The following is a 144,179-nucleotide window of genomic DNA, read 5'->3' on the forward strand; positions in this document are numbered from 1 at the left end:
CACTAAGATATGATCTAAGCTAACTTCAAAGTATTCTACATTTAAAAGTGAACATTTGCCAAAATGATCCCAAAGTTGTCTGCTAGAGGAAAAATGAATTTAGCACATGCTGATTTCTGAATGGCAACTAGGGTATTTGTGTTCAATTTTATAACAGGTAGAAGGATTCACTCATTGCACTGGTGAATTAATGTAAATTAGTAAATGGTAGTTTGTAAACCTTTGTTACTTCCACTGTGTCTTCAGGCACTTGCACTTGAGTTATATTACACAAACCAATTCTAACACACAATGCTCCTATTTCAAAAAAACAGTGTAAACTTAATTTGTGTAGTGTTTTTCCAAGTTTGTACCCACCACATTTGTTGGTTATCTGAGGACAGGATCCTCCTCATTAGTCAATGCTTATGCAATAGTGTTAATAATCCACAAATGTTTTAATAAAAGCAGGAGGGCTTTTTTTTGTTCTGTACTTGCTAGCAAGATAAGGTAAATTTAATTCAAACATGAAGGAAATGTAACTTAATTAGAAGATGCAATATGCATGTCTTTTTTTCTTGATTAATGGGGATTATCAGCTTGTTTCACTCAACTAAAAACAGAAGGCTAGGAGAACTCTTTGTATTGACATATACCTCTCTGTAGTGACAAAATACTCAGTTTTTTAAAAGTTACATTTCTACAAATTCTAAAAATGACACCGCATGTCTAAATGGCAAGTTTCATTTTAAAATGTCTGTGGAAAAGTGAATTTTAAAAACCAGACTCAAAAATTGCAAGCACTTGTGCTAATTTTAGTTTGATTCCAATACCTACTCATTTAAACCAGTGAATTGTTCTGTCATTTCAGGACCTTCTTTTATAGGTTAGCTTTTAGAGATGTATAGCTGATGCACACCCTTGCATTTCATTATCCTGTTCCTGCTAATCTTCCATCACCATTCTAGAGAAGATAAAAGGTGCAAGTGTTTACATTTCAATGAAAATACATACTTAACAATGAGAAAAATATATCTGAAAAGTACTTAACACTTTAAGTTCATTCAGGTCTATTACTTTTTATCCCCAGCTAAGGTAAAATACATACTATACTGAGGGGGAAAAGGCTTAACTCAGAGCTGAAAGACAGACTGGCTTAACAGTTTTCTTCACTACATTTACTAGTAAAAGAAATGGAATTAAACTGTGATACTGTTAAAGGAGGTGGTGAGGGGGGGAAAAGTCAACTCTAAATGAATGAGGTAATTTCATACATTCAATAGTGTAAATAAATACAAGTACAGTTTTACAGAAACATGAGCATAAATTTAAGGGTTTTATTATCAAAGTCTTGTAAAACAATTTCAGAAACTGTACATCAACATGGCACAGACTGTAGCCCACTTTTGTTTTTACCTGCACAAAAGTAAAAGCTCTGAAACGTCTTTAACTAAGAAAACAGCTCATCTAACTACTTTGCATAACATGGAATCACTGTGTGCATAAGATTACTATTGCAGTGACAGTAAACACAAATTTATTAGTTTATACAACTTGAGATCAAGTAAAAAGTACATTATCAAGTAGACTTGCTTTTAAAAGCATACAAAGGTCAATTTTAAAATGCACTACCTCTTTTTGCAACATATTTAGCTCATGAACAAATACAATAAAAATAAAAAACTGGGTGATGAAAACTGCACAAAGCAACCTCTAATCATTGGACACTGGGCAAGTCAGGAGATTTTGCATTACTACATCAGAAAATTTGACCTCCCCAGACCCAAGAGAAGTAGTTAAGAATTAAACTATACCTCTCTCCACTGCCTGACATGGATTTTAAATTGACTGAGTAAAAGACCATCAACATTAGCCATCCGAAAAGGTTAGTGCATTTTAACCTTGTCAAAATGAAACAAAACCCATCCACCCACCCCCCGAAAAATAGCCACATGGCTAAAAAGATTATCTATTTATATCAGAATGCTTATTTCCAGATGTAACTATGAATATTAATTTTGTGTAGCCACACTTAAGACCCTTAAAAAGATCCATCATATGTTGTAGAATTTTCTTAGAACATTTAGGATGTTTCTGCCACAATTAACATGCAATCAGTGCATTCCCTATACTGCTCTATTACTGCAATGAATCAAACTCTAGAAACACTATCATAAGTGAGCCAATTTACTAAAGGAGATCATACAACATAAACAATCCATGCCTGCTGTAGATGCATGCAGCTTTTCACTTTTGCTTGAAGCAGCACCAAGTTAATAAGACCTACTTGGCTACTCAAACCAAATTTGGCCATAGCAAGAACGGCAACCAAAGTACCTCTCACTATAAAGCTTTTGATGTAAATTAATATCAGGAGCTTTACAACCATTTATAGATTAGAGCTGTATACATCTAGATTTAGGATTAACAAGTACAGCATAAAAGAATCACACAGGAATGACACTGATGCATGTCTGCAGCTGCATTCACTGCAAAGGCAATATTCAGTCACTCATATCCATGTCTTCTTCATGATGATCATCCCCATTTACTTTGGATTCTCTTGCTGAATCTCCACTTCCCTTATCCACTGGTGATTCCTTTATTTTGGGAGAAGCAGAATCTGCTACTTTCTTTTCTTCCTTTTTCTCTTTCTCGCTGTCATATCCTTGTTCTTCTTCATCATAATCCCTTGTGACCTGCTTTGCCGAGATGAAAAAGTAAAAGTAAAACTTGCCTCAAGGTTCTTATGGGTTTAAGGTTAATACTACACCAAAGGCAGTGAAACTAAACAAGTTTTTAAACATACTTTTACGTCTTTGTCACTCTCGGATTTTCTTTCCCGATCCTTCTCTTTGTCTTTGCTTTTTTTCTTCTTGCTCGTTGACCGCTCTCTCTCATCTCTGCTTCTCTCTTTGTCTTTATCCTTCTTCTTTTCCTTTTTATGTCTAAGATGACAGTAGAGTACCTTGCTCAATCTTTGCACATTGCAAAAACTAAGGTTAACACTTTACTGTAATTCCTTCACACAGAACCAGCCCTTCATGCCAAAAACCTAGCTTAAGCCACCACCACAATCACAAAACATCAGTTCAGCCAAGGTTAAGTATTCCTTTAGAATACAATCACGACCAGCCAACTCCCTATCGCAGCTCAAAGCAAGAGAGGGAGGTGAAAAGACAGAGTGGGGAATTTTCTAAACAGTGCAAGGCAGGACATGAAGTTTATTTCCAGAATGCAACACACCCTCCCACACACATTTATTAGTGCCAGAACAACAATCATGACTTCCCTTTCATGGAGAATTTACAGCAGAGTTCAAGAAATTCCTTGGTTGAAAAGGATAAAACTATACCCCTCCACTATAGCTCAAACATTTCAGGCACCAGGACTGTTTCCTCCCCAGACACCCCTTTGAAAATTAGAGATACAGAGCAACTGAATTCAGAGGCCTGCTAGCACACTGACCTTCTTGGAGATGGGGACCGAGACAGTTTTCTTTTAGGGGACCTGGGCTTTTTAGGTGACCTTGTTCCACTCCTGCTTCTTCTGCGCCGTCGATCTCTGTAGGCATTAAAGGGTAGAACAGTCCAAAAACATCTCAAAGTCAGAAGTGTTAAAATTATACAGTTTATATTAACTTAAATATATTTCTACTGGCTCATATCTACACTCTAAAGGAGTATTGCTCTACAGAGACACTCCTGCTTGTTTTACCAAAGACATATTTACTATTATCAGCACTGCAAAGCCAATGCAGCTGTTGATAAGCAGCACAAGCTGCCCTCTATTCTACCTCCACTATCATGAAATAAATTGCCATCTAAGTTCTTATTACAGATATTAATGGTGTAGCAGTCAGATGAAACAGCTTGATTTTCAGCTATCATGTAGAGTTTTCAATAGGAAAATGGTTGTTTCAAACAACATCCATTTTTCACAAGGAAGGAGCAGATATCTATTTTCAGAGACCAAAAGATACCTTCTTAGCACTTAAACTTATTTGAGGCACTTCATAAGTCCAGGTACATCCATCTCTCTCACACGCTCATTTAAGAGATGCTTTATTTGAAAGTACATTTTCTCCTATTATTCTTTTATAGGTGGACAAAATAAATGCAGGTATGTTCCTGTAGTTTTCAAGCTGTCACAGTAAACAGTCTCTGAGTTGTGACCTTTTCAGGAGTCCAGAAGCACTCTGAGTATGTTAATTTAAGACTGGTATTTTTTTTTTTTGTGTATGAGATTTACAGTAAAAAACCCCAAACAAACAAAAAGAGAGAGATGTGCCTAGATCAATAAGGCTTTGCACAGATTTCTTTAAAAGCTCCAGGTAAGACTGAGTCTCTGTTTCACTTTCCTTGAAGTGGGAGCTGCAGGTACTTTGATAAATGGGCTGTGGTGGTTTTGTTGGAACAGCTCCTGTAAGTCTCTGTAACCCTAGTTGAAGTGCTAATTCATAATCTATAGCAATACTCCACAGCAAATTAGAACTGATTTCTTCAGAGGTGAAAGAGGATAATTGTCACAATGATGTGACAAACCAGTTTAGAAACTTTTACACCAATACCACTATATACTATTCTTGAAACACAGACTAAGAAATTGACCCAAGTTCTGGTACCTGCTTGTGCTTCTCGATCGTCTGGTTGTGCTGTAGCTTTTTGGTGGAGTTTTAGAACGTTTCTTTTCCTTCTCTTCCTTCTTTTTATCCCTTGAAAGGCAATGAAATGTTATATATTCAAAACCAGTCAGTTATAGAGACAAATATTTGCATGTCACAAGAATAGGAAATAATACCAGATAACCACAACTCTGACATTTTACAGCACAAATTGTCTCTCCACTGTGAAACTCATTAGTGAGAGAGTGAAAGCAGAGTGGGACAATTACTGAAATAGCAGAACAGCAATTTTAATTCTTTGAGACAGCCAAGGAGTTACCAAGCTTAGATGCTAAAAGTTACAACTGATTTTTAAATGTAATAAGCATCCGCAGCTCCCATTGAAACTAACAGAAGCTGCATGTTTTCAGCATCTATGAAAATGAGGCCACATTTAAGTTCTTAAATACATACTCAGATATCTTAACTTTGGGCATCACAGCAGAACACAAACCTACTCTTACGAAGATACTTCCTCAAAGACATGAAAAGTTAGATTATACAAAAATGTTATTTGTTTAAACCTTGTCAGTGCTATACTTCAGTACCTATCACTGTTAAGATCTCCAATTTGTGGCACAGTAATAAAAACTACTTGGCAGTAGTTGATGACCTGGCTATTTTCTTTAATAGAAGTTAAATTACATATATTTCAGAATTAACAACTGGATTTCTAGAAAATTTCTGAAGTCGCAAGAGGGAATTACTTGGTTTTGGATGCGCTCCTAGACCTTCTGCCTCTCTCTCTGGAATGAGATCTCCTCCTTCTTGGACTTTTAGATCGCCGCCTACTTCTTGACTTTGAATGTGACCGCCTCCTTGATCTGCTTCTTGATCGTCTATCGAACAACGCATTAAACACAGGATTACAAAAATATATTTGACCTAGGCATACCAGACTATTAGTTAAAAGCGGTCAGCGCATACAGAAAAAATAAAGATGGAACCCATAAAGTCATGCCCAGAAAGGCCACAACAGAAAAGCAAGCGCCACAAAGTACAGGTAATGAACGAGTGATGGAAACCTCTATCAGCTATGCAACATTATCTACTTCGATGTGTGAGTAAACACGTATGGTGGCAGAAGAAAACAGATAGGGTGGCAAGGAAGTTTTGGAGGAATTATTTGAAATGGAGAAAGTGAATCATACTGATCAGTAGTAGGAGCAGCACAGAAGGCATGGAGATGAGAGCCAGAGGAAAAAGTATTTGATAAAGCATGTTGGCAGGCAGATCAGAGATGCAAGCACCAGTGGAACACTGCAGATCTGAATGTCGGAACAAGCTGAAACTTGATGCAGAAGATTTAGAGGACCCAGTAGAGCAGTATGAAGACAGGAGGGACATAATTAGCATGACTTAACTGTGCACAGACTATTGAGGTGCAAGATAAGAACTGAGAGGCCAGAGACAAAGTGCCAAGATATTGCATTGGAACACCTAAAATAATCTTGGTTTTACATTTAATCAGTCAGGACATTCTTAAAAAAACCCCCAAAGTGTTTAAGCCACTAGTATATAGAGTAAAATTTGCTGTGTTTACCAGGAGCAAACAGCCCAGTGGAATATGCATTCAGTATAAGAAACAGTGTTTTTGGAGTGAAGACCAAGTCAAATGAGTGTGGATATATATATTTTTTTAAACTAGAAGTGAATGTTTCTGAAAATATCATCCACTTTGAAATCATTGAATCTAGTCCAGTCCCCTGCTCTCATGACAGGACTAAGTATTATCTAAACCATTCCTGACAGGTGTTTGTCTAACCTGCTCTTAAAAATCTCCATGGAGATTCCACAACCTCCCTAGGCAATTTATTCCAGTGATTAACCACCCTGACTATTAGGAAGTTTTTCCTAATGTCCAACCTAAACCTCCCTTACTGCAATTTAATCCTATTGCTTCTTGTCCTATCCTCAGAGGTTAAGAACAATTTATTTCACTCCTCCTTGTAACAACCTTTTATGTACTTGAAAACTGTTATGTCCCCTTCTCAGTCAACTTTTTTCCAGACTTAAACCCAGTTTCTTCAATCTTCCCTCATAGGTTATGTCTTCTAGAGCTTAAATCATTTTTGTTGCTCTTCTCTGGACTTTCTGCAATTTGTTCACATCTTCCCTGAAATGTGGTGCCCAGGACTGGACACAATATTCCAGTTGAGGCCTAACCAGCGCGGAGTAGAGCAGAAGAATTACTTCTCGTATCTTGCTTACGAAACTCCTGCTAATATATTACAGAATGATGTTTGCTTTTTTTGCCACAGTGTTACACTGTTCACTCATATTTAACTACGACTCCCAGATCCCTTTCCACAGTACTCCTTTCTAGGCAGTCATTTCCTATTTTGTATGTGTGCAACTGATTGCTCCTTCCTAAATGCAGTACTTTGCATTTGTCCTCATTGAATTTCATCCTATTTACTTCAGACCATTTCTCCAGTTTGTCCAGATCATTTGGAATTTTAATCCTAGCCTCCAAAGCACTTGCAACCCCTCCCAGCTTAGTATCGTCCACAAACTTTATAACGTACTCTCTATGCCATCATCTAAATCACTGATGAAGATATTGAACAGAACCAGACCCAGAACTGATCCCTGCAGGACCCCACTTTTTATGCCCTTCCAGCAATGTGAACCACTGTTAACTACTCTCTGGGAACGGTTTTCCAACCAGTTTTGCACCCACCTTATTAGTAGCTTCATCTAGGTTGCATTTTCTTAGTTTGTTTATGAGAAGGTCATGTGAGACCATATCAAATACATATGTGTCATTGTTGAATCGGAAGCCGGCAGTAGTGGCATCAGCACATATAATTTGTGGGTGTCTGAATATTGCATAACCCAAATTTATGTTGCAAACAAATTTCCTGGTGTTTGATTTTGCAAACAGTCAACCTTAAAGAGAACCCTGCAGAAATCTAGACATGTGATTACCCGAGCATGGATTATACAACTAAGGATGAAAAATGAAAGGGCAGATTTATAGTAGTATAAATAGACATTACTTTGCAGCATAGAGGACGCAGTGGTAGGAGGAGTAAAAGATGAAGATTGGCCAAACGATAGAATAGGTTAGTTGTTGATAGCAATGAAGAGGGAAGGGTTTGGGATTGGGGAAGATTAATGCATTCAGTTTTTAAAATTGCATTGATAAGAGGTAAAATACTTAGAATTAGATTATAAACACAGTGTAATAGTGTGGCAAAAGCAACACCCTCATGGGGACCTTTGAAGTGCCCTAACTTGGGTCTTCCAAGGAGAGAAATGAGTGCCCCCTTCTGGTGACACTGTAGTAGGCCTCTGGCCCACAAATTAGTTGTCCCTTCAGTCTTATCCCACTGTGAGGGAGGAGGGGGAAAGAGGCCTAAAACAGTTCCAAATCAAAAAGCACACCCAAGTCAATTCTGGGCCATCCCCCAGTCTTCCAGTGGGGCACCCCACCCTTCCCTTCAGGCCTGTCTCCCATTCTCTTACTCATGCATTGCCTGTTTATGGGGTTAAATGTTCCTCCAGCTAGCAGACCTGTTCTTCCACAGCTCTGCAAGCAGAGAGGCAGAACTCCATCCTTTGTGCTGACAAGCCAGGTCCCGTCCTTTTATTCCTCCTCCAGGCTTGGCACTGGGTGCAGAGATAGCTCACGGGGGAGCTAGCCTTACCCATAGGCTCTCCTTAACTCTTTCTCTGCTGGTGTGGGGCCTTTCTATCCCATCACATCTCCCACCCCCAAATACCATTTTGGGTACCTCCCTCCCCCACCAGCTCTCCCAAGAAAAACAATCAATCACAATTTGTGTGATGTACTGGATGTGGAAGGAGAAGGGCTTGAGAGATAGATACCATCCTCTTAATTTGGGGTTGGGTGTCTTTCATGGCGTGGAGCCAATGTAGCACGGCATGGTTGCTAACTAAAGTGAAATTATTGCTAAGAAGGTAGTATAACAGCAAGTCCATGGTCCACTTCACTGACTACGCCTCTTTCATGATTATGGAATATGCCTTCTCCATTGGGAATAATTTCCAACCAAGGTAGAGGATGAGGTGTTTTTTTCACATTCCACCAACTGGGATAAGACCGCCTCTAGTCCCACATCAGAGGTGTTACTCTGTAGTGGGAATTTCCTAGTGAAGCTGCAGCTATACGAGACAGGTTCTCAGAAGAGGTGAGCCCTATGGGTCTGAAAGGCCTTTTCACAAATGTTGGCCCACTGGAATTTCTTTGGGCTATTGGTTTAATGAGATCCATAAGGGAGGCTGCATGGCCAAGAAGCCAGTAATAAATTGTTGGTAGCATTATTTCAGTCTTAGGAAACAGTGTACCTGTTTCTTTGGGGCTGGTGAAGGGCGTGTCTGTAGGCCTGGACCTTATCCACAAGGGTTGCACCTTGCCCTTCTCCAGGACATACTCTATGTACGTCATCTCATTTTTGCCAGATGGCATTTAGTAGGGTTTGCAGTGAGGCCAGCCACCCTAAGGAACAGGAGCACGGCAGTTACATGTTTCAGATGATCTTCACACAAGTCTGACTACAGATTACGATGTCATCCAGGTATGCAGCAGCATGTTATGGGGCTGGAAGACCTGGTCCATTAACCTTCTGAACGTGGCTGGGGGGGGTCATGGAATCCAAACAGCAAATCAAGAATTGAAAAGAAGCCAAAAGGGGAAGCAAGGCTGTTTTTCCCCCAGGTCTCAGGCATGAGGGTAATGTACTCCACCTCATCCAGCCAGTCAAGAATTAGTCAACACATGGCAGAGGGTAGGCATCAACTTTCAATATGTTGACTTTCCTGAAATCTACGCAAAAGCAAGTGGTCCTAACTGGCTTAGGGACCAGCGTTATTGGGCTCTCCAGTCAGTAAACAGCTCAATTATTCTCAGCACTAGCACTGTGAAGCAGGAGCGTCAGTTAGTTTCTCTCATCCTCTCGGGATGATGGGGTTGTAGATTTTCTTGGACAAGTGTTCTGGTTCAGTCTGGACGTGATGAGTGATCAGATGAGTTCATCTGGGCTGCACAGAAAACACAGTGGAGAAGGCAGCAGTGATCAACTGGTGGGGCTGGACCCTCTGTTCTGGAGTGACATTGCTCCTGATTTTGATCATCCCAACCCTCAAGACTGCAGTGGCCTGTGGGACTAATTTGGTCTCCAGTGGGTAAGGGCTATGAACAAGGCTTTCCATAGCATTAAAAGATTCATGGGGTAAACTTTGAATTTCTGTCTGTTGCTGGATCTCATAATTCACAGGCTCCACTTGTTGTATCACCTCATAAGGCCCCTGGCAGCAGCTTTGATTCCACACGAATTTGGAAATAACAAGAGAACTTGATCCTCAGGGTGAAACACCTGGGAGGTGGATCCCTTTATGACAGGATGCTTCCTGTGTGATCTGGGCACCTAGGAGGTTCTTGCTGGCAAATGAGCCTAGAACTTCAGGCTTCTCCTGAAGGCTAAGAACACACTGTACCACAATGTCAAACTGAGGTGACCGTTTTTCCCACATTTGCTGAATGAGATCCAAAACCCCTCATGCTTGTCTCCCACATAATAGCTCAAATGTTAGGAAGCCGGTGGAGGATTGTGGCACTTCACTTGGTCCCAGTGGCAGATATCCATAGCTATGAACCTTCTCAGCATATTCTTTAGCAACCTGTTAAAGTGTTCCATTAGCCCATCTCTGTGGGAACAGTGGACAGACATTCAGAGAGTCTTCATTTTCACAACTGACATTCTTGCTTCATCGTCTGGGAAATGAGGTTTGTACACAAGTCCATTATAATTTCCCATGGAACCCAAACCCAGGCAAAGATCTTCAAAAGTTCAGAAGCAGCTACTCTGGTATTTATGGAGCACACAAGTATGAGCTTCAGGATACCAGGTGGCATAGTCTACAAGCACCAGAATGTACTGGTAGCTTGCAGCATAGTTACGGGGCCAACTATGTCCATTCCAATACATTCAAAGGGTATGTTCATGGGTGGGAGGGAAACCACTGTCCAGAGTGTTGTGAGCTGGCACACAAAGCACAAAAGCTGGGGAAGTCCATATACACTAAAGGCCAAAAAGCCCAGGCTAGAATTCGAGACAGTGTTTTCTCCATCCCAAGGTGCCCATGAAGGATCTGGTGTGGACCAGCCATATAACCTCCCTCTGGTAGGATCTGGGCACCAGAAGCTGGTTTTCTCATTTCCTTGGTCTGGTAGTCTCTCTCAAGGTGAAGTAGGCGGTTGGCCTTCTCTCAAAATGAGGGAAGCTTCATCTTGTCAAGGTTCCACCAATTCCTCACCGACAACCACCACTTGGGTATAGGGTCAGCTCAGGATGTCATCAGCTTTCCATTCTTCAAGGAGTTTGAAAATTTTGTTATGATCTCATACTCGAGGGAAGAAAGGGTCTCCAAGTTGGGATAATACTGGGCCTCACTCTGTTTGGCTGTTGCCAATTTGCATGAAAGTTCCTGCTGCTAGAGAAGAGACATCTCCCACACCAGGTTCACTAGGGTATGTGGAATTGGGGAGACTTGTTGCTCAGAAAAAGGTCCCAACGATTCCTTCATCAGATCCCTGCAATATTCCCAATCTCAGCCATTAACTGAATAGGCAAGGGATGGGGCCAGGCCAACCATTATGCTTCCCCACAATTAGGTTACCTTGGACGCAAGGGTAGGGTTTCATGTCCCTGTGTACATATTGTAGAAGGATAGTTCCCCAGGGTGATCCAGGATTTGGGACCACCAAGATCAACATCAGGATTGAGAATATGCTGAGTCCAAAAGATCACCCTTATGGGGGTGATCAACTTCATAAGACTTTGATCTTCAAGCATGGGCTCCTGCTATCCATATATGCAGAAAGCTGCGATCTTGGGAACACTGCCCACGACAGCCACGTTTTGGGCTTTGATGCTGTGATCAGCACCCCCTGGGGTCCCTCAAAAGTCTCCTCTGAGTAGGGTCCCCCTACTTCAGTTTCCATGGTTGTTCCCTTCTTAAGGCCAGGCAGGTTGGTGGTTTCTTGAACTGGGACCCAGGTCAACAGCCCCAGACCTTTGGTCCAGGCTATCCAACGTCCCTGCAACACACAGGACCCTACCTCATGTGTCCTGGTGAGGGGTCAGCAGGGTGGAACCCCTGCCAAGATGTCAGCCTCTGTAGCCAGCTCTCTCATTCGCCTGTGCTCATCCCTTGGCTCCAGCAGGCCTGTAGCAGATCATCATCATGGGGATCTTGGTTGTCAGATAGTACTCCATGAGGCAAAGGGTGTCAGTCATTGCCTCAGGTTGAAGCTGTAGGATCCAGTCCTTTCCCTCGGGGAAGGGAGTGGAGAAGGGGAGTATCTGGGTGAACTGTTTGAATAAAATTCTTTCTACCACCAAGGTTCATGTCTTCATCTGAGGTCTGAGCCATCTCCAACACAAATCTCATAGCTTTTGGGCAACTGGGGGGGGGGGGGGAAGCCATGCTCTCAGAGGATACTACTCCTCCAGGAAGCGTCAGAACATCTCTTCTGAGACATCCAGAGCATTGTGGATGGCCACTTTGACCTGTCCATAATCTCAGGCAGTAAAAAGTCTAAAGTACATAAACCATTTGCACTCTCCCAGTTAAGTATAGGGCAAGCAAATCTGCCTGCTGTTCAAGGGGCCAACGAGCTGCTGTGACTACCTGTTCAAAGATTTTGAGGAACGCCTTGGTGTCACTATTAGGCCCTATCTTTGTTCCTGACAGGAACAGGATCTGCCATTAGGTCTAGGCCTGCTGGTACCACTGTAGTGGCTGGCTGTATTAGGGTGACCAATTGTTGTACCAGCTGCTGCTGTTGGGCTGCTAGATCATGGATTAACTGCTCCCGCTGGTTGGCCATTTGCTGGAAAAGTTGCTGTTGAGCATTCTGCTCAGCCATTCACTTCAGCAGCTAATCCATATGCATCCAGCTACAGGGGCTGGTGGCATTTGTTTAGGGTCCCTCCTTTTTTAAGGTTTGACCAGCTCCCTTCCACAGGAAGAAGGTCATTGCCTGCATTCTCCATCAAATCCATACAGCATGGAAGGAGCAGCACCCTCCTGGAGACCTTCTAGACACCATAACACAGCCACCGGGGGGGGAGGAGGGAGGGGGGAAGAGGAGCTGCTCACTCCTGGGGTCTAACTGCTCCTCTCCAGTGTCTGTCCTACTACAGCTCTGTAGGCAAAGCTCCCTTCAGGTGGAGCTCTGTCCCTCCTTCCTGACCAACTAGCCCCCAACTGAGCCAGGCTCTCTCCTTTTATTCCCCCTGCAGGTTTAGCATTGGCTAAAGGTATAGCAGGGCGAGGCTAGATGAGACCATAGGCTCTCCTTAACCCTTTTTCTGCTTGTGTGGGACATCTGCTCCACCACACAGGGTGCGAAATAAAAATGTTTCAGTGGACACTCTTAAGGCTCCGAGCAAGTTGTCAGTGCAACTCTTGGTGCTGTAAAGTACAGGACTGTCTGTGCTACAATGTCACTTTCCAATCCACGTTCCCAAGCTCTCTACATGGCTTTACTCACTGTCATACTCTGCACTGGTCCTGGTAGTCAACTTAACACCACTAAACAGATTTGCTTTTTTCTCTATTTGTACCTAACAGCCGGTATTGCCAAGCTTAACGTTTTAAACGGAATTTTGAAGGAACTGTGTAAGGCACTTATTTCTGTTAATATTTATGGAGTGAGAAATCTAACCTGTGCCTAGAAGTAGAAGGAGTTCTCCTCCTTCTTGATCGTGATCTTGATCTTGAATGCCTTCGTTTTTCATCTTTTTTATCTGAAATTACGAAGGGGAAACATTAGTACAAAGGTAAAAGTGGTATCTATCTTTAAGACCACCCATAAAAGGAAGTAAGCGTGTTTGCACCCTCTTCAGACATCATAAAGAAGCAAAAGAAAGCTTGAAAAGTTGTTTTTTGGTGGTGGTGTTGTTTTTGTTTTAAGTATCAGAAATTCAGGTCTGGTCTAGCCTGTTCTTGGAAGATGCTTTGGAGAACTAGTAGACTATGATATAACATGAAACTTGATTTAGAGGGGAAGTAATTTTTATTCATACTAGTGAAAAAAAATTCACACCTGCTCAACTCAAGCATTTAGCTGTGGGAAGAAAAACGTAAGTTTCAGCATTCCCACCCCAATTAATTAATTAATTAATCAATCCCCAATTAAATCATCCGAGCCAGGGCTTTGTCAAGCCTGACCTTAAAAACTTCCAAGGAAGGAGATTCTACCACCTCCCTAGGTAACTCATTCCAGTGTTTCACCACCCTCCTAGTGAAAAAGGAAAGTATGAAAACTATGTTTTACAGTGTATAAGCCCTTTTTAGCGGCTATACCGCCAAAAATGGTGTTTAACCAAATATTTAAAAGTAGTTCAATTACCTGGCTCTATGGCTGCAGAAATCAGTGATTGTGCTTCTCTTACTCTTTTCATAGCTTCCTCTATTTCTTTACTGGAGGTATCAGATTTCAGACTTGGTGAGACAAGACCTGCAGCTACATGGTTCAACCTGGAACAAGCCATTAAGTGAAGTGAAAATGAAATTTCAGATTGAAAAAAACTGACTTTTTAAACGAATACTGACCTAGACTGGGCAGACTGCAACTTGCTTGGAAGTAAGGGGTACTGCTCTTTGATTAGCCCAAGAAGGAGATTGCAGCTCTGAGTCAAACTCCCTCCTGGTCTTGCCACTGCTTGGGGGAAAGAGTGTCATGTGCACCCTCCAGCCTATCTGACTGAACCCACCACAACCACACCATCACACACAGGGCAGCCGGAGCCATGCTCGGTGGCCACACCTCTGCGCATAGGACAACATGAGCCAGGCACCATGACCACACCACTGCACACAGGGCAATGTGAGCCATGCACCATGACCACACCATCACACACTGGGCAGCATGAGCATGCCCAGCGATCACCATGAGATGGTCAAGTTCAGGATCCTGACAAAAGGAAGAAAGGAGAGCAGCAGAATATGGACCCTGGACTTCAGAAAAGCAGACTTTGACTCCCTCAGGGAACTGATGGACAGGACCCCTGGGAGGCTAAGATGAGGGGGTAAGGAGGCCAGAAGACTGGCTGTATTTTAAAGAAGCCTTATTGAGGGCACAGGAACAAATCATCCCGATGCGCAGAAAGAACAGTAAATATGGCAGGCGACCAGCTTGGCTTAACAGAGAAATCTACGGTGGGCTTAAACACAAAAAGGATGCTTACAAGTAGTGAAAACTTGGACAGATGACTAGGGAGGAGTATAAAAATATTGCTTGACATGCAGGGGTGTAATCAAGAAGACCAAAGCACAACTGGAGATGAAGTGTATTCAGATGTAACTACATTGCTCCTTCCCCTACTCACAGGGGTGGGCAGGGAAGAAATGGAAAGAGGTTGGATAGACATCTTATGTAGCAAGCTCCACAAATCTGCTCTGTGCTGGAAGCAGTGATACAGGGTACGAGGACATGGGACAGCTTACATCCTCTTATTGCTTTGGCCCAGGGTATCACTATTGAGCCCACAAGTAGTAAGGGGTCCATTTATTGTCTTGTATAGATACCAGTTACCAATGTTACCCCTCAAATATTTTTGAAAAGGCAGAAATTTTTATTCTGATCGTCTTAAAGGGTAAATCCTTAGAGGAGAAAGTAAACTAATTCAGATTGATGCGACCTGCAGAACACAAGATTCCGTTTTAACTTTGTTTTCAGAAGTCAACTTGTTTCTGTGCAAGGTGTACTTGCTTGTACCTAATGGTTTAAAAAGGATTAAAGTGACTGCACCACAAGTTTCTTTACATAAAGGGCATGGAGTAATGAAAAAACTGAATTCCTCTCGCCACCAAACTAGGAGAAACACAGTCTTTGATGCCTAGTGCTACGGTGAACCAACTCCCCACCCCCAGCCCAGGTGGCTTCCACAGGAAGCTAGTTTCTTCCAGTCTTTATCTGGCCAGGTGTGGGAAATGGGTCAGTATTGAGTGACATGAAACATTACCCTCAAGATTAAGTGCACGCCAATATAAACCTAAATACTGAAAGCTATCACTTGCACTTACTTTGGATCCACTGTGCTCATAAGCTTTAATAGCTGATCTGCTGCAAGAGACTGTGAAGAGACATTTTAAAACATGTTGAAAAGCATGAAATTTGCTTTAACACATTGACAGGTTAACCAAGCCTGAATACACATGGAATATAGCTAAAAACAAGAGCACAAAGTGCTTACAGTTGAGAAATGCAGAGACAACACAAAGAAACAGGGACTAGGGTTCAGTGGTTTCTTTAACCTTCTACTTCTGGGGGGTGGGTGGGTGTGTGTGTTGTTACAGACATACTTGCAGACAGATATTTTGAAATAAATTACCAAAATAATTGAAAATGGCATGATTATACAGTGTTATTTTGACAAATAAAATTTGCAGAACTTTAAAATATTCTGTGCAGAATTTTTAGGCACAGAATTCCCCCAGGAGCCTGACCTACACCATTTGAATGCTGGTGTTCCAAGTCTTCAGTTGGAATCAACCACAGGGTTTTAGAGACAGTAATTCTTTAGTATATATTATCTCAAGTGTCAGGATTAAATTAGAAAAGAAGCAAGACTGCAAAAGGATTTTTAAGTTGTACTATGAAACTGCTAGGCCCATAAACAAATGTACTGTATCATATGAAAAATAGGATTAATTTCTAAAAATTATTGGAACTTAAAACTATGCCCAATTTGGTCCCTTGCTATAACAGTATTTTTTTAGCACTGGTTCAGGAATAAATATAGCAAGTCCTGGACCTTCAGTCGGTCAATTAATATACTGGTGGATCACAATCTACTGACCACAGTCTAAAAGTCTGCCAAAGCTGGGAAAAAAATAAAAAGTCACTTACATACCTGAGAGTTTAAGTTTGCTCCAGGAAGCCCAAGAGCAGCTAGGGCAGGATCAAGAGCAGGAGCTCCCAAAGCAGCTAAAGGAACAGCACCAATCTATAACACACAGATGATAAATTAAAAAACAGGCATTGACACAGTACAGTCCCTTTAACACTACCACATCACCTCCTAATTTAAACCCAATCTAGCAATCATGTACATTAATATACCCTTTAGCAAAAGTGCCAGTAAGACCACTTCGCCTCTCCTACTTATGTATTTGCAAACTGAAACATATAGAAGTAATACTATTGGAATTTTAGGGGGAAAAAAAGATTGCCTCCCACTCCCTTGGGCTGGGTGGGTGGGAGGGAAACAACCACCAACCAAAAAGACTTTGCCATTATATTCCACACAAACAACTTAAAATGACTTTTTTTTTTTTTTAAAAAGTGACTAAAAATATCACTATGTTTATTGCTTCACTTTCTATAGCAAGTATGCTTAGATTACAATTAAAAAGGCAATTTTAACAGCCAGACTACAAACTCTACCAGGATTCTTTCCGTAGCATTCATCATGCCTAATAAAAGGCTCTGAAGGTAATATTATACCTTCAGAAATACCTGTGCAAACTGACTGACCAGATGTAAGCCATTAGAATTTAGTAAACAACTGCAGATGCTAAAAAGGAACAGAATCCATCTCACTATTTTAGTTGCAGTGGGTCTGCAATGCTAGCCAAAGTAAAAGGCAGTTTTAAAAATACACAACCCCTCCCCCCCCCCATTTTTCTCACTGAAGTGAGCAATTATGACTGAATACACACAGAAAACAGATCTGCATAGTAAGTATGTACCTTCCCTCCCCCTTTAAAGGCATACAAGGATACTCAAACAGATTCTATGAAAACAATAATGGAATTCTGAAACATGCCTACTGAATATATATACACCCAACTCCCACTGAAAGTCAATGGAAGCTGGGCACCTAACTCCTTTAGATGCTTTTAAAAATCCATACCAGCCATTATAGTTTCTGAGACAGCCTAAATAATCATATAAGAAAATCTATTAAATAAATTCCAAAGTAAAGCGCATTTCAGATTGGCACAATTGAAGTTAAGGATCTGTGTACAATATACACATTTTCAAGAATGTATACAGTCCATCTTAAGACAAACTAACCCTTCAAACAATAACTGTATTTAAAGCCAGTTCTGGACCAAGTTATTTAATGGTTTTAATATAAAGAGATAGAACTGAGAACTTGCCCCAACGGAAGTCTGATAAAATCTTCTGAATAATTTAATCCCAAACTCTTCTTCCCCATGGTTAGGAGTCACCAAAGAACTTATACAGGCTACTAGAAGCACTAATTAAATTTCTGAGCATGCTTGTAAAAACCCAGTCTCCACACTAACGACCTACCATTGTTATACCATACAGTTCATCATGGTACAACTGATTTGCAGTGTGGTTACAGTGTTTAACTAAACCACTACAATGATCAATACAAAGTCAAATCTCTTCTTGCCATCCAAGCCTATTTGCCCAAGTGCATTAATATAGTAGATTAAGATCTAGCAAAATATGTACAGTATTCCTTTCACTCCAAGCAAATGAAAACCTACCTGAGAAAGTGGGTTGGGAGTAGGCAGGAGACCACCTCCAGGCAGCAGACCTGCCACAGCATTAGCTGGTGCCAAAAGAGATAAAGCCTTAGTCTCATCAGGAATAATTCCTGCAGAGAAACAGCCTTGCATTAGAATATATTCTCTCTCAAGGTCAGAAAACACACAAATACACCCAGAAAATGTCTCCCTGATACACCACCTGAGTTTGTTGAAAGTACTTATGTTGGCTAAAATATAAAGCTTGATTTCTATTAATATTTATCATTAAATTTTATGTCAGAATGAAACTTCAATGTGTGAAATTTGACTGTTCCTTTTTCTCTACAAATGGTTAAGTTTCTAGCGTAAAAAATAGCACAATACACACTACTTTTTTGTTAACACTGCCAAGATTTCATCACCTGTACTCGATTTTTAAGTCATGAACCAAACGTAAGCAAGCACAGTCGGTTCTCCAGGGGTGTGCTCTCAACTTTCAAAAGCTGTTTTATGAACAACGACTCGTGTCGGCTGCTTCACTATAAAGCACACAGAAAAATCAAGATACACAAGACAAAAAAAGTTTGATTTAGGGGTTAATAATATGGTACAGTTCACTATGATTTTTTACACCTACCATACAAATTTTGTAAAAATTAAGAGACGGTAAGGAAATATTTTGTTGAATAAAGCGTAGGGCTTTTGCTGACTCGTCAAATGAATATGAAAGTGTCTGCAGATCTCCAAATACACGCTCTGTGTGTATATACAATATATTGTGGCACATTCCTTACCTGTCCAGTAAAATGCATATGTTCCATTATGTGCCACACTTACTGTACCAAGAATGCTGCTACATATTGCCATTTCAGAAAAAACTTCTGGCCCAAACTCTTGTAGCCAACTAAGACAAGTGTGGCTGATTTTACTGCCTATTCTGCACACAGAACAATCTTATTAAGGGTCCTACTACGAAACAAATATATATGTAGGTAATTTTTATTCTATCCAACAGCAAAAGCCCTATACAGATGGATTAATCTGTTAATGTGCCCAAGCCCCCAAAATGAGAGTTCAATAAGACAATTTTACTATATATTTGCAAATACCAGTAGTGTTTCTGTAATACATATTGAGAAACTGCATCTCATCATAAAACATACAATATGTACAGGGCACTTAAGAGAAACTGGATAAGCTGCAGAAGAAAACTGTTGGGTGGTATTTTCAGCAGGGCCTGGTATATAGTTCAGGCTGAACCAGGGAAAAGAACTGTAAAACACAACAACAAAAAAGAAAAACCACTGTTAAATAAAGGTAATGGTTCCTTCCACCTATACTGAGAAGTGCCGATAATATAAACAAATGTATAATACACAGCAGTGTTATCTTGCTTGTGTCATTGAGCGGTCATCAATTTAGATACCAAAAGTTATGGGGGGGGGGGGGGAGAAAGGTCATTTAGATATAGGGCATTAATGCATCAATATATTAACATACCTATAGAGATTAGGGGTAATTTTGCATGCAAAATTATGTCTCAGAGGATATTATAAATTATATCTACACATATTTCAAATTAGTGCAAATACATTTCTGGCATCTAAATACAACTCCTCTGACTTATCTTGAGACACCTCAGAAGATCTGCATCCATTAAAAAAAGAGTCATGCATTTGATCCTCTTTTTTTTTTTTTTAAAGTATTTAGAAATAAATAAAACTACAATTTAAAAAAAAGCAATGAGGCCCCTCACCAGTTAATTTTCATGCGGCAAAGTTTTTTTTTACTGCTGCTTTGTTAGAACCAAGAAATACTGCTTGAATGTGTAGAAATGAAAGAAAAAGAAACAGACAAAAGAAACAAATATTAACCAAAGAACCTAAATAACCCCCCAACCATCTTTAATATTAAAATTCCTTCCAAATCTAGGAATATCACAGTGAAAATTAAAATTAATACTATGCCTTACCGTAGACTTTGTGTATAGGTCTAAAACACAAAGCAACAGCCAACACCAAAAATATCAGTAAAAGCTAAAACTGGACTGTGATTGTGATATAGGGGACTATTATCTGTGCAGTGTAATAATTAACATTTACTTTAGTGATGGACAACATTAATACAGAATATCACAATAGAAATTATAGAGTATTGGGCTCCAGTTCAGCAGACTACTTAAGCATGTGCCTAGCTATAAGCACGTAAATAGTCTTGCTGACTTCAAATACCTTCCTATACTGTGCTTAAGTACCTTGTTGAATTGGGGCCCTACTGATAAATATAAAGAGAAAACTCTGTATTCCAAGTATAAAAGCAAACATTTTATTACAAAAATAAGGGACTTAAATTTAACTTGAAAACAGCAGACTCTGTACTGTGATATGCCATATCATGTCCAAAATTCTGAATCTCCAGAACCACACACAAGATGCCGCTCATCCCACAAGAAACTCCTTGTTCAAAATAGGCCCAATAAAATGCTAGTATTGGTTTAACTTGTAACATATCATCTTTAGCACATTCAGAACTGAAACTATTGGGCAGATTTCTCTAAATGCCAAGTTTATCCACCATCAAGCAAATCCGTCAGTCATACTGACAGAGAACCACATTACCCATCAGTAATTCAAATGTTGAGTTTAAAGTTCTTAAACAAGGGCCTCTGAAATATTTAAATGCTATTGACAGAGATACTGTTATTATAGCATGACTTAATAATGTATAAATAAGAATAAGGAAGAAATTCCTTAAGATTCACTTTTTGCCCAGATTAATGTAAACCAAAGCAACTACTTAGAAAGTGTTCTGTATTTTGAAAAATGACTCAATTACAGATCATGCTACAAATTTTAAAGTAATTAAGTCTTAAATGTTTAATTTCTTTTAAAATTTTTCTTTTAACAAGAACCTATGACTGCTCACCAGCCATGGAAGACAGCTGATAGAATTAAATTGCCTTGTCAAAAGTCTGAACAACACAGGCCTTATCTTAAATTTGTTACTGTAATACGACTTAATCCGCAGAGATTTTACTCTATTTCAAAAGGATTTTAAGTAAAAAAATTTAAGAATAAACCAATAATCAATATATTTGAAATAAATTACTTCTAAAGCCTAGTAAAGTTTAATGAGACTTCTGTAAGAAGTGTTGTCTTCTCAACACATTGTTTTAAAACAAGTTCCAAAAAACCTGCTCACGGTCTTTTAAATTACTGTAACACCCTATAATGTTAAAAAAAAAAAAGAAGAAGAAGAAGAAGAAGAGATAATGTAGTTAACAAGTGGTTACACCAGGAAAACACTTGGGGACTTGAGTGCTTGCTGGCCTTTAGTTAATGTCTAGAATCCCCTGTAGCTGCAGAGGACCCACTGTGTTTCAGTCATCTGGAAGGGCTTTGCATTTGCCTTCTCCACTACAAAAATCACACACACAAATAACAGAGAGAAGAGTTTATTATTCAGTGAAATTCTATAAAATATAGCAAGCCTGAACAAGAAAATTTGGAATAAAATCTAATACCCAGTGCCCATTTGGCACCTCTTGGAAGATCTCACTTTCATCTTAAAGCATAATCATTCAAACCCTTGGTATACTGGAATTTACAGGGAGGGTGAATGTTTTTTCAGAGAAGTTGTCAACTAAACGAAGTAGCAAAGACACTGCAAAATAACTGCTAATCCACTCCCCCATTCACTCTCAAAGAGGGAGAAAAAACTTGCATGAGGAAATTATATAAAAATACATATCCTGAATAATTCATCTTTAAGGCAATGTTTCTTATGCATACAAGTCAGCATTTTTAAGTCTGGTTAGAAACATGTCTTAGGGACTTTGATGCATTAAGAGCATAATTTTCATATAATTCTGCTTAAAAACATTCGCACCTTAAATGTAAGATTTTCTTATATAAAAGATTAACAGGAAAACTTCCAGCTTTCATCGGGTGTCAACAGAAAAACAAAAATTTGCTTTAATGAAAGACCTAATGACAGCGTACCAAGGGTTTCAAAACGTTAATATCTTAGATATTTTACAGGTTACTAAACCTCACTCTACTGAACTATACTGGGGTAGACTGCCATCTTATGACGACTTCATAGGTCATTAAACAATTCACAAACCTTCTGCATATGGTACGACTATCAACGCTCTGTCAACGAACACAGTGTTTGTCAGATGCTGGGCCACAACTGCCGAGTCAGGATCATGGAACTTTACAAAACAGACCCGTGATGAAACAGGCAAAGGAGAATCACTAAAGGAAAAAAAAAAATAGTAGTATTAGATACAAACTTAACAAAAAAAATCAGACAAATTCATTAAAAACACTTAAACATTTGCAATCTGTTCACTGTATTAAGTCTAATGACTATGTATCTGAATATAGAGCACAAGTGTTGCAGTGTGGTTTGAATTTTGTATCAGTTCTTACCATTAAGCTTTCATTAACAAGGATGATTGATAAGAATGTGTACATAAGAATGAAATGATACTGAATGAAGTTGCTTTGCCGTGATCACCAGAGATCTAACTACAGGATAGGAAATTAATTTTATTCCCCATTTACAAGAGATAAATAAATGCTAATTCTACCACACACACAATCTTCTCTAAATTAGCCAGTTATCTGAATACAAACTGGTAACTATGATTCAGGAGAGTGATCCAGTGGGTAAGATGTGAAAGGGCAGTGGTGGCAGCGGCAAGAGAAAAAAAGGTATATGCCCCCACAGAAACTCCAAACATAGCAATTTCTACACCCCTCTGCTTTTGGTCCAAAATAATTTTTGAAGTTATATTAAGCACAGAGTAATGATTAAAATAGCACTTTCATTTAGCTATTCACACATTTTCAATAGGTTTATCTTTTAGGCTAAAGTTTATCATGCGTTTCCTTATGACTAACTTCCAAAATGCACAAAAAGCATGAAGTTCAAATTTGAAGCTGGGCACATTATACGCAGATAACTAGGATTTGCAACAACATAGGACCAGAAATAGATCAAACAGAAAGTCAAGAAATTAAGGTGACAGGCAATGGATTTTAAATCTCACCAATTGCATCAAGAGTTTTTGAACTCTTATGTAGTGAACTTGAAGGAGACTAGAATGTCCCTTATAGGGCAGATCCAGGTCCATGTCTATGCCACAGTTCACCTGCAGCAACTGTTGGTGGAGCTGCAATTAAAGCTGAATGACTACCCAAGGGAAATACACATTGGGACCATGTAAAACTGTTTGTTGCAGGATCCTAGGGAGGGTGAAGAACCCTGGAATTTCTGGTAGAGAGTGAGAAGATCTTTTCCATTCCTCCGTGACAAAAGGCGAAGAGTTGAAGGTTGTAAGGGACATCAACTTCAAGGTGTCCAAAGAGCATGTGTAAAGGTTTGGAATTTGTTTTTTCATTTACCCTGGTAGGAGTGGAGTTTTCATTTACGCAGAGGAATAAACTATCCAGCCAGTGAGGGAGTCTGAGGCAGCAGCCACACTTGCATGGTAGATGAGGCAAGACCCCTATCGATGTTGGGGACAACTCCCCACAAATTAAAAATATCTTGCAGTTCTGAGCAGTAGAAACACTGTGGCTGAAAAATAATCTATCAAATGAAGATTGTCTTCATTCAGATACCTACAAACATGGAGCATATTTTACCTGTTCACAATAGATTACTGGCTTCTAATTAGTATCCTGGTGCAATTCAAAGTGTTTGAATTAATCTATAAAGGGTTCATAATTTGGATTTTATGTTTTCAAAACAGGGTGGCTAAAAATAAATGTTAATTTTCTTTAAAACTTCCGATTCCTTTATTTAAAAAAATAAATACAATAAACCTATTTAAAAGTACGATAACTTATGTCAAAGCCTTCATTTACTATAATCTAAAAATCATTTAAATTAAATTAAAAAAAAAGCAGCATCTTTGAAAGTCAAATCACTACACTGGTAGAAGTCACTGGCTAAGCACTAGAAACCAGAATTTGTTGAAGTGTTAAATCCAGCTTCTAACAGCAGTAACCTCTTCTGCAGGTGCAAAGAGACTATTTTCTCATTTTAGTTCATTCAACTAGTTCAGTTCAATAACTAGTTCATTTAAAGCTAAGAAACTGATTGTGAGTTGAAAAAGCAGGACAGCTTGTTTCCCCCTTCCATCTATGAATAAAAACTAAGTAAGAGAGAATGACACTTCTTAGTTCTACAATCTTGAAGGCCATGGTGACCAGAAAGAAATCAATAACTAGAGACAACAACACTTCCTTTGTTTAATAAATCAGTTTGTTTTAAATGCAAAACATGTTGCGATAAACTTTTGTTATATATCCAGCACACTTAAGCTAGTTTTATTTAACTAATAAAAAAAATTTAGAATGCGTTTTTTGTGCATTTTTCCAAATAGAACTCGACAAATCAAAGGTAAAATGTCAATCTAGTAAATAAGTAATGCATCATTCACCATTTTCGACATATGTTAAGGTATACAACTACTTAAATGAATGTGTATACAGTTATGCTCCTGGTTAGCAAAGAGAAGCACCAAATTTAGTATAAAGGCTAAATTTAGTTGCAAGTCAACATGTAATGGTTACTAGCCAGTGAGAATCAACTTCTCTTTTGGAAAATAAGTGCAAATACAAAACAAGATTAAAATAGATTTAAATAAAGGTTTCCTGCTTCATGATGCAAACAGATTAAAATCAGTGATTTAAAGCAATCTACACTGATCAGAAAGTACTACTTCTTATCTTACTTCATATTTGTCTGACCAACTGAAATCTTGAATGCAAGATCCCAATCTAACAAAGCAAAGTCTAACCTTCAAGACCTGAGACTCTGCTACATCAGGCTTCATATCCTTATGTACATGAAAGGACCAGAACAGCAACCAAAAAGACTGAACAGTACTTAGACTTTCATATTTTAACAGTATTAACATCTTAGCTTAATATTTCTCTTAGATCTTGGTTTGCCTATGTAGCTTGGCCTTAAGTACCTGAGCCTTGACAGAATCTAACAAGCAATAATATCATCACAATTAAGTAGGTTTTAAGACAAAGCCATTCCAGGGTTGCTTTTGACCGCATTCCTCTTTTGAGCAGGTCATCTTAGCGGTTCTGCAATGTCATTTCTTCAGTAGTGTCTGCTATTCTCACTCTAATTTTGCCAAGAAGTGGTTCTGGCACTTTCTTCAGCAGCATTTACCTTTCCGGTGCACTGACTTTTGATCAGGAACTTACTAAGCTGAAAAATCATAAGAACTGTACATACTACTATTCCAAATGTAAATTCTGTAATTCTCAATACCACTGAATCCTTAGTCAAACCCAAAGACTTAGATAAGTTACAAAACTGATGCTGCTTAGTTTAAACAGAATTGGTAGAACTGTATAAAGAAAGCAAATAATTCCTGCTGCAAGAAAATGCAGAACGCCATGTCATAAAGACTTAAACATGTTACATTTTAAACAAATCTCCATCATTTTTTTAACCCGTTTCCGAAAAAGATTCTTCGATGGAGACAGAATCTGTTTACACAAATATATGTCCTCATCAACCTACCCATTTTACCTGATTCATGTCAATAGTTTGATTCCATATATGACATCACACAGGCAATACAAACACTAAAGCTTTGATACCCCTCAATGACTGGCTAGCACATGGTAATTTAATGAAATTTTAGTAAATTATTAGATTGGTAGCAGCCAATGGTTAATTTCAAATCCATGTTCAATCACACCGATTTCTGCAACTCATCTAATGAAGCTAAAATTTTCTCAACTTGGTCACTGCCTCAAGGCACCTTTTTTTTTTTAAAAAAAAAAAATTTGGGTAAACAGTAATGCCTAAAATTAGAGTGAAAAGTACATATTTTTCCTCTAAAACTTTAAAATGGATCTACACTCAACAGTGCAGAAAACTGAAGTTTGCTACAGAAGATCATCCTCAATAAGTGCTTTTTATTGGTCAAGTGAATATAGATTTATTTCAATGTGATATGAGCCTTTTGACACTGAATGGTGTTTTTCACTAAAGTTATAATTGTTCCACTAGGAAAATATGTTGCATATGCCATGTAGCTATTCTAACTGCAAACTCAATTTTAGTTCCCCATCCCTCTTGCCCATCACTATAGTATCTAAATACACTTAACTGCTGAAAGAGAAAAACCAGCAGCACACAATTCAGAAGCAGGACCCTTTGCGGCAAATTGCCTCAAAAAGATTAAACAGTGTGGCTATTCAGCATATTCCATTAAGGACTGATTGGATAAAAATGGCTTATTGCACCCTTAAGGTAGTAAGTGTAGTTCTGACAGGATCAGATTTCAGAGGTGAGCACCTGACACACAATGCTTTGTCCCCAATTCTTTCCACCCTTCATCATGAGGTATCTAGCCTAAGTATTCCCCTCCAAGTAGTTTGTCTAAGATGCCGAGAACATAGGCCATTTATGGCTTTGTAGGTCATTTATTTTGCCCAAAAGTGAATTAGCAGATTGTGAAGAGTATGAAACACTAAGCCCTGGTCTACACTAGGACTTTAGGTCAAATTTAGCAGCATTAAATTGATGTAAACCTGCACCCGTCCACACGATGAAGCCCTTTATTTCGACTTAAAGGGCTCTTAAAATTGATTTCCTTATTCCACCCCAAGTGGATTAGCGCTTAAATCGGCCTTGCCGGCTCGAATTTGGGGTACTGTGGACACAATTTGATGGTATTGGCCTCCGGGAGCTATCCCAGAGCGCTCCATTGTGACCGCTCTGGACAGTACTCTCAACTCAGATGCACTGGCAGGTAGACAGGAAAAGAACCGTGAACTTTTGAATCTCATTTCCTGTTTGGCCAGCGTGGCAAGCTGCAGGTGACCATGCAGAGCTCATCAGCAGAGATGACCATGATGGAGTCCCAGAATCGCAAAAGAGCTCCAGCATGGACCGAACGGGAGGTATGGGATCTGATCGCTGTTCGGGGAGAGGAATCCATGCTATCAGAACTCCATTCGTTTTCGAAATGCCAAAACCTTTGTGAAAATCTCCCAGGGCATGAAGGACAGAGGCCATAACAGGGACCCGAAGCAGTGCCGCGTGAAACTGAAGGAGCCGAGGCAAGCCTACCAGAAAACCAGAGAGGCCAACGGCCGCTCCGGGTCAGAGCCCCAAACATGCCGCTTCTATGATGAGCTGTATGCCATTTTAGGGGGTTCAGTCACCACTACCCCAGCCGTGTTGTTTGACTCCTTCAATGGAGATGGAGGCAATACGGAAGCAGGTTTTGGGGACGAAGAAGAACATGATGATGATGATGAGGTTGTAGATAGCTCACAGCAAGCAAGAGGAGAAACCGGTTTTCCCGACAGCCAGGAACTGTTTCTCACCCTGGACCTGGAGCCAGTACCCCCCGAACCCACCCAAGGCTGCCTCCTGGACCCAGCAGGCGGAGAAGGGACCTCTGGTGAGCGTACCTTTTAAAATACTATACATGGTTTAAAAGCAAGCATGTGAAAGGATTACTTTGCCCTGGCATTCGCGGTTCTCCTAGATGTAGTCCTAAAGCCTTTGCAAAAGGTTTCTGGGGAGGGCAGCCTTATTGCGTCCTTCATGGTAGGACACTATACCACTCCAGGCCAGTAACACGTACTTGGGAACCATTGTAGAACAAAGCATTGCAGTGTATGTTTGCTGGCATTCAAACAACATCCATTCTTTATCTCTCTGCGTTATCCTCAGGAAAGTGAGATATAATTCATGGTCACCTGGTTGAAATAGAGTGCTTTTCTTCAGGGGACACTCAGAGAAGCCCATTCCTGCTGGGCTGTTTGCCTGTGGCTAAACAGAAATGTTCCCCGCTGTTAGCCACAGGGAGGGGGGAAGGTTGAGGGGGTAGCCACGTGGTGGGAGGAGGCAAAATGCGACCTTGTAACGAAAGCACATGTGCTATGTATGTAATGTTAACAGCAAGGTTTACCATGAAAGAGTGTAGCCACTGTTTTATAAAATGTGTCTTTTTAAATACTGCTGTCCCTTTTTTTTCTCCACTAGCTGCACGTGTTTCAATGATCACAGGATCTTCTCCTTCCCCGAGGCTAGTGAAGCTTAGAAAGAAAAAAAAGAAAAAAAACAAAAATGCACTCGAGATGAAATGTTCTCCGAGCTCATGCTGTCCTCCCACACTGACAGAGCACAGACGAATGCGTGGAGGCAAATAATGTCAGAGTGCAGAAAAGCACAAAATGACCGGGACGAGAGGTGGCGGGCTAAAGAGAGGGCTGAAGCTCAAATGTGGCGGCAGCGTGATGAGAGGAGGCAGGATTCAATGCTGAGGCTGCTGGAGGACCAAACCAGTATGCTCCAGTGCATGGTTGAGCTGCAGCAAAGGCAGCTGGAGCACAGACTGCCACTGCAGCCCCTGTGTAACCAACCGCCCTCCTCCCCAAGTTCCATAGCCTCCACACCCAGACGCCCAAGAACGTGGTGGGGGGGCCTCCGGCCAACCAGCCACTCCACCACAGAGGATTGCCCCCCAAAAAAGAAGGCTGTCATTCAATAAATTTTAAAGTTGTAAACTTTTAAAGTGCTGTGTGGCATTTTCCTTCCCTCCTCCACCACCCCTCCTGGGCTACCTTGGTAGTCATCCCCCTATTTGTGTGATGAATGAATAAAGAATGCATGAATGTGAAGCAACAATGACTTTACTTCCCTGAAAGCTAACCACCCGCCCCTCCTCCCTTCAATCACGGCTTGCAGAGGCAATAGAGTGAACCAAGGGGCAGGGGGTTTCATCAAGGAGAAACAAACAGAACTGTCACACCGTAGCCTGGCCAGTCATGAAACTGGTTTTCAAAGCTTCTCTGATGCGTACCGCGCCCTCCTGTGCTCTTCTAACCGCCCTGGTATCTGGCTGCGCGTAACCAGCAGCCAGGCGATTTGCCTCAACCTCCCACCACGCCATAAACGTCTCCCCCTTACTCTCACAGATATTGTGGAGCACAAAGCAAGCAGTAATAACAGTGGGAATATTGGTTTCGCTGAGGTCTAAGCGAGTCAGTAAACTGCACCAGTGCGCCTTTAAATGTCCAAATGCACATTCTACCACCATTCTGCACTTGCTCAGCCTGTAGTTGAACAGCTCCTGACTACTGTCCAGGCTCCCTGTGTACGGCTTCATGAGCCATGGCATTAAGGGGTAGGCTGGGTCCCCAAGGATACATATAGGCATTTCAACATCCCCAACAGTTATTTTCTAGTCTGGGAATAAAGTCCCTTCCTGCAGGTTTTGAAACAGACCAGAGTTCCTGAAGATGCGAGCATCATGTACCTTTCCCGGCCATCCCACGTTGGTGAAACGTCCTTTGTGATCCACCAGAGCTTGCAGCACTATCAAAAAGTACCCTTTGCGGTTTATGTACTCGGCGGCTTGGTGCTCCGGTGCCAAGATAGGGATATGGGTTTCGTCTATGGCCCCACCACAGTTAGGGAATCCCATTGCAGCAAAGCCATCCACTATGACCTGCACATTTCCCAGGGTCACTACCCTTGATAGCAGCAGATCTTTGATTGCGTGGGCTACTTGCATCACAGCAGCCCCAACAGTAGATTTGCCCACTCCAAATTGATTCCCAACTGACCGGTAGCTGTCTAGTGTTGCAAGCTTCCACAGGGCTATCGCCACTCGCTTGTCAACTGTGAGGGCTGCTCTCATCTTGGTATTCATGCGCCTCAGGGCAGGGGAAAGCAAGTCACAAAGTTCCATGAAAGTGTCCCTACGCATGCGAAAGTTTCGCAGCCACTGGGAATCGTCCCAGACCTGCAACACTATGCGGTCCCACCAGTCTGTGCTTGTTTCCCGAGCCCAGAATCGGCGTTCCACAGCATGAACCTGCCCCATTAGCACCATGATGCATGCATTGGCAGGGCCCATGCTTTCAGAGAAATCTGTGTCCATGTCCTGATCACTCACGCGACCGCGCTGACGTCGCCTCCTCGCTTGGTATCGCTTTGCCAGGTTCTGGTGCTGCATATACCGCCAGATAATGCGTGTGGTGTTTAATGTGCTCCTAATTGCCAAAGTGAGCTGAGCGGCCTCCATGCTTGCCTTGGTATGGCGTCCGCACAGAAAAAAGGCACGGAACGATTGTCTGACGTTGCTCTGACGGAGAGAGGGGCAACTGACGACACGGCTTACAGGGTTGGCTTCAGGGAGCTAAAATCAACCAAGGGAGTGGCTTTACATCAAGGAGTATTTCAGGCAGGACTTCACGGAGGGTTCCAATAAGAAATGGTGCACCTAAGTTATTGTTCTTATTGGAACAAGGAGTTTAGTCTGGCCTCTGATTGATACATGGCTAGATTTACCTCGCTGCACCTTCTCTGTGAGTGACTGCAGTGTGACCTAGAGGAATGAGTCCCTTAGACGGGGGAGGCGGCAAATGAGTACAAAACAAATCTGGTCTATTTCTTGTTTTGATCCACTCCATCTATCTTTTACATATTTGGCTGGCAGCAGACTGTGCAGAAGGACTGCATGCCATCCACATCTCATGGCTGCTCGGCAGAAAATGGTACAGTACGACTGCTAGCCATCCTCATCTCTTGCCTGCCTGGCAGAAGATGATACAGTACGACTGCTAGCAGTCCGTATCGCCTGCCTGCTCACCATAAGACGGTTCAATAGGACTGACTGCAGGACTAAAGAGAATGACCTGGTCAAGTCACTCCAAATTTAGTCCCTGCGCCCATGTCTGTTCAGGCGCTCCCAGCCGACGTGGCCAGGAGCACCTCGGACATGACGATGACGGCTACCAGTCGTACTGTACCGTCTGCTGCCACAAGGCAAGGGGGTTGCTGCTACTGTGTAGCAATGCCGTACCGCGTCTGCCAGCACCCAGGAGACATAGGGTGACGGTTACCTGAGCGGGCTCCATGCTTGCTGTGGTATGGCGTCTGCACATGTAACTCAGGAAAAAAGGCGCGAAACGATTGTCTGCCCTTGCTTTCACGGAGGGAGGGAGGGAACGGGGGCCCGACGATATGTACCCAGAACCACCCACGACAATGTTTTAGCCCCATCAGGCATTGGGATCAACCCAGAATTCCAATGGGCAGCGGAGACTGCGGGAACTGTGGGATAGCTACCCACAGTGCAACGCTCCGGAAGTCAACTCTAGCCTCGGTACTGTGGAAGCGCTCCGCCGAGTTAATGCACTTAATGCACTTAGAGCATTTTCTGTGGGGACACACACATTCGAATATATAAAACCGATTTCTAAAAAACCGACTTCTATAAATTCGACCTTATTCCGTAGTGTAGACATACCCTAAGATTCTTGCTAGTTTACCCCACCTGAAAGGGGTGGTATGTTTTGGCCCTCAAGTGACTGAGATATGACAAGATCTGCATCTGAGCCCTGGTTTACACGATGAGTTTAGGTCAAATTTAGCAGCGTTAGGTTGATTTAACCCTTCACCCGCCCACATGACCAAGCCTGTTTTGTCGACTTAAAGGGCTCCTAAAATCGATTTCTGTACTCCTCCCCGGCAAGGGGAGTAGTGCTAAAATCGACCTCCCTGGGTCGAATACGGGGTAGCATGGACGCAATTCGACAGTATTGGCCTCCGGGAGCTATCCCAGAGTGCTCCATTGTGACTGCTCTGGACAGCACTCTCAAGTCAGTTGCCCTGGCCAGGTAGACAGGAAAAGCCCCGGGGAACTTTTGAATTTCATTTCCTGTTTGGCCAGTATGGCGAGCTGATCAGCACAGGTGACCATGGAGTCCCAGAATCGCAAAAGAGCTCCAGCATGGACCGAACAGGAGGTACTGGATCTGATCGCTGTATGGGGAGAAGAATCCGTGCAGGCAGAACTTCGTTCCAAAAGACAAAACGCCAATATATTTGCCAAAATCTCCAAGGGCATGATGGATAGAAGCTACAACAGGGACACACAGCAATGCTGCATGAAAGTTAAGGAGCTGAGGCAAGCCTACCAAAAAACAAAGGATGCGAACGGTTGCTGCAGGTCAGAACCCCTTACATGCCGCTTCTATGATGAGCTGCATACAATTCTAGGGGGGAACCCCTACCACTTCCCCACCACTGTCCGTGGACACCTGCAAGGGGGAGTCTCATGCAACAGGGATGAGGATTTTGTGGATGAGGAAGATGAGGAGGAAAAGGTTGAGGATAGCGCACAGCAGGCAAGCGGAGAATCCCTTGTCTCCGGCAGCCAGGAACTGTTCATCACCCTGGAGCCAATACCCTCCCAAGGTGGGCTCCCGGACCATGAAGCCAGAGAAGGCACCTCAGGTGAGTGTACCTTTGTAAACATAATACAGGGTTTAAAAGCAAGTGATGTTTAAAGATTAATTTGCCCTGAAGACTTGGGATGCATTCACAGCCAGTATAGCTACTGGAAAAGTCTGTTAAGTCTGGGGATGGAGCAGAAATCATCCAGGGATATCTCTATGAAGCTCTCCTGGAGGTACTGTCTGTGTTAGTGTCAGGAGAGTGATATCATTCATGGTCACCTGATTGAAATATGGGAAATTTGTTTAAGGGGACATTCAGAGGTGCCCGTTCCTGCTGGACTGTTTGCCTTTGGCTGAAATCATCTCCGTTGTTAGCCACGCGGTGGGGGGAGGCCAGTTCATGCTGAGCTGTTCATGTTTGGCTGACAGTGATCTTCCCTGATACTAGCCGCGCAGTGTGTGAGTGGGGGGCGGGGGAGGTGAAGCGATCATCCCAGAGAATTGGGGTGGGGGTTGGGTTGTGCTCCACATTCACCCTAAAACCACAGCCCCTCCTTATAAATGGCCAACCCAACAGGCTTTGCTTGGTATGGGAAAGGAGGACGCTGCTGTTTGAAACCATTCCCACATGTTATGAAGGTTGAAGAAGCCGAAACCCTTTGCCTTACCATGGCTGCCTGCAAGCCGAAAGTGTGTGATGTCTCACACCAAACCGGCAGGCACTCAATATAAGAGGCAAAATGCAACCTTGTACCAAAAGCATGTGCTATGTAATGTGAATCACTTGATTCAGTGTGAAATAGTCTTTCCTTTGTTCTCTAAAATGTATCTTTTTCAATACTACTCTCCCTTTTTATCTTCCGCAGCTGAAAATGTTTATACGCTCCCCCTATCATCTCTGTCCCAGAGGCTAGCGCAGATTAGAAGGCGAAAAAAAACACTCACGATGACATGTTCTCAGAGCTCATGCAGTCCTCCCGCATTGAAAGAGCTCAGCAGAATGCGTGGAGGCAAACAACGGCAGAGTCCAGGAAAGCGTTAAATGAACGCGTTGAGAGGAGGGAGGAGCGCGATGAAAGGAGGCAGGATGTAATGCTTAGTCTAATAGGGGAGCAAACTGACATGCTCAGGCATCTGGTGGAGCCGCAGGAAAAGCTGCAGCCCCTGTATAACCACCTGACCTCCTCCCCAAGTTCCATATCATCCTCACCAAAGATGCCCAAGAATGCAAGCTGGTGCGGGGGGAGGGGAAGGCTACGGGCACCCAGCCACTCCACCCTAGAGGATTGCCCAAGCAACAGAAGGCTGGCATCCAATAAGTTTTGAACTGTAGTGTGGCCTTGTCCTTCCCACCTCCCCTCAGCCACCACCCCACCTAGTGCTTCCCTCCTCACCTACCCCTCCCAGGCTACCTTGCGAGTTTTTCCCCTATTTGTGTGATGAATTAATAAAGAATGCATGATTTTGAAACAATAATGACATTGAAAGTGGTGAAAGTGAAGTGAACAATGACGACTCTGAAAGTGGTGATTGAAGGGGGGAGATCAGTTGGCTTACAGTGAAGGAGAGTCAACCACGGGGGCGGGCTTTCATCAAGGAGAAACAAACAGAACTGTCACACCGTAGCCTGGCCAGTCATGAAACTGGTTTTCAAAGCTTCTCTGATGTGCAGGGTGTCCAGCTGTGCTCTTCTAATCGCCCCGATGTCTGAATGTGTGTAAACGGCCGCCAGCAGATTTGCCCCAATCTCCCACCCAGCCGTAAACTTCTCCCCCTTACTCTCAGATATTTTGGAGCACACAGCAAGCAGCAATAACAATGGGAATATTGGTTTTGCTGAGGTCTACTCTAGTCAGTAAACTGCGCCAGCGAGCTTTTAAATGTCCAAAGCACATTTTACCGTCATTCTGCACTTGCTCAGCCTATAGTTGAACAGCTCCTGACTACTGTCCAGGCTCCCTGTGTACGGCTTCATGAGCCATGACATTAAGGGGTAGGCTGGGTCCCCAAGGATAACTATAGGCATTTCAGTATCCCCAACAATTATTTTCTGGTCTGGGAAGTAAGTTCCTTCCTGCAGCTGTTCAAACAGACCAGAGTTCCTGAAGATGCGAGTGTCATGCTATGTTTCCTGGCCATCCCACGTTGACGTCCCTTGTGATGCACCAGTGCTTGTAGCACAATTGAAAAGTACCCCTTGCGGTTTACGTACTGGCTGCCAAGGTGGGCTGGTCCCAAGACAGGGATATGCATTCTTTCTATCGCCCCACCACAGTTAGTGGATGGCTTTGCTGCCATGGAGTTCCCTATGACCTGCACATTTCCCAGAGTCACTAACCTTGATAGCAGCAGCTCAGTGATTGCTTTGGCTACTTGGATCACAGCAGCCCCCACAGTAGATTTACCCACTCCAAATTGATTCCCGACTGACCGGTAGCTGTCTGGCATTGCAAGCTTCCAGAGGGCTATCGCCACTCACTTGTGAACTGTGAGGGCTACTCTCATCTTGGTATTCTTGTGCTTCACGGCAGGGGAAAGCAAGTCACAAAGTTCCATGAAAGTGCCCTTACGCATGCGAAAGTTTTGCAGCCACTGGGAATCATCCCAGACCTGCAACACTATGTGGTCCCACCAGTCTGTGCTTGTTTCCCGAGCCCAGAATCAGTGTTCCACGGCATGAACCTGCCCCATTACCACCAGGATGTCCAAATTGCCAGGGCCCGTGCTTTGAGAGAAGTCTGTGTCCATGTCCTCATCACTATCGTGATCGCGCTGTCGTCGCCTTCTTGCCTGCTTTTGCAGGTTCTGCACATGCTGCAGGATAATGCGTGAGGTGTTTGCAATGCTCACAACAGCAGCAGTGAGCTGAGCGGGCTCCATGCTTGCTGTGGTATGGCGTCTGCAGAAGAGCACAGTTGCAGCGGAAGCGGTGGATGACGACAGATGTCACGAGAATAGATATTTATACAGAATGATGAGAGGACCTGTGAGGTAGAATTATGGCACCAGGAGAGCAGAGTTGCAGCGGAAGCAGTGGATGACGACGACGGTTAGCAGTCCTAGTGCACTGTCTGCTGACGGCAGTATGGCAATTGCATGGAAAAAAGGAGTGAAACAATTGTCTGCTGTTGCTTTCACAGAGGGAGGGGCGACTGACGACATGTACGCAAAACCACTCACGACAATGTTTTTGCCCCATCAGGCATTGGGAGCTCAACCCAGAATTCCAGTTGGCAGTGGAGACTGTGGGAATGGTGCGATAGCTACCCAGAGTGCAACACTCCAAAAACTGACGCTAGCCACGGTAGTGAGGATTGCAGGCCGCCAACTTAATGCGCTTAGTGTGGACATACGCAATCGACTGTATAAAATCGATTTCTAAAAATTGACTTCTATAATATTGACCTAATTTCGTAGTGTAGACATACCCTGAGAGGAGTATTCACTAGGCTAGAGATGACAGGTGTTATGCCTGGCAACTGACACCATAAGAGTGTTTAGGAAAACCAGTTTTTTAAAGTACTTCTCTTTGCCAACCAATGCCATTTTTCTTATTAAGGCTGAATATAAGCCAGCTACGTTTTCAACCAGGTCCCTGTTCTTCCAAGTACCAGGAGAGTAGGGTAATAGCTCTATTAGGTTCCAGGGAAAAGGAGACAGTTCAACATCAGCATATTCACAATTCTGTAATGCTTTTTACCACTGTATGATTCCTTTAATAGTTTACAGTAAATACAAATGCCAAAAAGTCTATCATGCTCAAGAATATCCTACCACAACCATCAAAGGCAGAGGATTCAGGATCAGCCCAAGCTTTTCATTCCAAAATGATGTACAGTCAGAAATACTCTCTACAATACATTGCTTTAGTATTCCCTATACAGTATATTAAATCTGAGAGGGGGTAGGTAGAGTGGGAATATTTTCTCCCAATAGAATCCTGGTTTTTCAACTATTTCTGCAGCTATAACATTGCTATGCGCAATGGGTCCTTGACTATAAGTCTAGTTTTAAAATCCCTGAATTGAAAACCAAAAAGCGTACTTTCACAGATACTTACTAACTGCAGGCAATCTCACTAGGTCATAAATTGAATTGCTGTTGCAGTTTGATCTTCTTACTACTGTATTTGACTAGTTTTCTCAAAGTTTTGTATTGGTGTTATGACTTTTATTTGACTTCTAAATACAAATATAAATAAGATTACTAGAAAACTTCATAGTCAAATTTTATTAACCAAAGATATGTATTTGGTATAATTTAATACGGTTTATACTGACTAGGAGAGACCCACTCTGAATTACTAATACCACAAAATGTACTTTGTCTATTTGACAAGCATAATATAGAATGAAACTGACAATTCATAGCACATGTTACAAAAATAACTGAATCGGTAATTTCGGTTTTAGCCCACGAAAGCTTGTGCCCAAATAAATGTGTTAGTCTCTAAGGTGCCACAAGGACTCCTTGTCATTTTTGCTGATACAGACTAACACGGCTACCACTCTGAAACCTGAATCAGTAATGAAACCTTACTACAGAACTCTTAAGTTTTGGGTGAGAAATAAGGAGAAACCACCATTTGTATCTGTGAATTAAATTCTGAATTATACTAGTGTCAAGGTTCCTTCCCCACTCTGAACTCTACGGTACAGATGTGGGGACCTGCATGAAAACCCCTCAAGCTTACTTTACCAGCTTAGGTTAAAACTTCCCCAAGGTACAAACTATTTTACCCTTTGCCCTTGGACTTCCACTGCCACCACCAAACGTTTATCTGGGTTTATTGGGAAAACATTGTTTGGAAACGTCTTTCCCCCCAAAATCCTCCCAACCCTTGCACCCCACTTCCTGGGGAAGGTTTGATAAAAATCCTCACCAATTTGCATAGGTGACCACAGACCCAAATCCTTGGATCTTAGAACAATGAAAAAAGCATTCAGTTCTTGAAAAGAAAAGAAACAGTAAAAAGAATCACCTCTGTAAAATAAGGATGGTAAATACCTTACAGGGTAATTAGATTCAAAACATAGAGAATCCCTCTAGGCAAAACCTTAAGTTACAAAAAGACACACAGACAGGAATATTCATTCTATTCAGCACAACTTAATTTCTCAGCCATTTAAAGAAATCATAATCTAACGTATATCTAGTTAGATTACTTACTAAATTCTAAGACTCCATTCCTGTTCTGTCCCCGGCAAAAGTATCACCCAGACAGACCCTTTGTTTTTTCCTCCCCCCAGCTTTTGAAAGTATCTTGTCTCCTCACTGGTCATTTTGGTCAGGTGCAGCGAGGTTATCCTAGCTTCTTAACCCTTTACAGGTGAGAGGATTTTTCCTCTGGCCAGGAGGGATTTTAAAGGGGTTTACCGTTCCCTTTATATTTATGACAACTACTGAACATTTTTGAAACAGCAATCAATTGGGTAAACAAAATACCAATCCTTTTACCCTTAAGCATAAATTACTGTGTTTGCTCATACCATTTATAAGCACATTTGGCACAAAGCTGGAAGTGAACCTATTATAGACACAGATCCTGATTAGTGTGACAAGAAGAAATTAACAGAAATACATTATGAGAGTACTCCTCATGAGGGTGCAGTTTTAAGAAGTTAGACATCAAATGCATCAACTCACATTAAACACTATTATCTTCTAACCCAATGTTTCTCAACGACTGGTCCATGGACCGGTGCCAGTCCCTGAGATTTCCTTTACACAGTTTAGGAAGGCAGCAAGCTGGTGCCTGATATCAAAGATTAAGAAACACTGTTCTAACTGATCTACACAAAATAAATCTGGGTTCGGAACCCAATTTCTGAAGAATAGGAAGGTCACAAAAGCCACCAGCACAACAAACCTGCATTCTTGATGACATCTCAGAAGAAGCTATACTGCATAAAGATCACTCTAGAATAAAGCTGAGGCACAGTGATAACAGGGTACATAAGTCAGTAATGAGCCCGTGACATACAAGGTTCTGTGAGAAAGGTACATATTGTAACCACTAAATACACTCAATCGCTAAAATAGCCCAGTAGCTCCTTTGCCCTGCCTTCTACTTCTTGAAGATAAAATCTTTAATGGACAGATTACCTCCCTGTATAAAAATAGTTAATGAATCAAAACTGGGATAGATTCAATATACATTGTTATAGTTCCACGCAACAGGAGCTTTAAAAAAACAAAATTTTTTTTAAACCAGTTTGTCCATTTTTGAGGGCAGGGAAGGAGACGGAATAGAAAGAATGGTAAAAAACCTGAGATCCAGATTTGCCACCCAGGAATTAACTTTCTGCGCACTCTACAACAATGAAAGTAAGAAAAATGTAAACTTTCCTCAATAGAAATGGTGGACTAAGCCTTAAACTCTAGAGGAAACTCTGTATTCTGTTGTGCCCTCAAAATAATCTTCACTGCAGTCTTCCTAGGCAAGGCTATTAGCACCACCTATTATTAAGATTACCCCAAACTTTCCATTAAAAAGCCTGTTTTCAGATGCTTATAGCTTTGCCAAACTTTAATTAGGATGACATTTTTTAATGCCAGGTGTCTTCCTGTGGCTGAACTATTGTTGGAAAACTTCTGTCAAAATGGTTCAGACATTTCTGAGAATTGGGTTAGGGAAGAATACCTAGGAAACTACACACAAAGTTAAAAGAATGCCAAGGTGACAACCTTAATTCATGGACTAAGAAGTCGGGAAACGTTAGTATTAAGGTTACTTGTGCAATCTTAATTTAGTTTTCTTGTGCATTATGATACAATTTTAATTACATGATCACATAGTATTTTTTCCACAGAAGCCCTGCCTCATTCAGTGCATAGTGTGGATCTGCTCTGGGGATTAATCAGGGTTGGAGAGAGAATGAGAGGGTTACCAGTAGGACCACTTAACCATGAGATCATAGTTTCTATTTCTGCAACCCCATGCCTCAATCACTACACACCTTCCAACTTCTGCAACAATTAAAGATGGAGTCCTACAGACAAGAGTCTCCTTTCATTACAGAATTATGATTCACTCCCAGAGCATATCTTAACTTGAGTGCTTACTTTGCAGTCGTAATAAATATTCTTTCAAAGTCTATTTGTGTGTAATGTGTAACTTAAACAGTACATGCCAGAAATGGATTTTAACTATGAAATCAATCTTAAAATGGACAAAATACTGTTGAAATAGACTGTTAAGATAAACACATTACACAGTTCTCCTAATGTAGTAAAGTACAAATATTTGCTTTGGCAATCTTTCATTTCTTCAATAAGAATGTAATGTGTCCCCTAGCGATAGTGCTCTGTCCAGGGCAGATTTTTATCTACCTCTGACAAAGACATGAACATTCTGTCTCTTACACTTTGCCAAAACTTGTAGTTTGTGGTGACAATAATGTACTCTTGAACTGAATGCGGCTGTCTGCGTGAATGAGTGGGGACCAATTAAGAACACGTAGGGCCATATACAAAAACAAGGGAGCAGATGAGCTCACCAGCAGGAAAAGATGGAGCTTCAGAAGTTATTTCTAGAAGAAACTACTGTCAGGAGCCCTCTGCACAGAAGTAGTAGAAGCACTAGACTAGTATTTGGGAGACCTAAGTTCAATATTCAATACCCAGTTCAACCAGACTCCCTTGAGAAAGTCATTCAAGAACCTATGCCTTAGGTTCTCATCTTTAGAGTGATGGTAACATCCACCTCATACAAGTCCTGAAAATATAAAATGAATTAATGATTGTGACAGGTAGCCATATTAGTCTGTATCAGCAAAAACAACGAGGAGTCCTTGTGGCACTTTAGAGACTAGTGTTTATTTGGGCATAAGCTTTTGTGGGCCAAAACCCAGAAAAAAAAACCCCCAGAAGTGGGTTTTAGAGACTAACAAATTTATTTGGGCATAAGCTTTTGTGGGCTAAGGTGCCACAAAGACTCCTCCTTGTTCTTTTTAATGATTGTGAGATGTTCAAATACAGTGAACAGGACCATATAACAACCTAAACAGATTTCTCTTGCTAAAGACTGCTAACTCCTTGTTACTTTTCTGGCACTTAAATATGATTTTCCCACATGTACAAATTTAAACATTCATATTTGACATTATTCAAATAATAAAAACCTGTCACCAACTTTAATGCAATTGTATTAATTCAATTAGTTTTCCTCTACACTACAAATTCCAACAGAAAATTGCATTAACATGGGGTTCAGATTGCAAAATGTCCATTTGAAAATAACACAAACACCAAGACCACAGAAAATCCTGTGCTGGAATATATGTACATATCCATCTAGGAGCACTGGAGGATTTTCTTTTTCTTTTCTTTTTTTTGTGCGGGGGGGGGGGGGGGAACCGGTGACAGGATGAAAGAAGCTTTGAGGTGATTTCCCCCCCACCTCCAATAGCAACTATTTGAAACTAGGTGAAAAAATTGATATGTTAGAAACCACCTGAGCGGAGACTAAAACAGGCAGTCAAAATAAAGGCAGTTTGTCACGATTGAAAAAAAAACATATCATATGGACATTACATATTATAATTACACACCCAAAATTCCACGTGGTGGTGACATCCATGATCTATGTGACAAAATGCATTTATTTTGACCTCATTTATTATATTAACCTATTTTTTTGAGTAACAAAGGCAACCATGTTTCACAAACAAAACTAGTACAAACAGAAGCTTGCAGTTTTCAGTCCTTTAAAAATAGCTGTTCATCCAATGTATCACAATAAGCGCACACACACACACAATCACCTGTAATAGTTTAAAGATTTTCCTCGCATGGATTTGGGATTCCCATTTGTGAGTTGGGCGGATTGTGTGTGTTAACGAGAACATGCATGTATTTCAAGAATTGTTTTAAATTTTTTTCTAAAAAAAAATAAAAGTTGTCATGAGTTATATTTTCATATAGCTGAGACCCTTTTACAAGTAATTGCAATCCACTAGAAGTAGACTGGAGGAATGGGGAAGTTACTCCCAGCAACACAAAGCACTATTTACTGAAGTTCTTAATTTTTTTTTTGATGTATGACCATCACTCAATCACTGGTTCAAAATTTACTACCCACCTTGCACCTTCTGTGTATTAAGGAGAGAAAATCCCAAATTTGTAAAGAAAAAAGCATTTTTTTTTAATGGCAGCTAACAGGTGTGCGGTGGTTCCCTATGTGAGGGACAATCCCACCACAGACGAGTTATCAGTTGGAGGCCCCTGGAACAGCCAGCATGCAAGGTGACGTGCATTTAGCAGGGATAACTGCACACAGGCTCAGGCCCTTCTCTCACGCGTTCATACCACTCATGCTATTACTGGAACATAAACCCAGCCGTGAACTATTCTGGCGCGTTCCTAGGCGAGGAGAAGCCGCCTGTAGGAGCTGACACACGCAGCTCTCAAGCGGCCCCGGTACCTCGCTGCTAGCTATCCTTTACGGTGGCTCGTCTACACAAGCGACAGGCTGCGGCGGATGTTAAAGCTTCGGCGGGAAGCCAAATCCCGCCGCCCCACGGCCTAAAACTTCACGGCCCAGCGGGTCTCTCAGCAGTAGGCGGCGAGGCGCGGGGTGGGATGGGAAAGAGGCGGGACGTTGCCCCGGAATGGAGGAGGGGAAGCCTGAATGGCGCAGGGGAGGAAGAGGACTTGGGGGTAGGGGGGCGCTGGCGGACTCACTCGGGAGGGAAGAGGCGCAGCTCCTCGATCTTGCCCAGGAAACCGAAGAGTGTCCGCATCTGCTCGGAGCTGGCGCTAGGAGAGACATTGGTGACCTGAATCACGTCGGTGCCGCTGCTTGAAGCCATCGCGCTGCCACCCACTCCAGTGCTACAAACACATCAGGGAGAGGGAAGAGCGCGTTAGGAACCGGGTAGCTTTCCGCTGTGTCCCCTGCCGCTTCCCGTCCGGGCACAAGCACGGGCCCCGCGCACAAAACAACCGTTGTCGGGCAATAACTGCCACCAGCTGCCCGTTCCACCAGCCTGCCCGGGCCGCAGACTAGTATCCCACAATCCTTTACTGCTCTTCTCTACGCAGGCGCGAGCTGCGTACTTCAGTGGTCCTGCGCAGACGCACAAGTCGCTTCTCCTACAGAACCCCGATGTGCGCATGTGTATTACCTGCACCTCTCCCAAGAACTTGCGGTTACTGCGCATGCGTACTAGTCAACCACGTCTTGCCGCGCTTGGTGCTTCTGCGCCCGCGTCACCCTGGTGCCTTGACTGTCCCGCGCGTGTGCAGTACAGGGAGCTACTCTGGAGGCTGGGCAGGCGAGACGGTGTCTGGGCGCGAGGGGGATTATCTCCGTTTCCCACTCCGGAATCGCTTCAACTGAATCCCCAGGGGGCGGAGAAAGTTCAGGCAGAGCAGAAGGCGTAGGGCCTAGTCTGAGGCCTGCCCGGGGCTATCGGCACAGAGCGCTCTTAGCTGAGGAGGCTGTAGCCTGGGTGGGCGCCCCCTCCCTATCCTTGAGGGTCCACGAGCCCTACAGCCGCAGGGCGCCTCCTCTGATCCTCCAGGACCAGCAGACCCTGCATTAGCAGGACAGTGCTGAGCGACCCCTTTCTCCAAATGACTCCAATGGGAGTTGAGTGTGGTCAGCAGCTGGCAAAGTCTGCTCCTAATTATTTTACTGTTGTCAATTTAAAGTAGACCTCCTAGGGTAGATATTGAACTGCAAGCAAGATGTGCACCGACACGAGAAGTAGACTACAGTATTTCATCTCAAATTTAAAATACCTGAATAATATTAATGTCCTAGTCATTTTTCAGTTCTAGAGTAATTCTTTTCTAACTCTTATGCTGAAAATGAAACCAGTCTTCAGCCTGAGCTTGTTGTAACTGAAGTAAACTTGCTGTAACTGAAGTAAATTTAATGGCCAACCCCTCCACTCTGAGTCTTCTCTTTTCCAGACTAAACAAACCCAGTTTTTTCAATCTTCCCTCATAGGTCAAGTTTTCTGGACCTATAATCATTTTTGTTGCCCTTCTCTGGACTTTCTCCAATTTGTTCACATTTTTCCTGAAATCTGGTGCCCAGAACTGGACACACATTCTTCAGTTGAGGCCTAATCAGCACAGAGTGGAAGAATTACTTCTCATTTCTTGATTACAACACTCCTGCTAATACATCCCAGAATGATGTTTGCTTTTTTTGCAAGTGTTACATTGCTTACTCATATTTAGCTTGTGATCTACTATGACCCTCAGATCCCTTTCTGCAGTACTCCTTCCTAGGTAGTCATTTCCCATTTTGTATGTGTGCAACTGATTATTCCTTCCAAGTGGAGTACTTTGCATTTGTCCTCATTGAAGTTCATCCTATTTACTTCAGACCATTTCTCCAGTTTGTCCAGATCATTTAAACTTCTGAAATAAAACACTGTCTCCAATATATTCAAATAATTTGTTGGATAATCTGTGCCCTGCTGTATTATTTTTCAAACAGATGTCTGGGTAGTTGAATAATATGTATAATCATAATTAATACCTTCTTAGGTCAGGTTTCAGAGTAACAGCCGTGTTAGTCTGTATTCGCAAAAAGAAAAGGAGTACTTGTGGCACCTTAGAGACTAACCAATTTATTTGAGCATAAGCTTTCGTGAGCTACAGCTCACTTCATCGGATGAAGTGAGCTGTAGCTCACGAAAGCTCATGCTCAAATAAATTGGTTAGTCTCTAAGGTGCCACAAGTACTCCTTTTCTTCTTAGGTCAGTTAGAATCTTAGAATATCAGGGTTGGAAGGGACCTCAGGAGGTCATCTAGTCCAACCCCCTATTCAAAGCAGGACCAATCTCCAACTAAATCATCCCAGCCAGGGCTTTGTCAAGCCTGATCTTAAAAACTTCAAAGGAAGGCGATTCCACCACCAGTACAGTAGAATCAGTTATGGAATTCCAATTTGTGGTGGGAGAAAAGGATGTGGGGAGCCTATCTCTTTCCATTTTTTTCAGGGGACCTAGAATGAGAGAAAGACCGTGCTATAAGAAACATCCATCTTTCCTCTTTGAGGAAATGGGACTGGAAACCAGGCATGAGACATTTCTTTGCTTCATCAGGGAGGAGAAGGGGAGGAAGAAGAAGTATGTGTGTGTGTGGGGGGGGAATTATGTGAAAGAGACCATTGTCTCTCAGGGAGGAGAGTGTGCGTGAAGCGGGCAGGAGGAAGTCCCTCACAGCAAGGATTGGGGTTTGAGAAATGGGAAATACAGCATGCATGCTCAGGACAGATGTCTTCAGGAAGCAGGTGAGGGAAGAGGTGAAAATGAATAGAGGATGAATGTCTGTTATAGAGAAACATCAAGGGTTAGGAGGGATGTGGCTGGGGGAAGAACAGCCTTCCTACCACAATTGTATTGTCTTGGTGGGGGAGAGTTGTCCACCATTAATCTCCCCCAAATATGTTTGATAGCAAAAGCATCAGTGTATATTATTTTAAAACAAGACAATTCCACATACTGACCACATTAAATGTGACCTGTAAAAGAAAACAAATCTTGTTTAGTGCCCTTTGTGTTTGTTTATTGTATATAAAGAAGTTTTGAAATGGGTTTTTTTTCTGCTTGCTTTTTCTTAGAAATGACAGGAATGGCAAATCTCCCCTGTTTTCATTTGAGGACTCCTGGATAACTGAGGGGATTGGGGTCTTTCTCCATCTTTAGCTGAAGATGCAGACATGCTGAATGTTCAACAAAGAGTTTTTCTCCAAAGTATTTGTTAAATAGTTTACAAAATAACTTATGAGCAAAGTTTTAAATGGTCTGATTACATATCATGTCCTTCACTTGCCTGGCCTTTCTAGCATAATATAAATATATTAGCTCTCCTATTATCCATGGGGTCTTCTGGGAAAAAAAGGGCTTCTCTGGAGGGAGCAGGAGCATGCTCAGCTCTCCATTTGAAATGAGGTGAATCTTTTGCAAAGCTTTTCTCCCAGGTGTTTGTCAGAAGTTTGAGTGAACTAGGTTTTAACAAAACAATCACAAGGTTTTAAAGTAAAGGAGTACTTGTGGCACCTTAGAGACTAACCAATTTATTTGAGCATGAGCTTTAAGGTTTTAAAGTGTGAGTCTACTCTGAAAAGTTACTTTGTGGGAGGACGTTGTGGGGGTTCTGGGTTTATTTTCTCAGGGTGACTCCAGTCCAATCCGTTCAGTTTACAAGATGGTTTTTCTAACTACCAACCCTGCAAATTTACTCAGCCTGGGGTCTAAAAGTTAACCTGGAGCCTCTCTGGCTTACATATCAGTAAGGAAGGGCTCGAGCAAGATTCAAGAAGGGACTGAGATATTTCGATAAATGGAACAATACTCCGCGGGGTTAATGCTAACAAACACCGGATGGCTGTGGTCACTGACCCATACGTCGTGCTTGGCACTGCTAGGTCCCCCTTTAACACAGGATGACAAACTACACCACCACAGACACAAGGAGACGTATGGGAGGCGAGTGTATGGGAGCCAGCAAGGGAGGATGGGGACCGATTTCCCAGTCTCACTTACTGAGGTGGCGGACAGGGCCTGAAGGGGTCATTGGGTAAGAGGGGCCCACGTTGGGGGTGGGGCGCCAGAGGCATCCCAGGGCAGGCGGTGACTTCCCCTACCGTACCGCACCCGGCAGCGCTGAACGCGGAGGCCGTGGCTGGCTCCGCCTGCTTCCCTGGCTAGTGGGGCGGGCTGACGGGGTCGGGGGGAGGCGGGGCGGGCTGACGGGGTCGGGGGGAGGCGGGGCGGGCCGCGCCGCACCGCGCCTTGGCGCTTTCTGGGGACATGGCGGCGGCACGCCGAGGGGGAGCGGGAGATTCTCGCGTCGGCTTCAGGCGGGATGCGGGGGAGCCGGGGCCCGCGGTGCCGCAGGGGCTGGTCAGAGCGGCCAGGAAGAGCGGCCAGTTAAACCTGGCAGGCCGCGGCCTGAGTGAGGGTGAGAGCGACAGCCTGGGGCTCCGCGGCAGGTGGGGGGGGCCTGGTCTCTCCCGAAGGCGTGAAGGAGACCGGTGCATCCCTCCCCCTTTGTGCGCCGGGGCCGGGGCCTGCCTTTCCCCCAGGGGCAGACATGCTGACTGGGGCACCCACCTCTCCGGGCTGGGTAGGTGGGTGCCCCAGGGCTGGACCGGCTGCTCCAGTGTGGAGGCCCCGCCACGGGACTCAGGGCGAGTGCTTCACACTAGGGCCAGGCTGTCCCCCTTGCGGGCTCTGAATAACTCAGGGAGGACACTGTGCTTTGAAGATGTGATGCTACATGTTTCTTTTATCTGTTCATGTGGGGGCCTGGGCTTGTATGTTAAAAAGGGCTCCCCTTTTTGCTAAGGCTGGTAGATCCCAGCTGGTAGGCAGCTTTTGCAGAAAGGCTTCTGAAAGCTAGGATCCCAGTCACATAGGGCTTGGGAATGCATTGGAAGCCATTGTGGTCTGTAGGTCATAGGTGTGATGGGCTCTCTTTGTATAAGGCTAACCTTAGCAATAAGCGAGCTGATGGATTCTGCTCTAGCTGAAGCTTCTGAACAGTCCTGAGGGATAGCGCATTATAATACTCAAATCCGGATGTTACAAAGGCATAAATGCCACTGGCAAGGTCCAAAGCCAAAAGAAAAGGATGTGGCTGTTGCAACCAAGCACAGGTTATTAAAAAAAGTCCTTTAGACAAGCAGTGGCAGCTGACTATTAAGGAGCAGCTGGGGATCCTCTAGATTCCCAGAATTGTAAATGCCTTTTTCAAGCCCTTTCAGTTATGAGGATCTGATGCCATCCTCCTCACACTCTCCATGATGCTTAGCCAATTTAGCTGGTTAGCTACAATTTATGATTACATAAGTACTTTGGTGAAGAATGAGTGCTGATCAGAAAATAGTGGGGAAATACTAGTGAAAGTAGTCAATTTTTTGTCCATTTCATTTGGACAAATGTTCTAACCAGCTCTATGAAGAATAAAGTTATTAAACATTTTTGGATAATCACAGTGACAGTAAAAGCCTAATGTTAAATATTGGAGACATTTATTGTACAAATATGCCACTTTTTTATGTGTGTAGTACCTGCGAATGTGTGGCGAATAAATTTGGATATTCCGGAGGAAGCCCATCAAAATCTGTCTTTTGGTGCTGCTGATCGCTGGTGGGAGCAAACAGATCTGACCAAACTCATCTTAGCCTCAAACAAACTGCAGTGTCTTTCTGAGGATGTCAGACTTTTGCCTGCTCTCACTGTACTGGATGTAAGTAAAGAGCACCTGTTATCAGATTGTGCTTGCATTCTGGAAGGGCGGGGGAAGGGTAACATATCCGATTAATGGTGCATCTAATCTAGTATCCTGTTTTTGACAGTGGCCAGAACCAAATTTTTCACAGGAAGGTCCCAGATACTCCATAATGGACAATTATTAAATATCTTGCCTGTGAGGACAAAAGTCCAGTCTCCTCCTTGATGAAGATTTGCCTAGATAGTGTCTTTGAGGAGAAAAGGCACCTGGGGGATCTTCAGGACCCAAAATAGAATTTTGAGTCCCTTGTCTACACCCCTTCCCCACAAACTCTCTAGGTATTTATTTAGCCACCATAGAATCATAGAATATCAGGGTTGGAAGGGACCTCAGGAGGTCATCTAGGCCAACCCCCTGTTCAAAGCAGGACCAATCCCCAATTAAATCATCCCAGCCAGGGCTTTGTCAAGCCTGACCTTAAAAACTTCTGAGGAAGAAGATTCCACCACCTCCCTAGGTAACGCATTCCAGTGTTTCACCACCCTCCTAGAGAAAAAGTTTTTCCTAATATCCAACCTAAACCTCCCCCACTGCAACTTGAGACCATTACTCCTTGTTCTGTCATCAGCTACCACTGAGAACAGTCTAGAGCCATCCTCTTTGGAACCCCCTTTCAGGTAGTTGAAAGCAGCTATCAAATCCCCCCTCATTCTTCTCTTCCGCAGACTAAACAATCCCAGTTCCCTCAGCCTCTCCTCATAAGTCATGTGTTGCAGTCCCCTAATCATTTTTGTTGCCCTCCGCTGAACTCTTTCCAATTTTTCCACATCCTTCTTGTAGTGTGGGGCCCAAAACTGGACACACTACTCCAGATGAGGCCTCACCAGTGTCGAATAGAGGGGAACGATCATGTCCCTCGATCTGCTGGCCATGCCCCTACTTATACATCCCCAAATGCCATTGGCCTTCTTGGCAACAAGGGCACATTGTTGACTCATATCCAGCTTCTCGTCCACTGTAACCCTAGGTCCTTTTCTGCAGAACTGCTGCCGCGCCATTCGGTCCCTAGTCTGTAGCGGTGCATGGGATTCTTCCGTCCTAAGTGCAGGACTCTGCACTTGTCCTTGTTGAACCTCGTCAGATTTCTTTTGGCCCAATCCTCTAATTTGTCTAGGGCCCTCTGTATCCTATCCCTACCCTCCAGTGTATCTACCTCTCCTCCCAGTTTAGTGTCATCTGCAAACTTGCTGAGGGTGCAATCCACACCATCCTCCAGATCATTTATAAAGATATTGAACAAAACTGGCCGAAGCACTGACCCTTGGGGCACTCCACTTGATACCGGCTGCCAACTAGACATGGAGCCATTGATCACTACCCGTTGAGCCCGACAATCTAGCCAACTTTCTATCCACCTTATAGTCCGTTCATCCAGCCATACTTCTTTAACTTGCTGACAAGAATACTGTGGGAGACAGTGTCAAAAGCTTTGCTAAAGTCAAGGAACAACACGTCCACTGCTTTCCTCTCATCCACAGAACCAGTTATCTTGTCATAGAAGGCAATTAGATTAGTCAGGCATGACTTGCCCTTGGTGAATCTATGCTGACTGTTCCTGATCACTTTCCTCTCCTCTAAGTGCTTCAGAATTGATTCCTTGAGGACCTGCTCCATGATTTTTCCAGGGACTGAGGTGAGGCTGACTGGCCTGTAGTTCCCAGGATCCTCCTTCTTCCCTTTTTTAAAGATGGGCACTATATTAGCCTTTTTCCAGTCGTCTGGGACTTCCCCCGATCTCCATGAGTTTTCAAAGATAATGGCCAATGGCTCTACAATCACATCCGCCAACTCCTTTAGCACTCTCAGATGCAGCGCGATTGTATCTCAGTACCTCAGGTTTCTAGTATATCACAAGAGCACTGCAATAACACTGTAATATCTTGTGGGTTTGGCACCTGGAGTGCTGCAGAGGCAATGTGCTCAGATCCTGTCGGCATGGAAGCATACTCTGATGCCCTTAACGAGCTAAACAGTGGTACTGGTTGGTTTGGGAGAGAGTTGTTTCTTCTTTCTTGGAGGGAAGGTTGCCCAGGCACTCCCCTTTTGTGGATGGTAGCTGGCGAATAAGGGCATTTGAATGGGGTTCTTGGAGGATTCCTGAAGGAGTGAAAAATTAAGGAATAGATGTACTTAGAACTTGGAAAAACTTAGATACAGCCAGAGGTAGATACAGAAGATCAGAAGTGTGTGTCTGTGTGAAGTTGGAGAAATCTCAAATCAAAGGATTCAGCTATAGCACTTTGGGTGAGAATTGCCCCCATCAAGCAGCTGGGAAGAAGAGAACTGGACTTCCCAGTAGAGAAATGTCTTTCATCTTGATTTCAAAGTGTCCGGTAAATTCTCCTCTGCCTTTTCCTCCTGTCTGCTGGGGAAAAAAAGCAGAGCTTTACTCGCTGTCCTGCGGTGGGCGGGCGGGCCTCCCCTGTACCCCACTGGAGGGAGGCTGATTTTTTTCACTCTCCCCCATCCTTTTTAGTTCATCTCTCACCTATGCTGCTCACAGCTTTTCCTGTCAACGGAGTGAAGCTTTTATGAGACTGGTAACTCTGTAGTGTTCTATTAGTAATGAAAATATCCTGACAATTGGCACTTGTCAAGGCTCTTGTACAAAATTTTCTTTTGTATACACATAGAATAGTTTGTTTCTTGGCTATATATTAAAAAAAGGGTATTGACAAGCAGTTACACTTCTAAAAACCTTTTTGTTTCTAGGTACATGATAATCAGCTGACATCTATTCCTTCTGCTATAGGATTTTTGGAAAATCTTCAGAAGCTTAATATCAGGTAAATATGTTTTACAACTCTGAATACAGTAAATATGTGTCGAGTGTTTGAGAACCTTAAAATCTTCTAAAATTGTCTGACTGTAATTTAAGAAAAGCTCTCTAAACCAGCACTATGTTCAATGTTGTTAAATGTGGTTGTAGCAGTGAGGGGAGAACTTTGTGAGTGTAGTCAGGCTTTCAGTTTGGTATTTTAGTGTAAAATTCATAAAATGACAGAGTCCCATTTTGGTTCTTGATTGTGCAAAGAGAATCATGCAGACAAACTGCTGTGTCTAGGTAGACACATTGCACAGGCATTGGGATCTGCCTTCATGGTTCTACTTGCATGATTGAGGCCTTGATTTGTCACTTTTTTAACTGTTATTGGTCAATGATTGTGTTCATTGTTTTTTCTATACACTGTTCTTCCAGCTAATTTTCAGAGCTTTTAGCCCAGTGACGTTAATCCTTACTTGTGTAAGTGTACATCTCAGACCCAAGACCCTGGATCTCTCAGGTTTCAGTTCTTAGAAGTGTTGTGACTAAGTCATATTTTTATCTGAAATGTGATCCCACCGCTGACACTTGACACATGTAAGGATGCTTGGAGAAAACAGTGATCTGAACATGCTCACATGAGTCATGTAAAATTGTTGTGAAAATTTACCAGCTCAGATACAGAATCTACTCATTTAATTGCCTGATAAATGAAAAATGTAATGACATCCCATTTGCCTGTTGAGGTCTGTGGGCTGGCATTCTCCCCCCCCCCCAATATCTTCTGGGACTAGTGAGTGAATAGAATTCTAGCAAGGCAGCCCTAAAGACAGACGGAAAGCACTCCTTTCATGAAGAAGGCCAACATTATTTGTAGTTAAACACACTCAGTGAAAAAGTGGGAGCCTGAGTCTTAGAGATGTCACTGCTCACAGAAAACATATGTTGTCTGTACATTTAAATATTTTTCATGTCATAAAACTTCAGTTTGATTTCCTGATAAATGTACACTATATGTTGTTACTCCTCCTATCACGTGACAAATAAGGATGTTAAAGATTCCGGGCACTAAGGATGGAATTTTTCAAAAGTGCAAAGGGAGCTACTCACCCAACTCTCTTAACTCATTAAAAGTCAATGAGAGTTGGGGATTCAATTCCTTCACTACATCTAAAAGTCTTGGCCTAAGTTACTATATATAGCAAGGTGCATTGCTTTCTGGTGATTAGGCACTTGATCTGAAGCACACTGAAGTGAACTGAAGTCTGTCCATTGACTTCAATGAGCTTTGAGTCAGATCCGAGACTTGCAAGGCAGCTCCACAAGCCTTTATGCTCTTTTTTGGCTCTGTATTGACAGAATTTGTCTTTGTACTTCATGAACAAATTTAAAACACTGAAAACCTCAATATTTGAGTTTTGATGTGATCAGGAAAGGCCTTTCCTCAGTCTTGTGGTAGTTTTTAGGTTTTCATCTATGAATTCTTCAAAGGAAGATGTGCGCTCAGTCTAACAGCTTCAGTTTAAAGGATAAATACTCTTCATATGGAATGTGTTTGACAATGAAATTTTAAAAGCATATTCATGCTGAAAAGTGGTTCTTACCATATGAACCTTCAGATTTGTGGACTGAAAAATATAAGTACAATTTTCTTTGTTTAAGATGCTGTCTGATAGAATAGCAACTAGGCAAGATTCAGCTGAAGCGTAACTTCAGATGGAGGTTTAAAGTCTTCTTGGGCAAATAAATAGAGGACAACCTAGAAAACTAACCAGTAAAAAGCTGCTTAATATTTATATCCATTTACATTTGCACTACTACCTTAACCCTGTCTTGCACAATGCTGTGTGAAACAGAAATATTTCACGAACAGTTGAGTTTAGAACAGGTTCATACTGATGTATCCCTTTACATTTATCATTTTATTACTAGTCACAACAAGCTGAAAAATCTTCCAGAAGAGCTGACACAGCTGAGTCAGTTGAAGAGCCTGCTTCTCCAACACAATGAGTTGAGTCATTTACCAGATGGGTTTGGACAGCTTATCAATTTAGAAGAGTTAGTAAGTTGCATGTTTTTCTAATGGATTTTTTTTCTTGGTTAGCTGGTTTATCTGCACTTTGCTAGTGACAGTTCAAAAAGCCTATCTTTGGCAGGGCTACCACCTACACCCACTTCATAAGTATTTTAAAATATTCTAATGATTTCTGTGTACTATTGGATGTTACACTGTCTGATTGAAACCGTGTTCTTTAGTTTGCCAAATATTTGAGCTTTTTGCAGCATCACACTTAGCTTAAGACAATAGAAGGAAAGTTTATTATCTTGAAGTTACTATTAAACCCTTTCCAAAGTCTTTCAAATGTGTGGCAAAAAGTCAAAGGGAGCTGGGCTCCTAAGTCACTTATGTACTTTTGAATATCCCATCCCTGTTGTCGTCATGGACAGCTCAATAAAATAATCTATCAATACATGGCAGCAGTTAAAGAAAAGCCAACAAAATGTAAGGATGTTTGAAGCATGGGATAGAAAAACTACTGTCGTTAACGCTACTCTCACCACTGCTGGAGAACCATGTCGTCTGCTCTTGTCCCTAAACGAGGAAACTCCCAAACATGCTACCCAACTACATTTGATGATCTCTCTCAGTGATTAACTTTGCACATGGGCTGTTTCTAAACACTCTTCAAAGCCATTTTGTCTACCATTTCTCAGTTCTTTTTTTTTTCCCCCGCCCAGGATCTTTCCAACAACCAACTTGCAACCGTTCCATCCAGTTTTGCTTTCCTAACCAGGTTGGTGCGACTCAATTTGGCCCATAACCAACTGAGGAGCCTGCCAGCAGAAATCAGCGCAATGAAAAGTAAACTAGTTTCCCACAGCATTTTAAATGTCTTACAATGAATCTATAGTCTCTTATCTCGAAAGATGTTGCTTGCATTTTTATTGCTGCTGAATAAATAGGTATAATGAGAGGTATTGGCTGAAATAAGTCCTAGCTCGCTGGTTTTCCTGGATATCAAACTTCAGGTTTCCGATAGCTGGCATTTCTTGATAGAATGTGAGGAGTATTCAAAGAAGAGCAAGGATAAACCTTGTTCTGCTTAGAGGCTAGTGTTCTTGTTAAGATTATATAACAGATGAGCCTTTTCCTTATGGCATATGCTGTATGGAGAACCAAGCGCATAAAGGAGGTGGTGAAATTAGAGCTGGAGAAAGTATAAATGGATTACTTGTAAGGATGCTTGGAGAAAACAGTGATCTGAACATGCTCACATGAGTCATGTAAAATTGTTGTGAAAATTTACCAGCTCAGATACAGAATCTACTAATTTAATTGCCTGATAAATGAAAAATGTAATGACATCCCATTTGCCTGTTGAGGTCTGTGGGCTGGCATTCTCCCCCCCGCAATATCTTCTGGGACTAGTGAGTGAATAGAATGCTAGCAAGGCAGCCCTAAAGACAGACCGAAAGCACTCCTTTCATGAAGAAGGCCAACATTATTTGTAGTTAAACACACTCAGCTTTAATCTTTGAATCATCTTCAATCATCAGCCTTAATAGCCATTTAAGCTAAACATGGACCGTAATTGCTGTAGCAGATAAAGAGGACCAGATTGTGTACTGATGGTAGACTGTTAGTTTCTAAACTGATATAGTTAAAGTGTGTGTAGACCGATTTGTGCTCCCGCCATACCACTTCCAATCTGAGCCCCCAAACAAGGCCTACCATGTGGCCAACTCTCTGCATTGTCATTGAATACTTAATATTTAATGTGGATAGAGTACTCTGAAAATCTTTGAAGTCCGTTTATAATTAGACAAACAGAAAGCTTTTGCAAACACTGAAGGTGTAGGTATTTCTGAAATTGGCAGCTGCCACACAAAGCTTATTTTAGAAAAGCATATTTCTGTGTGCCATCTGTCTCTCTAGTAAAAGTAAGTTTTAGAATTTTTTGATATTTCAGTTTTTCACCACTGAAATTATTTCTCTAGGGTTAAAACAACTGGATTGTACTAAAAACCAGTTGGAAACCATACCTTCTGAATTGGCCAGCATGGCATCTTTAGAACAGCTTTATCTAAGAAAAAATAAATTACAGTACTTACCAGAATTTCCATCATTCAAGTTACTGAAGGTAAGTTTTGTTACAGCTTTTGTAATCTAAATGTGTTGGAGTAAATTTTTTTTCTTAACCTTGCTTTGCTGTTGTGAACATGTAAATTTTCACAAATTACTTTAAACATTAGCTTAACCTATAATGCTAGGCACAGAATTGTTACCAGTGTGTACAGTAGTAACAGTTGCATAGTTAAACTTAAACTGGAAGACAAATTTATAACTATCTTTAAATTTGGGAAAATACAAATTTGGATTAAGGGGAATGACTGAAAAAACTGAATGTAATAATATACAGTAGATATGATTTATACTAGTCTCTACAAATGCTTTGTTATTCCAAGCATCTTGTAAAATGATGGGCTGTCCGTCTGAACTGTACCTAACACAAAGATGGACCTGTCTTGAGTAAAGGTATTCTGAAAGCTGATATCAGAAGCACATCTCTCCATGTATAGACTGTAAATTCTATTCACATTTGTTTTGTGATTTGAGAACTGCAGAAGACAAAACCTAAAATGAATCCCATTACATCGCAAGGCCTACTTTTGTTGCATTCTGTGAGTCTCATAGACATACACAGAGTCATATAGTGTGAACCTATAACAAAATCTACCTAGATCAACGTGCTGTGATGTCCAAAGATCCAGCTTTACGGGAAAGGAAGTTATTGCTATTCCTAGCTTTTTGTTGCAAGGAAGATATATAGTCTTTCAAAACATACAAACCCTATACCCAAATGTTAGTTTGTGACCAGAATTCTTAATACTTGATGATGCAGGATTTTGCATATTAGCTGTGTGACAGACTATAGAATACTTATTGTGATGTTGTTTCTAAGTCTATATTGAAGTTTCTTAAATATTTTGATGATGAAAGATGTCTTCTGTATGTAAGTGGGCAGCCTACAAGGGAGCCTACCCCCTTTCTTTTCTACATACTTCTCTTCCTTCCATGCTTTGAGACATGTATGCTTTGAGAGCATATCTGCTTTATTTACAATTAGTCCCATAACTTTTTAATATTGATAATCAGTTTAGTGTAAGTGTCTTTGGTAGGGAAAGGGCTGTGAAGGAAATGAAAAAAAAATTCTCCTCTTTAGTAATTAGGCCATGTTCTATTTTTATTTTAAATGAATTATCTGTGGTATCTATAACAATGATAGTGTTGTTACTTTTCAATAACAAACCCTTCAGAAATGGGATAAGCAACAGAGCTTTAAGGACAAAAAGGATTTAAGGCTAACATTTTCAAATGTGAGTTCCTGCAGTTAGGTTCTTAAGGCCAAGATTTTCAGAAGTGACTTGTAATTATGAACATTATCCCCTTCACTTTGTCAAGTTGGACAACCAAAAATGGGGGTGCAGTGTCAGAATTGAGATGAGTAAATTACATTTTGCCACAGAAATATAATTTTGCTGATCTCTGCTTCAACAGGAGTTACATGTTGGTGAAAATCAGATTGAAGTGTTAAGTGCAGAGCATCTTAAGCATCTGAATTCTCTCTGTGTGTTAGAGCTTAGAGATAACAAGCTAAAATCACTGCCTGATGAAATTACTCTGCTTCAGAAGTTGGAGCGACTTGACTTAACCAACAATGATATCAGTAGGTAAGATTAAAAACCACATGAAATCTGTGGTGAGGCATAACTAATTAAATCAGTCTTCATTGTTTGAAGCAGTGAATTATTTTTCTAATAATTTTGTAGTTATAAACTTATATTGTGCTTCAGTATTTTTGTAAAACAACTAAATGATTCAGTTATAAAATAAAATTGAACCGTGAGCGGGTTCTTCTAATTCACTTTACCTTCTGTGGTTTTCATTCCACTACATCTTCTTTCTTACATGTGATATCCTTGTGTATCTAAGATTCAGAATAGTGGGTGATCTGACTGACTGGTGCAAATCATATTCTAGTTTTGTTGAAGTCACTCTCTGAAATGAGCTACTTCTATTTGCAGCTTGCCTTGTGCTCTGGGGAATCTTCCTCAGTTGAAACTCCTGGCACTAGAGGGAAATCCTTTGAGAACTATTCGAAGAGACATGTTACAGGTAAGTATACTTAGGAATCAGATACAGCTTGATATATCAAATTGTGTTACAGGACTTTATTAAAATTACAAAGGCAAGCTCTCAAAAGTTTGGGAATGGCACAATTACGGTTGCTTGTGTAAAAAACAGTTACTCACTTTCTCGTAACTGTTGTTCTTCGAGATGTGTAGTGTATGTCCATTCCAAGCGGGTGTGTGCGCGCTGCGTGCACGCCAGCCGGAAGATTTTTCCCCTAGCAGTGTCCGTAGGGTCAGCCTGGGCGCCCCCTGGAGTGGCGCCTTCACGGCACCCAATTTCAGGCCCCACCGACCCCCACATCCCTTCAGTTTCTTCTTGCCGACTATTCCGACAGAGAGGTAGGAGGGTGGGTATTGGAATGAACATGAACAACACATCTCGAAGAACAACAGTTACGAGAAAGTGAGTAACCGTTTTTTCTTTGAGTGATTTTCCATTCCAAGCAGGTGATTCACAAGCTAGAGCTCAGGAGGTGGGGTCAGAGTTATCCACAGAAAAGAGCACGGCTTGTCCAAAAACCACATCATCCCTGGACTGTTGTGCATAGTGCGATGTAAATGTATGTATTGAGGACCACATGGCTGCCCTGCAAATTTCCTGAATAGGGACTTGTGCCAGGAACGCCGCAGAGGAGGCCTGGGCCCTGGTAGAGTGAGCGGTTATTTGTGGAGTGGGCTCCTTTCCCAGGGTATAGCACTCCCTAATGCAGGACGTTATCCATGACGATGTACGTTGAGAGGATACTGCGAGGCCCTTCATTCTGTCCGCCATGGCTACAAAGAGTTGGTCGGACTTCCGGAACAACTTAGTTCTCTCTATGTAGAAGGCTAAGGCCCTACGCATGTCCAGTGAGTACAGCATACGCTCCCTATCGGAGGAGCGTGGCTTGGGATAAAACACTGGGAGGAAGATGTCCTGGGTCATGTGAAAATGGGAGACGACCTTCGGGAGAAAAACCGGATGAGGCCTGAGCTGGAGCTTATCCTTATGAAAAACTGTGTAAGGGGGCTCAGATGTGAGGGCCCTGAGCTCAGAAACCCGTTGAGTCGAGGTAAATTGCCATGAGGAACGCGACCTTGAATGAAAGATATAACAGAGAGCAGGTGGCCAGAGGTTCAAATGGCGGGCCTGTAAGCCTGGAGAGGACTAAATTCAGGTCCAAGGCAGGGACAGGCTGACGCGTGTGTGGGAAGAGCCTGTCCAAACCCTTGAGAAAACGACTGACCATAGGGTTTGCAAAGACTGAGAGACCATCTGAGCCCAGATGGAAGGTGGAGATATCGGCCAAAAAGTGGACCCTTATTGATGACCAGGACAAGTCTTGATGCTTTAGGTGAAGGAGGTAGTCCAGTATAAACGGTATGGAGGTGAGGAGCGGCGACTGACTATGTTGCTCCACCCAGATGGAAAACCTTTTCCACTTGGCCAGGTAAGTAGCCCTGGTGGAGGGCTTTCTACTACCCAGGAGGACTTGTCTGACCTGATCCGAACAAGACAGCTCTGTGGCACTTAGCCATGGAGCATCCAGGCCATAAGGTTGAGCGACTCCAGATTAGGGTGCCGGGGTCGGCCCTGGTCCTGCGTGATCAGGTCAGGGACCAGTGGTAAGGTGAGTGGGGCCACTGTGGACATTTCCAGAAGCGAGGTGAACCACTGCTGACACGGCCACGCCGACGCTATTAGTATGACTCGGACCAGCTCCCTGCAGATCTTGAGGAGCACCCTGTGGGCTAGGGGAATGGGTGGGAAAGCATATAGCAGGCAGCCCTCCCATGAGAGAAGGAAGGCGTCCCCGATGGACCCCGAGCTGTGGCTCCCAAGAGAACAGAATGTCTGACATTTCCTGTTGCCCGGAGTGGCGAACAGGTCTATCTGGGGAGAGCCCCAGAACCGGAAGATTGAGCTCACCACGTCTGGCCGAAGGGACCACTCGTGGCCACTGAAGGTCCGGCTGAGATTGTCCGCCAGTGTGTTTTGCACCCCTGGGAGGTATGAAGCCTGCAGGTGGATCGAGTGCTCTATGCAGAAGTCCCACAGTGCAAGGGCTTCTCGGCACAGGGGAGAGGAGCAAGCACCCTCCTGTTTGTTGATCTGAAACATTGCTGAGGTGTTGTCCGTGAGGATTGAAACACATCTGCCCATTATGTGTGTTTTGAAAGCATGCCAGACGCACTGCCCTCAGACCAAAGCCCTGAGGTAAGTGGGGAAGTGGGATGCCGGGAGGAAGCACAAGCAGGAGCGCGTGAGAGGGGAGGGCTCCTGCCTCATACTAAGAAAGAGGGGCGATCAGCGGGTTATCTCAAGAGCCTATACACAAATGCAAGAAGCCTGGGAAACAAGCGGGGAGAACTGGAAGTCCTGGCACAGTCAAGGAATTTTGATGTGATTGGAATAACAGAGACTTGGTGGGATAACTCACATGACTGGACTACTGTCATGGATGGATATAAGCTGTTCAAGAAGGACAGGCAGGGCAGAAAAGGTGGGGGAGTTGCAATGTATGTAAGAGATCCGTATGACTGCTCAGAGCTCAAGTATGAAACTGCAGAAAAACCTGAGAGTCTCTGGATTAAGTTTCTTCCAGCAACTCGTAGAAGTTACTAAATCGCATACCCTGGTTCTCATGGGAGACTTCAATCACCCTGATATCTGCCGGGAGAGCAATACAGCAGTGCACAGACAATCCAGGAAGTTTTTGGAAAATGTAGGGGACAATTTCCTGGTGCAAGTGCTGGAGGAACCAACTAGGGGCAGAGCTCTTCTTGACCTGCTGCTCACAGACTGGGAAGAATTAGTAGGGGAAGCTAAAGTGGATGGGAACCTGAGAGGCAGTAACCATAAGATGGTCGAGTTCAGGATCCTGACACAAGGAAGAAAGGAAAGCAGCAGAATACGGACCCTGGACTTCAGAAAAGCAGACTTTGACTCCCTCAGGGAACTGATGGGCAAGATCCCCTGGGAGAATAACATGAGGGGGAAAGAAGTCCAGGAGAGCTGGCTGTATTTTAAAGAATCCTTATTGAGGTTACAGGGACAAACCATCCTGATGTGTAGAAAGAATAGTAAATATGGCAGGCGACCAGCTTGGCTTAACAGTGACATCCTTGCTGCTCCTAAATACAAAAAAGAAGCTTACAAGAAGTGGAAGATTGGACAAATGACCAGGGATGAGTATAAAAATATTGCTCAGGCATGCAGGAGTGATATCAGGAAGGTCAAATCATACCTGGAGTTGCAGCTAGCAAGAGATGTTAAGAGTGACAAGAAGGGTTTCTTCAGGTATGTTAGCAACAAGAAGAAAGTCAAGGAAAGTGTGGGCCCCTTACTGAATGCGGGAAGCAACCTAGTGACAGAGAATGTGGAAAAAGCTAATGTACTCAATGCTTTTTTTGCCTCTGTCTTCACGAACAAGGTCAGCTCCCAGACTACTGCTTTGGGCAGCACAGCATGGGGAGGAGGTGACCAGCCCTCTGTGGAGAAAGAAGTGGTTCGGGACTATTTAGAAAAGCTGGACATGCACAAGTCCATGGGGCCGGATGCGTTGCATCTGAGAGTGCTAAAGGAGTTGGCGGATGTGATTGTAGAGCCATTGGCCATTATCTTTGAAAACTCCTGGCAATCGGGGGAAGTCCTGGACAACTGGAAAAAGGCTAATATAGTGCCCATCTTTAAAAAAGGGAAGAAGGAGGATCCTGGGAACTACAGGCCAGTCAGCCTCACCTCAGTCCCTGGAAAAATCATGGAGCAGGTCCTCAAGGAATCAATTCTGAAGCACTTAGAGGAGAGGAAAGTGATCAGGAACAGTCAGCATAGATTCACCAAGGGCAAGTCATGCCTGACTAATCTAATTGCCTTCTATGACAAGATAACTGGTTCTGTGGATGAGAGGAAAGCAGTGGACGTGTTGTTCCTTGACTTTAGCAAAGCTTTTGACACTGTCTCCCACAGTATTCTTGCCAGCAAGTTAAAGAAGTATGGGCTGGATGAATGGACTATAAGGTGGATAGAAAACTGGCTAGATTGTCGGGCTCAACGGGTAGTGATCAATGGCTCCATGTCTAGTTGGCAGCTGGTGTCAAGTGGAGTGTCCCAAGGGTCGGTTCTGGGGCCGGTTATGTTCAATATCTTCATAAATGATCTGGAGGATGGTGTGGATTGCACCCTCAGCAAGTTTGCAGATGACACTAAACTGGGAGGAGAGGTAGATACACTGGAGGGTAGGGATAGGATACAGAAGGACCTAGAGAAATTGGAGGATTGGGCCAAAAGAAATCTGATGAGGTTCAAAAAGGTCAAGTGCAGAGTCCTGCACTTAGGACGGAAGAATCCCATGCACCGCTACAGACTAGGGACCGAATGGCTCGGCAGCAGTTCTGCAGAAAAGGACCTAGGGGTTACAGTGGACGAGAAGCTGGATATGAGTCAACAGTGTGCCCTTGTTGCCAAGAAGGCCAATGGCATTTGGGGATGTATAAGTAGGGGCATTGCCAGCAGATTGAGGGACATGATCGTTCCCCTCTATTCGACACTGGTGAGGCCTCATCTGGAGTAGTGTGTCCAGTTTTGAGCCCCACATTACAAGAAGGATGTGGAAAAATTGGAAAGAGTTCAGTGGAGGGCAACAAAAATGATTAGGGGACTGCAACACATGACTTATGAGGAGAGGCTGAGGGAACTGGGGATGTTTAGTCTACGGAAGAGAAGAATGAGGGGGGATTTGATAGCTGCTTTCAACTACCTGAAAGGGGGTTCCAAAGAGGATGGCTCTAGACTGTTCTCAGTGGTAGCAGATGACAGAACAAGGAGTAATGGTCTCAAGTTGCAGTGGGGGAGATTTAGGTTGGATATTAGGAAAAACTTTTTCACTAGGAGGGTGGTGAAACACTGGAATGCGTTACCTAGGGAGGTGGTGGAATCTCCTTCCTTAGAAGTTTTTAAGGTCAGGCTTGACAAAGCCCTGGCTGGAATGATTTAATTGGGGATTGGTCCTGCTTTGAACAGGGGGTTGGACTAGATGACCTCCTGAGGTCCCTTCCAACCCTGATAGTCTATGATTCTATGTGAAGAGCGAGGTCCACCAGAGGCCTTGGGGTCCCCTAGGTGAGACCCCCAACCAGGATCTAAGGCATCTGACACCAAGGTGAGCGAGGGCTGAGGGCTGGCAAAAGGCACCCGGCGCAAACCATTCAAGGGTCTAGCCACCATAGGAGAGAGTCCAGTACCTGCCCCGCCTGGGTTACGAGCCTGTCCAACACATCTCTGGCTGGTCGGTACACCGACGCCAGCCAAGACTGGAGTGGCCACAGCCTGAACCTGTAATGGTGCACCACGTATGTGCAGGAGGCCATGTGTCCCAGCAGCTTTAGACAGTTTCTTGCTGATGTTGTGGGGAACCGTCTGAGGCTCTGTGTGATGTCCTGAAGTGAGTGAAACCTGGCCTCCGGGAGGTACGCCCTGGCTTGGGTAGAGTCCAGGACTGCGCCTATGAACTCTAATCTCTGCACCAGGGACAGAGTAGATTTCTACTCGTTCAGGAGGAGACCTAAGTCGAGGAAGGTCCTCCTTATAAACTCGACCTGAGCCTCCACCTGGGCTCTTGAGCGACCTTTGATCAGCCAGTCGTCGAGGTATGGAAAGACCTGTATCTGGCGCTTGCACAGGAACGCTGCACGACTGCCATGCATTTTGTGAATACTTGGGGGGCAGTCAACAGTCTGAACGGGAGGACGGCAAACTGGTAGTGGTCTCTGTTCACCACGAACCTGAGGTAGCGTCTGAGGTGTGGGACTATTGCGATATGAAAATATGCGTCCTTCAAGTCGAGGGTGGTGTACCAGTCTCCTGGATCCAGTGAGGGGATAATGGAGGTTAGTGAGACCATGCAAAACTTGAGTTTCTTTACATATTTGTTGAGCTGTCGCAGGTCCTGTATGGGTCTGAGGCCCCCCCCTTGGCCTTCGGTATGAGGAAATACCAGGAGTAGAAACCCTTGCCCCTTAGCTCCTGAGGAACCTCCTCCACTGCCCCTTCTGAGAGGAGGGACTGAACCTCTTGAATTAGAAGTTGCTCGTGAGAGGGGTCCCTGAAGAGGGACAGGGAAAGGGGTTGGGGCGAGGGGGAAGAAGGGTACAGAATTGGATGGAATATCCCCTCTCTACTGTGCGGAGCACCCATTGGTCTGAAGTAATTCGAGACCAGGGACTGTAGAAGGGGGATAGACGGGATGAGAAAGTAAGATGGGAAGGATCCAAAGGTCGTACTGGCAAGCCATCCTCGACCATACCCTCAAAAGGGTGGTCTAGAGCTCGGTGGGGACCTGGGCTGGCCCAAGCTTTGTCCAGAGGGAGGGCGTTGCCTCCTCCGAGTGCTCCTGTTCCGCCTATGTGGAGCGTCCTGGTGGTTTTGGGGTTGGTAAGGATGAGGGACAGGTTGAGGCCTAAAATGTCTGCGCTGGGTAGCAGACGTGTGAAGCCCCAGCAAACAAAGGGTAGCCCTCGAGTCCTTCAAGCTGTGAAGTCTCTTATCCATCTTCTCTGAGAAGAGAGCTACACCCTCTAAGGGAAGGTCTTGAATGGTCTGCTGGACCTTGTGGGGAAGACCAGAGACCTGTAGCCAGGAGCCTCTCCTCATAACTACCCCTGTGGCCAAAGTGTGGGAGGCCGCGTCCAAGGCTGCTTGCAAAGACGCTCGGGAGACCAGTTTCCCCTCCACGAGCGCAGAGAACGCCCCTCGAGCTTCCTGGGACAGAAGTTCTGTAAACTTAGCCATAGACGAGCAAGTGCTATGCCCATAGTGGCTTATTATGGCCTGCTGGTTGTCTATACGAAGTTGCAGGCCTCCTGTCGAGTAGACCTTCCAACCAAACAGGTCCAGTTTTTTGGCATCCCTGTTTTTAGGGGTGGATCCTTGAAACCCTTGACATTCTCTCTGATTGGCCACGTAGACCACCAAAGAGTCCAGAGGAGGGTGGGTGTAAAGATGTTCATACCCTCTAGAGGGAACAAAGTAGCGGCGCTCGGATTTCTTGGCTGTAGGTGCCAGAGAAGCAGGAGTTTGCCACAAGTTCTTAGATGTTTCGGTTATCGACTAGATAAATGGCAGTGCAACCCTGGATGGGCTGGAGGGAGCCAGGATGTCTACGACAGGGTCTAAATCCGCTTCCACGTCCTCTGCCTGAATCCTCAGGCTTTGGGCGGCCCGCCTCAAAAGCTGTTGAAGAACCCGGTTGTCCTCCAAAGCTGGGGCCGTCGAAGTCCCCGCAACCGCTTCATCGGGTGAGGACGAGGAAGAGAGAACAGGGGGTGGGCCCAGTTCACTGCCTTCGGCCCCCCTGGGGTCCCTCAGCATGCGGTACTTGGGCTGTGGAGCCAGTACCGATGAAGAACTCTGCGCTGCAGCCAGTGCCGGGGCAGATAATCCTGTGGGACTGAGACCGTTTGGGTTGGTAGGAATGGAGCTGAGGCTTCCACAGGTGCCCTCACCTGGAGAGCCAGTGCCGGAGCTGGCTGAGGTATCGGTGCCGAAACCATGTGAGTCGGTGGGGCCACTCTGCCTGAGGGCACCGTCGTCACAGGCGGTGCCGGCGCTGACTGTGGCAGGAACGACACCGAGGACACCAACACCGTTCTGGAGCGCGGACCATGGACTTGACCCTGGCTCTGATGGTACATCCAGGGTGTCCAGAAGGGCCATTGAGTTGCCACTGTTGCTGCCACGGCGCTAGGTATGGTTGGTGACTGCACCGGGACCTGGACCTTCTGCTCTGCGATCTGCTAGATTGAGCTGAGTCCACCTCCGACTCCGAGGTCTCCGAATAAGAAGACCACAGAGGAGAACAACGAACAATGACTCGCTTCCAGGGAGCAGTGCGCTTCCTGTGTCTGTGTAGGCGGTGCCGGGGATGGAGACCGACAGGCCATCATGGTTGGCTTTCCCCTGGAGTGGAACAGTGGATGTGCGGTCGCCGGAGATTTGTCCCTCCTTTGTGGGGAGGACGGCACTGGGAGGCGCATCAGGTCCGTTGCCGCCTTGAACACCTCCGGCGTCGATGGTGGTTGTATGTCCATCAGATGGTCCGGGGACCGAGGAGGGTTCGGACTCAACTGGACCCTGGCCGGCGCAGGAGTCGACGAAACCCTGGGCGGAAGTGAGGCGGAGGCAGTCTGTCCCGAGCCACTCGTGGACAGCGACGGCCCCTTAGGTTTCAAGGGGGGGTGATCAGTCCCTCACCAGCCTCTTCTTCTTTACCGGCACCGGAGATGGAGAACAGTGCCTAACTGAGGCCGACGCCCTATGGCCCGAATAGTGGGGGTGCCAGTGGGCTTTAGAGTCCTTAGTCGGGCCTGTTTTGCGCGCCGTTGGCGCTGGAGCGCTGTACACCAAAGAGGACGTGCTCGGTGCTGGTCGTTGGGTCCCGGGTTGGATTGCGGTCTCAGAGCTGCCTCCATGAGCGGGAGTTTTAGTCTCTGCTCTCTGTCCTTAAGGGTTCTTGGGTGGAAATCCTTGCAAATGCAGCACTTGTCCTTTTGGTGAGTCTCACCAAGGCACCGCAGGCAAGACGAGTGAGGATCACTCTTGGGCATAAACTTTCCATAGGAATCATAGAATATCAGGGTTGGAAGGGACCCCAGAAGGTCATCTAGTCCAACCCCCTGCTCAAAGCAGGACCAATTCCCAGTTAAATCATCCCAGCCAGGGCTTTGTCAAGCCTGACCTTAAAAACCTCTAAGGAAGGAGATTCTACCACCTTCCTAGGTAACGCATTCCAGTGTTTCACCACCCTCTTAGTGAAAAAGTTTTTTCCTAATATCCAATCTAAACCTCCCCCACTGCAACTTGAGAGCATTACTCCTCGTTCTGTCATCTGCTACCATTGAGAACAGTCTAGAGCCATCCTCTTTGGAACCCCCTTTCAGGTAGTTGAAAGCAGCTATCAAATCCCCCCTCATTCTTCTCTTCTGCAGGCTAAACAATCCCAGCACCCTCAGCCTCTCCTCATAAGTCATGTGTTCCAGACCCCTAATAATTTTTGTTGCCCTTCGCTGGACTCTCTCCAATTTATCCACATCCTTCTTGTAGTGCGGGGCCCAAAACTGGACACAGTACTCCAGATGAGGCCTCACCAATGTCGAATAGAGGGGAACGATCACGTCCCTCGATCTGCTCGCTATGCCCCTACTTATACATCCCAAAATGCCATTGGCCTTCTTGGCAACAAGGGCACACTGCTGACTCATATCCAGCTTCTCGTCCACTGTCACCCCTAGGTCCTTTGCCGCAGAACTGCTGCCTAGCCATTCGGTCCCTAGTCTGTAGCTGTGCATTGGGTTCTTCCGTCCTAAGTGCAGGACCCCTACATGATTCCAATTTCCCCACTCCCATTCCCTGTTCCCATTTCCCCCTTTAGCAAAACATGATTCCAATTTCCTTACTCCCATTCCCTCTTCCCATCTCCCCCACCCACACACCCATCCACTCACTCACTTCCTGATTGACTGCAGACTATATAGTAAAACTTGAGTTCTGCTTTGCTATACCTTAACCAATCATTTTCCTGAAATTTAACTAACCAATCCTAACCTATTGTAACATGATTATGTAACCAATTATATCCCACCACCTTAATTAGTTTACACCCAGCAAAATTAATTATACAGCAGACGGGAACACTCACAGAATCAGACAGAGATTACGCAGACAAACAATAGCAAAGTGGGAACTATAATGACAAAACAATACAGAAGTGAGGATTTCACATCCCAGCTATTGATAAGTGAGTTCTTGCCAGACAGATGCTATCTTGCCAGACAGATGCTATCAAACTAAGTTTCCTTTTACATTTTCTAGGCACTTCCCTTTCTCTGGAGGTGATAGGCACTATCAGGACAGGATTGTATTCCTAACAGCCCAATAGCACCTTATTTCAATGTGACTAGTTTGGAATGTGGGGATGTGACCATTCACTTCCCAGTTTATGGCTGCGTCTGTTGCTTAGCCAAAGGCCTTAATCTAAGAACAGGGCCTCAGACTGTCATAGTAAGAGAAGGACCATTCACTGGCAGACAGTGATTTTGATTCTTTCTTTTATACCTCTAACTAGCCAAGTGATAAGAATACACCTAAATTCTTCGAGTACAGGCCTTTACAGACAGGCCTGAATATCTATATCCTAACAACTGACATTCCCCCCCCCCCAAATTAGCCTGAGGCAGATACCAGACATGGAAATCTTCAGCCCAAATGGTTAAAGTTTTTGTCAAAGTTGATAATCAACTGAAAACATGATCTTATAGTGGGAAGTGTCAGGCAACCTTAATAACATGCAGTGCTATGAGCTTTCCCTACAATACTGACTCTTTACATTCATTGTTTCTAATAAAACTACAGAAATACTGATTCACAGGTGCTTTTATCTTCATGTTTTTTCTCTGCATTTTTAGAAAGGCACCCAAGAACTCCTGAAGTATCTGAGAAGCAAAATCCAAGGTACAGGATTACTTTGCAATATATGTTGAAAGAAGAGACTTTTTTTTTTTTTTTTTAAACTGTTGTGGCTTCAAATGCATTAGAACTTAGAACAGTTGCCCTGGTTATCTTGTCCAATTCTCCTAATATGATTAGCAGTGCTCTTTTTCCACAACAATTTGCTGTTATAATTTAACACTGATGTTCCTTTTCTCATTTTCACAGAGGATGACACAAATTTGACTATATCCAAATAATAAGAATTTGTTCTGGGGTATTTAGAATAATGATAATTTAAATTGCTTTCCTCTTGTGGCCGTATGAGTTTATGACCTCTAAACTCTGCATAAGGAATTCAGATTCTTCTGAACCTCCTAGTTACCTACATCCTGCAGTTCACCATTTTTAAGATCCTTCATCTGCCCAGTGGTTTGATCGTACAGTGTGAAATGCTGATCCTCTATTTGAGTGTTAATTGTACTTGCAAAATGACATTACCCGGGGATTACAAATTTAAACTGCCCAAGGTAGGTGTCTGTGTAGGTGAGTCTGCCTTAAATAATCTTTTATGACATGAGGACTTATTTTAGCTAATTAAGAACATAAACGGTATTTTTGGATTGCCTGAAACGAGAAGGGAAAAAATAGATTATGATAAATGTTGTTCAAATCCATCTGAACTGGCTTCTCCCCATTTAGTAGTTTATTTCCATTAACAATGTTGTGGCTAACATAAAAATCTTAAACTAGTGAATTAGATTGAATGTTTCAGGAGAGTTATTTCTCTGGAAGCCAGTTTGATATTTTAGTGGGGTACTTTTCCCTTATCTTGAATAGAGAAAACTGATTTGATCTTGGAAGATATAGATGCTACATTTGAATATAGCCTCTACTACTCTGGATAGGAGAGTCAAAAAGCTATGTAATAGTATGAAAGAACCTGGATAAAATTTTCAAAAGCACCTAAGTGAAAAATAAGAAAATAGATTGGGGGGATGGGAACCAAGCCCGCCCTAGCCCTAGCCCACCCCACTGCCTATGCTTGTTTCTGCTCTTTTCAAGAGAGAAAAACAATGAACCTTTCCACCCTATCCAGAATTTCTCAGGATCTTTCATTTAAATATCTCTGTTATAAAGCTAATGGAAAAAATATGGTGGTATGCCTGAAAACAAATTAAATTTTCTAGTTATTTGGTTTATATGGTAAATAGATATATAGAAATAAATTACTTCATACACTTAAGAATTTAGAGAAACTTTCTCTATTTAATGTAGAAGGGGCCTTGGTAGCATATAGCCTGAGCATAGCTGTTTGAATACACATACTCAGGACCATTTTTCCTTCTAGTATAATACCTTTCACTGACTATGTATGGCTGATTTATTCCTTTTTATAATGTGTTTATCTCTTTGCACCAGAAGATGGCGGTATTAAACAATCAGTTCAGTGCCTTGTACAGGGTTGCACATGGCTTTTGAAATGTCAGGTTCTTCAATATTGTCCTGAAAAATTAAATCCTAGTACTAACTGCGTAAAGTGAGTATGGATATAAGTAGTTTATCAGACTCACTTAGTTTATATAGAGACACTAGGGTGTAGATGATAAAGTTATACTTACACTTATTGCAATATCTAAGTATGAGATCTGAGAGCTAGATAAACTGATGACTGCAGCAGTCCTGTTCCATAGAAATTTGGCTTGAAAAATAATGCATTTTGTTGTTTTTGACCCCTTTGAAGTAAAAGCATGACTGGATGTGTTAATCTATATCTGCTCCCATACATTTTTTCATAAGTGGTGCTTAAAATCTGTATAGTTTCCTTTTTTAGTGGAAATTAGGTTTAGAATATAGTTGTATTTTCTGACAGATTCTAACACTAACCCACGGGTACATTGAGTCTTAAAGCCTGTTGCTGCAGCTCCATACGTGCACAGTTACAGATCTGGATTCTTTAATCCTCTGGATTTACTAGAGAGATACATTCCAGACTGTTCTCTAACCACTGACACCATTTTCCTCAAGATGACAGATAACAAACAGTAGGAACTCTAGAGAGAGGGGTACTACATGTGTGCTTATACGAGTGTTAACATTTATTAAACGCTGGTTTTTTTTGGGGTTGTTTTGGTTTTTTTTACATGTATGGTTATGTTTTCTCTAGATGATACAACTAGCCTGAATGAGGGGTCTCCTGTGACAGCCATGACTCTTCCAAGTGAGTCAAGGATTAACATTCATGCCATAACTGCATTAAAAGTATTAGAATATAGGTATGTGTTTCACAAGGCTATCTATTTCTAGAACTGTAAGAATACTTTCTTGTTTTACATTTCCTTTGTTTTCAGACTCTCAGTGCTTGAGCTGGTCAAAATATTTTTGACGAAACTTTTTTCTGTCAAAAAACATTGTTTTGTCAAAACTGAAACATTTTGTGGAAATGTATCAGTTCGGAAAAAAAATTCATCAAGAAGATTTCTTAGATCAAGACAGCCAGAGTCCCAGGCACTCATTCAGAACTGCCCAGTGATTAGGACACACACCTAGGAAGTGTGGGTATGTCTACACTGCAATTAGACACCCATGGTTGGCCCATGTTAGCTGACAGGCTCATGGTGCTCAGGCTGCAGGGCTGTTTAATTGCGGTGTAGACGTTTTTGGTTTGGGCTGCAGCCTGAGCTCTGGGACTCTCTGACCTTGCAGGTCCTAGAGCCCAGTCTCCATCCAGAGCCTGGGACATCTACACTTCAGTTAAATAGCCCTTTAGCCCAAGTCTTGTGAGCCTGAGTCAGCTGTCGCAGGCAGCCATGGGTTTTTAATTGCAGTGTAGACATACCCTGGGAGACCAAAGTTCAAGTCCCTGCTCCAAACCAGGCAGGACTTGAGCCTCGATCACTCACATCCCAGGTAAGGGTCCTGGCCACCACTCTATTGTCTATTTTGGTGTGTGTGTCTCTCTTTGTCTCTCACACAGGTTTTTTTGTGAAAAATTCAGGTTTCATTTTCGTTCCAGCTGGGAATGAAAATAAATTCCAAAACCTCTAACATTTTTGCAAGGCAGAATTCTTGTTTTCTGGTCAGCCCTATATGGTGTGCCAGCCCTATATGGTGCATCCCAGACCTGCGGAGATCCTAAACTCTTGCACATCCTGGTATTGCTTCTGTATCTTTTTATTTTGCGTGCCCTGTAACCAGCATGGTAGAGTTTCTTTAAAGCTCACTGAAATGTTAATGCATCAGACACTTTTAGCACCTGTTATCAGATCTCAAGTGTTTTAGAAACATGAAGAAATTACCCTCCCAAAACCCCTTTGTGGTTTGTAAGGAATCTCTTCAACTACTTTTGGAAATGGAAGCAATGCTTCACAGGTTAGGCGAAGAAGTGGAAAAAATACCACATCCATTGGAAACTGCAGGTGTGCGCACAATGTAATTATTGGAGCTGGAATAGGACCAGAACAATAGGGTTAATGCCCTTTTTCTAATGAAAAGTGCCATGGGATCTTTAATTACCACAAATGTTCAGAAATTCAGCTTTATTTCTCATCTGAAAGATAACAACTCTAGCATCAGGGACCCTGTGGCACTATACTGGGGCATTGGTTGTGAGGTAAGAGTGACACCTGGGTAGTCCCAGCATCTTTTCCTCCAGCACTTACATGTTTGAGGTATTGATCTGGCCTAAGACTGCTTATCTTTTAAGGTCTGACAACAGGTCAGGATCACAGCATGAGGTGATAAAATTGCCTATGCACGAGGTACCATGGCACCATGTTCTGATAGCCTTCGGGTTAAGCGGAATTCAAAAACATCCACATTTCAGTACATTTTTCTGTTGATTATCTTCTAAAAGAGGAAGAATGTCCAGTTAATGAAGAGAGAATAATTGACATGTTCATGTTACTCTGCTAAATAAGATGCTTTTTGTTTAGTGAGAAACGAGCAGCTGTGATTCCTGATGAAATATTTAATGCAGTCGGAAGCAATTCTGTCACTACTGTAAACTTCAGCAAGAATCAGCTGAATGAAATTCCAAAAAGGTACAGTTGCTCCTTGGTAGATGTCATTCCATATCCTAATAATTCTTTTCTCTCTTTGTCCCTCTGCAATGTATTAAAATGTTGTTTTTAACCTTGTTGCCAAGAACATTTACTCCATATCTTAATTTCTACTTCAAGATGTATTTTATGTTATGATGCTATGAATAAGGGAATTGCACCTTTTCTTAAAAAGGACTTTGCTTATTCCGAGTAGCGTGCAGGTATTTGACCTAGATGCTAGTTGTAGGTGAAAGAAGCATAGCTAGGAGAAGATATGGCTGAGTAATACTTTCATTACCCACATGCGTGTGTGTGTGTGTTTTTATTTTTTTGCTTTGCTAAGTGTTGTTGAAACAAATGAGGGGATACTTCAGTGACACTTCACATAATAAAAATACAGTACAGCCAGTTGACCAGTTTGTTGAATCTGTAGGATTGTTCATTGTTATCACCACAAAGTGGTTCACCTTTTCCTATCCAAAGAAATAATTTGTGTGGATCCAGTGCTTTAAGAGCTGACAGCTGTGTGCTATAGATGAGGTCCAACTTAAAATGCAACTTTTGCAGGTACTTCAGTTTAGTGTTTCCTGCAAGCATAAATAATTTCAACATTTTCCCCCCTTCAGTGATAGTCTGGCAGACTCTCCAAGCATGAAACCACTAGTACTGTAGCACTAGATATTATTGGGCTTCATTCTACCTCAATGGAAGTCCATGCAAAGCATTGCAATAACTTTAGTGGGAGCAACACAGTCTTTTATTTGTAAAGCACTTAAGAGTGTGCTGTACTAGATAAAAAGGAAGATATGATCCCTGCCCCAAGGAGATGACAGACTAAACAGACGACATAAGAATGCGCTTAATTCTAATTTATTTAATAGCACAGAGATATCTTTTTTACAACATGAGTTACTGCTTGTGGGCCTCAAGAAAGAAGTGAGTTTTCAGGAGGGATTTGAATTAAGATATTCTAACCTGATGCTGAACAGGGGAGCTGAGAGCTACTGAAATTGACTCCCCTATCTGGCACAATATCCTTGTGGCTCAAGCTAGGAGCCACAGATCAGAACTGCCAAGCTATCATCCATGCAGTGAGGCAGAGATGAACAGTCAGGAAGAGAGCCCACCCAAGGGAAGGAGGAGCCACAATCCTGATTAGGGCTACAGTAAAATAAAAAATATTATCTGGTAAGAAGAACACCTATCCTTGCATTCTGACAAACAGAGTATATAAGCTGCAGTACCTAGACACCCAAAAATGTGAACGAAATAACATTCGCTCTTGGTTCTATATGTTAGCTAGTTTCTTGCTGTTATACTGTATTTTGCATACATACCACAGTTTTGATCTTGCAGTCCTTATTCAAACAAAAATTATCTTAAATGGGAATTTCACTTGAGTAGAAGCTGTTGAATTGAGCGCTGCATGAATGCTTATAAACTCTTCTGGGAAGGGACCATCTGACATCTATTCATATGTTTGTACAGCCCTAGCACAATAAGGCTGTGATCCTAACTGGGGTCTCGAAGCAACACTGTAATATAAATATATAATAATCATATATGCCTGCATGTCTGTACATAGACCTGTTATTTATTTGTATTGCACTAGTGCCCAGGAGCCATTATAATGGATTAGGACTCCATTGTACTAGGCTCTGAACAAAAACAAATACAACTGATAGGGACAGTCATTTTGTTCTATTTCCTAAACGAAACTCTCTCTTCAATGCAAGTGTATTCCTAGAATTCTGTAGAAAAATCAGTTCATTAAACCAGTGTTTGTGTCTGTGTGTAAACAGCCCCATTTGTTTAGTCACTGTATTAAAGATTGCGGGAGGAAGGTGTAGGTGAACCATGTATGTGAATAGCTGCTTGACAGGAAGGAATTTCAGGAGAAATCACAATTTGGAGAGATGAATACTCTGCATGTTAATTACCTTCCTTATTGGTTAAAGTAAGGCCTTAATCTGTGGGATTTCAATTAACTTCATGAACTTCCAAATAGTTCCACATCAGTGTCCAAAATTATCTCAGCACACTGCTTACAAGAGGAACAAATACAATGTTCTCTGTAATTCACAATAATGATTCAATGAAACAGAAATGAAAGACTGGAATTTAATTTCAACATTGAAACAAGCTATTGCATTTCATTGTGGCTAATAAGAAGAGTGACTCTTCGGTGCCTTTTTAGTAAAACAGCATTTACAGTGTGGAAGTTAACCGTGAAAGTCCAGTCTGTTTTTGCCACAGCTTTCTGAAATATTTTGTTTCCTGACTGCACTTTAATAGTAAACCCTGACATTTGGATGAGTGAGGGCAACCTTAGAAAGTTAACTGTGGGCTTTTGTCTTGGCGTTAAAATATAAGCCTCAAGGACAGTCCACTTGCATAAGTGCATCTCCCATTATTTTCCTCCTGCCAACACTGCCACTGAAATCCCAAAGAGCACAGAAAATACCTGATGTATCAATGAAAGTTCCATAAAAAGAAAGTTGATTTTTATAAATTACACACACAATAAAAAGGGAGGTTTCAGAGTAGCAGCCATGTTAGTCTGTATTCGCAAAAAGAAAAGGAGTACTTGTGGCACCTTAGACCCTAACAAATTTATTTGAGCATAAGCTTTCGTGAGCTACATGCTCAAATAAATTTGTTAGTCTCTAAGGTGCCACAAGTACTCCTTTTCTTTTTAATAAAAAGGGAGATGTTTTACTCAAGTAAGAAACTTTATTTGTAATGGGTTGCAGGATTGTGGAGCTGAAAGAATCAGTCTGTGATGTCAATCTTGGCTTCAATAAGCTCTCCTCCATTTCCCTGGAGCTCTGTGTACTTCATAAATTGACATACTTGGATATCAGGTTTGTGATGTTTTGCTGGACTTTCTTTTAGAGTAATTTCTTTTCATGCCTTTTTAAACCATCTCTTGGTACAGTATTGCGGTACAGTATTGCAGTACTGCAATAATCTTTAATTTTCCTAATTGTTTCTTTGATGGTTGAACAGTTGGCAGGCTTGGAGTTGGATGGTGATCAGGTAGTCTAAACCTAATCATTGAAAATTGATCAAGTGGGCAAGCTCTAAGTAAATAAGACATGATCTGTCTGAAATGCTCTGCATCAGGGATGTAAAGGCTCTCATGAAGTTTAAGTGACTCTGAGAAAAGAGCCTTAAGGGCAGTTGTGACAGCAGTACCAAACAGTTATTCTCTCTGAGCATTACTCCTGGGACAATTCTGCGGCACTGCGTACTCGCAGAAAACACTCCTCTTGCAGAATTCCTGTGCTTCCCTGCAGAAAACAGCAGGGAAGCAAAGGGAAGCCATGTGGGGGTACGACCATGGGTGCAGTTTTTTGAGGGGGGATTGCCCCCCCAGCAGAGGCGAGGCGTGGGGGAACACACAGGGTTACATGCCACTGGCTCCCCCTCCCCCCATTTCTACAAGCGCAGAGCTGCCCAGCTGAAGGAGGCTGTGTGGGCTCCTCTGACTCTGCAGCTCATCGCTGCCTCCTGGGTTCTAGTGCCAGTCAAGCTCTTCCTTGCTAGGAGCCTTCCTCTTTTCTCTGCAACGGTGAGTGCCCGTGGTGGGTGGGGAAAATGAGGGAAGGGGGTGAGAGGGTGGGGGTAAGAGGCAGTGGGGAAGGAAGGGCGGGGTGGAATAGGACAGGGGGAGGGGAATGTGGGAGTGAGGCATAGGTGCTGGAACTAGCAGTGCGGGGGTGCTGCCGCATCCCCTGGCTTGAAGTGGTTTCCATTATATACAGGCTTTACAGCTTGGTTCAATGGCTTTCAGCACCCCTGGAGTGAGGGGAGGAGGATGAGGCATGGGGTAGTGGGGGAGGGAGATGAGATGGGGAAGAAAAGGTGATAGGGAAATCACGGGGGGAAGTGGGAGCCCAGCATGCAGAGTCCCCTGAGCAGCAGCTGGGGCTCCCCCATTAAGCAGGCCCATCGAACCCTCACCCTGACAAGCCCCACCCCCCTACACCCCTCCTGACAAGCTCCACCCCCCAGACATCCACCCTACTGAGCCTCAACCAGCTACACCTTGACCCCCATCCCATCAACCCCACTCCTCCAGCATTCAGATCCTCCTCTGAGCTCCCCACAGCAACACCCCGACCCCCCTCCCCCGCTGAGCCCCAACCACCTTCACCTGGATCCCTTGCAGACTCCCATTGCCCTTGCACCTGGAACCCCTCCTCCCAACAAGCCCCTTTGCAGCCATATCTACCACTGAACCGCCCGCATCCAGATTTCCCCCACAGAAACTTCTCACCCCACACCTGGATCCCCCCATGATAAGCCCATCCACCCTTGGATTCTGCTGGGCTGAGCCTGCCCATTCACACCTGGTGCACCTGGCACAGAAGGGGCTGGGCTCCAGGATGTTTCTGGGGCAGGCCCGACCCTTGCACTGTGTCAGGGTTGGGTGCAGCCTCACTGCCAAGTCCCTGTACCGGGGGAGGTGGGAGCTTCAGGGTGATCTCCCACCTCAGTGCAGCCAGTGGCCTGTGCTCCGCACTGCCATGCTGGAGCCACATTTATTTATTGACAAGTAAAATCTGCAGAATTTTAAAATATTCTGGGCAAAATTTTTATTTTTTTGGTGCAGAATTCCCTCAGGACTAGAGATTAATAAGCTTGGAGTGTGTCCTGGGGCAACTATATTTGTAGTGGCTTCAGTAACTTCCAGTAGGCTCCTTATTGTTATTCAGATGGATACATTTAATCTCCATAACTTCTCAGGGTGTTCATTCAAGGTGGTAGAATTGTCATTGGCACTTGTTACCAGGGTATAGGGCAAAGTGAAAAGTAGCCAGACACAGCAGCTTGCATTGGCTTAGTTAAATTAAAACAAGTTGGCTTAAATGTATGTGCTGCTGAAGAGGGAGGAAGAGTTAGACTGCAAGTTGCAGGGATGGGTAAGACCATGTGAGGTGGCTGATGGTGAGGGAACCAGGCTGAGTGCCCCAGGAAGGGAGTGAGGGCAGATTGGTTACTCTAAGACTGTGCAACATTTAATGGCCCTCAGTGATTGGTCCCCCTTACTTGAGTACTATATATGAAATGGCCCATTTTTTTCTCCTCAACCCCCCTTTCTCTTCTCATTTAAGAAGCTCCTGAAAACCTTTTAAGAAAGAGGGTGGATTTGGGCAATGTCATTGTATGTATGTTCTATGTTAGAGGTGGGTGGGGGATGCCAGCTCTTTGCACACTTTGACTGAAATGTTCTGAACTGTAACTACATGTGGTTTTAGTCCATAAGTTCCTTGGGGGGTTCTTTATAGGTCACACTGACCATTGTACAGTGCTGGGTACACCTTACGGTACTATATAAATGCTATATTGAAATTATGGCGGTGACCTGATTACAATCAAATGCTAAAGAAAGAAAGATTTCAATGCCCATCTGTACTGACTGTGGTTTTGGCATACCCACGAGGCAGTTGACTGGTTTAGCATGTTGTTAGTAACATCAGCTCAAGGACAGACTAGCAAATTTTGCTTTCTGGAAAACCTTAAATTTGCTAAAGATTAGTAAATGCTGCTTTTCTTTGTTTACAATTCAGAAATAACTTTTTGACATCTTTACCTGAGGAAATGGAAGCTCTGATAAGACTGCAAATAATAAATCTTTGCTTTAATAGGTAAGTACCCTTGCAGATAGACCTGTTAACATATAATGAGAATTAGTCAAAGACCATCATGTGGTAATCCTCTTTGTGTTTTTGAAGCAATGTGCATGGGAGAATAAAAATGGCAATGCTTCTCCCTCCTCAGTACTACTGAGCCTGTTCATATTAGGGTTCTGATTCTGCCAGTGGAGAAGTTTTGTTTCCAAGTCACTAATGAAAACAATGGTGAATAATTTGAGATGTTAGTTACCTCCTTTCATTGTTTTTTTCAGTGAGAAAAACACCTTTTTCCTGCTTTCCCAGCCTCAGTAATGTTCAATGTTTAAATGTTCAAAGCATTCTGCAAATATGTTAACTAAGGAACGGGGTTGCATGTCTTATTTAAGCAAGTGCAAGTGTTCTTTTCTTCCATCTGCTGATAATTAACACAGGAATATTCTGTCACTGATGCTGGGATGGGGGCACCTGATAGGAAAAATACTCTGTACTTGTGATTTTTTTTTTTTTTAAAGGGTGTCTGTGGGTATTTTTGAGGGTTTCCTGCCCAGTCACTGGCTTCATCCTGTTTCAGTGATAGACATTTCTTGTAAAATCCTGGTCCTACTGAAGTCAATGGAGGTTTTGACAATAGGGCCAGAATTTCACACTTCATATTTTACCAGCGATAAAGGTTTCCAGACCTGGGCTATCTACCAAAGCCTTTCATTTTCTTGACTCATAATGAGCTTGCATCTCCCAGTTTTAGTTAGTGGTGCCTCATGGTTTTAGGGAGAAACTACTTATCATGATTTGGAGCAGGCTTGAACATTTGGCACCATTGCCAACGAGAACTTTTCAGGGCAAACTGCTTCTTACCAAGTGTAAACACAAACTCCTGCCCAGCTTGTTGTCTGTTTGGCAGGAAACAATGTGTGAAAGTATAGATTTTGATTCCTTTCACAAATGGCATTGCTTGGTGCTGGTTAGTTTAATATAATTTTCAGCCCATTTAAAAAAGGGTCAGTTTTACAAGAAAATATAAATTGTCCCTTGTGCCTGTTCCAGGTTTTTTCATTGAAACCATATGTAAATTTGCTTGAACGTATCAAAGTCGACACTTTGCTGGATCAGGCCCTATGTGAACAGTGTGTAAGGGAACTTTCTTCAGTAGCTGATACATACCCGGTACTAGGCTGTCATTCATAGAGATGCTAGCTTTCTCTGCCTATGCTGGTGCCAATTGAGGCCAAACTTTTAAAGCAGTTTACAAAGCACAATGGGATTTATCGGCATATACTCTTTTGCATGCACCGTATGGTGCTTATTTTTCAAAGAACTTATTGCTGCAGCAAATGGCTGGTGCTTGCAGGGAGCAATATATGTCACTGGTTTCCTGAGACATAGTTGTTATTTAGTAATAATCAGAGCTAGTTTTATATTTATAATAGTGATTTAAATAGATTCTGATTCATATTTATTCTCTTTCTAATTCCCATCTCATTTGAATGCTGCAGAGAATGGCAGGCCCCTCCTGCCTTTGCTAGTGATTCCTTCCTCCAGGAGTCACAGCAATACATGTGGCTAAACCCAGTGGCTGGCTCCATTGCTCCAATCAAGCTGTTTGTTTCCAAAAAGCTATGCTTAAAGTTTTTTAAAAAACAGTCTCTCCCAAAGCACCCCCCTCCCCTTGTCTCTGGCCACCATGGCTGCAGTGAGACTCTTGAAAATGTTGCCATTAAAAGAGCAGAATAAAAACTGTGAGTGGGAAGAAAGAGACCCCTCCCCCCCCTAAAAAGCACCCCCATTGTGAACTCTGATTAGGTCTGTAACATCTTAGTGTTTTCCAGCAAGAAAAAAATGAATAGAATTCTGTGGAGTGGAAGTAATTTTCCTTTCACTAAGACAATCAACAGCATTCTGTTTAACACAGGATTGTTATAATTGCGTTTTTTTTTTTTTTTTAATGACTAAGTGAAGATCCGTTTTGGTTTTAAGCAGTATTGAAGGTTCTTCCTGTATTAATATTTAAAAGGAAAACACTCTTTTTGGAACTAAATCTTGCCTGTGTCTTAATTAATGAAAACAAGCTGTGAAAATGGGGTGATTTAGTTTTTTGCCAAATCACTGGGTGCTATGCATTATGCTAGAAATACAGCTGTTAGTATTTAGCAGTACAAGTAACAAAGCTTCTACTTAATTTCTTTGTGCCATGGACCAGAAACATGGTGTCTGTAAATGCAGGGCTCTTGTTTTAATATAGAAAGTGGTCATAAGTATGGTGGGATTTGGGGTGGGTGGTTGTTGGTATCTGAATGGTGACAATTTTTCATTGGTATAAAACAAGCAGGGTTAAGGTTGGGGAATGTAATGAATATGTTTACAGGAACTGTTAGCTCAGACTGTAGGAGGAATATGTCCAGCTGACATCATTCCTGTGTTCAGTTTTACAAAATGAGTGCTGCCGGCCTTTTGTTCTCTGTCACATGAGCACTGAGCAGTCATCATGCAAATTATATTCTGCTTTTATGTTTGTCAAGTAGACTAATCAGTATTACTGCCACCCTCCCAAAAATGCACCTTTAATGAGTGATTATTATTAAACAAACTCAGTTAAATCTAGTCTTTCACCTCACTGTTATTTGTTTTAAGAAAAGGAGTACTTGTGGCACCTTAGAGACTAACCAGTTTATTTGAGCATGAGCTTTCGTGAGCTACACTGTAGCTCATGAAAGCTTATGCGCAAATAAATTGGTTAGTCTCTAAGGTGCCACAAGTACTCCTTTTCTTTTTGCGAATACAGACTAACACGGCTGTTACTCTGAAACCTGTTACCTGTTTTGTTATCCATTTTGTATGTCTATGTTTCTGATTTGATTCCTTAAGTGAATTTATTTTCATTTTTTGGTAGGTTTAAAATATTTCCCAATGTTCTTTATCGCATCCCAACACTTGAAACTATCCTACTCAGTAACAATCAGGTTGGATCTATCGACCCTCTGCAAATAAGGAAGATGGACAAGCTTGGCACCTTAGACCTTCAGAATAATGACCTCCTTCAAGTGCCACCAGAACTTGGAAACTGCGTAAATCTTAGGTGACTTTTTTTTTAAAACTGCACAATAACTTTTGATTTTGATGACTGTTTTTTAGGCCTTTTTTTTTTTAGTTACAAGGAAAATGGTAGAGTAACTGTGTACTTGTATGTTGGTCTAAATTCATAAAATGCCTGACCTCTAGTCATCAACTGTGAAGCAGCTACAGTTTTTTCATAGTTTCTCCGACTAATTGAGACTAGAGGCAATTTTTGGTTCATGATTTTATTTATCTATTTATTAAACAGAGTAACATGAAAATTATACTTCACATTAGAGGCTAACTCACATTACATAGGGGTATCTGAATGTGGCGTTTGGCCTCGAGCATCAAACTTGGCAGTTAGTCCAACTTTAATAAACCCACAAATTTAAGAAAATTTAGAATTTAGCTGCTGGTCTGTTCTTAACTTGCCTTATCTTTACTTACTTCAGGGATTGTTCATAACAGAGACTCATGTATAATACCCCATTTATTGACATTTGTCCCATGGCTATTTGTTAAAAGACTCACAGTAAGCTGCCCAAAGAGTCTGCACCAAGACTGGTATTTAATATATTGATCAGTGATCAGGAACGGGGGTGTTAGTAAAGTGGCATCATTTGCAAAGGACGCAATATTTAGAGTAGACAATTGGAAAAGCCACTGAGGAATTTCATAACAAAGATAGGTGAATGGGCAATGTGATGGCAGATGAATACAGCGGTGACATCTGTATGATAACCCATATTGGAAGGAATAATTTGAACTCCTCAACTACATTCGTAGGTTCTAAATTACTTTGAGCATTCAGGAGAAAGATCTGGGTATAATTGTATAAGCTCCATGAAAATCTCTGCTCATTGTGCTTCAGCACCCCCCCCCCCCAAATGTTAAGGTGCATAAAGAATGTGATAGAAAATAACACTGAAAAATTATATGGGCACTTTATAAATTAATTTTAGGTCCTCACCTGGCATACTCTGTTCAGTCCTGCTTGCTCAATCTCAATGTTTATACTAGAGACAAGTCGTTCAGAGATGGGGATTGCAAATTATTAGCGGCATAACAAGGCTTCCTCATTAGGAGAGAATGAAAGATTTGGGACCATTCTGGTTTAGAGAAGAGAGATTTTTAAAAAAAAAAAAAAAAAAAAAAAAGATTGTTACAGAGAAGGTAAATTGAGAGCAAATATGTATTTTTTTTTCCACAATACAAGATCGGGGGGAGGTGATTAAAGTGGAAGGTAACAAATTTACATTGATAAAAGGAAATGTATGTACACACTAGAGCTGGTCAGGAATTTTTCTACAGAACAGTTTTTGTCAGAAAATGCCAGTTAGTTGAAACCAAAGCTTTTCATGGGAAAGGATGGTTTCAATGAAACTTTCATTGGGAAGGTTTTTAGGTCCAGGGTGCAGGAAGTGAAAAAGAGAGGCCAGTGGTTAGAGCACTCATCTGGGATAGAGGGCATATGCCTGGTTGTGGGAGACCCTAGGTCTCCTCCATGCCAGGTGAGTGCTTTAACCCCCTGGTTAGATTCAGTAGATAACCATTTTAAGAATATAAGCTCTCAAGGTTCAGGGAATAATCCAACCCCTACATGAAAGGGTTGGGATAGAAACTTGCTCTAGGGGCTGGTCATTTCACCACTGTGATGTTACTGGAGTTGACAAAGACAAGAAACTAGACTAAATGGATCACTGGTCTGGCAAGTCCTGTGTTCCTTCTTGGAATTTATTAAATAAAATTTAATTTTTAATATTAAGGTTTTGAAGTCGTACAGGGACAAATAACTTCTTCAATAACCGCTCTTCAGCCTATCACTAGCTTTACCAATTTAAACCATTTTTGTGAATGAAATGGAAATCTCAAGTGGGCAGACAGCTTGTAAACCAAGCTTCGGTTCAGCATTGTTTAAAATGGCCAAGTTATGAACCTTCACACTACTTTTCCCAACAGAAATAGCAGTTGTTCTCTTACCATAGTGGCATAAGTGGGAACCACCTGCGGCAGAACTGATGTGGCTTGAGAAGAGGTGCTGAGTCACCCAAATTTCTCAGAGTAAACAGCATACTTGTTTTTCTGACTCAGGATTTTACAAGTGACTTTGTTTTAGATTTATTGGATAATCACATTTTCAAGAACATGAATGTATGGGCTATGAGACTCTTGCAGACTTATGGAGTGTAATTTTCTAGTGAACTCTAAAACTAGCCTATGTAGCGCTGACAAATGCTGTTCATGATTAGAATTTGAATATGTTAGTTAACACAATAAAAATACATCTTTTTTCCGTATTTATACATGGCCTAAGGATCTGACTTGTTCAGACACAGATCCTAGGTGATGGGGAAGGCTTGATATATGGGAATGTGCTCTGGTGACGGGACTTAAAGGGCCAGTGACTTGTGCTTACCTGAGAGCCTGTGCATAACAACTAAGTTGGGAAAAGGCAACATTGCCATTTAGCATAGCTCAATACTACAACCAGTTATTCACGTTGATTTTATCATTTATTTTAATAAGCTCTTTTCCCCATCCTGCCCAGTGGCTAGGGGTTTTACTGAAAAAGTGTATGTTCCCCTAAATGTACAGTATTGCAGGGCACATGTGTATATTATGCACATATAACTATCCATCACTACATATGTTGGCATACTGTTAGCACTTGAATTATGCCAATATGAAATAGAGTTGCAGAAATTCATAACATAGTATTACTATTTCATCTTTAAGCAGGATTCTTTTATTTTTCTAAAGAGCCATAAGTGTGCATAATGTATGAATGTGCTGGCACAAGCAAAAGCACTGACAGTAATCATTTTTATTTCTGTACTTCCCCAGGACACTTCTGCTAGAAGGAAATCCATTCCGTACTCCTCGAGCAGCGATTTTGGCAAAAGGAACAGCTGCTGTACTAGAATACCTAAAAAGTCGAATTCCTACTTGATCAGAGTACACTTATTCTTTTGTTAGGCTTATGGATCAAAATACAAGCAAGATTTTTACCATCAGAAACCCAAAGGCCATACACCATTTTAACTGACTTCCTTCCTGTTTGTCAACTATTGACTGCTTTTTCTGTGTATGTTCCCCTCCCCCCCCCCCCCAAAAAAAAAAAAAGAAAAAAGCCCATCCGTAAAATCTCACAGATTTTCTTCCAGAGTTGCACAGATCAACATTTCAATTGAAAATACTACAATGCTAATTTTCTTTATTTGTAATGTAGTGATTTCATTGGATACTACCATTAATAAAGGCAATTTTTTTTTTTTACAATTCAGTTTAAAAAATATGAATTAATTTTAAGAACACTAAAGGGGTTGCATAAAAGGTAAAAAGTAAACTTTCTGATTTTCTTAGGTTTGTATTGTCCATAGCTGTGAGACCAAATGCTTTATAGCATGTGAGCTCTTAATCAAATAGGTAAGTGTTTCACACTGTCTGTCGACTGTTAAATGCCTGAAACCTTAAATAACACAGCAATGCTATAATAATAATGGTAAGGATACAATATGAACTGTGCTACAAAGAGTGTGAAGAATGTGTTTACAAAAGTGATTGACTTCTACTTGTTTAAATAGTAATAAATAAATATTTCCTGTTGGGTGTAAACCATTACCTTTGTTTAGTTTAATGTACCAGTCAAGCTCTCTAGCTCAATAACATTTAGATATGCTTGCCATATTACATACAAATGTGTTTGTTCATCCTGGAAATGGCACCTTAAGATGCATCAACACTGGTGGTAAATTTGTAGGGGGATATGTGTGTCAGATCTGAACTGCAATGTAAATGTATATACATTACTCTTTTTTAGGCTTTTATATGCAACAAATTGTAGCCTAAATCAAAATTGATCCCATGGTGGTTTGCAATGACTTTTCTTTGAACACTTCACTTCCAAACTGTATTGAAGACTGATAGCTGCCACGTTTTTAAGGCCATATTTTCAAGGGAATTCAGTATTGTACTGGAGGTCAGATGGCTTTTAATTCTTACAGACTAAACTACAGAACATACATTAGGAATGGGTGAACATCTCTACCTACCTTGGCTTACAAAAGTAATTTTTCCAAGCCTTTTTCTTCTAATTGCAACCCATTTCCCCCGCCGCCCTGATTGAACTTAAAAGAAAATGAGATCTTATACCTAAAAAGAATCCTGTGCTAATTATTAGGAATAGAAAAGCGACCTCTTGCCACATTCACCCTGTTCATGTCATTAGAAGACAGCTAAAGTGGATATCCTGTATATTATGTATGGTGTGTATAAACTATGCTTTCATTCAACACTTTTCTCTTTCTCCCTTCCCCATCTCTCCTAGCCAACAGCAAAATTAAAAAGCTACTCCAATTAAAAACTTTCAACCCACTGATGGTTGAGTGGGTCCAAAATTAAGACAAAGTAAATCTACCCATCCCTAATGTCTTACATTTAATGAGCACCTTTCATCATAAATTATCACAATACACTGTATATGCAACAGCACTGTAATGTAACTCCTTCTGGAGAGGGAGGACAGCAAACAGCTGGCACATAACACTACATAGCAATAGGAAAGGACAAGAAGGTTGGGCTTTTGAGTAGATGTTACTGTTTTAAGACATAGCCCCATCCAAAAGGAAAAAAACCCACCCAAGTCAAATGACAGTGTATTTATGTGGGAAGGCTAATGGTTGAAGGCCAAAGTTGCCCTTATTTGAATGAATGGTACCCAGCATTTTATAGCTGTATCAAGTCTAATATTTAGATAACTGAGGCACTCTTCCAGCTTCTATACAAAGCACATTCTATATAGCACCTGAAGGTCTAAAATTCAGTGTCTGTAGCTTTTCTTCATATAGTTGTGATAATTTTACAGTAGAACCTCACAGTTTCGAACACTTTGGAAATGGAGGTTGTGCGTAACTAAACAAAACATTTGGTTGTTCTTTCAAAAGTTTACAACTAACCATTGAGTTAATGACAGGTTTCAGAGTAGCAGCCCTGTTAGTCTGTATTCGCAAAAAAAAAGGAGTACTTGTGGCACCTTAGAAACTAACCAATTTATCTGAGCATAGGATGAAGTGAGCTGTAGCTCACGAAAGCTTATGCTCAAAGCAATTTGTTAGTCTCTAAGGTGCCACAAGTCTTCCTTTTCACTGAATTAATACAGTTTGAAACTTCACTATACAGAAGAAAAATAAAATTCTGCTTTTAACCATCTTCACTTAAATGAAACAAGCACAAAACCAGTTTCAACTTGTTTTAAATTTTCCTTCAATTTTTTTTAATAATTTACATTTAACACACTATTGTTCTGTATTTGCTTTTTTTTTTTTTTTGTCTCTACTGCTGCTGCCTGATTGCATACTTGCAGTTCCAAATGAGGTGTGTGGTTGACTGGGCAGTTCAGAACTCTGAGGTTCTACTGTATGATACCTCCCCAGAAGAATACTCGAACACTTGCTGAATGGTGGGAGTATACTGGCAAGTTTGGGTATGCGTTTGGTTTTTTTTACTCTGAACTTTTTAAATTAACTGTGGCAATTAAAACTAATGGCAGAGTCTCAACCATTACCCCCTCAGGTTATATATTTAGTAAATAAATATTTAGTGAAGCTTTGATAACTGCATCTTTATCTTCACTACTTTTTTCTTTAAATCAAACAACGTATTAAACAGCAGTTTAAAAGGAACTAGACAGAGACCAACAATTCTTTCCATAAGCCAGACGACACAGCAGTAAAATTATTTACTTTTGGATAATTGATATCCCTTCTTATATTAAAAGATGACAAAAGTTAGTTACAATAAGGTGACATTTTTATTATTTGTACAATAAAGAGACTTTTTTAATGTTATTCAAAACACTTCTTAAATACTGAAAAAGTTGGTACACCAAAGCCGAAAAATGGCTCTGCTATACACTGCACAGCATTGTTTTAGTCCCTGTATTTTTTTATGTACAGAAAGCATCTGCAAAATGCATCCTAAACACAATATGCACCTTACCAATTAGTGTCAATACATAAAATAAAACTGGAAGGATACAACTTGCATGTGCAAATTAACTAACAAGATAATTGATTTCACTGAATCAATAGATTTAAAATATAGTTTTAAAGTACCTTTTTGCACATAAAATGAAGCAGCTTTCAAGTTCAGTAAGTCCTTATACTGCAAAAACATTAAATACATTCACAATCTATGTTAATAAAGTAGTAAATATTTCTTCATTCAGCTTTATTTACATCAATACTGTAATTAAACTGAAAAGTACAGTTAGTCATTTGTAATATAGCAATCTTTTTAACACATACAAAAATGACTTTTGTATATAATTTAAGCTCAATATCACAATTATCTCAAAATATTAATTACAATACAGCCATCTCCATAATTAAACATGTCTTTTATAAAATGGTAAAATTTTTAATAAAGTAAGCTGTTGGTTTTGAACTGGATACAGTACTCACAAGTAGAAAACATAAGTCTTTGTTTTGACCATGATTTCAGAGTAAACCCACTTAGGCTAGCAAAGAGGCCTAAAAGGCCCCAATTGATAAAGATCAAGCCTCTTGTGCTGCACTGTTGTGGCTTGTTGGTGATTCTTCATTAAATACTTTACAAGGGAGCAAGTAAATACTATATGCAATGAAATGGCGTGCATTACTATACAGAATATCTGCTTGAATTGTCTGAGGCTATTAATGCTCATAAGGATTGCCAAGGAATTTCTAACAAAACAAGGAACTGTTTAAAATGCTATAAGTATCAAATAATATCTTCTGAGAATTTACTTTTGCAAAGGTGTAATTTCATTGAGGTCTGATCAAAATTCAAACTGCCACTCTGAGGAAAAGGAGCTCTGGTTACATGCCTGGCCTCTGGGTGTCACTGTTGTGCTGCACACATATGGCTGTAAGGCCATTTATTAAGCATACCAAAACTGGAGTCATAAAAAGACCAACTCAATTAATATCCAATCCAAAGTACTGGCCTGAAAGTTGCATCATTGTTTTTATGTTTAGCTCATATTTACAGTACAGTGAAATAAACAAATCTGGTTAACAAGAAAGCAAAATGTATAACTTTATTTGAAATTCCACTTATTTGAAATCTAAAATTGACTGGATGACTATTTTATTTTAACACTTACATTTGGAAGTTTAAAATATAAAAAGCCCAGACACAGAAAATGAAAAGCTAGTAAGTACATCTCACTCTTGGATGGCCAATTCAAAGCCCACTGTTGGCGACTGCCAGTCTTCATAACAGGACACAAAATTACAAAGGGGTGGTTATATTAATGTTTACTTTAGTTCCAGTTGGGTTTGCATGGTAACTTCTGAGCATGAGGTGAATGGAGGCTGTACCCAGTACATTCACAAGCTAACTTTACGGAAGTTGACAGTACCCTCTTCTAGTTAGGAAGATGGGTGGCACATATTGCAAAGCTAATTGAGCTAATGGATATGACCCTAAACTCCCACTGACTTCCCTGGGAGTTGGGACATGTAGCCTGTGGCATAATCAGGTCCTATGCTTCTTTTGAATGTTCACTTGTACAGGATAGGAAGAGGAACTATGGTTTGTGAAAATAAACTCAATCATCACTTTTTCTTTACTAATGCACAAAATACACATCTGACCACATAAGCTGAATAACAGGGATTGGCTAGAGTTACAAGCAGGAGCAAGATGTAATGTGAGTAGTACATAGTAATATCAGCAGCAAGCAGATTTCCTAAACATATTACGTTCAATCCTTTTAACAGTTTATTATGGTCAGATGCTTTTGAACTGTCAAGAATTACTGATACTCGGGGAAAAAGAAAAGGAGGACTTGTGGCACCTTAGAGACTCGGGGAAGTGCTCATAGAATGAGTTTGTAGCTGTAAAAATAACCAAATGAGCTAAAGCAATTTTTTGCAAGTTTCTTAATTTTCAGAAAACCTAGTAACATCTGCCTGTGCTTTTTCAGCCTGGGAAATTCAACAAACAGCTGGCAGATTTCTATTTTACATGTCAGTAGTGAACTTCCTTAAAATTGTCCCTGTGTATAAACAGAGTAGAGACACTGTCAAGAAGCCACCTTAGTTATAGTTTGAGTAGCCTCTCAGTAGATCAGGCTGTAATATAATTGCACAAAGGAGAGGGATTGTGATAAATAAAGGGAGAGATATATTTTTACAAATCTGGCTTGTTAGAAAATACATTTCAGTGAATGAAAATATACTTGAAAGGTTAAATCTTTAATTACAATAAAACACAAAAACAGAATGGGTAAAGAATTGTTATTGAGACTGGAGACTTCTTTAGGAAATGCGTTGAGTCTCCTGTGGTCTTGTCTCTTTAGATATTTCTCCTATTCTGAGAATGACCTGTGGCCAGAGATTGTTGGCCAGTACTCAGTTCCAGCTGTGGCATCAACTAGTTGGATGCAACTGGGGAAAGAAGAGCTTTAGGCTCAGAACAAGCTTAAGAGAAACTAACCCAAACCCCAAAAATCTGGATAGGGGGTTCTGTATAAAACTGGAAACACAAAAGTGGGTTGTGCCCTTTCTTGAACCAATTTTATATGACTATCTGTAAATATGGTAGATTGGGGAGTTACTGTTGCATTGGCTAAATACTGTACAGGTTTGGCTGAGATACAGTTGATACTTTTGTTATACATTTTCATAGTGGTGTTTGGGAGTTGAAACCACAATAACTTCTAGTTTCTGTACAGTGACATGCCATGTGAACTGTGATAGTAACCATTTTGTGTTCCTTAACAGCTGCTGTAAAACCAGAACAAGGGAATTGTAGCAATGCCCTGCACTTTTAATCTAACCTTTACTTGAGAAGCACTAGATGAGCTTTGTTGTGCAGAAACCTAAAAAGCAGTATCACAGTTTTAGGGCTAGCAGAAGTGTTACCATGGGAACAAAAAATTTTAGCACAGCTGAAAGCCCACAGGAAGCTGGGAATTGAAAAGGGTAGAAGTTCCAAGGGCAATTTGGAGTTTCTGGTTTTATTTCTGAAATACCATGTTTCAGTCATTGTCTTTAGTAGCTAAAAGAAATAATTCCGGAGCTTTAGCTATTGTGTACTTGATATGAAAGCACATGGTGTAGTGTGTACTATCTAATAGCTGGGAGGCAGGAAGCTAGATGCAATTTTGAGATCACAGCTGCCTGCCTCAGAACTCATTGACTAAACATGAAAATAACCACGTCATATATATGCTATTCATCCGCTGCCAGTACCTGCCCTAGAATCTCAAATTTAACAAGATAGCTGAACCAAGGTATACGTATAATATGTTACTTCCTAACTGCATCTGCTGAATCTCTCCAGAAAAGACAAAAGGTGTGTTACATCAAAACAAGAATACCACATCCTAATTAGCCACAACGAAGACTTCCTTCATTGCTCAAAATATAAGCTTCCCCTCTGCCAATTTGTATATAAATACAACAAAATACAAAGAGAATCATGCTTGCTTTTTGCGGGGGGTGAGGAAGACACATCTTGAAGCTTAACTACTGTCTGAATGAAAAGCCTGAACTCCTGCTCACTTATCAGGAAAAGCTCTTTTACTTAGCCAAGCTTCCGTTGTCTCCAGAATCTGCAGTATAAGGCTTAAATGTGATAGAGGTTCCACTGGAATGTCTAGTTTTACTCCCAACAAAGACTTCATTAATTAAGGGGGAAGTTAAAGTCTCCAAATGCAGATCTAGACCTAGCCAAATATACAGTGGACAAGAAAGAGCTAGAGGAGAGGTAGGGAGAACAAAAAAGCTACTTGTATATTGTGATACAGGAGGGCCAAAGAGCAGTGGGAGAGTGCTAGATAGATAAGCTCAAGGCTAATTAAGGCGTGGTTCCCTGTAGACTAGGGAAGGTGGCTGCAGGTTAATTGGAGCACCTGCAGTCAATTAAGGCCCTGTTAGGAACTTAATAAAACCCCCTGCCTCAGGCAGCCAGAAGAGGAGGACCCACTCACTGAGATGTGTTGTGAGATTTGGAAGATCTGAGAACTGGAGTAAGGGAGACCCTGCCCAGCAGGCCAGGGAGACTCCCTTCCCCCTGAGCATCTAAGGACCGAGGGTAAGAAACCCACAGGGCTTGAGAGAGGCTGGGACTCAGAGCGAGGAAAAAACTCAGACCCCTCCCCCGCCTCCCTCCTCTACTGCCTTCCTGGGCTAGTAGCGGGACCCTTGGCGCCTAAGAGCAGGCGCAAAGGGGGGCATCTTAGCTCCCTGCCAAGAAAAGCCCAGGACCCACCAGACTAAAATCGGCCATCTTGCCACAATATCTTGTACCACTCAGGCTTACAAACCACACTGGCATAATCAGTGTATGTAATAAAAAGAGGACCTCAGAAACCCATCAGAACAAAATGTGGCACAAACAACACACTAAAGATCACGTGGCTTTTGTTATATTACATCTTTCTTTGTTATGTTCTCTGTGTAGTTTGTAGGCTCCATAGGGTAGAACCCTTGTCAACCCACTTGTCTCTGTTTAAAAAAAAAAAAAGCCTACAATTAATTAATTAATAGTTAATTAATTTTGCAACATGCTTCAGGAGTCTGTCTTCTAGTTTTGCTTAGGGGACGGATGGTTGGCTGCATCCCATTCTGTAGTAGGTAATGTTACAACGTGACTCAAAACTAACTTTTTATTTACTCAGTTTTCTTAACAGAAGCAGAAGTCAAGAGAAATATTTGAGCTATGCAAATAAATTACAATGAAATTCCCACAGAATGACTAGAATGTATTACATTTAGTGTGTTTACACTGAGTGAATTTCTTCACATAAAGAATGGATGTGAGCATCTCTTGACTGTTTTATTATGAAAGGGATAGCTGATGATGCTGAGAATTTGAATAATGGCCTCTGCAATTCTGCAGCTGTTACACTGTTAAAGATGCTGCATTCCTGCACCACGGGCTGAAACAAATAAATGAATAAATAATTTACCTTGAATAACTAATTTGAATGTATTTGCTGAATATCTTCAAATAGAGGAATTTGACATCTCCTCTGTACTCTTAGCTGAAAGAATAACTAAAGTCAAACTATTTGGGTGTAAATATTTAAAATTAGCGCGGTGTGGATCAGTTATAGTCAGATAAGTTACATGTATTTCTGCCTCCTGAATAATTTCTTGTACAAAATGAACATTTGTTTTCTTGAGAACTTACATGTGCAGGTTTGGAATAAACTTTCCAGTTTTGCAGTGAAAAATGTAATTATTCATGTTTGTGGAAAGCAAACAATAAAGGGGATGTGAACAGTCACCATTTTAAAACCAGGAAATGTGTAAATACAAACAAAAGCCCTAACCCTGCATTCCCATGCACCCAAAGTCCCCAATTCCTTCAGAACCACAATTTGTCATTGTGATGAAGCTGACTGACCAAATCTCCAACCATATTGTCACATAGCAACAGCTGCAAAATACCAGCTGAAAATAAATGAAATCAAAATAAGACAATTCAAAACATTCATCAGGGAACGAGCCCCACCTCAAATATCTAATGAGCAACAGAAGACCATATAGTAGACAGGACATTACATAAACTGACAAAAAAAAAAGCAGTTTAATTATATTTTTCAATTAAACTAAAACTAGTCAATATGTAAATTAATCAGAGGGGAGAAGGAAAACTTTAGTTAGTGTAAGTGTAACCCACACACTTCCTGGGGTGATGTTCTGTCCCAGCTGGTGGCACTAAGACCACCTAAAGAGAGAGAGAGATTGAGTCTGCTCTACAGCCTTAGCTAAGAGGAGTTGACTTTTAGCTCATGCATTAAGCTCCAGAAGTCCCCAGTTCGATCCTGCCTGTCAACAACCGGGGTCTGTTGGTATTACATAGGCAATAGAGAAACACCTCAAATTAACTAAAATGTTCTTGACAGTGACCTTTAAAATCTACAATAGCCACAATTCAGGTGATTTGTGTTTTTTAAAAATGTTCAAGTTTAGTAAAACCAATACTCAATTTATTTCCTTCAAAAACTCTCATAAGCGGCTCATTCCTGCTGCGATTAGCAGTCACAATTATTTTACCATTGACTTCAATAGAAACAGGATTGACCCAATATATGTAGACTTATCCATGGCACAGAAATTGATTTTCCATGCTGTCAGCCAGAGGAATTACTAAAATTTCGATTACTGAACTAACACCAATGTACTGTAGCTTTGTGCTGTGTCTATTCCTGTCCCCTTAGCACAGTTCTAAGATTTACCTACTGTTATTTATTTTGCACACCTCTGAGAGAAAATATTTTAAATGTCATCTAGTCTTACTAGCGATGTATTGTACCTGACTCTGAGTAGTCCCACTGATTTCAATAGGACTGCTGCCCACAAAGGGCTAGATTTGGCCATGCTTACTCGGCGGTATTCTAGTCTGGCTCAGAATAAGATGGTGGGAGTATTGGGATCAAAATTTACTGAAAAGGTTCTATAATTTTAAATAAATTAAAACATTCACAAAAATAAAGCGTTAGGTTTTCCTGCCACCCACCACTCACTGCTTTTATTTGAGGAACATCACTATCTAAAATTATCTTGTCTGTTTCACAAGCTTACAGGTAATCAGCTAAAAGGATCAGACAAAAGCAATTAATTTTTGCCTAGACTATTATGTGTAGGTCCCAGGCTTGAAAGTATAATTTATGAAGTATTTCACGCTGTATTGCAATAATTCAGCTAATTAGTATGGACTCAGCACTAAATACTGTACTTGTACAGTTACTTCTATAAGGCATATATATTTGCATTGAAAAAATCAACATACTAAAGTTCAAATTTAATATTTACTTTCTTAGTGGTGTCTATGAAAATATTTTTCTCTATAATCTTTTAGTATACCACTGGTGATAGAAATATTTTATGGGAATTACAGCTCAATATATGTTTTTGTTTATAAAGATATATACAACTTTGAGGCAGTATTTTTGATGGACAGCAGAATTCATAAAGAGCTTTTGTGTGCTTCTGTGTTCTGAAGTTATATGAAATCCACTTTGAGAAGTAACTTGATTAAAAAAGAAACTGCACCAATGCACAGCCAGAGGCTGACAATTAAAACTAATACATAACCACATGAACATCATATTTATATAGTTAACATTTTTCAAGAGGCGCAGTACTAACATATAGTATTATACATTTGGCACTAATGTTTGCCATTGATCCAGCAATTGGCAAAATTTGTTTCCTACGTATAAATTTCTGTTTGAACATTAGATCTGGCTAGACATATGTTTACTATTTATAAAAAATACTTAGACAGTAAGCTCACGTTGAATAACTAGGTCTACTGTATTCTGGAAACTCTTCAGTAGTAATACAGCTTTCTCATGTTCCATATGTACAAAACTGTGTCCATTTGCCTGTAACACACAAATGAAAACAGGAAACAATCAAATGAAGTTATGTTTAGCACTTTTTCATTTTTTGGAGGAGAGCTGAAAATTAAGGTAAAAGAAACTTGATGGTTCAAAAATTAAAAAGAACATTGATTACTTTTGATTGGTGGAAATGTGATTCCATACCTTGAAGAGAATAACAATAATGTTCTAATTAAATAATAATAGTGCAACAATTCACTTCTTATAACTTTTTAAAAAATCCTGCTATAACAGTATCTTACACAACAGTAGAGCTATAAAATTAGAGATTTAACTGGACCATCAAAGGTATAGATTTAATCTTGGGATACATAAAGTAGATGTTACCCCAGCAAGCATAGTTTGACAAAGCGTAAGAAGTTAGTTTCAGAGGTCTCCAAGCAAGCAGAAGGTGTAGCCAAGTATGTACGTGTTATGGTACCATCGTGTAGCAGTAATAGAAGGGACAGAACACAGCAAACACTCAGGGAAGGACTCTATATGGACAAAGTGGATAGGTCAGTTGAATAAAGAGTGAGCTATCTGCAGTGATAGCCAGATGGTGAAGTTACTGTGTGGAACTCCTAAATGAGGCTATTGGGAGTTCTGCATGCAGAGGGGCTGCAGAGGGGCTGCAGGCTGAGTCCTTTAGTTAGGAAGCATGCCCTCTGAATCTATCAATAATTTTAGCAATTTATAGGGTGTTAATCCCTGTAGTTTCCAAATGAAAATTCCAAGGAAGTTAATTCTGTCTAATGCATCATTAACTACTAACAGAAAAGTTCACAATGACGGGGAAAATGACAGATGGGTAACTATGTATTAGGAGGATAGGTAACTGCTGAGCAAGTTGCTTACATCTAGTTCTATCTAATCTCTACTTTGCCTGTTGTAGTATCTAGACACCATAGCAGACAGACCTGTTACTCCCACCTCAGAAGCACAAAGATCCAGCTCTTGAGTTGAGTCTAGGCATATCACCATAGGGGCAGACAACACCAGTTTGTGGACAAGCTACTGAAGGTAAATGTGCCAAAGCATAAGACTACTGATTACATGACATAAGCATTTCCAGGTGTATGATCGCTCCACATACTCCTACAGACAACAGTCACAACGTGGCCCCAACACAACACAGTCACATATACTCCCTTGTATGCAGGACCTTGCCAACTTGCAACAACAGTCCAGAGGAATTTTTTTTTTAATTTAGTCCTGCATTCTTTCACATGACTAACATGCCACAGTACTCTCTTGCTGCAAGTTCTTGGGGCCACAGAATTTTTGCCTCTTTTCAGGCTACACCTGTTGATGTTTTCATGTTATGTCCAGAAGATGTGTAATTGTAGATTATTTCAGTTTGTGTTATTTTTTCAAGTACTTTATCCGCTTCTGACTGCTGGTATGCTGTAGCTCACATGTTCTTTAGGAGAATGTCTTCACTGCACTTTTTCCTGTATGCCAGTGTTTTAATCATATCTTCTGTTGCATCCAAGAAATTACACACAAAAAATTATATGTATGTTGTATTAGACCACATTCTGTTCTCATTTACATTAGGAAAAATCAGGAGTAACTGCACTGAATTCAGGCCCACCACAGAAAGCTGAATGGTAGATGTGATAGGGGTCTGGTATTTGAAAGTATGAATTGATTACTTATAAAAACATGAGGATTTCATTAAGTTTTTAAAAATAATAGGTGATGACTATGAATCCCAAGAAAAAAATGTTGTATTTCTACAGAATTGGTGTGAACTAGATGGGCCAAATTCTGCTTTTAGTTACATCAGTCTAAGTCAGGATTAACGTCCCTAAATTCCAAATGATGATGTCTCTCACACATACAACTCTCTTCACAAACACTGCATAAAGTTGTCATCAGTAGTGGCAATTTTACTAAGTCACTAAATTTGAATATCTAGGGGCAAGAAACAGGACCTCTTGATGGAAGATCTTCCACTCTTGGTCTATGCAAGTCCAAGGTACAAAGGCTCATCTGTTTTCATGGGCTTTTGTCAAAGATAGGAGAGGTGACTGAAGAGGCAGGTTCCAAGCGGTTTGGGCTGGAAATACATTTTGTTCTGATATTTGTTGTTCATTGTTTTTTCATTTTTGTAAAGAGGTTTGAATTTTGTTGGAGAAGTATATTTCATAAATTAAAAATAAAGAAATGATAATATCTGAGCGGATCTGCAATTTCTGAAGAAGCTACATGTGGGTTCAGATCCTGTTCTACTTGAACACATCCATTGTCTTGAAAAAGCAAAGGATCAGGCCCCTATGTGTGGTGAATAAATGAAAGAGTCCATTTTATTCTGTTCTTCATGAACCAAAAGAATCTCTCATTTGAAAGGCAACCGCACAGTTGAAATCTTCATCAACACACTAATGCGTAATGGATGCAAAGGATTCAGGATGCAAACTCCTCATGGTGGGGAAACAGAAGGTAGGGAAAGTGCCATGTAGTAACAGCAAAGTAGCCACAACAGTTATGTACATGTACTTTAAAGGTATAAGTAAAGAAGTAACAGGCAGAACCATGCTGAAAAGAAAGACAACACTACAGTAAAGAGCAACTCTTTTTATTAATTTTTGTTTTGCTTCATACAGTAATATAATTTAGCACTGAGAAACAGTACAAATATCAGGCAGAAAAAGGTTTCAAAGGCATTCATTTGTGTTCCAAAAAGTAAACCCCCAAAAGGATACTCTGGCATTCAGGGCTGTGTTTGGGGCCTCCTTGGCCCCTAGCGTTATACACAGCGACCTCATTAGCTGATCTTTGTTACAGCACAGTCACACAGCTTCCTGCAATCTGTTCTACTCACTTAGAATAAGCCAAAGAACAGTGCACTCCTAGCCACAAGATGCTGGATTCTGCAAGTGAGGTTTGCATAGGACCAGCCCTAGTCACTGGAGAAACCCTCTTTAGAGAGGGAGTGTTTCCCAGGGTGCCAGTATACCCCACATTACACTTCCAGAGCAGCTGAAACAGGCCACAACTGGAAAGAAAATTCTCTGTTAGGTAACATATGGATAAATGACAATCAGGAATCCTCTATTTCTTTCAGCCTATGTGCTGTATCACCCCCACACTCTGTAACACATGCTATTAAATCCATGTATATCTAGGATTTATGGGCCTTGCTCTCCATTGCCTTGTACCCTGCATAGTCATTTAGATCTAATTTCTAGACAAACAATTATGTTAAGATGGAGGCAAGGTTGAGAGTACATATCAATAATTTACTGTGAAAATATATTACAGGGATGTTTTAATTATCTCCCCCCCCCAACCAATAAAATAAAAACAAAACAAGAATTACAAATCCAGGAAATTCAGAGTTACGATTAAAGTTAAAATGGATCCAAACATATTAAAGTATAGAATTGTACAGTGAGGACCACCCAAACAACCTTAACTCTGTCCTACAGTGATGACCATGCAATTAAGATTAATGCATTTTAGTGTCTATAGCCCAGATGAAATTAAAGAGATGGTAAATGACAAAGTAATTTTTTTTCTCCCCCACCCATGATGTTACTGCAGTGTTACTTTGACTGAGAACAATGAGATATGGCAACCATTTTGAAAGAGGGTAATTCTTCACTGAGGAAGAGTATTATATTACAGCTTCTACTGAATGAAGTATCAAATCAGTTATCAAAAAAATAAAATAAAATAAAAATCAGGAATAAATGATTTAATCCCAACAGGTTTTTTCCAAATGTAGCCTAGGCATTAAAGGTCAGTGAGTTTACTTCAATGGGTAGTTTACAGAGTTGTGTTATTTTGTTACCAATATCATTCAAGACCCCAAAAAATAATCTTACATCCATGAAAATGGCACTTCCATAAAGTTAGTGCAAAATGGGTGTAAAATGTTAACCAAATGTCAGACAAGAATTCTGATTTGATAGTTTTACATGCATTTTGCCTAGCAGTAACTGACTACACAAGGAAATAGGCAGTGGGAATCAGATCCAGTAACGCTATTTTATTCTAAATTCTTTGACAACTGTCAGTTCTGTTTCTAAGGGAGACCTCCTCTTTTATCTGCTACAGAGCAACCTTTGAGCTTCAGAATGCCCAATGTAAAGTCAAATGAAGGCAACTGCATAAGCAGACTAGAAATTCCTCTACACCTGAACTGCATAACAGGCTTGGAGACTCAGTGCACCACAAAAGGAAACAAAAAGCATAGAAAAATCAGCCAAGGAATTGAAGACTCATCTCCACTTATGCTCCTGCTACAGTTTTCCTTTCTTACCATCATTTCTGATTCAGATGCTTGTTGCTGCTTCAGAAGGTACAGCAAAATCCTTCAGTCTTATCTGAAGGAAGACATTTCATTCTGAGTCACATTCCTTACAGCAGTTAAGAAGGAGATATTTTTAACCTGGAGGCCATGACTGGAAGCCAAGAGACCATGAACACTCACAAGCTTCATATGTAGGACATGAAGCACTGTAGCTCTGAATGGATATTTTCAGTTGCTCCCAGTCAGGACTCCAGAGAAAATGGAAAAGACACACTTCATGTTGCTGTTGCTCTGGAGATTTTTCTGACCTAGTCATGTTGAAAATTAATAGGGAGCTATTGTACTGAGAAATTAAATACGATCCATTCCAAAGTCCCTATAGCTGAATGGCCTTGAAAAAGAAGGGACATTTCTGAGGAATTAGCAGTTCTTCACCTGCAAAGCATGTGGTTTCCTGGTATCTTTAGCCCTGGCCCAAAAATCTTTCCCTGAAACATTTGTAACGTGATTTACTCAGTGGGAACTTCTGTAGATTGGGTCTGTATATTTGCCATTATTTCCGCACCATTCCTAAAAAATTCAATGTTTTGAGGAGAAATGTTCCCCATTCATGGGCCATGTCACATAGCATGCATGTTTTTGCAAAGACCCAAGATATTTTACATGGGGTGAGCTAAACAGCTTCCTCAATACACACACAAAAATCTCACTTTTGATACCTCAGACATTCTAAACATGCTCTACAATGGACTGTGTTATACAATATTTCTTCAGGACAGAAGATTGACTCTGAAATGGGATCAGGAAGTATCTGCCTCTTCATGTGTTCTCACTGCCATCTGCAATGAAAAGAAATAAGTTTTATAACATTTTTTCACCATTTATACCATCTTTACAGAAAAATCCTCATCAAGTCTAATTCAATGGCAGACTTACCAAGAATCCATCCCAAGTTTGTTGGCCAGAATTTAAGCAATGGCCAGGTTCTGAAATCTGAAAAAGGAAAGCATAGTGGCTGGGTTCTGGATAATTTGCCACTATGTTATCATTATTAATAACTTATTATTTACTGAGTGTCAGCAGTGCATTTGGTACAGAACAAATATTTACGATGACAGTCCCTGACCCCAGTTACTGTCTAACTCAGACTCTGATAGTACAGTTCAATCACATATAATAACCTGTATTGGCTTGTCAGAGGGTATTAAGATTCCTTGTGGTAAATAATCTCTGGTGGGGCAGTATCTAGTAGTGAGATGAAACCCAACAGAGAAAGGGAAATTACCTCAACCATCCTTCAGCTTGATGATGGAATTTTAGCTTCTTCAAGCTAAAATGGGCCACTCTATGACCCATTACTGTTTGTTGTATACCCACAGGTTAGATATACTTCCTAGTTCAGAGGAACTGGATTAGCCACATTTGTCTCAAGATGAATGCACACTACAGCACATATAATCACCTTGGAAATAGAGTGATATTGTAAGGCCCCACAGGTGAGGTGAGGTTCTGTGGTCTGCAATGTACAGGAGGTCAGACTAGAAGATCACAATGGTCCCCTTTGACCTTAAAGTCTGAGTCTAGAACCCAGGCCTGTAGATCTACCAGGCAGCTGGCAGCTCCAGGTTGTCACCCAGCGGCAGCTGTAACTAACTTGTGCTTCACTTCCTATGATCTGCTGTGGACCCAGACCATGGGAAGTTCCGTCTCAAGGGTTTGACAGACAGAAAGCCTGTGGCTCCTTGCCCTATATAAACCCAAGAGGTATTCCAGGAAGTTTCCAGACAACAGTATAGAACTTCTGTAGCTGTCATAACTGTTCCTTGCTCTTGAAGTGCTGGCTTGACTTTGCCTTGATTTGGACTTTGCCTCCTGACTCGGACCCTGCAACCTGACTCAGACTCAGACCCTTGGTATCAACCCTGGCTGGACCTGACTACAAAATCCTCTCTTATCCCAGCCTTGGTTTTGCCCCTGCTCTGACCCTTGGCCCTGTCTACCCTTGGTGGAATCTTGACAGATATTGTACTTGATCCTGGAAGGGGCACAGCACTTGCAACCCCTGTTGATTTTGGCTGGTATTTCTAAAGGAACTAATGGGAAGTACGCACCCAAATCCCTCTGAAATTCAACAGAAGTTAGGCACCTAACTCCTTTACACTCCTTTGAAATCCCAGCCTGTGTAAATACTATATTAGCCACAGAGCAGTGACAAAGTTCACTGAGCTGAATATCCCTTTCTCCCCATGAAAACTGTGGGAGTGGAGAAGAAGGCCCACCACTGTCCCCTCTTTAGTACTACTGCAAGGTGCAGATTAAGGTCTCATCCTCTGCCATTTCCATGGCAGATGTAACTCCTGCAACCCTCACAGCCCCAGATAAACTGCACAAGGCTGCTCAGAGGGCTAGAGTGGACAGGAGCTCATTTGCATGACTTGCCCAGCCTCCTTGAACAGCTTCTACCTGTAGAGATCCCCTTTTTTCCACTCTGCTCATCACACCATCACATTAAACATCCTAAGGACTGGTGAGCCCTGTGAGCAGTGGTTTCACATATATACTCTGCCTTTAGGAGACGATATTGTGCACAACCAACTTTTTCTCCAAGGCGTCTCCATATTTTGTTTTGAGAGCTGGCAAAGTTTGGTCACTTGAGCACGAGCCTTTCTTTCCCCAATCACTGTGTATTGTGTACCCATTAAATATAGGAAACACTTCTTGGTAAGTAGCAAATAATCTTGATGGTTTGCATTCATTCAGGGCAAGGTTCTGCCACCATAGCCCTTTGGAGTTGTTCCACTGAAGTCAAAGATACTACTTGTAGAATAAGACACTACTCAATGTGTGTAAGGGGGAAGAATTGAGGCGTTATTTTTTATTTCCACTTTTTTACAGGGGAAAGTCACATTCTGCATTTTCTCACTTAAATAACATGAAAATTGGCTGCCTGCTGCTCTCTGAAAATAATACTTTTTATGTTGATGTTGCTGGACTTGAAGGACGCTAACATATGAAAGCAAAAGTTATTTGGGATAACTAGATATTTTTCTTGTCATGTTTTCTGGACTTTTACAGTATAGTCATTCTAAAATGATCTATTAAAATTCCTGCCATTTTTATAACAATATAAATGTTTCTTACCTGATAAGCAGTTAAATTATCTATGAGTTTATGAGTGACAGAAGAAAGATATGAGAATTCTGGTTGATAATGAGATATAGTTTAATGTTCCACAAAGAAGCCAAAAGGAAGCTACAGAAACAAATGAATTTTCATCCTCCAAATAATTAACACTTGGCATCAATACAGCACCTTCTACCTCAGGATCTTAAAGCACTTTACAAACATTAATGAATTAAACCTCACAATAGTTCCATGTGATATCTGTATTAATATCCCCTTTTATAAGTGGTGATATTGGCATACAGAATGTTTAAGTGACTTAGGCTATGTCTACACATCAACTGCTACAACAGAACCACAGTGATTCTCCCATCAGCATAGGTAATTCACTTCCCTGAGAGGCAGTAGCTAGGTCAACAGAAGAATTCTTCCATTGACCTACTGCTGTTTACACTGAGGGCTATGCTGATGTAAGTTTCCAGTGTAGACCAACCCCTAGGGCATGTCTACACTTACCACCAGAGCGATCGATCCAGCAGGGGTCGATTTATTGCCTGTAGTGAAGACACAATAAATAGACCGCTGAGCGCTCTCCCATCTACTCTGGTACTCCACCGGAGTGAGAAGCGTAGGCGGAGTTGACGGGGGAGCAGCAGCAGTCGACCTACCGCCATGAAAACATCGCGGTAAGAGCTCTAAATACATCAACTTCAGCTATGCTATTTTCGTAACTGAAGCTGCATAACTTAGACCAACTTAGCTTGCCTCCCCTCCCCCTCCCAGTGTAGACCAGGCCTTACTTAGTTAAAGAAGTCTGACACAGAACTGGGAATGGAACACAGGTGTCTTGAGTCCCAGAACTCTCCATATCAAAACCATAAGAAAACTATCTGGCCTTAAAGTTTGAACAGTCATATTCAGCTATGAATTAATAACAAACCAGAGAATTCTGTTATTGTGTTTACTGTGCATATGACAAATTCTCCTTAATCTAATACATTAATTAGTACATCTTTTTTCCTCATTTGAGTGACTTCTTTATAACAATAGACAGTAAACATCTTCATGGATTAAAACAGAGCAAAACCAACCCATTAAAATCCCTGAATTAAATTTTCAATTTATTTCAGTTAAACTTTATTGATAATCTCAGAGTACAAAAACTCCAGAATAATTTCATACTGTTAATTGCATTTTAAAAAGACTATAAATCCACTAAACTTTCTGTGGTTTTACGATAATAATGCAGCTTTTTACAAGATGTATTCAAGTCAGCAGGGCCTGATGAAATTCACCCAGAGTACTTAAGGAACTAGCAGAAGCTATGTTGGAACCATTACTGATTGTCTTCAAGAATTTATGGAAGATGGGTGAAGTGCCAGATGACTGGAGAAAGCAAACATAGTACCTATTTTGTCCTCTGACAGACTTACAGACCTACTGGATTGGGGAGAAGCAACAGACGTGATACAACTTGATTTTACTGAGGCTTCTGACACAGTCCCACATAACATCCTCATAAGCAAATGAGGGAAACGTGGCCTAGATAAAATTACTATAAGGTGGGTACACAACTTGTTGAAAAACCATACTCAGAGATCAGGTTTCAGAGTAACAGCCGTGTTAGTCTGTATTCGCAAAAAGAAAAGGAGTACTTGTGGCACCTTAGAGACTAACCAATTTATTTGAGCATGAGCTTTCGTGAGCTACAGCTCACTTCATCAGATGTATGCCGTGGAAACTGCAGCAGACTTTATATATACACAGAGAATATGAAAAAATACCTCCTCCCACCCCATTGTCCAGCTGGTAATAGCTTATCTAAAGTGATCATCAGGTGGGCCATTTCCAGCACAAATCCAGGTTTTCTCACCCTCCACTCCCCCACACAAATTCACTCTCCTGCTGGTGATAGCCCATCCAAAGTGACAACTCTTTACACAATGTGGATGATAATAAAGTTGGGCCATTTCCTGCACAAATCCAGATTCTCTCACCCCCTCACCCCCCTCCCAAAAACCACACACACAAACTCACTATCCTGCTGGTAATAGCTCATCCAAAGTGACCATTCTCCCTACAATGTGCATAATTAAGGTGGGCCATTTCCAGCACAAATCCAGGTTTTCTCACATCCCCCCCACCCCCATACACACACAAACTCACTCTCCTGCTGGTAATAGCTCATCCAAACTGACCACTCTTCAAGTTTAAATCCAAGTTAAACCAGAACATCTGGGGGGGGGGTAGGAAAAAACAAGAGGAAACAGGCTACCTTGCATAATGACTTAGCCACTCCCAGTCTCTATTTAAGCCTAAATTAATAGTATCCAATTTGCAAATGAATTCCAATTCAGCAGTTTCTCGCTGGAGTCTGGATTTGAAGTTTTTTTGTTTTAAGATAGCGACCTTCATGTCTGTGATTGCGTGACCAGAGAGATTGAAGTGTTCTCCGACTGGTTTATGAATGTTCTAATTCTTGACATCTGATTTGTGTCCATTTATTCTTTTACGTAGAGACTGTCCAGTTTGACCAATGTACATGGCAGAGGGGCATTGCTGGCATATGATGGCATATATCATCATATACTCAGAGAGTAGTTATCAGTTTCTGCAATGTTTATAAATAAGGCAGAGGAGAATTAGGCCCAAGTGGACCCAAACCTAATATCCCAATTTGAACACCTCCAAATTCTGGGGAAGCCTATATCCCCACTACAATCCAAAATTTGGGCCTGGAATCTGATTGTATAATGGATTGAAACAATACCCCAGATCCAAACGCATCCACATTTTCAGATGTTTCTCAAATTTGCCACTCAGGGGATATGTTTTTTCTTTGTTTGTTTTTTAGCAACTCTGATTTCAATCAATTCCTTGGGATGGAAATGAGCGAAGAAAGCTCATTTTGTGCTATTCAAGCCAAATACTAATACTACAATAACAATTTTTTGTACCCCATGCTACCGGAGGGCCAGGGAAGAAAAAGGCCATATGTTCAGTGATAGCACACACAACTTTCTTCTCTCCTAGAAAAGCCTCCCATTTTAACTTCCATGTTATTCTCTAGTGGAACCTTTTTCCAAAATGCCTTTTGTTGGTCTCACTCTTTAAATTTGGCAGAGAGAAGTACCTGTAGCCCTAAAGTGGTCATTTTGCTACTTGCTCCTGCTTCCCACATCTCCATCTATTTCAGCTAGTAAGCAGTCTTCATTTCTGATGTTCCACACTGAGGAGAAGTTTATGTCCTAGAAGCATGTTTAAAACAATGTTAAACTGTTTTATTCAAATAGAAAGTTAAATTGGGAGGTACAGTTCCAAACTGAAGCACTGGGAGAGATGTTCAGAACAAGAAGTAATGGGTTTAAGTTGCAGCAAGGAAGATTCAGGTTAGACACTAGGAAACACTTCCTAACCGTCAGGGTAGTTAAGTACTGGAACAAATTACCTACGGAGGTTGCGGAATCTCTGTCCCTCAAGGTTTTTAAGAGCAGGTTAGGCAAACACCTGTCAGGGATGATCTAGGTAATACTTAGTCCTGCCTCAATTCAGAGGACTGGACTAGATGACCCACTGAGGTCCCTTCCAATCCTTCATTTCTATGAAAATGGGTAGAGGAAGGAGGGCTGACTCAGAAAAAGAGAGAGAAAGATTCAGTTGGTGGTGGGGGTGATGCTTGGGCCCTTCAATGTGGCTAGGAGAGTTTCCTCTTGTAATGAGTAAATGTTTGGATAGTTGGAGAAGACTAAAAGGGGCTAGTGTGGGAGGATATGGAGAGCCCTGCCTTGGGGAAGGTAAGGAGCATCAAAAAAGTGACCAAGTCTGTATTACTGCAGTGAAGTTCTCTTCAGCTCCTTGAGAGAGTATTCATGTCTGTATGTCACTCTCGACCCTTCCTTCCAGTCAGAGTACAACACTATTCTCCACTTTTATGAGTGAATGGTAGCAGATCCCAGAGTACTTGGCCTAAAGGATGTGGAAGAGTGCAGTCTCTGCACTATACTCCGCCATCTATCCTTCCACATCCTGGTAGAAGCCCCTTTGCAGATGCTTTTTGTGGTTGGGCCGCTACAGTATTGAAAGGGGCAAGCTGGCTACTTCCTACAGAATGTCCCTCCCCACACCAAATCTGTGAGCCAAACTGATTTATGTTAACTTTCAAGGGCTCCTCCCCTGTCCTGGGAACCCTCCCTCTCTCCTCCTCCAGGGAGAGATTAGGAGGGGCATTGGCCAATGAGAGATTAAATTGAATTTGGGAAATATGGGGCTGTGGGAATGGGAGGGAAGATGTCTGGTGGCAGTGCAGAGGAAAAAGAGTTCCACAACATTTTGAGGACCAAAGTTTCTTCGAGTTTTGCCTGGGGATAATGGAAGAACTATTCTCCTAATGGAAGAACACAGGAGGAGGAAACTGCGTAACTAAGAATTAGCAATTTCCTTAACCACATGGGGAAAATCCAAATAGGTAAGCACCAGGCCCTTACATTTTAATGCGTAACTTTTCTCCTACCAAGGTGCTTGCGGCACCCCACAAAAACTCCCCAACCAGGAACAATAAAACATTCTTTGATCAAGAATAATACAGGGTAAGCATATCATGTGAGAAAATGAAGGAAGCATTGACCATTCCATTCTTGCTCCACATTATTTTGTTGAATGAGTTCATATTTCAGACAATAAAACTGACTTTGAGAGCACTGCCATTAATTAGGTGCAGATTTAGGGATGTATGAGTGGGCTGACTTAATCAACTTTGCATTGATTCACAATGTAGTCACTGTATTATTTTCTCCAGTGTTTTTTGTGTCAGTACAAGTTTTCTTCACTGATCCACTAAAGCCAAGTCAGCTTTTAAAGGCAGCAATATTAAATCAATTTATATTTTGGAAAATTCAGAAGCCACAGCGATTATTTCTTTAAGCTATTTTGGATGATATATTATTGATGTTTAAAAAAATTAAAAGGACACTTTGCCTTACATGCAGACTAAAGCACAGTTTAATTTCTACTGCCTTCAGTCCATTTTAATAAAATTACAGCAGATGGCATGGTATAAAGTGAATTTCTAACAAATTGAACTAATTTCTCTGACATTCGGATAGCTACAATCTTACTTCTGGCTACTTACGTAAAATACTAAACTACATGAGAAAGGGTGGCAGAATCAGACCTTAAGGGGTAGAGTTCTTGTGGCTGTGTTGGTCCCAGCATATGAGAGAGAACAAGGTGAGTGGGGCAACATCTTTTTTTGCACCAGCTTTTGTTGATGAAAGGGATAAGCCTTTGAGCTTCACAGAGCTCTTCTCGGCAGACCTGACCTGAGGAAGAGCTTTGTGAAGCTCAAAAACTTGTCCTCCACCATCAGAAGTGGGTCCAATAAAAGATATTACCTCACCCACTTTGTCTCTCTCCAAAGGGCGAGTCACAAAGGGACTTAGGCCTTGCAATACTTGGTACTGTGATGCTTGGGTGGCCTGCCACTCTGTGGAATTCATAGTCCCAAGTTAGGTGCCCAGGCCTGCGGAAAGTTAGGTGCCTAAGAATGGTATTCACAAAAGCCAGCACACTGAACAGGGAGCTGCCTCACACAGCCAGTAGGAAATGCTGAGGAGACAGGTGCAGTTTAAGCTCCACTTCTCAAAGGAATTTAGCTGCCTAAATCCAGGCCAAAGGGAGATGCCTATCTCTGCTCGGGATTAAGAGCCATGAACCCTCTCCTGGAGTTCGGTGCCTAAGCCTTTTCTTGAAAAAAAAACAAAAAACAGTGGTGCTTGTGCTTCCTCCCCACTTTATTAGCTTTTGCCTAGTGGTTATAGCAGTCAATCAAGTCAATTCCATTCCTCCTTCTATCTGGTGTGGAGCAGGAATTTGAATCAGAAGAGTGCTCTAATCACTGAGCTATGGGATATTACAGAGTGTCTCTCTGTCTCTCCTGTTGAAATTGTTCCATTTTGTATAACCAATTAAATAGAGATCTGAACAGAGAATTGAACAGAGAATATCCTGGGTGACTGTGCTAACTACTCAGCTAAAGATTATAAAGGTACGACCATCACTTCCTCCTCTGGCCTTCGAGTACATCTACTGGATCAGGCCCTGCAGGTGACAAAGGTAGGGCAATGCCTGGTTTTACAATTCTGCCACGGCTTAGGCATGAGATAGGCACCTGGACATCAGCACTGAGTTAGCTGTGCACATGCTCAGCAGCAGATATTTAGGTGCCTATACTGGCAGAAAAATAGACTTAGAGGCCTACAGAATTAGGCAGCAGCTAAGTGGTGAATGCCAGTGGTAGCTAAATGTTGGAATTAAGCAGTTAGTGGCAGTTAGACACTTTAATCCCTTTGTGAATCTGGACCTAAGTGTATAGGAGTCCAATCCAGCAAGCCCTCTACATGCAGGACTCCGGTTTAAGCACTGAGAATTTTGTGCACAGAAGGGTTGGGTGCATATCTATCTTTATATAGATCTTGAAATGCATAACCTACAGTAAGAAACATATTTATATCTCAGATTTGACACAGCTAATTAGCTATAAGTGGCAATAGGGCTACTAAGAATGAGCATGCTCCAAGAATCCACCAACATTTCACTGTGAGGAAGCAAACTGGTCTTGTGGTTAAGATACTGGATTGGCAATCCGGGTTCAATTCCTGTCTGTGATCACAGGCAAGTCACTTAACCAGACTTAATTCCCTATTTGTGGAAGAGGGGTGATAATACTTTGTCTGCCTTTGCCTATTAGAATCTGCGCTCTTCAAGATAAGGACGGTTTCTTACAGTTTTACTGTGTATGTAGTGCTTAGCAAAACAGGACTTCAATCTTGGGTTTGGGTTGCTCTAGACATTTCTGTAATCCAAATAATAAAGTCACCAGGTGTCACTCTGCAAAGTGCAGTTTGGGCCTTCTCTAGCTGACAGCTCTGTTCCAGATGTTGTCTAGGAATAGAACTGGTTAAAAAATTTAAAATTTTGGAATGTCAACATAAATATGGTGAAATTTTAATGAAAACAATGTTTTTGACCAGCTATAACAGTGGTTCCCAAACTTGTTCCGCCGCTTCTGCAGGGAAAGGCCCTGGCAGCCTGGGCCAGTTTGTTTACCTTCTGCGTCCACAGGTTCGACCCATCACGGCTCCCAGTGGCCATGGTTCGCTGCTCCAGGCCAATGGGAGCTGCTGGAAGCGGCGCAGGCCGAGGGACATACTGGCCGCCACTTCCAGCAGCTCCCATTGGCCTGGAGCAGTGAACCGCGGCCACTGGGAGCTGCGATCGGCCAAACCTGCGGACACGGAAGGTAAACAAACTGGTCCCCGGCCCGTCAGGGGCTTTCCCTGCACAAGCGGCGGAACAAGTTTGGGAACCACTGAGCTATAAACAGGAAGGGGGACAAGCACCATACAGCTGACGAAGTAAAAAATGACAGGTGACTGGGGCAAGGGGATAAGGGTGATGAGCTTTTCCTATCCTTTCCCAACAACACCCTTCTATACCTGGAGAAGAAGGGAGGAGCCCTTAAAAAGATCCAAACTGGTAACTAGGGTGAGATCCGAACATAGAAGCAGATTTAATCCAATAATGCCTTTTGTTTTTAAAAAATAAAATCTTGGTTCATAGTTTGGTTTGGATCCAATTTGTCCCCACACTTGCAGGACAGCTACTCCAATATTACTAGAGGTGAATGGCCATAAAGAGAGAACTAATGCCCATGAAACATAACCTGTGGGCGCATGACTGCATGAAATCTCCCAGCTTGTTTTTTAACATGTCAACATGGACCTGGTTCTTCTGGAGCATATGCAACAAACTGACTCTGAATAGGCCAGGCTGCTGTGGTGCCAAGATCTGCTTCCTTCCGGTGCTTGTACAGCTCTGAAAGCTGTAGATATTTATGTCTGGAAAGGTCACATATCCCACACTATCACCCGGGTACTTTCAAAGTTTTCTGATCAAAATATTCCAATTGTATATTGATCTTAAAGAAAATGTCATAAAATGGTTAACGAGACAGATAAAGACATACATGTCATGGAATACTTTACTTAAAATTGTTTGTCAAGTTATTAACCATTGAGTTTATATACCCAATAATATTAAGATTATTTAGATATTCAGGTTATTATTTCCATAATTCTAAACTACATTGTAAACATTATCAGAGGCAAGACAATGAGTACTACCGCACCTTGCTGATTTACTATATGATTAAGGAATTTTTGCTGCCTTAAATTGATAACAAAGATTTTGATTTAAGATTGATAATCATTATTTCAAATCACTATCGTGGTTTTTAAAACTCAGTTTCTAAATGTACAGTTCTACTCTGAAAAGTTACTCTGAAAAAATTGGCATATGGAGTTCCATGGTTACTGTCTTACTGATTCCAAATTGAATTTGCTCTGTATAAAAGTAAATAGATTATACTTTGCCAATTCCGTAAATTTACCTGGACTCTCAGGCACAAGCTGGGTTCTCTCATCCTTGCACACCATTATCAGTAATAGAGGTTCTGCAGGTCAGATCACTCACTGACTTCTGCACAACCCCATTAGCCTTATGTGGCGTTGTACAGATACAAGCGAACGTATAATTGGAAGACAGTAGGGTTGCACAAGGGTAACTGAGGACATAATTTGCCTAGTGTGTGTCTGTTACTGGTGATAATATACAAAAGTAAAACCTTTCTTGAGTGATACTTCCCAGCTTGAGTTTGGTCCTGAGAAAAAACATATTACATTTGATATGGAAACTGTGAGAAATAAACCTGGAATGTCGTGATGCCATTTTTAGAAAGTCACTCTTCAGAACAAAACAGCAATGTAAACTCCCTTGACTTAATTGTGCCTGAAAGGCACTACCCCAGTGGCGGCACCAACCAGGTAGAGGCAGGTATTATGACTGCTGCTATACCTCTTCATGAAGTTCAGTTTACATCCTCTGACACACAGCTTTGCCAGGCATTGCACAGAGGAGAGGGAGAGCTGAGCATCACTTTCTTCCCACACCTTTTAAGGGTGCACAGTTGGGGAAGCAAAGGCTGCTTGTGTGCTTCCTCTTCTCTCCACATTTCTACATACGGGTCACATGCAATCCTATTTTATTTACTGGATAAACTTTGCTAAAGTAGTTCACTAATAGGAGACAGTTGCACTTCTTTAATTGTTTTGCACTTGAAGCTGTTTTTCAGTTACCTACGGTAATTGAATGGTGTTCACAGGCAAAATTGGTTCTAGGCTACCACCATGAATCATGTTGTTAGACCTTGCAGTCTACTAGGTACAATAAATATTTTCCTCTAACCTGCTTTCCCTCTAAACAACGAAGTAATCATAATTAATTGAGTGTCACTATCCAAATGAGATCAGAATTATAAAAAGTATAATAAATTAGGTTGGTAGGTAAACCATCTGCATTGTTTTTCAGTTACAGTGCATTCACTCTTGCGGTATGGACAGCATTAAAGAGAGAGAATGCAGTTCCAAAAGTTGCAGGTAAATGTATTATTATTACTTGTCACCTATTTGGAATAAATATGTTTTGTCTTTCCTGTATTTAATTATACCATGAAGACTCCTGCCTGTTGATGTATAAGTGAAGGAGTACAGACCAGAAAAATTCTGAATAATTTAAATGGAAAGCAGACATCCCATGCAATTACGTATTGCTGCTATTATACCTCCAGCATTCCTTTGCATCTCTTGAAATCAGTTGCTTTGATTCTAAAAAGCACTGAGTCAACCCAGTGACAAAGGTATTTCCAGAAATTATCTCTCATGGGGTCGGTCAAATTACTGCACTTCTGCAATTATCAGGCTATAATGTAGGAAGTACAGAACAATTTATTAGAGCAGTGACACATGCTAATGTCACTGTTAATGGTAGATAACTCAATGCCATTAACATGTTGTACTGTGAGTGCTTGTCCACAAGTGTCCCTGTTGTATGACATCATGAAAAATCATTTGAGATAACATGACAATTATGAAATTAAACTAGGTGTGAACTGTATACCCTAGATAAAAATGATATAATGTACAGAATAGTAGAATCCATCATCCACAGTTGCATAAAACAGTACAAACTACAAAGGATTCTATCAGGAATACTCCCACAGTTTCTGCACATTAGACAACATTCTAATGCAACTTTAGACAACATTCTTACCTCACTAATTTTTGTACTATTCTTTGATTGCTTTACTTTATTTAACCTAACTTCAATGTTCTGCTTTATAATTCTAGCTGTTGCTTATTTAAAACACTTATTTTAGATTTGTTGGCTGATTTCTTTAATTCATTTCTCTCTGGGAACAAGTAATTGTATAATATAACATTAATAAATTAGTTCATATAGATGTATGTTAACTGCAAACAAATTAGCAACAATGAAGGCCTGATTCAAAGCTTGTTGAAGTCAATGAGATTCTTTCTAGTGCAAGGGAGAACAGAGGCACAGGTATGATACAGTAGTGTAATCGCAGATTGCCCCATTATAGAAGTTTGCAAAATGCAATGAGCCTCAACCCCAGGATAAGTTCAAGAGGTTTCAAAGTCCGCTATGAACCTTTTGCACAGCTATAATCACTCTTCCCTCACGCACATACTCACTCTGACTGAAAATACCATTTACAGTGACAATACATTTTCCAGGTAAAAATAATGGTTTCCAGGATTCTGTAGAAAAGCATCTTTTTTGGAAAAAATATAGTTATTTGCCATTACTTCTGAGTGGGAAATCTTGATCTTCCACCAGTGGAGAATTTCTAAAATGCCATCAGGGCAGCTTTCCTTGCCTTTGCCTGGATTACACCAGGGGACTTAATTTAAATAGTCCATACTAAAATGTAGAGCTTTCATTTGAAATCAATTGACAAAAAAGGCCCCAGGTTTCTTCTGAGGCCATTCACATGTTTTTGTTCTCCAGCACAAGGGATGTCAGTTCTTCTGGTGAGAGTATTTCAAAGATATTCCCACAGTGAAGCAGAGGCAACGTACTGCAGTCACATTTCTTTGTGAAAATGTGACTGCAGAGAAATTTGGTCTTATACTGGAAGAAAATGTGAAAATCATAAACATGACTCGAGTTGTCAGCCACTTAATAAAATGTTCAAATTCTTGCTTTCATTCACATACAAGAAACAAAGGAATAACACTGAAATAGCATGATGTTATTCATTTATACAACAGCACAATTGTTGAGGTAAAAAATATTGCATTCACTATGTTTACTTCTTTTAGTCACTATTAATTTTAGGAAGTTATAGGTAAAACTGCTTTTTATTATCTCAGAGTAGCTCTATTGTTTGCTTTGCATTTAAAGACAATAAATGGGACTGTTCTATCTGTTACCACTTGAAGTATGGGTTTATATATAGTTTGGTCCTTTACAGATCCTTACCCACATCATCCAGATAGCTTGAGATCATATTCCTGCTAATAGATCCATGATTTCAACTCTGCAGGGCAGGTGAAAGGGCATTACCAGTGAAGATGCCTTTCCTCTGGAGTGTATTATCCTGTTAGTTTAACAGAGCTGGAATCTGTTGATCTTGATGCCAAGCACATTTATTTTTTCCAGGGTTTTACCTGTGTGTGAGAACTGTGTGGAGGACCATTCTTTATTTTTGGTCAATCTGTTCTCCGGAACTGATTATTGCTCTATGTGCATTGCATGTAGACAGAGGTAACGAGACAGGCACCTCACTGTACATAAAGAAGAGCCAAATGCTCCCCTCTCTGAAAAGTACATGGGAGGGCAAAAACAATAGGGGAAAAACCGTTTACTAGGTTTATCTTGATGCCACAGGCTCATTTCAAAAAGGAGCAGACTGTGGTCTATGGGAGGGAGAAAGGTCACAGTTTCTAGATCCTGTGTATCCAAAGCATAAGCCTATGGAGCCTGAGCCAACCATGGCAACAGACTTTCTCTCTGAACCATTCTCTGCAGGGTCTAGAAGCCTCCTCTATGTTGCCATTAGCTCTTTCCTCCTGTGCCTGGGCACTATATCCTGTGAGGGAGCAGAAGCCACAGAGAAGAATGAATGCTGCTTGGACCTCATGCCCCACTACTGTGTAACACCACTCTCTGATCTCAGAGATTTCTCCAGGAGGGGTTTCTTCTGCTCTCAGGAAGGTGGTGCATGACACTGAGACAAGTTGTCTCCTTTCTTCATGTTTTCCATCCCTTCCACACTGGTTTGTTCCCATTCCCTCTGAGAAAGGGAAGAGAAATATCTAGCCCTAAATAAAGTACTATGAATTAATTATAAACTAAATTAATAAAATAAATTAGCTAACAAAAAGTGGGAATGTATAAACTAATTGGCAGTGAGGAAAAACTTATTTGTATATTGTGCAAATTTGATCTAGAACTAAATTAAAATTACAAACTAAACAAAAAACATAGTTCCCTCTTACCTTAAGGATCTTATCACCAGGCTGGAGCAGGCTGGATGCTGGTCCATCAGGCTGAACCCTAGTAACAAAGATACCCTATAAGTCAGAAGTAACAGAGGTTAGGATTCTATTACCAAGCACTAGCTAAAGGTTCTTTTGATATTTTGTATTAAAAATGGAGAAACTTCAGCAATGACCCCATTTCTATGTAGCTCAGTTTCTAAAAGGTCCCATTCACTGAGATTTAAAAAGACCTGATATTGTGCAACAATAGAAAAACTTTTGCCAGTCACCATGCAATAATAATTTAGAAATATACATACATGAACCAGTTACTAAGAGTGATTTGTCCAGCTCCAGAAGCATGGTGTTGAACTATATATGCACCATAGGACATTTTTATTTTAAATCATTTGGAATCCTTCCAGTACTCAGCTTTTCTGAATATACCCTGTAGATTTGACCCCAATTATCACATGCACCTTTCAAAGATGTGTTAGAACTGTTTCTCTCATTGATAATTTTACCTATTACAAGTTTAAAAGCTTTATACAGATTTGTATGAACAGAAGTAGACCAGTAATTATAGACTTTTACTTCAGTGAAATACTGTTTTATCAAGCAAGTACCTGGCTACATACATTACAGAAGCTTTCATAAAGAACTTTAAAGGATTGATGCTTACTAAAAATCCTGTAAGAGACCAATATAATCATTTCCTGAAATCTGTCCAACTGCCTGTTTGCTGATCTGAAGGCTTTAAATAATCCTGTTAATGCTTTAAAGCTAAAACTTTATAAGTAGCTAAGCAGCAGTCCCAAGTTACAGCACTTCTGTATTGTGCTCTCGTGGTGTTTCTCTGCTGATATCAATTTAATTAGTTAGGGCAGGGATTGGCAACCTTTGGCATGCAGCCCATGTGGGAAAGCCACTGGCAGGCTTTTGTTTGTTTACCTGCAGTGTCTGCAGGTTCAGCCAGCACATCCCTCGGCCCACACCGCTTCCCACAGCCCCCATTGGCTTGACACATGGACACAGAGGCAAAATGAGGACGTACATACATGGAATTAAGCAGCAGGCCTAAACTTTTATTAAACTTTAACAAGAGAAGGGGCACTATCCACCCATTACTTCTGACTTATAGGGTAACTCCTATATCAGGCATTTAATTGGTTCAAGTGTGGGGGTTACAGGGTCTCTTTACCATATAATATGGGGTAGGACTCAGCTCTCTCTGAGTCAGAGCACCCTCACCCTATGATGGGGCAGAGGGTGAGCCACAATCCGAGGGACACAATGTCTGACCTCAGCCCGTGAAAGCCACAAGGTCTGACCCTATCACATGAGCCCAAGGCCCATCATCAAAATCCCAGATCTTTTACTTCTGGGAACCATTCATTTTATTCACTTAATCACACTGGAAACCGGCTGCAAGTTGTGACAAATAAACAACTCCATCCCAGTACCACAGTTAGTTACTTAACCCACTGTGGTTTTAAGGTGCTGTGAGAAAGGCAAAAACCTCTCCAGATCTCTGCCAATTGGCGCATGGGAGAAAGAATTCCTGACCTCCTAAACAGATGATTGACTAGACCAGCAGCATCTGTCAGGCCAGGTTCCCATTCCTAGTTCAGGTGGGTAGGGTGGGATATTGGACTGGAGCTGAAAGAGACTACCCACGCCTCATGCGATGGGTTAAATTCTGGGAACTGGGTATGCTGGCCATTCAGCACCCCTTGCCTCCAGCTGATCAATGGGTGCCAGAGACTCCTGGAAGAGGAGCTACCTATTGTCCCTTCGTGAGTGTCCCTTCCTTACTGCTGAGCCTGTCCCGCTTTCACAACTGGACATCAAGTTCTCCCATATGTTAATGTGAGTGGATTATGTTCTCAGTTACTTCTCTGTTCCTTTGGCTCCCCCTTTGAATAATTTCGTTTGCACTCCTTTATCTGTCACACCATTTCTCTGCTCTTACCTAAATCTTTTTACTATGTTTAACTGGCACCTTTGGTTCTTCTCTCTGTTATATAGGTCATGCTTGGAAATAAGGATTGGTTAAATAAACTTCCTCTTGATTTAGTTTGGAATCTGACCTTTGATTAACACACAGGAGGGGGAGGGCAAGGAGGCCAGACCATTTCAAAAACACTGTCCAGAAGATACTGCACATAGGAAAAGGGTTGAGGACTCCATCAAAATAACTGCAAGGTGATTAGGAAACTGAGACAAGGAGAGGTCACTCAGAGTTGCTGTTGGCTAAGGTTATTATGGACTGAGCAGGCAAGATGATCTAGGCAATTCTGAGACACTTTTACTCCATCAGCACATCTTATTTTAACTATTATTATGAGGATGAATATTCTTTAGCATGGTGTACTATAAGTTTGCTGATTTGACGTGGTATACAGTAAAATACTGTACATGAAGTATTTATATCTAAATTATTGGAATTGTACGATGAGAGAGAAGTTGAGCCCCACTATAACCTTTAAATTATTATAAATAAGCAAATAATGATTGAAGCATTAAAAACACTTAGAAGATCTCAAGTAAAAACATGTAAGGATTTAAGAGCAATGATTTGAAATAACCTGAAATAATTAATTCCTTTGATAAAAAGAAATAACAATGTAGAAATGCAACCCCAGACAGTCTAACTCACTTTCTCTCAAAAGACAATTCTCTGGTCCAATTTAAACTTTTCTTGATCAATTGTTAATCATATTAAAAATATGGTTATAATTTTGCTATATACAGTTGTTACAGAATCAGATTTATTACTTATGTAGATACATTCATGAGGGAACATGGTTCCTTTTTTAAAAGAAAAGTGTGAAGAATTTCAATTGTCAAAACAACTGATACAGAATTTAATTATAATATCATAAGCCAAATTAGGAACCATGACATGAAGTCACATTTACATTTGTTATAAAGCACATTGGAAAGACCATATTAAGCAGCATTTCAACCAATACCAATACAGTTTTAAGTACTACAGGTTCAAATGTCTATTGGTTATACAGAATAAAATGATCTACTCCCTGTAGACCAAATTCACTAACTGACAACATAAAAAATCGTTAGAACCTGTCCATATTACATGGGTACCTTCAAAGGCATTTGACATTTTCTGTAAATATTAATTTTCCTTTCAATTTTAATCGATGCTGATGGGAAATTTTAAAAAAAATGGGGTCTAAGGCTACATATGAGGATTTGTTTAAAAAAATACACCAATCTTATGATTTGATGATCATTCTCAGCTCACACTGAAATTAGTGGGCATAGACGGGTGCAGAGATGAGGTGCTGGCCACCCAGTAGGATTGGGTCTAATCTTAACACAGATAACACCATGTTTAAAATATACAAACCTACAGTCCTTTATATGTAACAAGCTCCACTTAGTTTTAGTACACATCACAGATTAATTCAGAGGCCTCAGAGTCCACTTTCTAATCTCTAGACCATTTGAATTTGATAACCCTTGATTGTCACATTTTTATTTGTCCCCATTTTGCTGACTAAAGAAATACATCATTCTCCTAGGCTATTTAGTGTAAACATGCAATGGATCCAGATGTTTATTACCAAAAACTTCACAATCCTGATTACTAAAAGGCATGCTCATTTATAGGGAAGTTTGTGCAGAGTCTTCTATAGACCTTTCCACCACTATTAATCTGCAGAGTACAGATAGAATCTGTTGTGTTTGGCAGAGTAGGCAAAAGTCTAGGCAATTGAAGCTAGTTTATGATACTACTACTGTTTAAAATACCAGTGAATTTATCCTCCTAATTAGCGGACCAATCCAACTCCCACTGAAATCAACAGGAATCTTTTCAACTACTTCAGAAGGAGTTGGATCAGGTCCTAGGTTTGTTCTGGAAAAAATATACCCTTACAACTAGGGTGACCAGGTGTTGCTGTTGCCCAGCCCTCTTCTCCTCCAGAAAGAGTTGGAGGTATGTGTGTCCCCATCTCTGAGTGCTGGGAATGTGGCTACACCCCCACCCCCCTCACTGCATCCCTCTCCGTCCCACCCCCCTCCCACACTCCAATGCCCCTGTCATTGCATCCCTCCCCTCCCTGTCAGACCCCCCATCCCCCATCCCCCTCACTGCATCCCTCCCCGTCCCATCCTGCCCCCCACACCATCCATCCCAGCCCTGTATCCTCTACAGTGCTCTCCTACCCATCTTCTCCACCTCCCAGACCACCACCCCCATGTCCCTCACCCCCTCACACCCTTGCATCCCATTCACCTCCATACACTGCTGCACTCCCATTATGTCACTATACACCCTGTGCTCCCTACACCCCCTGTAGCCTTCTGCCTCCCCCTGCATCCCCATTGGCCCCCACAGACCCCCGACCCCCCCATTCTCCTTCTCACCTCCACGCTGCTCTCGTCCTTGGCCTCTTTCCCTCTCCATCCCCTCTCCTTCTCCCCCACCTTCATCTTTTCCCCTCCAGGCAGCACCCAGAAAAGTGTATGAAAAAGTGTCTCTGTGTCGGCAAGTGTGTGCATGCATGCATTGTATGTGTGTAAGAGACTGTGTGTCTTTGTGTAGGGAAGTGTGTGTATTGCCGCATGTGTGTATACCTGTGTGAATAAAATTTGCAGCCTAACTCTCTGACTTTGATTCCTTTTTCTGGCTTGTGCACAAAAAATTGATGACATAAAATATGTCTGTGTATTCATTTCATAACAAGTGTTTAAAACAGAAGGGAACTCTAAAAGAAATGTATTATTTCTTAAAAAGTGAATGTTGTTGACTAGTAATTGCAGAAGAGCCAATGTATCATACATTTGTCCCCACCTTTGTCTAACTACATTATAAACTCTTTGTTGCAGACTCTCTCTTTTTATGTGTATGTCCAGCACCTACCAATGTGGAGTCCTGATCTTAGTTGGGGTCTCTAGGCACTAAACAACAATTGTAATAATAAATAATGTAGAAGTATATGTGTTAGTGCATGCTAGATGTGTACACATGAATACATGTGTGTATCTGCATGTAGGTGTGGGAGTCAGTTTCTACATATTTATTTATAGAGGTATCTGGACAGGTGTGCATTTCTGTGGTTGTGCTCTATGGATTTGTATTTGGGCTTCAGGACTGGGCCTTTAATGGACCCATTGCAGCTTTGATAATGTGTGGTCCTAATTCCACAAATAAATTTACAATAACTTTAGTGAACAAAAAACTGGAGCTGGTTATGAAAAATGGGAAGAGGGAAAGGAAAGAATCATGAAAACCTTTGTGAAATTTCATTTTTTAAAAAATTACCCTTTTTGACTATTTTGCTGCCAGCTCTAGCATCCTGTAACAAATAAAACCTGAACTTAGCATAATACATCTGTCAAAACAATAAATATGCCTGTTTGGGCCTTGCAGTGAAAATGAGTACATGACCAAGGGTGGGAAGAGCAAGCGATGAAGGGAGGGGGGATGGAGGGAACAGGGGCCGGGCCTTGGGCAGGGGCGGGGCCTCAGGGAAGGGGCATGGCAGTGGCAGGGCAGCAGGTGGGGCAAGGGTGTTCAGTTTACTGGCATTAGGAAATTGGCAACCCTACTTACAACAAGTCAAGAAAGTTGGTACTTGGGAAAAGGCAAACCGCATGAAAAGATTAACTAGTGCAATACAGGGAATAGCCTGTTTTGATTAAACCTTTATTTATCAACCAGAAGGAAAATACCCATTTTTGTTTAAAAAAGTCACATCCTGGACCAATTTCTGTATGTTCACAACTTCTATTGAATTTCACATGCTTGTATCTGAGGACATTGTTTGGCTCTCTGTAATAAAGACCATTAGTAAGAAATTCACATCTTACCTTATCAGAAGGTTTGAATGGATTTCCTTGTCCACTTATTCCACCACTGATACTAAATCCAAGTCCAGGATTCTTTTCTATTCTCACACAAAACTATGTTAAAAAGATATGGAAAGATAATCGAAGCTAATCTTTAAAGCTAATCTTCTAAACAATTGTGTCTCTGCCTGACACATTTTGGTTTATGGTTAACTATTGGAGTTGACCATTCTGAATTATATTGTACAGAGTATTAAAAAACATTAATAATGTTGTTTTGAAGTACACAAATGTGATATTTCATCATTTTTAATATGCCCTCACACTTCTGAGGATCATGCAAACAATAACTGTGCCTGACAGGTACTGTTTCTTCTTTATTCGTCTGACTGAAGAACACCTTACAAAGTAACTGTTAATCTAACTAACTCAAAAGAAAATAGCCACAAAGGGCAAAATTAAAAGAAACTAATGAGGAAAGTTATTACACACAGTGTCCTCATTTCAGATCACTGCACTTTTGGTGGTTTAAAAGAATCTGAAGGCTAGCTAAGGCCTCTCCCCATTTTATATCCTCAGAATCCTCTATGAGGGAGGGATTAGGTGAGTGATGTCCACAGACACTGTTCACTAGAAAAATTCCGCAAATCAATGCCAGAGGCACCAGATACCACCAGTGGTAATATGCAGAAGCCACTTGAAAAACTGTGGTTTCTCATTTCTCTGAGTATTACTCCTTAAAAGCTCTTTTTCTTCAATGTTTTGTTTATTTAATGTTCAGACATCTAAAATACACACTCTTCCTCATACCTAAGAGCCTATACACTGTTCAATAAAACACATCTAAATGCACATGAATCCTCCTTTCTTCAGTGGTAGAAAATAGGATCATCCTCCACAACCAATCAATTCCCCCATCATCCCTTGGTACTCTGCCTCTCAAATCAATGCCAGAAAGAAGAGATTGGCTGCACTGTGTCCTTAAGGCCAAAAAACTCTGGATCAGTTGGACCATCTCAGAAAGTGTCAATTCTTAGATTAACAATGATACTATTAAAATAACTGCAATAATAGGCCTGTTATAGCTCCCATTAAAGCAGCTGGAAAAATATCAATATGAATTTGCATTGTGTCGGACTTTAGGTTTTCAGTTAATGTTAAGTAAAAACATCACATTTAAATTTAAGCAGTACTTTCAGGAATAAAACTTTAAAAACACATTTATGTATAAATCTGTCAGCTGTCCACAACATGGGTACATTTATGACATACTTGTTACTGAAGCACCCATTTTAATTAGTGAATCAGGGGAAAATGTCAGTAACCTTCCTGATAAAAAGTGGATCATATTTGTCATTAAATGCATCACTTATTTGTTTGTAAGTAGGCTTTTTAGGTTTCCAAATATTATAAGTATTCAAGTACCCAGTTAGAAAGTGGACAGGAATGGGAGTGGGTATACATTTTCCAAGTGAAACAAATTGCTACAGGCACAAATAAAAAGACTGGAGCTGATTAAGGCCCCTGAGACATTTCAATGAATGCTTTTAGAGAAATGGCATGATCAATAGTACAATTTATGTCCATTCAATTTGCTAGTACTGTGTTAAGTGCAACCGCAGTGGAATAATGCAACCATAAAACAAAACCAAAATGCTTTGAAAAAAATCATGATTCTGTTGCAGACAGAAAGTTATCTTTAAAATCTATCCACAGGAACTCAACTATAAGTAGGCTCAAAGTTCTGCTCCTTCCGTAAAATATCAGACTAATCACTCACATTGCTCAATGTTGTGTATATGGTAATTGCCATTCATAATCAACAAGCCTAAGCATGTACATACAATCATAAAACACGAATCAAAATCCTTGCAAGTTGATAATCCTTACATAGACCAAGAATCACAACTTCCTGTTAATGTAGCCCCTCACTTTCCTAACAATTTAGCTGCTACCTGACAGGAACCCCCCTGCCCAATGTTGCTTCATCAGCATGTTATTTATATACACATTTTCTCACCTGCTCTTGATAACCATCCATACTCCTCTGCCCTTTGGTTTGAATTAAGCACCTCCCGGCCTGAGGTGCCCGAGAGCTCTGCGAAGAAGGGATCTGAATTGGCAGTGGTGATTGAAACTGCTGAATGGTAACTTTATTCATGTTTCCTTCATATTGCTGCTCTCGACTCCGATGTTGTAGGCTTTGAGATCCCATCAAAGTCTGGATATGGCTACCTGCCTGTGGGTAACGTAACCCGTTAGGCCAGAAATTCAGGAAGCTGAAAAGAAGCAATTATTACAACTTACACAGTCAAGTAAAAGCAAACCTCTTAAATAAATATCAGAGGTTTGCCTTTTGACCACAGTTGGAAACAACCGTGATTAAAACCAGCAAGGATTTATCCATTGCATTTAGTGAATCTAGGAGCCATAACTGAGATCAAATGTACAGAGTCTGATACATAAAAGGAAAATATTTTATGCCTTATTTCATGTTATATGTTTCTGGTCCGAAAATCTCATGAAATGAAAATATATAATGATGAAATAAATAAGATGATTTTGCAGCACATTCTAAAAAATGTTAAATATTGGGTAGCATTGAATTTGAGGATAGTTTGGAATAGAGCTTATTCTCTATTTATCACAAATATTGGCCTAAATTGTACACTGTTTCAGGATTATCTATTAAAAATCACATTTTATAATATAGTTTAAATTCAGTGCTTGTTTATAATCATGTCACAGGCTAGCAGAAGCCAAGTGGATACTATTCAGTGTCAATGCATTGTCCCAATAAAGAATGTGTTTTTTACATGACCTTATGTTTACCAATGTCACTAATCGGATTATCAACTTTTTGAAAAGAGCTAGTAGTTAGTAATTTGAAAAGATTCATACTTTTCAAAATTATGGAAAATATTGAACTTGTGTTATTTTGTTCACTGTCTTTTGATATTTATCAGAGAAAGGCCACTGATAATAGTCTTCAATCCCTGCTTATCTGTCACATTTTCAATTTTATTGCTCTAACATGTGGGGTTTGGTTTGTATGTTACTCTATTCTTGACATGGTAAAGTTGCACACTTGCTTACTTTTCAACATACAGTCTGTTTATACACATACATTACATACACATTTGAGTCAAATAATTTAAAAATAAATTAATTGAAAACAATTTATACTGTTTATGATGACAGGATTGAACTGTTGATGCTTATTAATAATTGGCATGCAACTTAGCCATAAAGGAATGAGTAAAATGAATGCTCCAAGGAATGCTCATATCTTACTACCTCCATGAAACGTCACAATCCTATGTTACTGGCCATCTTTAGAGTATGTAAACTCAGCAATTTATGACAGGCATGTTAGAGACCCTGAGAGAACTTCAGTGCCTTGCCCAAGATCACAGAGGCAGAACATGGCCAGAAGGAGAAATCTGATATAGTGACTCAAAACAATATGCCTTAATGATAACTGGCCAGATCCTTAGCTGTTTAATGAAGCTATGCCAATTTATACAAGCTGAGGATCTGGCCAGAATATATCCGTAGTTTCACATTGACTCTGTACTTGGATTTTCATAGAATCATAGAATATCAGGGTTGGAAGGGACCTCAGGAGGTCATCTAGTCTAACCCCCTGCTCAAAGCAGGACCAATCCACAAGTAAATCATCCCAGCCAAGGCTTTGTCAAGCCTGACCTTAAAAACCTCTAAGGAAGGAGATTCTACCACCTCCCTAGGTAACGCATTCCAGTGTTTCACCACCCTCAAGGTGAAAATTTTTTTCCTAATATCCAGCCTAAACCTTCCCAACTGCAACTTGAGACCATTACTCCTTGTTCTGTCATCAGCTACCACTGAGAACAGTCTAGAGCCATCCTCTTTGGAACCCCCTTTCAGGTAGTTGAAAGCAGCTATCAAATCCCCCCTCATTCTTCTCTTCCGCAGACTAAACAATCCCAGTTCCCTCAGCCTCTCCTCATAAGTCATGTGTTCCAGCCCCCTAACCATTTTTGTTGCCCTCCGCTGGACTCTTTCCAATTTTTCCACATCCTTCTTGTAGTGTGGGGCCCAAAACTGGACACAGTACTCCAGATGAGGCCTCACCAATGTTGAATAGAGGGGAACGATCACGTCTCTCAATCTGCTGGCAATGCCCCTATGTATACATCCCAAAATGCCATTGGCCTTCTTGGCAACAAGGGCACACTGTTGACTCATATCCAGCTTCTCGTCCACTGTAACCCCTAAGTCCTTTTCTGCTGAACTGCTGCCGAGCCATTCGGTCCCTAGTCTGTAGCAGTGCATGGGATTCTTCCGTCCTAAGTGCAGGACTCGGCACTTGTCCTTGTTGAACCTCATCAGATTTCTTTTGGCCCAATCCTCTAATTTGTCTAGGTCCCTCTGTATCGTCTCCCTACCCTCCAGCGTATCTACCTCTCCTCCCAGTTTAGTGTAATCTGCAAACTTGCTGAGGGTGCTATCCACACCATCCTCCAGATCATTTATGAAGATATTGAACAAAACCAGCCCGAGGACCGACCCTTGGGGCACTCCACTTGATACCAGCTGCCAACTAGACATGGAGCCATTGATCACTACCCGTTGAGCCCGACTATTTTCACCAGATAGTCATCATGGGATGCTTGAAAATGAGTAGCATCTCATCAGCTTCAAGTCACGGCACAAATGTAACCTGAAGATGTCCTTCACAGAAGTCCACAGCAGGTGCACTGTCTTCCTCAGAGGAAGAAATCTGCTTAAAGGTCTTGCATACAGAAATTGTGGCCCAACACCAAAAAAATCTTCATATCTATTTTGTTGGCTTGGATCACCTCAGGGCTGAGTGACAGATGCACATAATGAAAACAAAACAGAGCACCAGCTCCTCAGCTATGGGCAAGGCATGCACTCAACTCAGAAGAGGAGGGCAACAGCAGTTTTAATCACTTTTGCATATTCTAATTCTAGGCCAGCAGTCCATTGGTCATGTGTACTAGCATAGACCACTAACTTGTACCAAATTCACCACAGACCAAATGAATCTCAAGGGGCTCATACAGCAGCCAAGGTGCAGAAATGCCCTGGCCCACACACCTTTTCCCTAGCCATGTTCCCTATATCAGCTGCAAGGAGGGGAGTGGGTGATGTTGGTGCTTGTATTCTGGCTCCATGCCACTGGGGTGATCCTCTTGTGGCAGATACACCAGGTTTATGTCTGACTATCTTTCTTCTATTTCCCCTCCTTCATTCAACCTCATTCATCTGCCCCTTGAGCAATCCCCAGCTTCATTTTCAGTGATCTTATCTCCTAACAGTGAATCCCTTTCTTTCTCATAATGAGCAGTTAACTCATAGATAAATATGTAGATGACTTTGTCAACTAGTTTCTCGTAGGCACCACAGAAAAAGTGCATCTCCAGCAGTATTAAAATGAGGAGAGGATTGTTTTTCAGCAAATGAATAGATTTACAGAGTGGCATTCTAAATCAAAGGGCAAAAATACCAAACTACTTTTTAATGGAAATATTCTAATGATTGCCTGCAGATTACTGTGTAATTGATCACCTTGGAGCTAGAAGTAACCAGCATTTAATCTACACGCTGCATAGTTAAGAGGAGAGAAATAACCATGAATTACTATGTAATTGTATAGTTAATAGTTGCACGGTAATTACCATGGTTGTATGGTACAATACATACATACTGCAGTTACATGGTGATAACCCACTGCCTCGTAGTTACCATGTAACTAATCAACACTGGTCCTACAGGTATGGATCATTTACATGATATATATTCTGTCATTTAAACTGAAGAAATTAGATTTATTATGGATAGGTTACACACAGGGGGCTCTGTACCAGATTCTGCTCTCATTTGCATTGACACAAACCCATTAAAGCTAGTGTGATTATGCTAGTGGGAGTGCAGTTTTACCCCTTATTTATTTTTACAAAATCACATTATTCAGTATATGAGAATTTAATTTTACAGAAGACTCTGAAATTAATTTCAAAATGATTGTTACATTTAAGCCTTCAACTGGTGAAAAAATGAAACAAAATATTCTAGGTCACGTTCAATGCAAGGGAAATTAGCATTGTCATAAATACACGTTAAAAATACCTATTGAGAATGAAAAGTAAATAATATTCATCATTCATTCTCTCTTTCATTTTCATAGATTTTGTTTGCAAAGATTATATCAATGCTTCTTGTGCCTTTATAGCATGGTTTCTGCTGTATAAAGGTTAAGTTGAGAATAAATCCTTTTCTAGAAACAGAAATCACTTAGAAACAGAAACAGAAATTCTGCTGAAAAAACATCTCTATTGTATGGAATGTTTTCCCTTGATTTCATTTGTATTCTATATATTATTTTAACATCCATCATAAAAGTTAATTATTTGAAGCTGGGAGTCTGTTATTGCCAATGCAATTCAAACTGCTGACGATGGCTACAACAATGGATAGTGCCAATGAGTTAAACAGATTCTGATGCATTGTGTAATGTTTTAACATACCACATCTGTACAGCAGGATATTGAAATGTCTACTACGGATTTCACTTTTCAGTTTCTTATCACAATAATGCATATCAGAGTTCCAATACAAGACATAAAATATATTGTTTGAGCTGATGAGTCTAATCCTGACCTCACATATACTGGAGAAAATCAGGTGTGACTCCTCTCAGGAAGTAGAATCCTTCTCCCAGCTCCTGTGTATACTATACAATCCCTTTGAGTGGTTCAGCCTACTCTCAGTGCCCAGCTCCACAAATGCAAGGCCAGGGCCCCATCTGCCTTCAACCACCCGTTGTCTCTTGCAATGATTTATGTTCCTGGGGATTCCAGGAGGGAATGGTCCCTGGGCTGCACTGAGCAGAGTGACTTCTATTGCATCTGGACCTGATGACCTACTTGAGTAATTCTCCTGCACATTTATAAATGACCTCTTTTCACTCTATAATTTTTGTAATGGCAAAGACTGCTGCTTCTGTGTTGAATGAAAAAATCTGAAGCCAGTAGGAAAATATTTACCTGATCAATACTTAAAGGTATTTGAAGTGCAGCATTCGCAATATATTCATTATGTCTTTGGACCTGACTCTGATTCACGTACACCATTTTTACTCACTTTGTTCACTCCTCTAACTAGTGCAAGAAAGATCAGAACCAAAACATGTAGATTAACAATTACCACCAATGGCCAAATTTTCAGCAAGCCTTGAGCTGGTCTCTTTCTCCACACTTAGTTTTAAATTACTGCATTAAATTACTGTACCCTAAGAATGTAGGAATATGAATATTTTGTGCAGCTAGAGTGTGCAGTTATTTGCCCAGCTATCTAGTTTGTGTATGCAGAACATACTGGTACATGCATCCACTTTTGCAAACATAATAAGTTAACTTGGCATAAATGAGCTCAAAAACAGGTTAGAACTGAAAATATGATTAGATTATGAATTTACAAGCTGTTCTAAGCCTTGAAGAAAAAATGCATTGCACCTATCCTGTGTCCACTGAAGCCAACTGGAGTAAGGGGATTGCTGCTGATTTTGGTGGGTGAAGGAAAAAGCTGACAGTACATAAATGTCTGATTTTATATCATCATGTTGCTACTGGTTACCTTTTTAGTAATGGTATCTGGTGGCACATCCCGCCTTCCAAGTGGATATGGGTTCCATTGGCTACTAGCAGAAACATCTTCTTGTCCATTGTCTAGAATGTTGCTCTGCTGTGATGGGGTCTATTGTAAAAATGGTAGGATATACTTTAGTGCCTTGACAGATCACTGTATAAAACCACCACTTACTTTTGCCCCAAATCCACCTTGTTCAGTTGCACAGCATTTCATTTGTAATGGGAATCATTTTATGCTTTATCCCCATATCGTGTTAATGTATAAGAACTATATACTTGCTGCAGTCTTGACTGCACTGTTGTCTGTGGACCTTACTTTAAATGGGAGAACTTTAGATGCTCATTAATTATCTTGGCAATAATGAGAGAAGTGAGAAAATTAACTCAAAGTCTGAAATCATGGAACAGTAAATATTTTTCTGAAATTACATTTTTAACACAATAGTGTGCTACAGAATCACACAATCTAAAAACATCATACTGCTCATTCAAACTGTAAGTAAGTAAAGAGCAATGAAAGAATGTATAAATATCTCACCATCATCTATAATGTAAATATGAAATGTTAAATTTACAATGCATTTTTTTAAAATGTTATATTTAATACAGACAATACTGAAGTTATAGTTGTCATACCTTGGGTTACCTTCTGCACTGCTCTTACAGACCCCAGTTCAGGAAAGCACTTAAGCATATGTTTAAATTCCAATTAAGTCAATGGTACTTAAGCACATGCTTAAAATTAAGCACATACTTAAGTGCTTTCCCGAATAAGGATGGACTTAAGCACATGTTTAAGTGCTTTCCTGAAACAGGGTCATACTTCTATTATTCTTTTCTGTTTCCTCCCCCTTGGACACATTTAATCCTGGTCATTTTCCTTCACTGGTAACTTTACTCATCTCTTTTTCAGTCATTTTTGTGGTCTTGGTGTCCTATTCTATCTTAATCTAATTTTATTTTCCATTTATTAATTTTTTTAGTTAGGCTTAATTAATTTTTATTCACATAAACATAACTTTCTTGACTGAATCCTTTCAAAATCCTGCCATCACAGGGCAGATCCAGCCACAGGAGAATTTCTACAATGTGGAGGATCCTCTGATGATACTTCTGCTGGCACAAATGCACGGCTAGGAGAATGAGAGCATGGCTGTGAGTCCATTACATATGGCTGATCCCTCATCTATTGTAACAGACCCTTGGGACCATCAGCAGATAGCATAAATTAAAGCAGATTTTAAACCACTCTATTATATGCCAGGGACTGGCCCAGTGCCAAGAAGGATCAAAGGAATGCAAAAGTTGCTTAGAGCCATTACCGTACTGCTTACACACTACTGTTTTCCTTGTCTGCAGTTCAGAATCTGGGCCATTGTTTCAGATTATTTCCAATTGGGTTTTTTGCTTGTGGAAACCCTTTAGATATCTGAGTACTACCAATGCCTCCTACCCTGTTTCTCAGTTTGGTTGAATGAGACTGCATGATTGCAATCCCCTTGGAGTCATGAAAATGAGATGTGTATCTTGAGAGATTATTCAAGTGAGCAACATTAGAAATGAAAACTTCCCATTGCATAGTCTCTATTCTGAGAATAAAAATACACAGAGAAAAGCAAGTGTGTCACCCGTGTGATGTGACTAATTTCACCAGTTAATCCCCAGAGTTACTCCTACTTTGTAAAACTGATAAGAACATTTAAAACAAATCATGTGCTATATGCTATTCAAAGGACTGTGCCTCTATGACAATATTTTCTGACAAAGTAACATACTGTGTGACTGTTTGATTGGTCCTAGGGGAGAGAGTAATATACTTTTGATCCTGAAGTTCATCTAAGCAAGAATCCATACAGTGTTAAAAATAATTATCATATGAACTTTAAAATTGAAGGCATTCTTCTGAAAGAAGTTCCTTTTTCCACTACAGAGAATGTGGTGCCATTTTTATAAGACAGTGACTGTAATTGTAGAGGTGATTTAAAGCTGCGGAATAAAGAAAAATGATGCAGTTGTTTACTGTTTTCTGTACAAGATTGGGAAAAATCTGTGATGATTGAACTTTTCGTTTTTGACAGGAAAATGAATTTGGCTGCTTATAAAGTTATTCATTTGACAGAGGCTGAATGAACTGCACATCAATAGACGTTTTACACCGATTACATCTAGATAAAAAGTAAGAAGCAACAGTTCAATGTGATAGTAGAAAGTTGTCTAGATTGTTGGGCTCAACGGGTAGTGATCAATGGCTCCATGTCTAGTTGGCAGCCGGTGTCAAGTGGAGTGCCCCAGGGGTCGGTCCTGGGGCCGGTTTTGTTCAATATCTTCATAAATGATCTGGAGGATGGTGTGGATTGCACTCTCAGCAAATTTGCGGATGATACTAAACTAGGAGGAGTGGTAGATACGCTGGAGGGCAGGGATAGGATACAGCGGGACCTAGACAAATTGGAGGATTGGGCCAAAAGAAATCTGATGAGGTTCAATAAGGATAAGTGCAGGGTCCTGCACTTAGGACGGAAGAACCCAATGCACAGCTACAGACTAGGGACCGAATGGCTAGGCAGCAGTTCTGCGGAAAAGGACCTGGGGTGACAGTGGACGAGAAGCTGGATATGAGTCAGCAGTGTGCCCTTGTTGCCAAGAAGGCCAATGGCATTTTGGGATGTATAAGTAGGGGCATAGCGAGCTGATCGAGGGACATGATCGTCCCCCTCTATTCGACATTGGTGAGGCCTCATCTGGAGTACTGTGTCCAGTTTTGGGCCCCACACTACAAGAAGGATGTGGATAAATTGGAGAGAGTCCAGCGAAGGGCAACAAAAATGATTAGGGGTCTGGAACACATGACTTATGAGGAGAGGCTGAGGGAACTGGGATTGTTTAGTCTGCGGAAGAGAAGAATGAGGGGGGATTTGATAGCTGCTTTCAACTACCTGAAAGGTGGTTCCAGAGAGGATGGTTCTAGACTATTCTCAGTGATAGAAGAGGACAGGACAAGGAGTAATGGTCTCAAGTTGCAGTGAGGGAGGTTTAGGCTGGATATTAGGAAAAACTTTTTCACTAGGAGGGTGGTGAAACACTGGAATGCGTTACTTAGGGAGGTGGTAGAATCTCCTTCCTTAGAAGTTTTTAAGGTCAGGCTTGACAAAGCCCTGGCTGGGATGATTTACTTGTGGATTGGTCCTGCTTTGAGCAGGGGGTTGGACTAGATGACCTCCTGAGGTCCCTTCCAACCCTGATATTCTATGATTCTATGATTCTAGAAGCAGTAGAACAGATTAAGAAAGATAAACACATCCCTAATTACAGGTTTCAGAGTAGCAGCCGTGTTAGTCTGTGTTCGCAAAAAGAAAAGGAGTACTTGTGGCACCTTAGCGACTAACCAATTTATTTGAGCATAAGCTTTCGTTGGTTATGTTTACTGGTTAGTCGCTAAGGTGCACAAGTATTCCTTTTCTTTTTACATCCCTAATTGTTTTCTTTGACTCTTTGAGCTGCCATTGGCCAGTTAGGCCTTAATTATTGCTCTTTTGAGTCTGAGCAACACTAGGGAGAAAAAAAAGGAGCAAACCACCCAAGTGGTGTTGTTTGGATATATTACAGCTTTGAAAAGCATAATGCACATGATCCTTCTTACTTTCACCAATGGAAATCAGTAACTTCTTTGGAGTCAAATTATGCTGCTGTAAATGAGAGGAGGAGAAGGCCTGGAATAAACAATTGACGTAGTCATTCTTGCTATAACTGCTCAACTGGTATAACAGGCATTCTCCCTAGTACAGCAATCCTGGTATATAAGGGGCTGAGGCCCAGGTCCTCTCCTCCTGCTCCAAAACACACCATTTATTGGGCTCTTAGCTCTCTGTTAAAAGCACTAGCTGCTCCCCTTGATTCATAGCACTAGAAACCAGATTGTGTGCGAGTGTGCTGTGGGGACAAACTTCCTGCTACATCTCCTTCCTTTAATGCACCTACATATTGGAGGAATACTTTTGCTTCTAGAGTTTCTCTCCCTTGCTTGAGTTCTCAGAGTTAAAATTAAAATCAGATCCAGCTGACCCTATAGCTGAACATCAATAACTTAAGCATAGTATTGTTTAAAATGTATTAAAATTTGCTCTTTCATCAATATATACTCCAATTAATGTCAGCAGGGATTACATGCATATAGAATGTATCCCTTTCAAAACTTTTAAGTAGACAGATGTAGAACTGAAAATTAAGAAACCAATAAAACATTGCAGATGTTTAAATGTATGATGGTGTTGTTTCAATCTGTCTAGATGTGGAGACACCTGCAAAATGAAGTAAGGTTATTTTAATAACCAGGATAATGATAAAAAAAATCTTAAACAACAAATCAGAGAGAACACATCAAAAGCTGCTACAGTCATTAAATTTGCAGGCTCCACGGATGTGGATTGCCCACAGGCATTCAGTTTTCAGAAAGAAAAGGTTGATATATGTAAGCAATCTTTTTTCCTGTGAGATATGCATTCTGAATGTGAGAATTTCAAGTGACTTATGTTTAGTTATAAACATTCTACTGTATTACCCTTCTTTGAATAAAAACTGAATCAACATTTTCTGTGAAAACAGTCTGAGTCCACAACACACTTGCAGACAATTCCAAAATTTCCAGTAGACACCTTTCAAAGATCTACATAGTGCCAGTGGAAGATTTATAGTTTAGCATTTAGTTCACAAGTTATTTATGTCCCACAGCCAGAAATGCAAAACGTTCTAGAAGATATCAAGGAATAAAAATAAGCAGTATTAGGAATTCAAAGTATTACATCAGCACTAACTTTGTCTTTGCTTTGCAAATTGTATAGTAAGAGAATATCATTCTTCCACATTTTTAAGATGAGATTTTATGGTGGCATGTAGCAGATTGTGATTGAGTGCTTAACAGAAGGAATATTAGAGTAAGAGCTTGGAGTCCTTAGTTGCTGGTCACAAGAATACGCACGTGGGGTCATATATCACCCTAGATCCACACATGTAACTCCCCATTGACCAGAATGCATTAAAGTCAAATATAGCATATGACCTAAAGTTCTTGATGTGCATGATATATGAAATACCTCATTCATAAATACACATGCATGAAATACTAAGGCTGTCTGGAATTACATGTCAAAATGATTCCTTGCTAGGACCTGGAACAAGAATTAATATATCACCCAAAGATATATCAACAGTCTTTGAAAGAAAAAAAATATGACAAATGCTGGAAAACTCCTTTTCTAAGTGAGTACACATCTATATTTAAGATGACAATTTGGTTGTCATTAATTTTGCCACATTGGAGATGTACAAGTACAAATATGAAGGTTTGTAACACTCTGGATAAGCAGAGAGTGAAGGGCATAAGAAACTAACCAAATGTGAAAGGATAAGTTATTAGGTGCAGCTTGGCAATGCAATGTGTGTATTTGTACTGTTGAAATATTCCGGTATGCTTACTGGCTGGGAAATACAATACACTATATGTATTAATAGTTAGATCAGGCTGTTAGACTCCAGGTCAGCAAAACTCTTATGCCACATGGCTAACAGTAGAGCATGTGAGTAGTTACACTGATTTCATATGCACATGCATAAATAATATGACTGTTTGGAATTTTATGTCAACGCTATTCCTTGCAAGGACCTGTCCTTACTTCAGTGAGACTACTCTCACATGTGTTAAAGCAGAGATTAAAGTCCCTTCTACATCACGCTATGAATATTTTGGCAAGATTTTAATGGGTAACATTCTACTCTATCTTGTTATAGCTACTTCGTTCATGAACCATGTAGATTAGTAGATGTTTATACATGTGTATGATGCATATATACATGCACCAATATATCAATAATAGGTATGAAATCAGAAACTGAAAAGTTTTAGAACACTAATTTTCTTTTCTATATCCCCAATACTTAAAACCAAAATTTAAAAATACTGTAATTGTAGCCAGTAGGGGCTCAAAGCGTGTCAGTGCTGTTACAGATAAATTAGTGGAAAGTGGAACACCTTGGCTGCTGTGATGCAATCTACATACATTCTTAAAAAAATGTCTACAGTACCATTTGTAGGATTAAACATCTACAACATGAAACATAATCCCAGCGCTATTCCCAGAACATATAATCAGGATAACATTAGTCTGCAACACAAGAGCAGAAAGCAGCAATAACAGCCATGTGAGCTAGTTAATCCAAAAAGCAAGGTTATTAACTAGGCAAACTATGGTACCAGCATCTTTGCTTTTTGGACTGATTACAGGGTATAAGCATGAAAAGCTAAAGCAGGAAAAAGCAAAGGGTATTAATTTATTCTGTGATGTTGGTATATACTGGCTATCCCATACTTACTTTTGGTAGAGGTAGCTCTTGCTGAATTTGGTTTTCAAATTTAGATCTAGTCTGCAAGTTTAAAGTCATGCTTCTGCCTGCATGCATTGCTGACAAACCTCCAGAGTGCAGCATGCCAAGGTTAACAGTGTGGTGTTTGTAAGCAGCGGTCTGAGTAAAGGAAATAACCACGTGACAGGATATGAACACACATGCTCATTGAATTAAGTATCGCAAAAACATGGTTAACTTCACAGGTTTTAGTATAAGCAAACAAATGATACCAAGAAATAAGTAGCTTTTTGATGCATGCACTCAGTTGAACAAAAGCACATACAGTACTGGTTATACATAAAATGGATACCATAAAAAGACTATAACACTGATAGAAAATGAAATATTTTTTATACCCATAGTCTGAAAACTCTAGTATATTGTATGGTACACGTCATTTTATGGATATAGGACCAGGGACGCCCTATACTCCCACGGATGGTCCAAAAATCTGTGTATTTGAAGTGCTGGGAAGTAACAGCAGGAAAATCCATACAAGAGGTCTCTGTACCATCTTGTGTGCTAAGCTCTTTGTGGAAGAGAGGATTTTGGTTGGGACAGACACACAGTGAATGGGTCTGTGCACGCATGGACTAAATGGACCAAAATTCCACATGACAGGATCAGCTGGCTGGATCCACTACTGCCCATTTCCTTTATTAGCAGCTACAAACCAGCTGCACAGGCAACCTGATATGTTTGGGTTGAGAATTCCATCAGTTAGCACAATATGTTTTCATCTGGAGCAAAGACCTTTTACATGAAGGTTGTTACACTTCCTACATCTCCATAAAGGTTGGTCCATAAAACTGATCTTGTGCAAAGTATCGCCATGGTCACAGTCTCAGTTTCTGACTGTATACTGCAAATTTACTGTATATTAGATCACTTTCAATTGCATTAATCAATATGAACCTAATTTAATTAATCAGGATCTTCACTGCATGCTTTATATGAATGAATGTATTCCTTACACCAAACACAAATATTTAAAATAATTGTAAAGTGTGTCCTAAACCAACAAAATCCAGAAAATACAAAGTTTAGCCTGAAACCTCTGTTCTTAAGATACCACATTTTCATTAGGTATTATGTGGTCTCCAAAAATGGAGTAATTTTACATACCACATGTACAGCAACGGAGGTAAGGAAGAAGTTTCAATCTTCAAGATACATTTTTTAAAGTTTGTCTGTTTGAGCCTTAATGTTATTTTAATATGCATCATTCTTTAGTACATGAATAGCAATGGGTATCTTGACTTCAGAGTTGTTAAGATCCAGCATAAATTATGTATTTGAATACATTTTAAAAATGCATATAATTTACACATTAGACCACAGCAGTTTTTCAAGGCCGCTTTGATTTATGAAACAAGCCCATATTTATAAAGTGTATTTTTGGCTGGATAGTCAAACCATGCATAGAAATATTATATCATCAATACTATATTTTGCATGGAAAATAAACATGCTCATCTTTCTACAGCTAAATGGGTATAACAATAATCTCCACACTGAAAAGCAATAGTTGTGCATATCCAATGCTACCATTACAAAGTTAAATAAGCTACAGGTTTAATATTGCCCCCTAAAAACACCAATGAGGGTTAGAATACATTTTTGACAGTTTACTTATGTTTTTTCCCTCTTTTTAAAAAGCTATGATGTATTTGTAATACACTATTGCCAAACACTATCCAGAGCCTTTCAATGCTCTCTGAGCATTACTGAAAAGGTAGGGTTTCAGCAGTACACCCATCTCACTTCTGACAAAACCATTAGCAGGTTCCATTTTTCTTTTGGTAAGGACTCCTGGAAATCAAAAGAATTAAGCCTTCTGAGTTAGTTTTTCCATGAAGAGTGCATATTAAAGGCAATGGAGTCATGTATGAAGAACTTCTGAAAGCCACTACCATCCCAAAGCTGGAGAAGAAAAGTCGTAATAAGTTTGTCTTCAAAACCTAGACCAATCAATTATTTACTTTAATATGGCTTCGGTTAGTGATTGTCAGAAGTAGAACTGACTGGAAAATTTTTGTTAAAACAGTTTTCATTCAGAAAATACCATTTTGATTAAACTGATTTTTTTGTGAAATTGTATGGATTTCAGTGAAATTTCATTTAAAAATTGGAAATCATTTTGAAAATGTCAAAACATCCTATTTCAAAATTTTCAGAACAAAGTTTTGATTTTTCATTTCAAAACATCTTTTAGTTTAAAATTTACTTATTTTTTATAAAAATAAAAGGGGGATCAAAATCAAAATTGAAAATGTCATATATATCAAAACAAAACATTTTTAGTGACCCTAAACAATTTTTTCCCAGAGTTTAGTTCTGCAAAAAATTTCAAAATTCCAGCTTTATGTCCCAATTCAGAATGAATTTTTTTTCACAATCTCAAAATTTTTTGACGGATGGAAAATCAATTTTCTGACCAGCTCTAGTCAGTAGTTTTCATTGGTTTGACCTTTTTTATTTTAAAGTGATGTCATGTTTGAAACCCCAATTAGTCATGAATGATACATTACCAACCACAGACCATATTCTGCCTTAAAGTATACCCCTATTGCACATCTGTAAATGAGAGCAGAATTTGAACCCTTATTTCGAAATCATCTCATTTATATAAAAAACAAATCTACCATCCAGCTATCCTTTATGTAAGTTAGATGGGTTTAAAAAAAAAAGGAAGGGGAAAAACAGTATAATTTTTTAATTGCCTAGTTTAATTTTATTTTTAAAGGCAATATTACTTTGATTTGTAGTCGCCAGCCCCCAGCAACTCCTTCTTTCCTTTTCCAGCCTGGCTTTGGTGTTTTTCAAATACTGGCCCTGCTTTAAAGTTGAACCTTTTCTTACAAAACTAAACTGGGAGTACTGAATCCTAATCTGGAAAACAAGCAATTCCCACAAATTTGGCCATTTGAAGAGTGTTGGCAATTAGACATCAAAGATAAGGTCTAAATCTGGTTGCCAAGATTTGGAGGTGGTTGAGCCTCTATGGAAAGTAGATAATTTACCTTTTATTTGAAAGTAAAAATTCACAGCAGCCAAGGTGCCTGTTTTTCTTGCAGGCCTGTCTGACAAAGGATGCACAAGTATCCTTTAAAATGTGACAATCAGGAGTTCAAGTGGTGAGGCTTCAGTGGGAAACGTTCCATGTTTCTCCTAACCCAATGTGGCACTCAGCTGTGCTTCAGAGGTAGCTTTGGTGCTATGAAACTTTAGGAACAGATTTTCTGTCTCCTGGCTGTGGCAGCATAGTAGGGCTTAAAAAGCACCTTATGGGGCCACAAAACAATTCCCTGCATGGCCTTATCCTGTCCTATCTGCAAGCTCCAGCACAGGGGGATGACAGGGGTAGGGAAGGAGGCATTATAAGGGGCAGGTCCATAATGCATGGCACTATGGAGGTTATGGGTTATGTTGCAGCACCTAGATCATTCAAGATAGGCTACTGTATGTTAGCTATACACTTTATGCTGGGGATAGGGTAACCATATATCCCATTTTGGTCAGGACAGTGTCCTTTTTAAGCCCTACCCGGGTGTCCTGATTTTTGGGACAAATGCCCAGTTTTGCCCAAAAAGTGGGGCACCCTCTCCAATGGGGCACGGAAGAATGTTTGGGGAGGGGGGAGTAGGGTTGCCAGTTGTGGTTGGACGTATTCCTGGAGGTTTCATCACATGACATAATGTTTAATCAAAGATTAGTCTAATTCCTGAAGACTCCAGGACAATCCTGCAGGGTTGGCAATCCCAGGGAGAGTGAGCGGCAAACACCAGACCCATGCAGGGGGGTTCAGGCAAGCAGTGATGCCAGGTGGCTTGGGATAGCCCTGCATGCAGGAGGGAACTCAGGCAAGCAGCTCAGACCAGCTCTGCTTGGGGGATTGGATGAGAGACTTGGAAGAGCCCTACGCAGTATCCCATTTTCCCTTAGGGAAATAAGGTCACCCTCGCTGGGGACCATTTTTGACCCTAGAGCAGCCAAGAATCTGAAGTATGGTGTGACACAGAGGTCCCTTGGGGGTTCGCTACTCTGTCAGCAACTCCTGTGAGGCCTGACATACTCACTACAGCTAACACTTGTCACGATATATATTTAAAAGGTGTCATGTAATATATCACTGGAAAATGAATAACTCACTGATCATTAATATTCTTGCATGATGTATGTACTGTCAACCCACAAGGAATTATACAGATTTTCTGGAGTTATGACTAAAACGTGTTTAAACCAGGCATATCAGAAGGAGTTGATAATCTCCCCCCTCCCCGAACAAAGGAATGTGGTTGCATCTGCTTGCATGTATATTCCATCTAAATTGAGTAAGGTGTGACAAAAGAATATTTGCATGCCAGGCAAAAAAAGCCATAAGGAGTGCAAGTGGGGAAAAAGTGATCACATTGTCAGTGGGGGATGGAGACTGCACTCCCAGGAAGCCTTCCTGCACTTTGAAGAAGGGTCAATGAACTCAGAGAGATACTTTTCAAAGGTTTACTGGACTATAAAGAGAGGAGCAGAGAACCCCTAAGTTATTCTTCACTTGAGGAGACAAGGAAAACCAGCGCCTTGGACTCTGTGGGGATTCCAAGAGCTAGTCACCGACTGCTGGAAAAGGAAGATTATACAAGGTAGTTTCCTCACCAAAGACTGTAGCTTAAGTGAGATCTTTGCCATTAGAAAGCATATTTTGACTTTTGTTTGTTGGTAACCCTCTCTATTTTTACCCCTTATCCTCACTTAAATCTCTCTCTTTTTGATTGAATAAGCTTGTTTTTACCTTTTATCTAAACCGACCAGTGCTGTGATTGAAATAACAGTGATTGTCAAACCCCAGTTAGATTAATAAGCTGCAGAGTATAGTCTCTTTAAAGGAGCAACAACTTAATAAGATTCTGTGAGTGCTACAGTCAGAAGGACTGGACACTACACAGCAGATGGTTTGGGGGAAATTCAGGACTGGGAGGGTCTTGGGGTCACTCTGAAACAGTAACTAAGCAGTGGAAGCCAGGGTCTGACATGCATGCTTGTGTTCAGGCTGTTGGTATCAGGGCTGTGAGCCACCACAGCATAACATTTAAGGCACCCAGAGTTTCAAAGCAGGTGGTGACACACCCCTTACTGATCTGGGTTGAACCCCAAAGTGTCACAGATACAAAGGTGGGTGACATAAAGCCATCTTTGGCCCCCTCCTCCTCAAACTCTGCTGTGCACTTCCTAGAGGTACAGCCAGCGTCAGACCCTTACTCTACTTTTTAAGTGGAGTTAAGACCAAAAACTGAAAATCTTGGTACCTATACTGCCATCTAAATGAGTTTTAAAAAGTTTTTTCAATTTTTTCCTAAAATACACCATGAAATAGCCCTTACAAAGTTGAATAGGGAACTTCATATTTTTAAGTAAAAATTAGATTTTTCCACTAAGATTCAGTCCTTTCTAGTTTTATTTCAGAATCTTCTACTGTGGCTGATACTGCTCTTTGATAGAAATTATGGTTGTAGTATTTCAGACAGTTCCAAAAGTAGTAACTAAATGAAGCAGGTTTTTTGGTACCAAACACTTTTATACATAAGCCTCCATAAATCATTTACCCAAGAACCCCCAATACTAATTGATTATATATCTTATGTTAACAAAATCCTTCACAGAGGAGTTCCCCATAACACAAATACAGGGAATCTCAGAATCAGAAATATGTATATTCACCACTGTACGTGCACATACTTAGAAATATTAAAATATAAAACTAGAGCATTAATTCCAGAGAAATGTCAAACATACCCTGTCTAACCTTCTAGCTTCTATATGTCTAAGTAGCTGTTGTCTCCAGTCAGCAGGCATTTTAGCACAGCTCTCATTTCCCTTCACAGGGGTAGGCCTTGTCTTTATATCACTGTTATCTGAAGGCTTGTCACCATAGTTACCCAAGTTATAGTCTGATGGTATCTTTTCCAGTAGAGCTGCCATTGTAGGCCGAGCTGAAACTGGTCTAGTCTGAGATGTACCGTAACTCTCTGTACTGTAGCTTCTTGCAGACAATGGCCTCCTTTGTGTAAGGTTTTTAACTGGAAAACTTCCAGACTGGGCTTTCACTTCTTGATATGAAGGGTGTTCATCTTCATACCTGCCATTCCTTTTGAGGAACTGGGTTTCAGACACTGAGATACTGCTTTGGCGTTCCATAGCTGCTCTATACTGAGGTCTGCTATACCTATCACTCTGAGGCAGTTCGTGAGGTTCGCTTACTCTTCTATACATTGACATTTCAGTGGAGCTTGCCAATGAATCTGCTCTTCTCAAAAATCCTGACCTTGATCCCTGGGTTGAGAACTGAGCACTAACAGCCTCCTCATTAACTGAAGGCTGAGAGAATGAAAACATGTGCTCCATGGGGGGATATCCTCTATAGGCTCTTGGACTAACCAAATCCTTGGCAATGTTTTTACTCTGCTGGGGAACATATTCTGGATTGTGTTGAAAAGGTGGTGGTATCCTCTTTTCTGCTTTAACTTCCACTGCTCCTTGAGGGTTGAAGCTTTGGTCAAACTGATAGACTTTTTTGGTTACAGAAGGCTTTTGCTGCTGCTGTACCTTAACACTTCCATAACTCAGTAACTCATCATCTAGCATTGGTACAGACTGGCTACGAGACATACTAGACATACCATGCTCCTGTCCTACCATTTTATCTAGTCTTTCATGGGTTCCTGCATTGTCATTACGGGATGCATAGTTTTCTAATGGAATATTATAAACTTTATATGTACCAATGTCGATCTCATCAATACTTTGCGACTTCTTAAATTTACTAGTTTTTAAATCTCTCATCATTGGGGAAAGCCTCTCTGTACTCTTGCTTATTGCAATAACACTTTTAGAAGATTCTGGACGACAATGAATATGTGAAAAGACATTACTAAGACTTCTGTTAGCATTTGAATCATGATACTCCCATGCTACTCCTGGAGAAAAAGTGCTAGCTGCTTCAGGAGATTCTTTGATATGATCTTTCCTTTCAGGCAAAGGGCTGGTGGTGGGGGTGCTCTCCAATTTAGAAGGAAAAGCTGTCCTATCTTCAAAAGGACTTGGAGTTCTGGTCCAATTCTGCCAAGGATTGGGAGGAGGCACTTCTGATTCAGGTGTGTTTCTGAGTGTAGGCTGTTCAAGTTCCAGGGGAATGCCAACTATCCTGTCTTGTCTAATTAAAGGCCTGCGTCCATGAGCAGATGTGCTTCTAGATTTAGAGCATAAGAGAGGGTTAGTGCTAGGATTCTCCACTGTGCTCTCCTCTGCAACAAACCCTGTGTTATCATAGTGTGGGGTATCATTCCAGCTGTCAGCAAAAGTGTCACTCATTGGATGCCTATCATTGCGCTGCTGCAGATTTCCCACTGGAGCAGACTCTAGCTGGCTGAGTAATGGCTTTGTCTCAAGAGGCTGTGGAAAAGACTGCGCAAGCCTGCGAAAAGTAAAAATAAAATGCAATGAAGACTATCAGGGCCTCTGTTACAATAAGTGAGTATCAGCAGAAAGAAAGTCTTACAAAATATCCTAATAAGAAAAGGAGAACTTGTGGCACCTTAGAGACTAACCACCTTGGTTAGTCTCTAAGGTGCCACAAGTACTCCTCTTCTTTTTGCGAATACAGACTAACACGGCTGTTACTCTGAAACCTCCAAAAACATCCTAATGTTTTCTCATGTATATCTATCTCTTTGGATTATATTACAATACATATGGAAATTATGCCGGTGCTTTGTCACAAAATCTGGCATTTTCTAACTTTTCAGAGCTTAGTTTTGCAACCTAAATAACTGTTTTAACATTTTTTTGTATGTAATATAACTTATTTTTCAGCAAAGTGGGTAACTCTGCACAAAATAATTCATCTATAAAAGCCTCTGCTGTCATAAATCCAGGAATTAACATAATTCCAGGCTGCAAAATGAAGCTTCTGAAAATTTGGTGCATGATGGCCCTGATCCTCTTGTCCAGTTGGACAGCTTTGTGCTTCTGCAGCAACGGAATGGTGTACCCATAAAGCAAGCTTAACCTGCCTGTGGAGGATTCCCCATGTGTAGGGACACATTTCAGTGGCAAAGAGCTGCTGTAGCAGTTTCTATTCTATGTTGCCAGTGTAGGGGCATGGCTGGGGAAGAGCCCTGTGCCCTGGCAATCTCCAGCTGCTACAATGATCCCCTTCAGGCTGTTGATAACCAGTGAAAATTAAAGCAGCTTTCAGGCTTCTCTTATTTGTGCAGGGGTCCTATTTTAGGACAAACTGAGGGCTGTGGGAGTATAAAGGTTACAAGCATTCTGTCAATCCTAAAGTGGGCCAAGCACTCCTCAGCTGCAGCTCAGGATCTATGCACTTTCAGTATGTGGTTATTTCACTTTAGAAAATATAATAGCGAACCTGACTCTCCACTGTCTTCACCTTGTATTGTTATCTCCACCAGGGCAAAATGGGTGTAAAATGGTACTCTTCTTGTTTGACAGCCTTAAATACCCAGTATGCCCTCACTTTGCCCAGCTGTATTTGACTACACAAAGTGAGAGGCAACAGAGAATCAGACCCAGTAAACATATACACACCTGTTACCCCACAAAGAATTATTCACTGCTTCTTTGGCAGTTGTTTGCAAGGACCCCATTTTAACACGAGCGTTAGAAGACCCTGAGGAAGCTTGGGAAGGTGAATAGTCTGAGTAAGTGCCTGAGGAAACACTGTTATTGAGACAGTGGATTTTATCTGCTTCAGATTCATCTGTTGATTCTGAAATAAAATAGAACAAGCATTATGTGGGGCTGGAGCATTCGGAAACTAAACATACTGGAAAAATAAATGTTCAAACTGATATTATGCATATATTTAAAAACATGTTTGTAAGATATCTGCAAATCAGAGTGTAGTATCCAATACATCCCAGCACAATGTATTACTTCTAGCTCATCTATCTAGCTGCACGCATTAAACATGCCTTCACTGAATACCTTTGGGAGTCAACATACTGTAGTACCTTTCTTTTCTTTACCCAGAAGAACAAGTTTGGGTTGGTACAAGGGAGCCTCAGCCACTGAAGGGCGAAGTTCTCCTATCCTCATGTCATTAGCAGGGTGTCCAAAGGAATCCTGAGAGAGAGAATAATACTGAAGTATAAAATAAAACTATAATAAGGTGGACTTGCAGAAGGCAATGAAGAAACAGCCACATTTGTCATGAACATGGAACTACATAAACCCAGGCACAGACAATATCATTCTAATCATGCTGAATTTGTCACACTACAGTTCTACTTATTCATTAAATATTATAACAAAGCACTAATATTATGATGATAGCGTGTTTATTCTGAAAATGCAGATGAACTAGATAGAACTTGAGATGTGTCAAAACCACACACACATTCTTGATGGAGTAAAGCTTACAAAAATGTAAAATTTAAGTAGAAATGAATGAAAATTTAGAAAAAACTATTCATTTATTGACAAATTAAGTACTACTCGTTCATTTGTTCCAACTACAATAGGACAGATCTTTACAAATTCAACTGTCCCTACATCTGCACTGAACCAAACAGCTATCTTGGCTCCAAAAGAATTTTCTATGAATTTAGGCTAATAATAATGTTAACCCTGTGTTTTGAGAACAAATGCTAATCTGGCTGAATTTCAAAAGGTTTCCTACATAATGTAAACAAGATGTGTGCTGCTAAAATCCCTCCTGCAAAGAATTAGACTGATAAGTCATTTGTTTCTGTTTTTAAACAAAACGTGTGCTTTTATTGGTTGAAATATGTGTTCTGACACGTTTGGTTAATTATGACTTGAAAGTTTATTTTAGAAATTATAGTTTACAGTTCTCTTTAATAGAATAATTCATATTAGGATTAAATTGAAAAAGATTTTGAATATCAAAATTCACTAGGTTCACAGAATTTAAACAATAATGTAAAGAAAAATTAGGGTTGGAAATGCAGGGAGAACTTTAAATGGTCTGATAGAATCCCAAAGATTCTGACTCATCTCTGATCTACTTATAAAACCCTTGTTTTACAATACCTAGCATTTACATATTTCTTTTTCATCCATATATTTCAAATAATTTTATCAAGATAAGTAAGCGCTATTATCCCAACACACAGATAAGGAAACTGAGGCACAGAGAGGTCAAGTGACTTGCCCCAGGTCACAGTGAATCAATGGCAGAGCCAGGAATAGAACCCAGGTCCACTAATCCACAAATCTAATCATCCATGGTTCCCCCTTAAGTATTGTTTCTGATATTGTATGAATTGGATGAAACCTTGTTATGGGATGTGGATCATATGTTAACTGAATGGTGAATTCACACCTAACGGTAAGCATAAGCCCCAACTAAGACAAAAGGAGTGCATGAACCCACCTAGAAGCTTTTGTTAAGTATTGTTTTGGGCAGGTGTGTGTATGGGAAGACAGGACACGGAGAAACTGAGAAGGAATGAGGGGGGGGGGACCCACACGCAGAAGGGAGTATGATATTGAAAGTATGATTGCTGTCCCTGAAAGAAGCCTAGGGAGAGGTTTTTGGGTCAGGACCACAAGCTGGAAAGAATGCTCCTGGTGCTATGAGCAAAAGAAGCTGCTTCGTGCTATTTCATTCCTTCTGTGGTCAGAGACAGAGGACTTCGTACATTCTTTGTAAATAAAAAAAACTGTATTACCTGACTACCACCAATTTCTATTCCCAACTGGTACACTCACTGGACCCCAAACTTTGACTTGCTGCTCGGGTCAAAAGGGGCAACAATATTTTGATTTTAGGGGCTGATAAGGAAGAGTAAGGGGAATTAACTCAATGGATTTCTTAGACCCTGCCCTTTTGCCTTCCTAGTACGGAAATAAATTCATATTGAGTCCTTAGATTGTGTAAGATTGAACCCATTTAATTTAAAAAGTAAAATAATTTATGGTTGAGGGGCCTTCTCAGTTGTTCCCAGCAGTAGCTCCTCTTTTACAGCTGTCATTTCCAGCATTAGATTCTTTGTCCACAGCTCAACCATAAAACTGTCTTGTTAAGTCAACAACCCAACCTCCAGTCAGAAATGCTCTAGACTCATCCATTTGTTCATGATCCACTCACCTAGCAGCTGCTACTGCTTGATGATCTCTTACTTCACTCAGAAGTGTTTTAGCCCAATTTATCCCTTTGTTTTTCATTTCCAACCAGACAGTTGCTGCTTCCCTCTTTGAGAATCTTTATGATTCCATACATGTAACTGGGCCCAAAAGCTGCACTGTCTGACATCTCCAATCTGACTGATTTTCTGTACTAACCAGCTATGGG

At 41.1% G+C, this 144,179-nt stretch overlaps 3 protein-coding genes across 5 annotated transcripts in view; 1 reads left to right on the top strand and 2 right to left on the bottom strand.

Moving 5' to 3' along the window:
• Positions 1–1,302: 1,302 nt before the first annotated feature.
• Positions 1,303–42,415, bottom strand: SRSF11 (serine and arginine rich splicing factor 11). 2 transcript variants are annotated; one of them, XM_084636715.1, is made up of 12 exons: positions 42,061–42,415; positions 22,253–22,386; positions 18,146–18,255; positions 16,534–16,626; positions 15,704–15,753; positions 14,028–14,155; positions 13,341–13,422; positions 5,350–5,481; positions 4,604–4,693; positions 3,448–3,543; positions 2,789–2,927; positions 1,303–2,681 (listed from the first exon to the last, which is right to left on the bottom strand). In XM_084636715.1, the coding sequence occupies exons 1-12, from the start codon at positions 42,186–42,188 to the stop codon at positions 2,484–2,486; spliced, it is 1,380 nt and encodes a 459-aa protein (XP_084492841.1). In that variant the 5' UTR covers positions 42,189–42,415; the 3' UTR covers positions 1,303–2,483. The 2 variants fall into 2 exon arrangements, with proteins under 2 accessions (XP_084492841.1, XP_084492842.1); XM_084636716.1 differs by having other exon boundaries at positions 1,303–2,678; positions 42,061–42,414.
• Positions 42,416–44,508: 2,093 nt separating this feature from the next.
• On the top strand, positions 44,509–83,658 carry LRRC40 (leucine rich repeat containing 40). Of its 2 annotated transcripts, none has more exons than XM_084636714.1 (15): positions 44,509–44,630; positions 47,412–47,593; positions 50,351–50,424; positions 52,335–52,464; positions 53,142–53,265; positions 54,402–54,544; positions 55,963–56,135; positions 56,490–56,580; positions 67,038–67,083; positions 69,227–69,335; positions 70,995–71,102; positions 73,856–73,966; positions 76,679–76,756; positions 79,632–79,817; positions 82,643–83,658. In XM_084636714.1, the coding sequence occupies exons 1-15, from the start codon at positions 44,597–44,599 to the stop codon at positions 82,746–82,748; spliced, it is 1,695 nt and encodes a 564-aa protein (XP_084492840.1). In that variant the 5' UTR covers positions 44,509–44,596; the 3' UTR covers positions 82,749–83,658. The 2 variants fall into 2 exon arrangements, with proteins under 2 accessions (XP_084492840.1, XP_084492839.1); XM_084636713.1 differs by lacking the exon at positions 44,509–44,630 and adding an exon at positions 46,116–46,303.
• Positions 83,659–92,947: 9,289 nt separating this feature from the next.
• The window catches only part of LRRC7 (leucine rich repeat containing 7), a 379,972-nt gene continuing 328,740 nt past the window's right edge, over positions 92,948–144,179 (bottom strand). The window contains exons 18-26 of the mRNA XM_084637479.1: positions 141,874–141,985; positions 141,449–141,629; positions 138,635–140,312; positions 132,812–132,961; positions 126,432–126,551; positions 120,808–121,026; positions 118,809–118,901; positions 112,986–113,060; positions 92,948–93,185 (exon numbers count right to left, since the gene is read on the bottom strand). Of these exons, the coding sequence (XP_084493605.1) occupies positions 93,078–93,185; positions 112,986–113,060; positions 118,809–118,901; positions 120,808–121,026; positions 126,432–126,551; positions 132,812–132,961; positions 138,635–140,312; positions 141,449–141,629; positions 141,874–141,985 (2,736 nt within the window). The 3' untranslated portion in view covers positions 92,948–93,077. The remainder of the gene's footprint in view (positions 93,186–112,985; positions 113,061–118,808; positions 118,902–120,807; positions 121,027–126,431; positions 126,552–132,811; positions 132,962–138,634; positions 140,313–141,448; positions 141,630–141,873; positions 141,986–144,179) is intronic.

The sequence above is a fragment of the Lepidochelys olivacea genome (genome assembly GCF_965140295.1).
Source record: "Lepidochelys olivacea isolate rLepOli2 genome assembly, chromosome: 8".
NCBI lineage: Eukaryota > Metazoa > Chordata > Testudines > Cheloniidae > Lepidochelys > Lepidochelys olivacea.

Coding starts and splice junctions, on each gene's coding strand:
- SRSF11 (XM_084636715.1), bottom strand. CDS start 42,188: ATGGCTTCAAGCAGCGGCACCGACGTGATTCAGGTCACCAATGTCTCT. Junction 14,156..15,703: donor ATGAGCACAGTGGATCCAAA/GTAAGTGCAAGT, acceptor GGCTTGTTCCAG/GTTGAACCATGTAGCTGCAG. Junction 13,423..14,027: donor TTCTGCAGCCATAGAGCCAG/GTAATTGAACTA, acceptor TCGTAATTTCAG/ATAAAAAAGATGAAAAACGA.
- LRRC40 (XM_084636713.1), top strand. CDS start 46,153: ATGGCGGCGGCACGCCGAGGGGGAGCGGGAGATTCTCGCGTCGGCTTC. Junction 67,084..69,226: donor TCTGAGAAGCAAAATCCAAG/GTACAGGATTAC, acceptor TGTTTTCTCTAG/ATGATACAACTAGCCTGAAT. Junction 73,967..76,678: donor TTGACATACTTGGATATCAG/GTTTGTGATGTT, acceptor TTTACAATTCAG/AAATAACTTTTTGACATCTT.